At 40.4% G+C, this 133,873-nt stretch overlaps 2 protein-coding genes across 3 annotated transcripts; both read left to right on the top strand.

Moving 5' to 3' along the window:
* Positions 1 to 24,833: 24,833 nt before the first annotated feature.
* Znf280b (zinc finger protein 280B) lies at positions 24,834 to 48,618 on the top strand. Of its 2 annotated transcripts, XM_028874253.2 has the most exons (4): positions 24,834 to 24,973; positions 25,969 to 26,029; positions 38,546 to 38,604; positions 43,960 to 48,618. In XM_028874253.2, the coding sequence occupies exon 4, from the start codon at positions 44,020 to 44,022 to the stop codon at positions 45,667 to 45,669; it is 1,650 nt and encodes a 549-aa protein (XP_028730086.1). In that variant the 5' UTR covers positions 24,834 to 24,973; positions 25,969 to 26,029; positions 38,546 to 38,604; positions 43,960 to 44,019; the 3' UTR covers positions 45,670 to 48,618. The 2 variants fall into 2 exon arrangements, with proteins under 2 accessions (XP_028730086.1, XP_037055403.1); XM_037199508.1 differs by lacking the exon at positions 38,546 to 38,604.
* Positions 48,619 to 59,075: 10,457 nt separating this feature from the next.
* Positions 59,076 to 127,570, top strand: LOC114696505 (solute carrier family 5 member 4-like). Its single transcript, XM_028874254.2, has 15 exons — positions 59,076 to 60,188; positions 60,802 to 60,873; positions 64,834 to 64,938; positions 66,025 to 66,084; positions 80,895 to 80,999; positions 83,647 to 83,752; positions 84,938 to 85,018; positions 95,076 to 95,296; positions 103,929 to 104,064; positions 106,421 to 106,528; positions 112,248 to 112,398; positions 118,415 to 118,583; positions 120,673 to 120,888; positions 122,902 to 123,004; positions 126,828 to 127,570. The coding sequence occupies exons 1-15, from the start codon at positions 60,054 to 60,056 to the stop codon at positions 127,040 to 127,042; spliced, it is 1,983 nt and encodes a 660-aa protein (XP_028730087.1). The 5' UTR covers positions 59,076 to 60,053; the 3' UTR covers positions 127,043 to 127,570.
* Positions 127,571 to 133,873: the final 6,303 nt, after the last annotated feature.

The following is a 133,873-nucleotide window of genomic DNA, read 5'->3' as shown; positions in this document are numbered from 1 at the left end:
CAGCTGGTCTCTATGTTAATCATCATCATCTATTGAAAAAAAAAAAAACTTCTTTGATGAGGGTTAAGAGATGCAATCAATGAGTGTTTACCATTCTAGAAGTATTGGAATCTGGAAAAATGGAGCCTAAAAATGAGGCAGACTAAAGTCTCATGCAATAGCCAACTTTATTCAGAGCATTGGACAATGTATCCTCTGAGTGTTAAGAGGGATCACATGAGTAAAGCGTACAATCACAAGGACAAGCCGCATGTGACAAAAACATGTTTTTCCATAGAGGCTTATAAACAAGTAACAATAGCCAGTTGTAATAAATAATCTAAAGTAAACTCACTCTTATCTGCTACACCTGGGAGGGGCAAGAAAACACATTCCAAGAATAATTCTTTGTTTTTGAAGAAACTGAGGCCATAAGACTCATGTCTTGTTTTCTTAGAATTTCCTCACAAGCACTCCGAATTCTCATACTACTTCATTCTCCAACATATGGGTATAGTTGGCAAATCATTAGGAGTCAGTTGAATAGTATGTCCATTTAGCAGCATAATAATGGCAGGTTCTCCCTTATGGCCAATGTCCTTCCTATCCATAGTTTCTTAGCCTGATAATGATGCCAGGTATGGGTTTCATCTTGTAAAGCAGGACTTAACTCAGAAAATGGCTGGTTATGCCCATGATGTTTGTGACACGATGGCACCAGTGTCAGATCAGTCAGTATGGTAGCTCTTAGGGTTCACAGATGGGTAGGACTGATGATTACTTTTTTCCTCTTCTACCTGGCATGGCACCTTAGAGCACCATGAAAGCTAGCCAGTAGGGATGAAGTTTCCAGACCAGCACAAGGTGATTTCTCCATGTTCTCTGACTCAAGTGTGGTATCTTTAGCCAAAAGAGGTACCTGGCCATGGTGTTTAGTCTGAATATTGTTACCCCATTATAGGGTAACTCCATTTAAACTGCATACACACACACACACACACACACACACACACACACACACACACACACACATATACATACATACACACATATATATATATATATTTTAGGAAGAGTCTATAGTAGTAGGTTTCCATGTGACTTTTTCTAAAGGTCTTTAGTTATTGTTACCTCTCTCCATATTCCCTCTTCTACAGCTTCATTCCTTTTTCTCAAATTCACTTAACATTGTTCAAGTTTCCTGTCCTGAGGTCCATATCAGTAATATATTATGATAAAATGTAGGAATTTTACCAGTTACAGAGTTCAGTCAACTGCATTCATGACTCCTAGAATGACGATAGCAAGGAGTCATTACTTTTTCCCATTTTCCAAAATATCATTTAATGAGATTAGAATAAAGGTCATTCATTCCTGAATTTTTGTTTTCATTTTTATATTTATTTTTGCTTTTTTTCAAGACAGAGTTTCTCTGTGTAATGTTGGTGCCTGTCCTGGATCTCACTCTGTAGACCAGGCTGGCCTCAAACTCACAGAGATCTGCCTGGCTCTGCCTCCCAAGTGCTGGGATTAAAGGCATGCGCCACCACCGATGAGCCATTCCTGAATTTTTATCTAACTCACTGGATGAAGTAGTAACTAAAGAGCTCTTGTAATAGCTCTACCGAAAACTTCCTTTTATTGAGAATGAAAGTGCAACACAGTGAAAGTCTATTAAACATGATACAAACATCTCTATTTTCTGCTAGTGATGCATGATCCTAATTAGTCTTAACAATAAAAACCTGAAGTCACCAATTTTCAGTAAGGCTCATTAAGGAAGGGAATGGCTCAGTTGCCTTTAGCCTACTGGCTATGGGTGGGTTAGGACTTCTGTTGGTCTTTTATGTGTCGAACACACAGATTGCAAGCCCAGCACCACTTTGAGATCTTTGGCAGCAGTTAACTCTGCAGCTCACACACGATTGAGCCTGTATGATAATGAGTATTCAGAGACAGGTGATACATGGGGGATGCTCACCAACCTAAGACTGAGTGCCTGTGTGGCCAGGCAGGCATTTCCATGACGGGTAAGGTGACCTGCTGACATCCCACGCAACCTAAGTCAGACGCTCACTTTTTAGTAAAAGGGGGACCTGTAGGGCCCTGGCCCCCATTTTGGGTAACTGTTGCCTTGCTTGCTGACCTTGACCCTATGCTAATTCCCTGCCGGGTTCCACCCTCCTGAATGCTTAAGGGAAGTTCCTTGTCTGTGTATCCTGCATAATGGTCTTTAACAACTTAGATGCAAGATTGTAAAACATCTGTAGCGAACTTCTGCCCTCCAGGGTTCTCCCATTGTGCTGTAAGCCTGTATTTAAGACCTCCTCCCTCCTTCAATAAATGGCATTCCATATAAAAAATACAAACAAAACAAAACAAAACAAAAAAACCCTGGAGTCAAATATTAGGGTGAAAGCTGAAAGATCAGAGAAGCAGAGAAGCAGCCACTAGAGACTTCTTACCTCTACAAATCCTCAGACTGAATGGGTGGCTGAGAACCTGTCTCTACCTACCTTACATTCCTGTCTCAACCTCCCTAGTGCTGGGCTCTGTTTCTCTTTTAGACTGGTTCAATCTCTTGTAGCCTAGAGTGGCCTTGAACTCCTGATCTTCCTGCTTCCTCCTCCCAAGTGCTGGTATTAAAGGTGTGTGCCACTACTGCCTGGCCTCTATGGTTAACTAGTGGCTAGCTCTGCCCTCTGATCTCCAGGTAAGCTTTATTTGCCAGAATGCAAACAAAATATCACACAACATGCTAGCATCATATCAAGTGCAGTTTTGTTCTCCAAAGTTTATTTGGCTAGTAGCACTCAGATGTATAGATACTCCTTAAGGGTAGCCCTGGATTATTTTATATTCTGGTTCATTGTTATCCACCAGAATATAGTTGATGTCAATCCTTCAGCTGTTTGATTCATAGCCTTAAATTCATCTGAAACTCTCTTGGAAACTCCTGTAAGGTCATTGTAGGCATCACAAGACCAAGCCATTGACCCCTTCCTTAGCCCTTGAATTAGTTTTGCTAAGAGGAGGAGAATTGAAGACCTGGGTTAAGGATGTGGCAAACTGAGCCAGTACACAGGTCCTGGGTTAATTATGTGTGTAGGCTTGTGTGAAACTTCCCTTGTCTATAGATCTACCACATGCCAGCTCAAAAGACATATTGAGTGCAGAGTAATTACTATTTGTCTAATTTTCAAAGTGTTTGGTTTAAGGTTTTGTGATGGTTAAAGTTATGTTCTAAGTTTAAATTACTGTGCTTAAGAGATCAATAAAACAAAAATGCCTCTAATCTATAAGCCCCTCTTGTCCAAGGACAAATAACTTCCTGGATTTCTGGGGGCTGTTTATGTAAGACAACAAGCCAAATGTTTTCACTTCTGTAAACAAGGTTGGTTGCCCCAACTGCATGTGATGTGCTTGATCACACGTAGACAGGAGGTTTGTAGGTTTTGCCTTTATAAGCCCTGACTAATGTAATTTAGCAACATACTTTGGGAATCCCAGGTTTGGACCTCACTAATATTTAATGAAACTTGCTTCAAATTTGGCTCAAAAATTGTGGTAGTGGTCTTATTTGTGCCTGGTGGGATTAATATTTTTGGAGGCCCCAGAGAGATCAGACCACCTACCCAAATTCTAAAGCCTGACCTTTACTCTGGGACTCCAGGGCTGAAGGGCCATCTCAGAAGGTGTGCACCTTGAAATGTTCCAAGGCTCCAAGGCATGATTAATATTTTGTGGACTATCAGAGTGACTTGCCATGCTGAGAAAAGCAGCAGGGATCTACAGAGGCCTCCCCTGTGTAAGTCACAGTAGTTTTCTGTGACATCTGGTTCTGCTGGGATCCTGATCTGGGATGAAGAGGGGTGCAATGGGACCCAGTACTCTCCCATCCAGGGCAAAAAGCAAGACATCTAATTGCCCATGGAGGTTCTTGGTCTGGTTTTGAGTCTCGTTTGTCTTGTCTTCAGTGTCATTTTTACTGTCCCCATCTCTTGTACTTCCTGTGTTCTGTGTTTATGGGTTTTGTTTTTTGCTGTGTCACTGCCAGATGCCTGCCACTACTACCACTGCTTGCCGAGGCTGCTTCAATGGCCAGGGCTCAGAATTTTCTACCTTTGAGCTTTTTGATCACTGGATCCAGTTTAGCAGGGATTCAAATGTCTTCCAGGTGTGAATGATATTAAAGTTGTTGTATGCTGTTCTGTTATACTGTGTGTATATTTCTACTCTTGTTTAAGGTGTTATGTTTGTACAGCTCATTTAACATTGTAATGGATAATTATAACATAGATTAATAATTAGTCATCTATGATAATCATACTCATAGCCATGTTAGTTAAGTCTTCTAGGTATACATAGATATATTTCAGATAGATAGGTAATCTTCAAATACTTCAAAGGCCTACAGAATATGGCATTTAAAATATTTTAAAAATTTAGACTTTCTGGACAGTGAGACATGTATTTACTTCAGAGAGGAGAATGGGCATCGGAGACACTCCATATGGAGTTTATCTTCACCTTGGCAAAAATAGCCATTTGGGCAAGAAACTGTTCTTGCCTGGACTACTTGATCGACTGGACATGCAAGACCCATAAAAAGGTGACCACTGAACTTTGCTTGACAAAATGGTCCTTCAGGTTCCTGCTTCGCAGAGCAAACTGCCAGACATTCTACGGGACACTAAAAAAAGTGACTGAGAGACTCTAGGCCTGTGGGCTGAAGACAGATGCCCCAACTTTACAAGAGAATTTTGGATGACTGTCCACGCTGCCAGCTGTCTCTGTCTACCCTGCAAGACTCCCGAAAAGTTGCTTGCATCCTTCTCCCATTTTTCAGGTAATAGTATATCCTTCTGAGGTCTTTGATGTAGTTAAAGCTAGATAGTTACAATTTTCCTTAGTTATGATAAAAGATAAGTTAGATATAAAACCTTAGACTCACAAATATAAGATAGATATGATATCTAATTTTTCCAAATAAACTAGTTATTATAAATAGACTAGATATTATAACTGTAATTCTTGCTTGGAAATTGTTTTGTCATCTGTAATTTTACTATGTGAAAGTTAAAACCTTCCTTTTGGGAAAAAAAAAAAGGGGAGATAGTGCTGTGGATATCGTTCTGTATAAATAAAACACTGATTGGCCAGTGACCAGGCAGGAAGTATAGGCAAAATAAACAGAGAAGAGAATTCTGGGAAGCGGAAGGCTGAGGAGGGAGACACTGGAGCCGCCACCAGGACAAGGAAGATGTAAGGTACCAGTAAGCCACGAGCCATGTGGCAAAGTATAGATTGATAGAAATGGGCTAAATATAAGAGTAAGAGCTAGACAATAATAGGCCTGAGCTAATGGCCAAGCAGTTTAAATAATATAAGTATCTCTATGTTTATTTTATAAGTGGGCTAAGGGACTGTCAGGGATTGGTGGGACCCGAAGAGATAACTCCAACTACTCTGTTCCACTTGGTTGAAAGTTCTGGTTGTGGTTCTCCCTTCTCTAGACCCAAGCATGCATATTTTAAAAGTTTCCTCTCTGTTCTATGTCACGTGATCCACCTAATTTTGTGACAGAGAAAAGAGAGCAAAGCAAAACAGCCAAAAAAAATTTAGACTACAGGTTTCATTTAACTGACTAAAACTTTTGCTAAGATATAAATAAACCTTATCTCAAGATATGTAAGGCCATTATGTGAACTTTTTGTACCTCAGGATTTGTGAGTTTATTGGGTACGGTTAAAAATCTGCAATAAAAAGTGAAGTTAAAACTTGTAACATGGTGGGGGGGTTGCTGATAATTAAAAATCTCAACATAGGTAATCTTAAAGGAACTATGTGGCATGGCACCATCTTAGCTGATGATCCCATCAGGATGTAAGCAACATGGCTTGCCACCAATCTTAGCTGATGGCCCTCATTGGGATGGATGCAAACACATGACTAGCAGCCATCTTTACTATGGTTATAGAGGATAAATACCATGTGACTTCACCACCATCTTGATTAAAGGTGACTACATGGTGTAAACCAAAGAGGCAACAACAGATGTGGTGATATTTTGTTTGTGCTCTAACAAATAAAACTTGCCTGAAGATCAGAGTTCAGAACTAGCCACTAGAGGCCAGGCAGTGTTGGTACTCACCTTTAATCCCAGCACTTGGTATCTCATGCCTTTAATCCCAGCACTGGGGAGGAAGAAACAGGAAGTGATATGGCTTGGCAGAGAGAAGAAGTGATAAGGCAGGGTAGAGATAGGAGCTTGGCCCTTTCAGTCTGAGGAATCCTAGAGGTAAGAAGTCTTTCTAGTGGCTGGCTGCTCTGCTTTTCTGGTCTTTCAGCTTTCACCCAGATATCCGACTCCAGGTTTTTATTATTAAGACCAATTAGAATTGGTGCTACAAATAGGTCTCCAAGATATTTTGGATTAGGATGGATTTTTGTATGATAATTCTTGTCCTGAAAACGAAGTCATAAGAATAAGGTTTATAAAAGATGGGATTTAAAAACAGTGCTTGTTCAATAAGGCTTTAAAGCTGCACTCCCATGTGTTGTTCATAGACAAGAATGTACCTGGTGCTGGCAGCTGAACATTGTAATGCAAGGGTCACCCAGGAGGTGACTGGTTTTAAAGGCATGAAGGGGGTCATGGAGAACAGCTGAAGCTTGGCACTGTGTGACAGGGCTAGAGTTCCTAAATCAAGCTCAGGAGAGCCCATTGGTGAAAATGCATAGTTGCAATGGGAGAATCCCAGCAGTTTTGGAGATGCTGGTGCGGTATGATGGCTACCAGGAAGAACAGCTCCAATGAAAGGGAGCCAGCTGGAGCCTAGAAGATAGACGGTATGCACTGCCAAGTGCAGCAGGAATCTTAAAGGTTCTTATTCATAAAATCAAACCTGAGGCCAGTTATTGAGGTGAATGCTGGAAGATCAGAGAAGCAGAACAAGCCACAGCTACCTCACCTTGCCCGTTCCTCAGCTGGTCCTGTTTCCTCAGACTGGAAGCCTCTGTGTCCTCATATCCGAATGGCTCTCAGCCGAACTGTGCTGCTCAAAGCCTAAAAGCTTAACCAGCCAAATGCTTAACCAGCCAAATGCTGCTAGTTTCTGATCTTCACGCCTTATATATCTTTCTGCTTTCTGCCATCACTCCCTGGGATTAAAGGCTCACTTTCTGGGATTAAAGGCGTGAGTCACCATGCCCGGCTGTTTCCAATGTGGCCTTGAACTCACAGAGATCCAGAGGGATTTCTGCCTCCAGAAGGCTAGGATTAAAGGTGTGAGTGCCACCATTTTCTAGCCTCTGTATCTAGTGGCTGTTCCGTTCTCTGACCCCAGATAAGTTTATTAGGGTGCACAATATTTTGGGGAACACAATACCACCACAGCCAAGGGCAGAACCAGAGAGGTGACCGGTGACTCTTGGGGAAACCAAGAGAATTGTGAACAAATCACGGATATTAAACAGTGCAAAGTTGTTTGCACTGTTGGAGTTTGATTTTTCCCTTGTCCAAATTGTGGCTGTGCTCTGTTTCTTCCCTCTTGAAGTTAAAAAAAAAAGTTCTTAATGTATTTTTTTGATATTGTAGGAGCCCCACAGTTCAGATTTTAAACCTTTTTTTAAAAGGAAATTTTAGAGTTTAAAAAACCTGGATCTCTTCTTTAGACGTTTAAATTTATAAGGCTATGGGACACGTAAAGTTTATAAAAAGTTCTATAGCATGATGTCTTTATTAATATGTAGTCTTAAAAAAATAAATAAAGAGCTAAATAAAGATCGGGGCCATAGCTACGAGCACCAAACACTAAACACTAGAAATGGGATATTCCCGCCTGAGGAGGTAGCAAGACAGTGACCTAAGCAGTCTGGCAAAGGGTCTCTCCTCACCCAAGGTCCATTCAGGCTAACAGAGGCTGACTTAAGAATGTGTGTCTAGCCTCCTTGTCTTCAAGGCTAAACCTAACAGGGATAAAAATGCAAATCCTGCCAGGCGGTGGTGGCGCACGCCTTTAATCTCAGCACTCGGGAAGCAGAGCCAGGTTGATCTCTGTGAGTTCGAGGCCAGCCTGGTCTACAGAGCAAGATCCAGGACAGGCACCAAAATTACACAGAGAAACCCTGTCTTGGGGGAAAAAAAAAGCAAATCCTAATCTTATAAAAGCATTTTATTGCCAGGTGTGGTGTGCATGCCTTTAATCCCAGCACTTGGAAGGCAGAGGCAGGCAGATCTCTGTGAGTTCAAGGCCAGCCTGGTCTACCGAGTGAGCTCCAGGAAAGGCGCAAAGCTACACAGAGAAACCCTGTCTCGAAAAAAACCAAAAAAAAAAAAAAAAAAACAAAAAAAAAAAAAAAAAAAAAAAGCATTTTATTGCCAGGTGTGGTGTTCATGCCTTTAATCCCAGCACACTGAAGGCAGCGACAGGTGGATCTTTGGTAAGTTCAAAGTCAGTCTGGTATACAGAGTGCATTCCAGGACAGCCAGTGCTATTCCACAGAAAAGCTTTGTCTCAAAAAACAAAACAAAACAAAACAATAATAACAAACAAACAAAAAACAAACAAAAGAAAGCAACTTATTGTAAACTATTAAAGACGATTAAGACATGAAAGTGAAAGACCCTAACCCTTCAGGCTTACCCCCCCCCCCAAGCCCCAGGAGAATGAGGAACTAAAAAGCTAGTTCCAAGGGCAAACTGACTCAGCCACCCCTGCCACAATGTAACAATATAAAGAGATTTCTATTAAGAGATGCGCTCAACTGTGACTGGGAAAATTACAAGTGTTCCAGGAAAGACCACTGTAACCTTTGTGTAACTTTCACTCCCACCCTGATACCCCCCCTTGAGGTTTCGGGAAGAATGTGCATGCGGATGTGACTACCCACCCTGTAATCAGACCATGATTTTGTGAAATTAGCCTCTAGACATAAATCAATCGAAATGAAATTGTATGAGAATTGTAATCTTGTGGCTTTGGTGGGTTTTTCCTTTAAAAGTACCTATGTGGCTACAGTAGGATGCGACTCTTGCTCTCAGGACAGGAGTGGCCCAACTGTACAGCCGCATCAATAAACCTCTTGCTGTTTGCATCAACTGGACCAGAGTCTGGGTTCTTGGGGCGCCCACTAGAGAAGGTAGTACCCTGGGTCTGGGGTCTATCAAAAGTAAATGGCCAGTCACCTTATAAATGAAACAAATTCTTTTTTTTTTTTTAAAGATTGATAGATTGACTTATTATGTTTACAGTGTTCTACCTGCATGTATACCTACATGCCAGAAGAGGACACCAGATCTTATAGATGGTTGTAAGTCACCATGTGGTGGCTTGGAATTGAACTCAGGACCTCTGAAAGAGCAGCCAGTGCTCTTAACCTCTGAGCCATCTCTCCAGCCCCCACATTCATTAATGTATTCAGTGTGGGGCCCAGGGCAGCTTGGCTACACTGCTGCCACGACAGGCTCAATAGAAACCAGCTAGAGAATAGGCCTAAGTTTCGGTTTACTCTAAGGCAACACTTGGTTCCAGGAAAAGCCATTAACGGGCACCAGCCCAGAACAGGCCAATCAGCATCTAAGGGGTAAATACCTAACATTACCATCCTGGGAAAAATGCCTAACATCCCAACCAGGTATCTCTTAACCCAGCACACACCTATCCCCTTTTGCCAAGATACCCCTAGACAAATGTCAGCCAATCAGGGTCCTGAACCCTGGAAATCCCCTCACACCAACCTCTGCTATGATAAAAACCCTACCCTGACTGTGCTCAGGGCTCTCAGCTCTCACCATTGCGTTGGACAGATGGAGAGCCCAAGTTCGAGCTTGAATAAAGTTTTTTTGCTTTGCATATGGATTTGGTCTAGGTCTCCATGGTTGTCTTTGAGGGGTCTCCACAATCTGGGCATAACATTCAAAACTGTATTTGTACTCATGCTAAGTTCAAATGTAATTAATTATGGGAATAAGCTTTATTTAGCTTCCTGTACATGTTTTCAAGGATAAGCCTAAAGCAAATAATTAAAAACAAGTAAAATTTATTTAAAATCAGGTATACTTAATAGATGGCTCTCAAAACTTTTCAGAGATCTGTTGAATATGGCATTTAAAATATTTAATGGAAAAACCTTCCTGTGATAGACAGGAATGCCAGCTCCTGGCAATGACCCTAAGGTCTCCAAAGAAGATACATGGGGCCCAGACCTGGATTGTGGTGATGCTAACCACTGGGAAAAACTGCCCCTACCTCACCTGCTGCCAGGGCCCTGCACAAACTGTGGACATGGTTGGGTTGACTGCCCTACTCTGTCTAAGCCAAGGTAGGCCAATTTTCCCGAGTTCCTCATCCACAGGAAAATCAGATCTTCTGGGTCTGGCAACTGAAGGCCTGTGCTGTCTTTTGTGATGGCCAAAGACAACGGCTGCTATGCCCAGATAGTGGGGACCCCCAAAAGACCAAATCACGTGTGTATAAGCAAAGAGCCTTTATTTTCAAGTTCAGAGCTTGGACTCTGTCTAGATGAAGCTGTGAGAGCAGGAAGCCCAGAGCCCAGGCAGGGTTGGGTTTTTAATCATAGCAGAGGTTGGGATGAGGGGAATTCCAGAGTTTGGGACCCTGATTGGCTGACATTTGTCTAGGGGTATAGGGAATGTTTGGAATGTCAGGTATTTCCCCTTAGATGCAGGCCCTCCCTGGGTGGGGTCAGCTTATGACTTTTCCTAGGTTCAGGTGTTGCCTGCCAGCAGCTGTGTCTAGGCTTCTAAGCCTGTCATGGCAGCTGTGTGGTCAAGCTGTTTTGCACACACAACATCTGTTTCCCAATGAAGCCATCGAGAGCACAGGAGCCAACTAGGGTAACTGTAGCAGGAATCTTAAAAGTTCTTATTAATAAAATCAAACCCGAGGCGAGTTATTGGGGTCCATGCTGGTAGATCAGAGAGACAGAACAAGCCACAGCTATCTCACCTCGCTGGATCCTCAGCTGGTCATGTTTCCTCAGACTGGAAGCTTCTGTGTCCTCATCCCAATGGCTCTCAGCTGAACTGCTGCTGGAAAGCCTGAAGCTTAACCAGCCACATGCTTAACCAGCCAAATGCCTCTAGTTTCTCATCCTCACGCCTTATATATCTTTTTGCTTTCTACCACCACTCCCTGGGATTAAAGGCTGGCTTTCTGAGATTAAAGGTGTGTGTCACCATGCTTGGCTATTTCCAATGTGGCCTTGAACTCACAGAGATCCAGAGGGATTTCTATCTCTGGAATGCTAGGATTAAAGGTGTGAGTGCCACCATTTTCTAGCCTTTGTATCTAGTGGCTGTCTGTTCTCTGACCCCAGATAAATTTATTAGAGTACACAATATTTTGGGGAACACAATACCACCACAGGTAACCATCCAGGTAGCTGGTAAGTCTCTGTCATTTTAACTGATGCAGAGGCCATTGGATTTATACTCCCTGCTATAATTTATCCTCAGGAATCTGATGGTGTTGATGGCTAACTGTAGCTTGGTCAGCTTGGCAGCAGCAGGCACCCAGCTCCTTCCCCAAGGTTGCAGCTGCCTTGTTAGTTCATGTCATAGATAAACATCAGGTCTTGCTTTTTCTAGAGCTACTAGGTCTCCTGCTGAGAAAGGCAGACAGGCGTCATGAAGATAAACAGGTTTCAGATTTAACGTTTTACCATTCCTAATTTAAAGGAATTTGATTGGCAATGGCTACTGTCAGTAACCAACCACATGTGTCTTACGGCAAATGATTAGATAGAAAGAAAAGGTTTAAAGCTTATATAAGTTACAATGGTCTAAGGAAATGATTGAAGGTATGTGAAAAAAACGAGAATGTTTCAGATTTCTTTCCCCTTCTATGCTCTTGAATATAAAATTTCAAAGGTTCAGAGTTTTAACATTGGTTAATGGAGTTCTGATAAGCTGGCAAGGTACAGATTACTATTATCAGTCATAAACTCAAGATCTTAAATGTCCTTTGGTTGTCTTCTAAGTATAGACCTAAAAGTGATTATCATTGTTCTATAAACAGCTCTGTCCAGTCCTTTGAACACAAAAAAGAATGTTCATGTTTTTTAACCCAAAGCCATAGCTTTTGCTATGACTCAAAGAGGTGCGTCTACTCCAGCTGTTTTACAGACATCTGTTACCCACTTTTTCTACAATGTGGATTTTAGTATAAATTACAAAAAGTGGTGTGATGTCTATTGTTGGTTATCAACTTGACTCTATCTGAGTGAACTACAACCCAGAAATGGAGGACACACCTGTGATCTGGATCTTGAGGCTGGAAGACACACACCTTTAATCCACATCTTTGAGGCTGGGAAGACATATCTTTAATCTGGGCCACACCTTCTGCTAGAAGCCTATATAAGGACAGTGGAGAATGACAGGTATGTTCTTTGCCTGCTTGCCCTCACCTCACTAGAACATCTGTTGGAGCCCACTTCTTTGGGATTCCAGCATTTACAGAAGACCAGCTGAGACACCCAGCCTTGTGAAACTGAGCAACTACTGGATTCTTGGACTTTCCATTCACAGCTGGCCATTGTTGGATTAGTTGGACCACAGCCTGTAAGTCATTTCAATAAATCGAGATCTATAAAACAAAAATGCTCTAACCTGTGAGCCCCACTTGCCCCAGGACAGATGACTTCCTGGAATGGTGGGGACTTTGCATGTAAGATAAGCCCCCCCCCCTTTTTTTAAATGTCTGTAAACAATCTTGGTTGCCCCAACTACACAGGATGTGTTTTCTCACACATAGGCAAGAGGTACTTAGGCAGGATGTACCTCAGGATGTATGCTTGCCCCCAGTTGGACAAAGATGGGAAGTACCTAGCATTGTGGGTTTTGCCTTTATAAGCTCCTGACTAATATAATTTGGGCACCATACTCTAGGAATCCCAGGTATGGACCTGGTCAGTGTTTTAAAGCTTGCTTCAAATTTGACTAAAAAATTATGGTAGTGGTTTTATTCTCACCCAGTGGATTAATAGCATCTGGTTTGTTTGCTCTGAAAGCATTTTGGTCTGTACATTTGCTCTTTCTTTCTTTCTTTCTTTCTTTCTTTCTTTCTTTCTTTCTTTCTTTCTTTCTTTCTTTCTTTCTCCTGGCTTAAATTTTATTTTATTTTATTTTTTGGATAAGAGGCTTTTTTTAAAATGTCAAATGCTGTTTATCGAAGGAGGGAGGAGGTCTTAAATACAGGCTTACAGCACAATGGGAGGATCCTGGAGGGCAGAAGTTTGCTACTGATGTTTTACAATCTTTCATCTAAGCTGTTAACACCCATTATGCAGGATACACAGACAAGGAACTTCCCTTAAGCATTCAGGAGGGTGGAACCTGGCAGGGAATTAGCATAGGGAGGATATCAAGGTCAAGGTCAGCAAGCAAGGCAACAGTTACCCAAAAGGGGAGCCAGGGCCCTACAGGTCCCCCTTTTACTAAAAAAAATGAGCTTCTGACTTAGGTTGCGTGGGACATCAGCAGGTCACCTTACCCGTCATGGAAATGCCTGCCCAGGCCACACAGGCACTCAGTCTTAGGTTAGTGAGCGTCCCCCAGGCATTACCCGTCTCTGAATACTCATTATCATACAGGCTCAATCGTGTGTGAGCTGCAGAGTTAACTGCTGCCAAATATCTCAAAGTGGCACTGGGCTTGCAATCTGTGTGTTTGACTCAGAAAAGACCAACAGAAGTCCTAGCCCACCCATAGCCAGTAGACTAAAGGCAACTGAGTCATTCCCTTCCTTAACGAGCCTTACTGCAATTGGAGTCCTTGTAAGATGGTATCCCAAAAGCAAATGGAACTTGAGTTTATAAATTTATAATTTTCAAAGCCAATCAAAATGTATATAACTATTGAATTAAATTTATCATGCCCAATAGAATGAAAGATTAACTAACTGTGGTAGCTACTTTTGCTGCCAGGGTCTCCACTGTGCTAGCTGTAGTAAGCAATTATGAAATGGTAATCCCAGAAACAGTAGCAGCAGTGTGTGCCATTGCTATAATAGCAACAACGGCAGTAGCATGTCAAATTCTCTTCTGGAGTGTGTGGGCATTCACTTCTTTCTTTCTTCCTTTCTTTCTCCCTCCCTCCCTCCCTTCCTTCCTTCCTTCTTCCCATCCTCTTCCCTCCCCTTCCTTCCTCCTCCCCTCCCTTCCTCTTTCTTTCTTTCTTTCTTTCTTTCTTTCTTTCTTTCTTTCTTTCTTTCTTTCTTTCTTTCTTTCTTTCTTTCTTTCTTTCTTCCTTTGTGTCCCCCCCCCCCCCACCGAGACAGGGTTTCTCTGTGTAGCTTTGTGCCTTTCCTGGAACTCACTCTGTAGCCCAGGCTGGCCTCGAACTCACAGAGATCCACCTGGTTCTGCCTCCCAAGTGCTGGGATTAAAGGCATGCGCCACCACCGCCCAGCTCTTTCTTTCTTTCTTTCTTTCTTTCTTTCTTTCTTTCTTTCTTTCTTTCTTTCTTTCTTTCTCTCTCTCTCTCTCTCTCTCTCTCTCTCTCTCTCTCCCTCTCCCTCTCTCTCCCTCTCTCTTTCTTTCAGATCTTTAGGCAGTTAGATTCTGGCTGTTTAGCCTGTTATCAGTATTTTGTTATTTTTTGAACCTTGAAGACATTTCTGTTTTTCTTTTTGTCTTTGTTTTCATTGTCCATAAACTGGGCATGGTGGCACACACCTTTAATCCCAGCATTTGGGAGGCAGAGGCAGGCAGATCTCTATGAGTTCAAGGCCATCCTGGTCTATAAAGTGAGTTCCAAGAGAGCTAGGGCTACACAGAGAAACCCTGTCTTGAAAAACAAAAACAACAACAAAAAGAGGCATTTGTTCCTTCTCAGTCAGGAGTGTAGGGGTGTCAAAGGAATACTCCATGACACTGAACCTCCTCATAGAGATACCCAGCAAAAATACCCCATTCCTGACTCATAAGGAACTGTATTGGCTCCCCTGGGAGATCTGTTCATCCAGCATATTGAGCCCCCCTGAATTTGTGTAAACATGTGGGATAAGCAGAGACCCAATAGATCTTTTCAGGTGAAAGCTGAGAAAGTTGATCTGACACAAAATACACATTCCCTAGCTAGCACAGACAGGCAACTTTTCAAGAGAAACAAATTTGTTTCAGGAGACGTGTGTGTGTGTGTGTGTGTGTGTGTGTGTGTGTGTGTGTGTGTGTGTGTGTACATATATGGGAAACAAAATTTCCAAAAGTAAGAAATGTTTAGAGATAACTCCCCTGGGTAGTCTATTGGCTTTATGTGTGATAATCATTAACCTGTACTCTAGCTGGCTTTATGTGTGATAATCATTAACCTGTACTCTAGCTGGCCTTATGTGTGATAATCTTTAACCTGTACTCTAGCTGGCTTTATGTGTGATATTCATTAACTTGTTTGGGAAAAACCAGAGAGATCTAGACATACCCTTCTCCAACCTTGTTTATCCTGAGTGCTTAATAAAGTCCTAGGCGATAAAGTTTTTTTCCCCTTAATTCACAGACTGCTTGCTTTAATTAAAATGTAAAATATCTGTGGAAAAGCAAGCACAAACTGATAAAATTGGTAATGCATAATAAAAAGCTCTTCAGCTGGGCAGTGGTGATGCACAGCTTTAATCCCAGCACTCAGGAGGCAGAGCCAGGCAAATCTCTGTGAGTTGGAGGCTAGCCTGGTCTACAGAGTGAGTTCTAGGAAAGGCACCAAAACTACATGGAGAAACCCTGTCTGGAAAAACCAAATAAACAAACAAACAAATAAATAAAAAATATAAAGCTCTTCAAAAAACTATATGTGAGTTAAATTGGAGGCAAAACTAAAACATTAATTTTAGAGTTTATCAACTCAAGGTAAAATCTAAGATACCTCCCAACTCTTCTCTTTCTCTCACCTTGGGGCTTTATCTTTGATTTTTAGTTTTCCTTGGGCAGGTGTTTTCTTCTGACTGTTGTTATTTATTTATGGCGCTTTTTACCATGTGAGGGAAGACACGAGGTACAATAAAATCCACTCTAAGAGTTTTTATTAGGGGAGGGTAAAGAGGGCTTGTGCAGCACAACAGGCCTACTGGAAGTGAACAGTGTGGGAAAAGGGGCAGGGGAAACGGGTGGAATCTGCTTTTATAGGTCCCCCGGAGCATTCACATATGTACCTATGCCACGCATGCACATAGATTACATGATTGCACTGTGCACAGATTACATGATCACATAACACACGGATTATGTAGGACATAAGTTCCTGGAATGATTAAGCATTCTGCCTGACTGATGGTCAGCACATATATGGTCATGTAACTAGGGGTGGCTGGGAATTATAATAACTGTGCTTAAGGTAAAATGTCTTTGTTATACAAGCTAGTCATAAAATTCCTTTCAGTCTTAAAGCAAAAAAAAAAGTGGGGAGAGAGAGAGGGAGGGAGAGAGAGAGAATCACAGCTTGACCTGCATTTACATTCCTGAGGTTTAAGGGAACTTCTACAATCTGTTAAAGATAATCAAATGAAGCTAAGTCTGTGTCCTCAACTCCCCACATTCCTGGGATTTTTGCTGAGATCCATCTTCAAGCAGTTAAGCTATTTAACTGTTCCTTTGTAACTGTTCCTACCCTTCCACCACCACCACACACACACCAACAAGAAGCCCACTAAATGCTTTAGTAACAATAACATCAATAAAAAAAAAAAAAACATTTTCCCAGACCCATCCATAGTCTGCTCTTGGGTCATCTATATTAACACATTGTTATGGGGAACCCACCAGAGATGATCATTCAGACACCATTTATACTCAACTGAAAGTCTTTATTCCAGCTGGCTGGGACCACACTCAAGCAGTAGGGACCTAAGTGTAGCCCTGGATGTCTACAGCACAGGGATTTTGAAGCAGAAACCATGTTCTGGCCTCTCACTTGGCAGCTACAGGTTTTGCAATCAAGCAGTTTGACAGAAGCTAAGATAAGCAGTTAGCTGGAGGGGGATTCTGCACAAGGTGGCAGTTAACAGAATCTAGGGAATTTGACCTTGGTATCTGTGGTGGTTTGAATGAAAATGGCCCTGTAGGTCCATAGGGAGGGGCACTATTAGGAGGTGTGGCCTTTTGGAGTAGGTTTGGCTTTGTTGGAGGATGTATGTCACTAGGGGGTGGACTTTGAGGTCTCAGAAGCTCAAGCCTGGCCAGTGTGTCACTGTCACTTCCTGCTGCCAGAGGATCTAGATGTAGGACTCTCAGCTATGTTTCCATGCTCTTTCCCAGCATGATAATAATGACTCAACCTCTGAACAGTAAGCCAGCCCCAAGTAAGTGTTTTCCTTTATAAGACTTCCCTTGGTCATGGTGTCTCTTCACAGCAATAGAATCCTAACTAAAACAGGATCCTAGAATAGAGTTGAGTAATTTTTCCATAGGATTCTTCATCAAGGAGATCAAACTCTAGTTAAACCTGAAATGGCCTCAGCAAGTACACATGATGGAAGAACCTCTGCACTGCCTTTCCCTGTCACAGTGGGCAGGAAGACTGTTCACCATTTGCCTTCTTGGCCTTTCTTCTTTCCAGAGTTGATTTACCCTGTTCTTGTTGCTGCTGATTCTTTTGGTAATATAAAACCCAGCAATTTTAGGCTTCCATCATTGACTAAGGGCCAGCAGCTCTCAAGAACCCTCCAGGTTTTCAGTACTCTGTTGGGACTGCTTAGTAACCAGTCTCACAGATGGAGAAACTACCTGGTTTTCAGCCTCTCAGATATGATAGCTGTTGTTACTACTTCAACATAATCTGATTTAATATGTTCTTTTTTTTAAAAAAATAATTTATTTAACTTTATTTTATGTGCATTGGTGTGAGAGTGTTAGATGCCCTGGAACTGGAATTACAGACAGTTGTGAGCTGCCATGTGGGTGCTGGGAATTGAACCCGGATCCTCTGGAAGAGCAGCCAGTGCTCTTAACCTTTGAGCCATTTCTCCATCCATTAAGTTCTTTATACATACATGCATATGTGTGTGTGTGTGTGTGTGTGTGTGTGTGTGTGTGTGTGTGTGTGTGTAGTTGGAGTTTCCTCCAGTCTTGCCTGGCCCATGGTCAGAACAAATCTTTCTCACCCGCCAGTCCTGCAGCCACTCAGATGCAACCAAGTAAACACACAGAGACTTATATTTCTTATAAACTGTATGATTGTGGTAGGCTTCTTGTTATCTAGTTCTTCTATCTTAAATCAACCCATTTCTATTAATCTATAAGTTGCCACATGGCTTGTGGCTTGCCGGTATCTTTACATGTTGCTTGTCATTGCGGCAGCTGGCAGCGTCTCCTCTGTCTCAGCTTTCTACTTCCCAGAATTCTTCTCTCTCCTTGTCCCACCTATACTTCCTGCCTGGCTACTGGCCAATCAGTGTTTTATTTATTAACCAATCAGAGCAACACATTTAACATACAGAACATCCCACAGCATACATGTTGTGGGGTCACCAGAGAAGACTGCTCAGACATGAGTTTAAGCCAGTAGAAAGTCTTCCATAGTTGGCCCAAGCCTTTCTCAGGATGAACTTCTAAGCATAAAAACCATGTTCTGGGTTGGCATACTTCAGTTAACATGAGCAGTTAGCCAGAAGTGGAACTACAGAAGCCAAAAAGCAAGGTAAGTACATTTAGAGACAATCCCAGAACTATAGACTTTGATGGATTAGGTTTTTATTTTAATTATGTGCTGAGTTTTATGGCCTGAATGGTATTTCCAACATGGAGTCAGTTGTGTTATGGCCTGGGGCCCTGTTATATATATTCATTCTATCAGTTCAGTTCTGTCCCTCTAGAGAACCCTGATTAATACAGAAATCATCTCTGAACTTGGTTGGCAGATTTTTTTGCTTCTGTGAATCAAAGTTCTCAGAAAAACAGCCACACCTACTTGGAGGATTCTCCAAGGCTGACTGACTGATTAGAAGGTCTGTGATTGTGGAGAGCTGGAATGTGACCTTCATCTGTCTTTAGCATCATAATAGTCATTCATTGTTGGGACTCTGGGCTTGACCTAACAGTCATCCTTACGGCTACTAGTAACACTTTTGGATTAAGCAAACAAACCCCTATCTTCTACCAGCCCAAAGGCAAAGGATACCTCAACTAACATTTGAGGCCTGTAAAAGAAACTTGTTCATTTTGCTCTAATGCTTCCATCAGTTTAATTTCAAAATACCCGACTTGCGACTTTGTTTGCTCTGTTACTACAGAAAATTCATTCAAACGTTACTGTACTGGAACATGATCTTTGGGATAGCTTGAATCTGTGCTCTTGGGCTATGTTCACCCATATTCAGCTCCAGAATACAACATTTCTTACTGCCTTTCAGATGAGAGTTATGTTTTTGCATTAAGACTTCAAAATTTTTGTGAGAGAAATGGTGTTTGCATTTTCAAATTGTGTGTGATGATATTTTGTTTATACTCTAACAAATGAAGCTTGCTTGGAAATTAGAGTGTGGAGCTAGCCACTAGTTAACCATAGAGGCCAGGCAGTGGTGGCGCATGCCTTTAATCCCAGCACTCAGGAGGCAGAGGCAGATCTCTGTGAGTTCAAGGCCACCCTGGGCTACTTGAGATTAATCCAGTCTAAAAGAAAAATAGCCATTCTGTGATGTGATGGCTCACACCTTTAATCCCTGCACTAGGGAGGCTGAGACAGGAGGTGATATGGCTGGGCAGAGAAAGCAATATAAGGCCAGAGGAGATAGGAACTGGCTCTCTTTCAGCTGAGGAGTTGTTGGAGGTGAGAAGATGCTGTGGCTTTTTCCTTTGTCTCTCTGGTCTTTCAATACTTACCCTGATATCTGGCTCCCTATTTTTATTAAGGCCAATTAGAATTTGTGCTATAATTGTGTTTAGTTCAGTGATCAGAAAAGTCAAACATGATTTGTGTTGATGACATCTCTAATCAGACACACAGGAGTGAGGAAGGCCTTGTGTTTTTTTGTTTTGTTTTGTTTTTTGTTTTAATGTGGTTTTTGTTCTTTGTTTCTTGATATTTTCAGTTCCAGGCCAGCCTGGAACTGAAAATCCACCTGTCTTTCAAGTGCTCAAAGTCCAGGCCTATGCCACCACACCTGGTTAACATCAGCCCTAGATATCCTTGGAAAAGGGATTTTGGAATCATGTTTGTGTTAAGGCCCTTGGACATTTTCCCAGCCTGATCTCTTGCTTAGGAACTATTTGGCTTTCTGAACATGAAGAGGATACCTACCCTGTGGAGGTTTGAATGAGAATGACCCCCAGAGGCTCATATATTTGAATATTTGGTCCCTTGTTGGGAAGGATTTGGAGGTGTGGCCTTGTTAGACAAGGTGTGTCACTGGAGTTGGCTTTGATGTTTCAAAAACCCATGCCATTCTTAGTGTCGACCTACCTCTCTGACTCCTGCTTGTGGATCAGAGTTAAGCTCTCAATTACTGCTCTAGTGCTATGCCTGCCTGCCTGCCTGCCTGCTGTCATGTGTACTGCCGTGATGGTCATGGACTTACTCTCTGAAACTGTAAGCTCCAATAAACTCTTCTATAAATTGTCTTATTTATGGTGTCTGTTATAGCAATAGAAAAGTTATCAATCCACTCCCTTAAACAGAAGGCTGTCCAGTACACTCTTAGCACAGACTCACACATTCACCTTCTGTGTATTTATCTCCCTTGTTTCAAGATGCCAATGACACCACCATCTCTCACCTCTCAGATGTCAGGTCTCTGAGCCTATCAGAACTGTTTGCTTTAAGATGAGCAGATTTATCCAGTCACCTGACCCCTTCTCAGTCCACATTTCTACATTTTATTATCTCAAGTGAATTTCTCTCTGAATCTCAGTTCTTTGGCAAGAAAAATCTTTTACCCCCAGGGAAAGGGAAGATTGAGTTGCCAGGTGATTCTTCTACCAGGTGTCTTCTTGAGCCAATCCCTTCCTCCCTGCACTTTTCTGAGGCAGGTTGTTTTGTTGCTGTTTGGTTGAGTTCTGGTGACTGAACCTAGGGCCTCATGCATGCTGGGCAAATGTTCTACCTTTGAGAGCTATATCCCAAGCTCTTATAAAGTTTTCTTTTGTTTGTTTAAAATTGTGAATCAATTTCCACCAGATTGCCCAGGCTGGCATTTAACTCTTAACCCCAGCAGGCCTGAATTTTTAATCCCCTTACTTCATCTTCCTGAGTAGGTGGGATTACAGGCTGGTGCCATCAGGGGCAGCTGAAGACATAGTTTTGATATTCAGCCCAGGCTAGTCTCATACTCCTAAACTCAAGGAATCCTCCAGCCTCAGCTCCCAGACTTACACTTTCATCTTGTAATTTCTCAAATCCACTTTGGCCAAAGTCTTTGGATTATATCAAACAAAATAATTCAGCTTGAGTTGCATAACCCACTTATCTCATTCCAAAGGCCCCAGACCTCCCCTGCCCCACACCACTCTTAGCTCTGACCAACACACAGTTGTCATTTTAACTCATCTTGGAAGCTTTGATCTTCAACTTCTAGAAGATGGACCATCCCTTATTTGGATTTCTCTCTCTAAATTAATAGAGATGAATTATTTTCTTGGTTAGAAAATATTTCCTTTGTTTTTACTCCCATTTATGATAACATGAGGCTGAGCCAGGATCAGGAGGTAGACAGCAGTCTAGGCTACTTAGTGAGACCTTCTCTCAAATAATCCACACCACTCAAATCCCATAGAAGTTCATCATGTAATTGTCTAAATATTTTTTATCAGATATGCTAACTTCTACATCGAAGTAGTTTACCAAAGGCACTGTATAGATGAGGTGTGGGGCCATTTTGCCTACCCTGTCTTAACCTGGGCACACTGACATTTTAGGCTGGGTGATTTCTTGTGGGAAGGAACTGTCCTGTGCCCTTTAGGATGTTTTACAAAATCTTTTGCCTTCTGCCCACTAGTTGCTAGTGTGATAAATGACAAGATAATCAAAATTAGCCAGGTGGTGGTGGCACACGCCTTTAATCCCAGCACTTGGGAGGCAGAGGCAGGCAGATCTCTGTGAGTTTGAGGCCAGACTGGGCTGGGCTACATACAGAGTAAGTTCCAGGACAGTCAGGACTGTTTCACAGACAAACCCTGTCTCAACAAACAAACAAACAAACAAAAAAATCAAAATTACCTCCATCCATTTCTAATATCTCCTGGGGGCAAAATAATAAGATAAAATGTTGCACGAATCCTAATTGGTGATGGAATAAAAACCCGGAGCCAGATATTGGTGTAAATACTGAAAGATCAGAGAGACAAAGGAACAAGCCAGTAGAGGAACTTCTTACCGTTCCCAAATCCTCAGGATGATAGAAAGGTGAGATCCTGCCTCCACAAATCCTCTGACTGAAAGCCTCTGAGTCCTCAGCTGCATGGTGTCTAGTTCCTGTCTCCTCACACCTTGTATGCATTTCTCTGCCCAGCCATTTTACTTCCTTCCTAATGCTGGGATTAAAGGCGTGTGACTCCCAAGTACTGGGATTAAAGGTGTGTGCTATCACTGCCTGGCTCTGTTTCTCTCCTAGACTGAATCAATCTCATGCAGTCCAGGGTGGCTTTGAACTCACAGAGATCCAGATGGATCTTTGCCGCCTGAGTGCTAGGATTAAAGGTGTGGCCACCACTGCCTGGCTTCTATGTTTAATCTAGTGGTTGACTCTGTCCTCTGATCCTCAGGCAAGCTTTATTTGACACACAATATATCACCACAACAAAGTTCAGCCTCAATTCCATTCATGATTTCATTTGTTCTGAATGAAAATGCTGAGAAACATAAATGTCCATGGGAACAGTGTTTTGTTAGAGTAATGTTGCTCATACTTTTGGGTTCCTCGGAGACCGGTGCCAAAAATAATAATGGTTATTGTTCAGCCATTTGAGGTGCATTCCTGGTCTCAAAATCTTTCGAATTGTCCCGCTGTTTAGTGCCCCTGGTATACCCTGGGCCGTGCACTCTAAAAAGAGCTTGAAAATGCAAAAAGGAAGGACTTTCTCCTGTCAAAGGAAGTGAGCAGAGGAACTGTAATCTAAACCACTAGCCCTTTCTCAGGTGGAAGCTATATGGCCATTTAGACTCTGGAAAGATGGAGTGAACTGGCTACTGGTGTCTCTAAAACTCCCAGGGTAATTCTAAAGTATAGCAGGACAAGAGCCACAGTCTAAAACCTGTTACAGTAGAGATTTTCCAGATATATTCCACAAAAATATATGCAGTTGTCTGTGCTGGAACCACAGGGAACTGGCTTCAGTTGTTCCTTGAGGACATCAGAATCCATTGATACTTCCTTATTTTGGCTTTTCGAGACGGGGTTTCTGTGTAGCTTTTGGAGCCTGTCCTGGAACTTGTTCTGTAGACCAGGCTGGCCTTGAACTCACAGAGATTCACCCGCCTCTGCCTCCTAGTGCTGAGATTAAAGGTGTGTGCCACCACCACACCTGGCCAAAGAGAACTCAAAGATTATGATAAGGATACTGAAGTGTAGCTCTCCATAACTGACTCCTCCCCCTCCTCCTCCTCTCCTTCCTCCTCCTCCTCTCCTTCTTCTTCTTTCGGTGTGTGGGATTCACCAGGGGTAGACCTGGGAGGACTGAGAAGTGATTGTGCTCGGGGTTCATGATGTGAAATTCCCAAATAGTCAATAAAAATATGAAAAAGAAAAAAAGAAGAAGGGTCTCTGGTAATTAATAAAATTTTCTGTTGTAGTAAGAAAACAAGCACAGGCAATAAGAAAAAAATGAGAAACTGGAGAGATAGTGCAGCAGTTCAGAACATTGGCAGCTCCTCCAGAGGTCCTGAGTTCAATTCTCAGCAACCACATGGTGGGTGGTTCACAACCATCTATAGTGGGATCTGATGCCCTCTTCTGTCATGCAGGTATACATGTAGATAGAACACTGTATACATAAAATAAATAAATCTTAAAAAAAAAAAAAAAAAGGAAAAGAGCCAGGCAGTAGTGGTGCATGCCTTTAATTCCAGCACTTGGAGAATCTCTGCGAGTTCGAGGCCAGCCTGGTCTACAAAGTGAGTTCCAGGGCAGGCTCCAAAGCTACACAGAGAAATCCTGTCTCAAAAAACCAAACCAAAACAAAAAAGGAAAATGAGCATGTTGTGTTCTAAAACTTTATGAATACTGAAATTTGAATTTCATATAATTTTTGCATGTTACAAAAAGACATTCATCTTTTGATTCCCCCCCCCCCCCTTTTTTTTTTTTTTTTTTAAAAAAAAGGACATCTGTTGTGAGTTTGCTTCCAGTTGGATTAAAATAGTGGCAGGCTTAGCTGGAGTGGTCCCAGAGGTAGCTTTAAGGGTTTCAAGCTCAGTAGCTTGGCCATTCTCTAAGTGTGAGAGCCAGGGAGTGTGTCTATGCAAACGGCACGCAGTTGAAGAGTGTCATACCTGTATTTCAGGAGGCAAACTATTTCCTAATGGACTGGGAGGCACCTCTGGCCCTGGGCCCTGGCTGGCTGTAGTTATGTATTTTTTTTTCTTTCTCTCTCATCTATTCCCCGCCCCCAACCCCCATTTCTTTTTTGAGACAGGATCTCACTATGCAGCCATGTCTAATTTTCAATCCTCCTGCCTCAGCCTCCTAAGTGCTGGAATGAAAGAGCCGGCTTTGGTTTTCAAATCTTGCAGGGCCAAGAGCTCACGGGTGTCTCATCTGTGCCTTGTTCATCTCAGTTTGGCTCCTTCGCCCGCTGTAGCCACTAGGGGTGCCAGAGTGGGAGAACGCTCCCAGGAGCCTTGGGACCAATCAGATCGGCGCTAGGCCGGGAGCCGAGCGACTGACCTCGCGTCCTCCCTTGGCAGCCAATCACAGGTCGCCGTGGGCGACTGTGCGAGCCAGGCAAAGCGGCCTGGGCTTTGCGGGCTGTGCGGCGGGCCCGGCAGGTCGGGGTGCGGGGCTTCCCGCGCAGCGCCTCGCGGGCCAAGGCGTTCCGGGGGGCTCAGGTATGCGGGGGAGGTCAGCGCAGGGGTGTGGCCCTGCTGATCTCTGCGGGGGCGACCGGGAGGGACCGGCCACCAGATCCCGGGGTGGGAGGACGGGTGAGGGCCTTCTGCGAGCCCGGGGGAAAGAAGCGCTGGTAGGCCGGGCTCTGGGGATCCCGCCTGGTAGCCCCCGGCATACACGTGCGTTCCCCCTCCTACAGTCTCCCCCGACCCCCATCCGAGGGCTGGGCCTGCTCCCCCGTAAAGGCCGTCCCCATCGCTGAGGGCCCTGGTGGCGCTTAAGGTTACCTAAAGTCCTGAAGCCCGGAGACCTGCTACAGGGCGCGGTGGCGCCCGCCTGTAATCCCGGCCACTAGGGAGGCGGTGGGAGGACCACCTAGTGAGACCTATTCACAAAACAAACTGTAAGCCAGTTTTGTAAATTGAGCCCCACTCCCAATTTGGAGATCCACAGGCCCTTCCTTTGAGGCTTTTTAAAGCATTTTAAAATCCATGGATTTGTCTTTCCGCATACAGCACTATCTTGTTTGTGGATTCTGTTGACTACGTGCCTCCTTGAACTGCAGGGCAGCTCTCGGGGCTCCTAATATGTTCTCCTAGATAGCTAATTTTGATTTGAGCAGGGCTCAAATGAGATTTTTTTTTGTTTTTGTTTTTGTTTTTGTTTATGGAGGTATGGTATTTTGGATGGTAGCCTGTAAGATGCTTGTAAAAAAACCATCCAGGGTTGGGGGTGGGGTAACTTAGTTGCTAGAGTGCTAGCCTAGGATGGACAAAGCCCTGGGCTCGATTCCCGCCCAGTACTTGACAAAGTGGTTGTGATGGTCTCACCCAGTACTTAGCAAGTGGAGACAGGAGGATCAGACATGTTTTGTATCAAAGCAAACAAAACGAAAAAAAAAATAAAATAAACAATTGGTAGGTAGTGGAGTAAAATCTTTTCACATATAAAATGTATCTTTTTTTGTTTGTTTTTGTTTTTCTGATTACTTCAGGCATGTGACTTTCACCCTTTGGACTCTCTCGAGGTATTAAAAGTTACATTGTATATCTGAGGTAAGAAGGGTCTTTTCTTTTTTGTTTTCTTGTCTCCTAGTCACATTACCGCCAGGTGGTACAGGCCTTTAATGCCAGCAACTCGGGAGGCAGAGGCAGGCGGATCTCTGAGTTTGAAGACAGCCAGCACTATATGGTGAGACCCTGTCTCAAAAAACAAACAACAAACAAAGAGACAAATTATTGTTTAGAATTTCCTGAGGGAATTTGAGTGGTTCTGATGTCAATAATTCTGGAACCTTCTAAGTTGCGTCCTCAAACAGGAAGAAGCGGTAGACGTGCTCCTTTCACCCGAAATCCTGAAAAAGAAAAAGAAAGTAACCACTATGGCTGTTCTGTGAAGGACTGGTTTTTATCATAGTAGGAGGCAAAGTGAGTTGATGCAGATAGTTTAAGATTCAGCTAATGCAGTAAAATGTTAAATTGGATTAGTCACTACCCTGGTTTTTGAGAAAGGGTCTCATATATCCTAGACTGGTTTATGTAACTGAGAATTACCTTCAGCTCCTGATTTTAGTCTTCCCTTCCCGAGGGCTATGGTTATAGGTATGCACAAGCCTGACTTCTGGATTTTTTTTTTTAATTTTTTTGAGCCCCCCCCCCCAATTCTAAGGCATCAATATTACCTTAGGATCAGTTTGATATATCAAGAAATAATAGCAGGAAGCAAAGTGGCTTGCTTTTAAATTTATTTCTGCAATATTTCTTTTTTAAAATAATTTTTTATTTTTTGAGATTACAATATAATTATGTCATTTCCTCCTCCTTCCTCTCTCCAAGCCCTCCCCTGTACCTCCCTTGCTCTCTTTCAAAATTCATGACCTTTTTGTTGTTTCATATATGTATATATTACACACACACACACAACCCTAAATATATAAATATAACCTTCTTAGTCTGTGTAATGCTACATAAATGTTTTCAGGTCTGACTATTTGGTGTTCTTCTCTGCATAAGATTTCTCTCATTCTCAGTATTCTCTAGTTGACTGTAGTTCTTTGTGTAGGTTTAATGCCTCAAGGAGCTTTCCTTCTTTTTTTTTTTTTTCAGTATGTCTTTTAGTGTTGTCCTTGTTGAGATCATGTTCAAGTAGTTAGGGAGCCATATTGGTAAGATTTCATGGATGTTTGAGTAATATTGCCATTAATTCTTTGAAAGTCTGGTTAGAAAAAAAAAAGAAAGAAAAGAAAGTCTGGTAGAGGTCTGCATTGAACCATTCTGGGCCTGGACTTTTTTTTTTTTGATTGAGAGACTTTTAGTTTCTATTTCTCTGGGGTTAATCTATATTCTCCTTTCTTTTCTTTCTTTTTCTTTTTTTTGGTTTTTCAAGATGGTTTCTGTGTAGCTTTCTGCTTTTCCTGGAACTCACTCTGTAAATGTAGCCCAGGCTGGCCTTGAACTCACAGAGATCTGCCTGCCTCTGCCTCCCAAGTGTGGGGATTAAATGTGTGTGCCACCACTGCCTGGCTTACAGTATTTTCTTTTTTTAAATGTATACAGTGTTGTACTGCCTGCATGCCTGAAGAGGGCACCAGCTGGGAATTGAACTCAGGACCTCTGAAAGAGCAGCCCGTGCTCTTAACCTCTGAGCCATCCTCCAGCCCCCGGCTTACAGTATTTTCATTATCTATTTATCACTTGAAGGACATGGTTGAGCAACTATCTGTGAAGTAGGCTGTCGTTTGGGCATATGCCAGAGTGGTATATCTGGGTCATATGGTAGATTTATTCTTAGCATTTTGAGAATTCTCTACACTGATTTCCAGAGTGGCTCAGTTGGTTTCCAGTCCCACCAACAGTGAATGAGGGTTCCCTTTTCCCCACATACTCTCCAGAAATTGTTGACTGTTTGGTGATCTTTACCATTCTGAGTGTGATAAAATGAAATTCTACAGTTGTTTTTGTTTGCAGTTTCCTAGTAACTAGGGACAGTGAACATTTTTTTTTTTTTTGAGACATTTCTTAGCTGTTTTTATTTTGTTGAGAATGCTCTGTTCAGGTCCTAAGCCCATTTTTTGAATGATTTATTTATTTATTTATTTACTTTTGACTTAATGCTTTTTGAGTTCTTTATATATTCTGAATGAGTCCTCTTGTCAGATGTATAGCTGGTGGCATAGATTCTGCCCCGTTGTGTGGGCTTCTTCATCTGATTGTTTCTTTAGCTGTGCAAAAGCTTCCTCGTTTTCCCACTGGTCAATTATTGGCTTTATTCTGGAATGTCCTTTCCGACACCTGGATCATGTAGGTTACTGCCTGCTTTTTCCTAGTGGTTTCAGTGTTTCAGAGTTAGAGCTTTGTCTGTTTGAAGTCCACAGGAGTTAGTTTTTATGCGGGGTTTAGATATGGATCTAATTTCATTCTTTGCCTATGGATATCCAATTTCCCAAGCACCATTTGTTCAAGTTGCTTGCTTTTCTTCAGCTTATGTTTTTGTCAGATATTAAGTGGCTGAAGTTACATATACTCATTTGGATATTCTATTTTGTTCCACTGGTCTGTGTGTCTGTTTTTGTGCCAATACCACGTTGTTTTCATTGATTGTTATGGCTTTCTCTGTCTCTCCGTCTGTCTCTCCGTCTGTCTCTCCGTCTGTCTCTCCGTCTGTCTCTCCGTCTGTCTCTCCGTCTGTCTCTCCGTCTGTCTCTCCGTCTGTCTCTCCGTCTGTCTCTCCGTCTGTCTCTCCGTCTGTCTCTCCGTCTGTCTCTCCGTCTGTCTCTCCGTCTCTCCCCCTCCCTCCCTCTCTCCTCCCTTCCTCCCTCTCTCCTCCCTCCCTCCCTCCTCCCTCCCTCCCTCTCTCCTCCCTCCCTCCCTCCCTCTCTCCTCCCTCTCTCTCTCTCTCTCTCTCTCTCTCTCTCTCTATATATATATATATATATATATATTTTTTTTTTTTTTTTTTCTTTTGAGACAGGGTCTCTATATAGTCCTGGCTGTCCTAGAACTCCTAGGGTAGGCTCACAGAGATCCGCCTGCCTCTGCCTCCTGTGTGCTGGGATTAAAGGCATGTGCTGCCATGCTTGACATGTGATATTTCTTAAGATCCTGTATAGTAATCTCTCCAGCACTGTTCTCTTTATTCAGGATTGTTTTGGCTATTTGGTGTCTTTTGTGGTTCCATATTAATTTTAGAATAGTTTTTTCTATTTTTGTGAAGAATGAAATTGGAATTTTGAGATTGCATTGACTCTATAAATGGCTTTGGCAGAATAGTCATTTTCAGGATTTTAATTCTAAATTGTTAATCCATGAACATGGGATGGGATGTCTTTCCATTCTGTTTTCTAGCATTCTTATCTCATTTTTTAGAGGTTTAAATTTTTCATTGCATATGTCTTTCATTTCCTTGTTTAGGTTTATTCTTAGGTATTTTATTTTCTTTGAGCCTATCATTGATGGGAGTGTACCCATGATGTGACAGGGCAGGACAGTGCAGAGGTTGCTCCATCTTGTGTTCTTGCTGAGGCCATTTTAGATTTGACTAGAATTTGATCTCCCCAGTAGAAAGCCTTGTGTAAAATTATCCAACTCTATTCTAGGAAGCCAAGGTCAAGATGCCCCAGCTAATTTACCTTGACTTCTGTTAAACTGCCTGCTTGTATAAAATCTCCCCTTTAGCTAACTGCTTATCTTAGCTTTTGTTAAATGCTTGCTTGCATAAAACCTCCCCCTGCAGCTGTGGACAGATAACAGAATATTGTTTTTTGCCTTGAAAAGCCCCTTACTCTAAATGTTCAGTGTTCTACTTGGGTCCCAAATACATGAGTATAGTCCCAGCTGGCAGGAATAAAGACTTTCAATTGGCTATAAACTGTGTTTGAGTGGTCCTCTGTGGTGGGCTCCCTGTAACAATCTCCTCTATATGTTTGTTGCTGGTTATTAAAAAAGTATTGATTTTTAACCAGGTGGTGGTGGTGGTGGCGGCGGCGGCGGCGGCGGCGGCACATCCCTTTAATCCCAGCACTTGGGAAGCAGAGGCAGGCGGATCTCTTTGAGTTGAGGCTAGCCTGGTCTACAGAGTGAGTTCCAGGACAGGCACTGAAGCTACACAGAGAAACCCTGTCTGGAAAACCCAAAAAAAAAGTTAATTCTGCATCTTGTCACAGTGCTGAAATTGTTTATTGCGTCTAGCGTTTTCTAGAATTTTTGGGACTTTTTATGTATAATATTATGTTATCTCTTAATAGCAATTGTTTAACTGCAGGGCGTTTACCTGCCAACCCCACAGTTCCCCGGAGTTTTCTTAAGTGAGAGCAACAGGAAATATTAGATAGCTAAAGATTTAGATTGTGGAGATAAATAGATAGAAAATACAGGATAGCATTGAGAGGGCCTGGAACCTATTCCAATGGGCCCTGACTGTCTCTGCCCTAGGGTATTTATAGAAATGACAAAGGGTGGAGCAAAAGATCTCCCCCCAGCACAGCCAAGTGCAAATCATCTCAGACAACTGCATGCAGGCCCGTGGCCCAATCATCTTCTCTATGTAGACCTGCTGGGTAAAACCACTAGGAGCCTGAAAATGGGCTCCCACAGGTCCCCCTTTCTTAATATATAAAAAATAACTCATTATTAAGAGCTCATGGCAATCTCCATAGCTGTTACACCTCTCAGTATGGAAGAAGAGGATGATAAAGATGGCATTTCTTTTTTGGATTGTGTCCAAGGTGACCACAGCAGTCTTTAGCTGCATCCAGCCCTTCCTAAACCAAAAAACTCTTAATGCAATTGCAAACCTAAAGAATCCCTTAACTTCATCATTCCCATTAACAGGTTAACATAAATATTGCTATACATAGTTAGAATTCTTTCAATCTTACATTTCAAAGCAAACTCTTAACAGAACCATTTGAATTAACATAAATGATGCTATATATAGTTATGTTAACAATTTTCTCAGTCTTTAACTCTTAGTGGAACCATTTGAATTTTCTTGCTAACAGAACATAGGAAAAACTTCCGATGTTTTCACATCAAACTTAAATATTTCCTCAACTTCACAAAACCAAGGTGCACTAATATCAATAGGTTAACAATTTCTGCAAACATACATTTAACTTTAATTCACTCATAACCCCTCCTTTTCTTTATAATTTTTAAACAAAATCTCAAACCTAATTAGAAAAACCCAAACTTACACAATTCCTACAAACACATATTGAAAAGCAATGTTCTCAATCTAATCATTAACATTTTGAAAACTTTTAATAAAACATTCAAAAGCAATTTTTAATAAAACTCTTTACACTTTAAAGTAATCTCTTACTATACCCATTTACATTTCTTACTAACGAAACATAACATTAATCCACTCAAATAAGGAGAAAATATTTTTTAAATTAAATAGACTAAGGAATATTACTCCCTCCCCTTTTTTGGGGGGGCGCAGTTTTGAGACAGGGTTTCTCTTTGTAGCTTTGTGCCTTTCCTGGAACTCACTTGGTAGCCCAGGCTGGCCTTGAACTCACAGAGATCCACCTGCCACTGCCTCTGAGTGCTGGGATTAAAGGCGTGCGCCACCACCGCCTGGCTCTCCCTTTTCTTTATAAATTTTTTTGAAAACAATATCTCATTTCCTAGTTAGAAAACCCAAACTTTTCCATTTAAGCAGTTCCATAAATAATGACATTTTTACATAAACAGTTCCATAAAATAATTCATTTTTAACATATAACAATTTATGAATCACCAGTTAATAAAGCATATATGCATACACAAAACTGCATCTTGAGTCTAAGTAGAAACAATAAATATCTTCATTTAAACAGTTCCATTTTTAACACAAATAATTCCAGAAAACAGTTCCTAAGTTATCACCATAAGTAAATTCAAAATTGTCCCGTTGCAATGAGATCACTATTGTTCATTTCACTTCTTAAGTCTCAAAATTCAGATAATAAATTCTAGTACTAGCCTTCCAAATTTGAAGAAATCTATAACAAAAACCTTTTTGTAGTTTTATCTCATTTTTTTTAAGTTCAAAAAGTTCAAAAAAAGTAAATTTTGGTATTAGACTTTCGCTTCCAAATATGAAGAAGTGTTTTATAATCAAAAAAATGTTGCAGTTAACAATTTAGTTCAAACAAGCATGCAGTGGTATTGTGTTCCCCAAAATATTGTATACCCTAATAAACTTATCTGGGGTCAGAGAACAGAAAAGCCACTAGATACTTAGGATAGGCAGTGGTAGCACACACCTTTAATCCTAGCATTCCAGAAACTAGAAGCATTTGGCTGGTTAAGCATTTGGCTGGTTAAGCTTTCAGGCTTTCTAGCAGCACAGTTCAGCTGAGAGCCATTCAGATATGAGGACACAGAGGTTGAGGAAACAAGACCAGCTGAGAAGTTGGCAGGTGAGGTTAGCTGTGGCTTGTTCTGTCTCTCTGATCTTCCATCGTTCACCCCAATACCTGGCCCCAGGTTTGTTCTGATTCAGACTCTTTAAGATTCATGCAGCACAAGCATCTCTGCAGCTTTCATTCTCAAGCCAGAGACATTTTTTACTTACAGCCACATTTTAAACTGCACCGTTTTTGATGTTAGCTCAGGTTTTTTTGTGTTGTGTTGATCTTCCATGGATCTCAGCTGCGGATGCCTTGTTGTGCTGGTTCTGGCGTCCGCCATTCTTAGCTTCTTAGTGGCTTCTGAAGCTTTTAAAATCACTCAGACTGCCTGCATAGAATCACACTCAGCATTTACACTTTTTTTTTTTTTTTTACAAACTCACATGTAACATATACTTATTTATATACTTCTTATTTACTTATATCCTTAAGGAAACGCTCTAAGACTACCTTAGCAAATATATTTCTTATTTACTTCTTATATTCATCTTATATTCTTTTTATTTAAACTTACATTTACAACTAGCATCTTTACTTCTTACAAGCTTATTATTACATGTCTTAGGACTACCCTAGATACTTCTTGCAAGCTTATATTGTTAAAGTAACTCTACAGATCTATTTTACAAACTTATATAGGGCTACTATTAGCATATATTTAACTTAGCAAACACCTTTAACATTTTCTAACAAGACAGAATAATTTTCTACTTTTTTTTTTTTTTTTTTTTTTTTTTCAGGACAGGGTTTCTCTGTAGCTTTGTGCCATCCTGGAACTCACTCTGTAGCCTAGGCTGGCCTCGAACTCACAAAGATCTGCCTGCCTCTGCCTCCTGAGTGCTGGGACTAAAGGTGTGCACCACCACCACCTGGCAATTTTCTACTTCTTAATCTTAATTATCATCACTATCTCTATTAGAAAGATTCTCTTAACTAGACAGGAAGTACACAAATCATTTCTAAAGTTCAGAGCTTATCATTCTGAAAGTTCTTGAGAAACAAGAGTTTAATTCTTTAATGGCTCTCTCTTAACTCTGGGATTTAGTGACTTCTGTTGCTATGCATTTCAGATGTTTTATAACAACTCTATTATTAAGAGCTATGTCAGTTACAGCAAACTCCAAAAAAAGAAAAGAGAAAAACCTTGTAAGAAATACTCTGTTTCTGGATTGCTCAGCTGGCAACTCAGCAGACAGTTTTCCACCAGAAGAAGAAAACTGTCTAAGTTGGAGTCGGGTTCCAGACCTGCAGCTTTCAGCCGGTCTGAAAACATTGCTGAAACTTAGTTACAATTGTCTCAAACTCCTCAGCAGTCTGGAAGCCTCTTTATACTCCTACTATCCCCAGACTGCAGGATAGAACCTTAATATCAAGAAAGTTGATTTAGCTGCTTTTCATACTCGTCACCAAACTCTGATACAATTTTCCTCCTTCTTAATTTTTTTTAAAGCTGTATTTGCCATGAGTTCTTCTAACCATGCTGATGTTTCTGATAGATTTTTTTTTTTCTGGAGCTGAGGACCGAACCCAGGGCCTGCGCTCTACCACTGAGCTAACTCCCTAAGCCCTCTGATAGATTTTTAATAGCCCAATATTTTCAACAAAACTGCTGCTATCACTGATAGATTTTTAATAGCCCAATATTTTCAACAAAACTGCTGCTATCACTGATAGATTTTTAATAGCCCAATATTTCCAACAAAACTGCTGCTATTAAAAGGAGTCAAGAACATAGATGTTCTTTCATAAAACATATCCTTCATTAGCTTACTCAGAGGAAGAGCATTTTCATGATTTAATATTTGTAGCATGAGTCTTAAAGAGTCTGGCCAACTTCTCAGCTGGTCTTGTTTCCTCAGACTGGATGTTTCTGTGTCCTCATCCCCAATGGCTCTCAGATGAACTGCTGTTCGAAAGCCTGAAGCTTAACCAGCCAAAATCTTCTAGTTTCTGGTCCTCACGCCTTATATACCTTTTTGCTTTCTACCACCACTCCCTGGGATTAAAGGCTCCCTTTCTGGGATTAAAGGGGTGATGAGTCACCATGCCTGTCTGTATCATTGAACACATGGATTTCTGCCTCTGGAATGCTAGGATTAAAGGCGTGTGCTACCACTGCCTATCCTTTATGTTTAATATTGTGGCTGCTCTGTCTCTGACCTCAGATAAGTTTATTAGCATGCACAATATTTGGGGGAATACAATACCACAAATATTTTCACTTTATTAGCTTTAACCCCTGATGTTATTGTTGGCAGCTGTGATATTTAGCATTGATTTCTCATAAGGAACTTTCAGGTGAAGCAACTCTTTTGTAAGACAGCTAGATTTTCTGAAGTGTGCCTCCCATCTACAAAGCAGTCTTTTCTTTTTGTATACCTATTTCCTTGTCCTTTTATTAGATTTACAAAGGAATCATTCATTGTAGGTTGTTTGTTCAAAAGGCAAAGAACTCTTTAAATTTCCCATATGTTTCGTCTAAAACAGTGTTCAGTGTATGGACTGCTTTCCCTTTATTAAGGATTTTAAAATGGCTTGTTGATAAATGGTTTCTAGTTAGAGGCTGTCCCTTTACCCAAATTCATAACAGCTTCTCTGTGACATAATTCAGACAAATTTTTCTGATGTAGCAGAACTTTCAGTTTGCTCTACAAAAAGCTGCACATTAAACTACTGTAAAGCTCTTAGCAAAATTCTTGCACAGCTATCAGGGAAAATAAGGTGTTTTACCAAAGGAGCCCAAAACTGGGAAGCTCTGAGTTCCATATTCTTAAAATTTTTCCTCAGAACTAACATTCAACCAACTCTGAGACTATTTTCCTTGTTCTTTTAAAAACTGTATTTTTTTTTTCCATCTCTAAGCTCACCTTAGGGCAGGTGAACTTCCTAATCAGGCCCTCACCTGGCCCAGTTCTCCCGTGGATTACTTTTGTTTGTCCAAGCTCTCAGACAGAGGCAATTCACCTCTCAGGGCTACACTCCCTCACCTCACCAGAGTCAGGAACAAAGCTTTTCTCAAAAAGACGCTTTCTGATGGAAAAGAACTTTACTCCTTGTTCGTTCTCCATTCTGCCCTGGCTGGGTTCTTTCCCCAGACAGCGTTTCCGACGCAGTCCGGCTTTACTGCTTTCCCAGGAAGATCCGTTCTCTGCTAGGAAAGCTTTTCTCAGGGAGATTTCTTTTTGCAGCTGTGGACACTGAGTGGCCCCACCTAACAACCCGGGACTTGCAGGAAAGCGGGCAACTGTGCCATTGAGCCGGCTTTAGCTCTGTTCGTTAGTTTTTCCCTGGGTCCTGCACCTTCCTGCCTCAGCTCTATGCTCCAAGAGGTTGTTCACAACTGCAAGAACTTTAGTATCCGGTAATGTACTCAAACTCAGAGGTATTGGCTAGTTGCTTCTCAGTTGTTTGTTAGAAGCCAAGATAAAACACTTAACAGAACCGGGCGGTAGTGGCGCACGCCTTTGATTCCAGCACTTGGGAGGCAGAGGCAGGCGGATCTCTGAGTTCGAGGCCAGCCTGGTCTACAGAGCGAGTTCCAGGACAGCCAGGACTGTTCAGAGAAACCCTGTCTCAAAAACCAAAAACAAACAAACAAACAAAAAAACCAAAAAAACCACTTCAGCTCATTGCTTTGGGGGAGCTTTGTATTAGGGCATTTAGGAGCACCCTTTCATTCCGACAAATGCTCACTCAGAAACAAAACCCTTGATGCCTCAGCTCAGCTGTAACTGAAAAACTTGGCGTTTTGCTTTTCCCACGTAAATAATTTCCTGCCCTATTAGGCTCTTTGTGTCTCTTTACCCACACTCACCCAAGTGTTTCCCTCAGGGGACTCTGACCCGCTGTCTTTTACTAGCTTGAAGAGACAGAGCTTAGAGGTTTTTAGGAACTCAATCCCTGCCTCCTGCATTGCAGGGAGAAGTTTTAAAGCTTGAAAGAGAACTTAGAGAGGTTTTGCTGTCTTAAGAGGTTTGTTGTTTTCCCTTAGAGCTAATCACAGGTGGTCCCCATACTAATATCTTCAGGTGATTCTAATTTTTGTCCTTCTGAGAAAGTTCTGAAAGGTTTTAGTTTTTAAGTTTTTTTTTTTTTTAAGAGAGCTTTTAGTTTTGAGAAAGATTAAGGCTTTTTTAGAGAGATATTTTATCAAGTTTTCCAAGAAAAAGCTTTTTCCCCCAAGAGAGAGAAAGACCAACTTTTCCCAAAACTTCTGAACTGTAAACTTTTTGGCTTCTTACACCTGAATTTTTGCCTCAGGGAGAAATCACTTTCTCCTGCCACTTGGGTTTAGTATTTTAGCTGTCCCCAGGCCAAAAGCTTCCATAGGAATCTTTTTTCTGCCCAATAAGCTCAAAAAAAGAGTTTTTTTTTCTACCCATAAAACTCAAAGATGTTCCCCCCAGTTTGCGTTCATAGTCCCCGAAGTTAGATTGAAGACTTAGTTTTTCTATCTAGTTGCCTAACTTATCTTAAGTAAATTTTTCTACACTCCTTTACACTTCTTAGTTTTTCCTACAGCCTATTACTACACTATACCTTATACTTACTTTTCACAGAAATTTCGAAAGAGGTACAAGATAGAAATCTTGATAGAGATTTTTGTGCTGCAGCATGGGACAGCCTTCCAGTCCGTTTTTCCTTTTCTCTTGAGGATAAAACCCTCTGCCCTTATTAATTTCTCTACTTTCACTTCAATGCTGGACTGGCCACTTCAACTGGCAGGACCATACTCTCACTTTCACCAAAAACTGCAATAAAACTAATCATTATTACTACTATTTTCCTTTGTCTTTAATCCATGTTCCCTTGTCTTTAGTCCCTGTTCATGGTGCCATTCTGCGGGGTGTTTACTCACCTACCCCACAGTTACCAAGAGTTTTCTTGAATGTGAGCAGCAGGAAATATTAGATAGAAGGATTTAGATTGTGGAGATAAACGAATAGAAAATACAGGATAGCCTAGAGAGTGCCTGGAACCTATTCCAAGGGCCCCTGACTGTCTTTGCCCCAGGGTATTTATAGAAATGACAAGGGGTGGAGCAAAAGACCTCCCCCCAGCACAGCCAAGTGTAGACCATCTCAGACACCTGCACTCAGGCCTGTGGTCCAATCATCCTCTCTATGAGGACCTGCTGGGTAAAGCCACGAGGAACCTGAAAATGGGCTCCCACATTCGACTTCCTCTTTTTCTGTTTGTATCCCTTCTGTTTCCTTCTTATGCATTATTGCTCCAACTAGTGCTTCAAGCACAATATTGAGAAGGTTGGAAAGTAGTGGTCATCCCTGTCTTATTCCTTATTTCAGTGGTATTGCTTCAACTTTTCTACATTTAGGATGGTGTTGGCTGTGGGTTTCTTATATAGAGCTTTTATTATGTTGAGGTATGTTCCCTCTAGTTCTATTTTGTCTAAGACTTTTATCTTGAAATAATGTGTGTCTTGTCAAGGAAGCCGTGATGGTGGGGGGGCAGGGAAGCATCTGGTTACATTGTATTCACTGCCAGGGAGGTAGTTTATTTTGGTGCTATTTTAAGTGAGGTGATCATCTCAAGAGATGCAGGAAAAGTGTCTGTCTCTTTAAGACTTTTTCATTTCTTCTGAATGCATACCTAGATGTTAGACTGCTGGATCATGTGACAGTTCTTTAAAACTTTTTTTTCAGGAACTTCCATGCCTTTTTCAATAGCAGTTGTATCATTTTATAGTTCAACAGCTTGAGGATTCCAATTTATCCATGTCCTGGCCAAGAGTTACTTCCTGGTTTTAAATTTGTGAAAGCTATTCTAATTGATGTGAGGTGATATCTAATAATATTAATTTGCATTTCTCTAATGATTTGTGATGTTGTACATAGTTTCATATACTTCTTGACTATTTGTACGTCATCATTGGAGAAATGTCTATTAACATCTTTTGCCCAATTTTTTAATTTTTATGGCTGTGTGAGGGTGTTAGATCCTCTGGAACTGGAGTTACAGACGGTTGTGAACTGCCTTGTGGGTACTGGGAATTGAACCCAGGTCCTCTGGAAGAGCAGCCAGTGCTCTTAACCACTGAGCCATCCCTCCAGCCCCATTTTGCCCCCTTTTTAATTGGGTTGTTGTATTAGTTTTTGTTGTTGCTATGACAAAATACCTGGCAAAGCAACTTAAGGTCCTTTTTGGCTTACAGTTTGAAGGTGCAGCTCTCCGTCTCTGCATTGACTTACTAGCACTGAATAGCACTAATCTGTAAGTATAAATGCCAGTATATGTAAGGGGGAGCAACAGGAGGTTTCCCTTCTAGCACCTGTGACCTCTCCAACCATGGGCTTTCAACCATGTTGACAATTCCAGGCATGAATTACATTTTGTGAATGGGCCTCCAATCCAATGGCATGTCTGTGTCGTATGCCATTCTACCAGTGAACCAGTGGGCACTCTGTCAGGTTAGCACTGTAGCATGCAGAGTCCTCCATTAGACAGATCTAGGAATGACTTCGCCTCCAGTGGCCTGTATAGCACCTTCCAGCACTGAAAGCTGGACCTCAGAGAGGGGGATTTCTAGGTCAATTCCAGCATGATTTTTGTATATCCTGCTACCAAATTGTGGGGTGTCTTCAGCAATAGGTCTTACCATGTAGCTATGGCAAACAGTCGAGCAACAGCAGTAGCCTGTGTTGTTGGGGAGCCTCTGGGATTTCCCACATCAATTACACAGAGCTATTCCTACACCTGGGACTTAGGTTTTTCATTTAATAACCCATGTTTTCTAGAGGAAGTATTGCTTACCTGTGTAGTAGGGTACCTCTGTTTAAACTTAAACTAAACCTACATATGTACATTTAAAAGGTTTATTTATTTATTACATATGTAGTGTTCTGTCTGTATGTATGCCTGCAGGCCAGGAAAGGGCACCAGATCTCACTCTAAATGGCCGTAAGCCACCATGTGGTTGCTGGGAATTGAACTCAGGACCTCTGGAAGAGCAACCAGTGCTCTCAACCTCTGAGCCATCGCTCCACCTCTCCCAAACCTTTATTTTTTAATTAGCTTACAGAGCAGTGGTTTTCCACAAGGCTTTTCCGTATGTCCTTAGTTTTAATTAACATCCCTGCCACATCTTCCACTCTGTAGCCCACCATTGCCCTCCTTAAACTTTTAACTCTTGGTCGTCCCCCGTCATCGTCCGTTCCCCCCCCTCTACTTTTATAACATATTTGCTCTACGGTGCCCTAACCCCAACCACTTCTTTCCTCCCCCATCATGTGCTCTTTATAGCCTCCTGATGACTTCAAATTAAATGCACAACTCAAAGTTCAGAGCTAGGATCCATCAATGAGAGAAAAGATTGTCTTTCTGGGTCTGGGTTACCTCACTCAGTATATTTTTCAGTTCTATCCATTTTCCTGAAATTTTCATGATTTTGTCTGTCTTTACAGCTGAGTAAAATTCCATTGATGTGTACGGCACAGTTTCATTATTCCTTCATCAGTTGGTTGATGTCTAGGCTAGTCCATGTTCATGCTGTTGTGGCTAGAACAGCAGTGAACATGGATGTGCAGGTGTGCCTGTGGTAGGGTACGGTACCTTGGGTGTACACTCTGGAGAGATAAAGCTAGGCAGATCTATTTTAGTTTTCTTTGGGTTGCTGTTACAAATACCATATCAAAAAACAACTTGGGGAGGAAAGGATTTATTTTATCTTACACTTCCAGGTTACAACCCATCATTGAGGGAAGGAACTCAAGTAGGAAGTGAAGTAGAAACCATGGAGGAATGGTATTTCCTGGCATTCCCGGGCTTACACTTAGCCAGTTAACTTTCTTACACAACCCAGGACCACCTGCCTAAGAATAGCACCAGCCACAGTGCTGTTACCAGGTTAGTCTGACCTTGGCAATCCTCACTTGAGACTCCCTCTTACCGGGTGTGTCTCTTGGTTGTGTTGATAATTGTAACTAACAGGGACATTATGGAATTTCTGTCTTTAACTCTTCAAGAAAGAGCTTTATGCTGATTTCCATAATAGCTGCACCAATTAACACTCCTCCCAGCAGTGGATAAGTATTTCTCTAACCCACATTCTTACCAACATTGTTGTCACTTTTCTTTTTATGACTGGGGTGAAATGGGACCTCAAAGTAGTTTTAATTTATATTTCTCTGATGGCCAATGATGTTGAATATTAAAAAAAAAAATGTTTATTAGTCATTTGTATTTTTTTTGTGTGTGTGTTGTAGATGTAACCAACCGTCTTATTAAAATAAGAAACACAGAACCAATGTAAAAGAGAAAGCCGAGAGGTCAGAGCTCAGAGCTAAAATCTTACCTCCTGCAGTGCTCCTACCTCCCCAAAAGAGAGCTACTTCCTGTGTGTCTATCTTTAAATAGTCTTTCTGTTCTGCCTTCTCATTGGTTGTAAACCCAAACACATGACTGCCTCGTCACTGCCTGTAAGTACCGCCCTCCAGGTCTTAAAGGCATATGTCTCTAATGCTGGCTGTATCCCTGAACACACAGAGATCTACCTAGCTCTTCTACCAAGTGCTGGGATTAAAGGCGTGCGCCGCCGCCGCCGCCGCCGCCGCCGCCGCCGCCGCCGCCGCCGCTGCCGCCACCACGCTCTTGCTATGGCTCTAATAGCTCTGACCCCAGGGCAACTTTATTTATTAACATACAATGAAAATCACATTTCAGTACAAATAAAGTACCACCATAGTGTGTGTGTGTGTGTGTGTGTGTGTGTGTGTGTGTGTGTGTGAACTTTCTGATCAGTCCTATAGTTAAGATTTGATTATGTTGTTGATGTTTAGTTTCTTGGATTCTTTATATAGCTTAGATATTAATCCTGTCAAATATATAGCCAGCAGAGATTTTTCTCCCATTCATTCAACTGACAAGTTCTTCTGCTGTACAAAAGCCTTTTAGTTCCATGAGACCCAATTTATCAATTATTGGTCTTATTTTGCATGTGATTTGAGTCTTATTCAGAAAGTTATTACCTATGTTTACTGGATGGGATGGGACTGGCCTGAGGACTGTTCAGGCCTGGTAGGTAGGTGCCCTCACTTGAAGTGCTCAGAAGAGAAAGGTATCCTGACTGTAGGGAGCCAGGCTATACTGATAGCTGTGAAGGTAAGGTATCCTGAGTACCTACAATTGTTAACTCTTAAAAGACATAAAACTGACTTATGAGCTGAAATCAGGTGTTCAGACATAAACATACCATATTCAGAAAGTTATTACCTGCATTTATAACTTGAAAGGAACTCAGTGCATTTTCCTCTAGCAGTTTCCGGTTTCATGTCCTTGGTCTACTTGGATTTATTGTGCATGGTGCAAGATAAGGATATAGTTTCATTCTTCTACATACAAATTTCCAGTTTTCTCATACCATTTATTGAAGATGCTGTCTTTTCTCCAGTGTGTGCTTTTGACAGCTTTGTCAAAGGTCAGGTGGTTGAAGTTCTATGGCCTTGTGTCTGTGTGCTCTGTTTTATTCCATTGACCTAGCCTGTGTTTGTGCTAGTAACATGGTATTTTTATCACTCTGGCTTTGTAGTATAGCTTGAAATCAGGTATGTTGATACCTCTATAAGTATTGTTTTTGCTCAGGGTTACTTCATCTCTCTGGTCTTACGATACTTAAGATTATTTTTCTGTGTCTGTGAAGAATCCCTGGGGTTTTGATGGGGATTTCATTGACTCTGTAGATTGGTTGGATGGACATTTTCATGGTACTGACTTTTCTGATCCATGATCATGAGAGGTCCGTCTATTTTCTACTGTCTTCTTCAATTTCTTCAGTGTTTTAAAATGTTCATTGTTTAGAGTTTGGGCACTTCCTTGATTAGGTTTATTCCAAGGTTTTGGTTCATTTGGAGGCTATTGTGAATAGGATTGTTTCCTTGGTTTTTTTTTCTCAGTGTTTGTCATTGTTATAGAGGAAGCATACTGAATTTTTTTTTCTCTGTGTAGCCTTGGCTGTCCTGGAACTTGCTTTGTAGGCCAGGCTGGCCTCAAATTCACAGAGATCCTCCTGCCTCTGCCTCCCAAGTGCTGGGATTAAAGGTATGTACCACTAAGCCTGGCCATTGAGTAGCTTTTTTAAAAAAAATTAATTTGTTATTTTTTATTTTATTGTGTCAGGATCTTATCTTGCTGGCCTGGAAGCTGTACTTGACCTCACGATTCCCTTGGGTGTTGGAATTACAAACTTTTACCCATGCTTTGTGCAGTGATTGTTTATGTGTGCTTGTGTGTATAGTAAGGCTTCCTATAACTTACTTTAACATCCTTTTGGTTGAAAATGTTATAAAATGCCCTCTGCTGCAGATCATTTCTTAGTCTCCAGAATTCCTGATTTGGACAGAGTTCTTCAAATTAAGTCTGTAGAACATGTGGAATTGCTGGTCCATGATCTGTTTTACAAATCAGGCAAATTGTGACCTGGGAGTTCTAAGAGGAAGTCAACCCTGTCCTTCCCCAGGTTGGTCTTAGGCATTGTGTCGGTGAGGGCAGCAGAAGATAGAGTGCCACCACACACTTGGGAAACAGGACCTGGAGAAGCTGAGCTAGAGCTGACCTGGCTGCCTCCTTCCCGAGGATACGCTCTTGGGGCATCAGAGGGCTTTTCTTCTTTCTGTCCTCTTTAAGTTCCTTGAGGTGTTTGCTTGTGCCCTCTTTGGATTTGTTGAATATTTCGATTGTTTACAGTTGTTCCTTAAAGTCTGTGTCCTGAGTTTAGTCTTGGCAATTCCTTTTGGCGACATTTCTATAGGACTGGTAGTCTTTAAGAGGCACGTGTTGTCTCAGTCTCCCATGCGGTTTATTTTCTAGTAGGGCTGTGGGAGTTTATTTCTTTGTGTCTGATGTCAGATTCTAGCCTGCATATGTGGAGTAGAAGTCTGATTCTGGTTTTGCTTTCCTCTGAGCTTGGTTGATTTCAGGACAAGTAGGAGCGAGCAGGTTAGTCCTTGAGTTACCCAGCATTGATTATTGACTGGAGAGACTAGGGAAATTCCAGTACACTATTAACCAGGGTGATGCAGGGGTCTTAGGGTAGGGTAAGATTGTTTGAATGAAGTCCAGAAAAGTCCTCTAGTGTGACTCCTGGCTGGGGCTGGGCCTGGAGGGCAGGCATGGGTTCAGGGACTTGTTCAGCCTCAGCAAGAGAGCACACAGAGGGCCTGGGCTAAGATAGCTTGAAGATGTGGGCCCCACCTTGACCTGGTGGGTGGCATGTGGTAAAGACCCTGGGTCAGACTCTCTAAGAGAGGGTAGATTTGGCTCTTGGCTGGACCTAGGTCTGGAGGATTTGGGACTGTGAGAGGAGGTAACTGGGGTGAGAGGACTCACTTAAGAGACCTTGGAGATGGGGCTCCTGCCTGGGTCTAGGGGCTGCTTAGATAGGTGCTGAGTGAGAGTCTTAGGCAAAAGAGCCCATGGCTGTGCCTCCTGCCTGGGTCTGAGCCTGAAAGGTTGGGCTAGACTGGTAGTGGCACCGGATGAGTGTCCTTAATGTTTATAATCATCTCAAAGTCTTTGATGAGAAAAATAAGTCCTTTTTCTGTGCTTACTGATGTGTGATGTGTTTGTGCTCAGGTGGCAGTGTGAATAGAGGAAGTACTGTGAGCACACCTGTCAGGAACCGAAACGTTAGAAATGGAGCGGCAGTTCATGTTGTGCGGTGAAGAGCAGGAACCCAGTCGAGCCCACGATGAGGATGCCGAGCTGATCTTTGTAGGGGTTGAGCATGTAAATGAAGACGCCGAACTGATATTCGTTGGAAAGACTTCAAATTCAAAACCTGCTAATTCGAACATTTTGAACAGAGTCACCCCAGGTTCACGTTTAAAAAGAAAGCGAAACAGCCTTAGAAAAACGACTACTGAAAGGCTGCAGCCCTCAAGTGCTGCAGCCCCCACATCAGAGACAGTGATCGTCTTGCCGGCATCTCCTGCTGAAAGCCCTGCAGCCCCCACATCAGAGACAGTGATCGTCTTGCCGGCATCTCCTGCTGAGTCAAGGTCAACAGATAGTCCTATTATTATTGAGCCTTTGTCCGAACCTGATTATAGAAGTAATTCACCACAAGTTGTGCCTGGTAGCTCTTCCAAGGGTTCCCCTTTGGTTCCAATCTCAAGTTCAAAGCATAGTCCAGTAAGGGCAGCACTTTCAGTAGGAGGTTGGAACGAAAGTTCTTCTGCATCGAAGCGCCATTCCACTTCGGAAGTAAATGTCATTAACCCGCAGAGGTCTGAATTTATTATAGAAATTGATGAAGAACATTCTTCAGCATCGTCCTCTTCTGGTACTTTCCATACCTCAAATCCTCAACTGAGTACACCCTCCAGCGATGTTCCCAAATCAGTAAACCGTGTTGTGAATGGGGCTCCTCTCTCAGAGAACGCTATCTACATCAGTCCTACAAGTGTACACCCTCGCTGTGAAAATGGACTGGTGAAAGTGGGCTTTTCAAGTCCAGCGAGTCAAGGGACCTTTGATCCCAAGAAAGGAAGTTTGACTTTGTTACTTAGTGACTTTTACTATGGCCAGCATAAAGGAGATGGGCAGCCAGAACAGAAGACTCACACAATCTTCAAGTGCCCCAACTGTTTGAAAGCTCTCAAAAACGTCAAATTTATGAACCACACCAAACATCATTTGGAATTTGAGAGGCAGGGGAATGACGGCTGGGAGAACCATACCACCTGCCAGCACTGCCACCGGCAGTTCAACTCTCCCATCCAGCTGGAGTTCCACGTCGACCGTGTGCACATCGCCCCTGACCCCACCATGGTCTGCAAAATCTGTGAATTGTCCTTTGAGACAAATCAAGTTCTTTTAGAGCACATGAAGGACAACCATAAGCCCGGGGAAATGCCGTATGTGTGCCAGATCTGTAACTACAGGTCGTCTGTCTTTGCTGATGTGGAAACACATTTCAGAAAGTGCCATGTCAACACTAAGAACCTACTTTGTCCATTTTGTCTTAAAATTTTCAAAACCGGAACACCATACATGTGTCACTATAGGGGGCACTGGGAAAGGAACGGTCACCAGTGTTCCAAGTGTCGGCTACAGTTTTTAACCTTCAAGGAAAAAATGGAGCATAAGACCCGGTGTCACCAAATGTTTAAGAAACCTAAGCAGCTAGAAGGGTTGCCTCCCGAGACGAAGGTTGTTATTCAGGTCTCGGTGGATCCTGTTCAGTCAGAATCTGGGAAAGTAGCATCGGTCACTGTGAGCACAACTGACTGGGAACCGCCTTCCCCCAGATCTCAAGGTAAACCTTCAAAAAGGTCCCATTAATTCTAACCTAAGTCAGAACCCAGAACCCTTCAGAGAAATGAAAGGACAAACTATACATTTGTTATTCGTCAGGACCCAAGACTGATGAAGAAATGGACTGTTTTTTCTTTAATTTTGTGATAATGCAGGGTTTTTGTTTGTTCATTTGTTTTTATTTTGTGAAGGTTTGTTTTGTTCTGTTTTAGTTCTGGGGCTGGATTCAAGGCCTCACAAATAATAAGCAAGTACTCTACTACCCCATTCTCTGACCTACAGTGTTTTCTGAATGAATAGTGTTATTTAAGATATATCTGGTTTCATATTAAGTGTTTGGCTCAACCCAAGGAAGGTGCTTGTGCCTATATCCTTGTGAATGGAAAACAAGTTAAACCTATTTATTAGTATTTTATGTAACTCCTAAGCTTGAGAGCTCTTCTACATAAAAGTTTGGAGTTGGATGGGGCTCACAAGGCCCCACTTTTCCATGAAGATCTATAGGTAGTGAATGCTTGCTACAGGAGGGAGAGAGCTCTCTTCTTAAATGGTTTAGCATGGGTAAGTGGACAGGCACACATTCATTCCAGTCTTGGAGCCAAAGAGTGAGTAGTGCCTAAATGTCTTTACCCAAAAGAAGATTCAAGGAGGCCAAGCCATTCTTGTAAAATGTCCACGTTTTACGAAGGGCCCCTACAAGCATTAAAAGCACAGCTGTGTGTCCTTAGTGCCACGTGAAGCAGCAACAGTGATTAGTAGAATGGGAGCTGGTGTCCATGGACTCCTATCGCTTGATGCGTAGGGTAGTTGGACTTATGCACTCTCCTCCCCCTTTCGGCTAGCTGTGTTTGAAGAATGAACTGGCCATATCCTTATGGGTCACAGCAGTAAAGTGCATTGTCTTTTCTTGGGGCAAGAAGCCTTGGCATTTGTAGTTTGAAGTTTATTGAACTTTAGTTCAGAAAAATGGCATCTGTCTAGTTTATGGCCTGGGCTGAATTTAGTTGTACTTTTTATGATGTAATAGGGACTTGCCCAATGATATTGGACATAGCACAAAAAAAATAACCCAGGGCCGATGATGGAGCCTTTTCACTACGTTTTTTTTTCAGTGTATGTGTATCTTATGTTTATTGAATATGTGAAGCTTGCAATTTGGTGATGTGGTGCTCCCCCCCCCCCCCCCCCCCACTTGGTGCTAGGGATTAAGCCCAGGGCCTTACATGTACCAGGCAAGGGCTCTGCCACTGAACTATATCCCTAGTCACAATTTGTATCTTGCCTCATATTTGAGTGATTTATAATGAGTAGCTCTCTCGTTGTTGTATGTATAATTTCTCAGTTGATCACACTAATATTGCTTGGGTCTTACTTGAAGCACTTTAGTGTGCAGGCTATGACCTAAATGAAAACTTGCTTTCTCCCATTAATATATCTTACTGCTTTACTACTTAGCTGGTCACTAGGAGGAACAACTCTTTGTAGGACTGTAGGGCACCCCCTGAGGATTAGTTAGTCCTCGGCAACCTCAGTAGCATTAGCTGTTTCTGTAAGTTTCCAGGCCTGTCTTCACGAGCGTGGTCCAGTGCCACCTCCTGTTCCTTCATGTTTAGCCCAGGTGCCCAGCTGCTTCTGTTCATCAGTCAAGGAGTCTAGATGCATGCTGGTTATAAACATGGTCTGGAAAAAAATCTCCTAGTTTCCTGTTCCTTTCTTTAAAGGTACTTTATCTTGCTGGGTGTGGTAGCACACACTGGTAATAACTGCTCTTAGGAGCCTGGGGCAGAAGGGTCTGGAGTTCAGGGTCAGTCTGGGCTGCTTAATGAGTTCCTTGCCAAACTAACTACACAGTAAGACCCTGTCTCTTATAACCAAAAAGAAGAAAGGGGCATTGGGGGTGGGTCCCTTAAGATGTCCCTATCCATTTTTCCTTCCTCAGTCTAATGAAGTTTCCTTGGATTTCATGAAAACCTGGGAAGAGATCATCACCAGGCCTTGGCCTCTCTGTTAAGACTGAGGGAGGTGAGAGGTTGCTAGTATCTTTTGTTGTATTTATTTGCTCTGTGCTTGATCCATTGATTGATTGTGATCTGCTCTATTTTGATAGGCCTTTTCAATGAGGTTTCTTGGGCCAAGGCACACCTAACTTTTTACCCTGGACCTTTCCTTTAGATGTGGAAAATGTTGTTTGCCCGACTTGTTCTGGTGGGCAAGTCCTACTGTGTATGAAATGAATCATACGTGTCCTGCAGACTTGTGTACTGTCTATGGTAAAAATAAGAACCACCCTAGACCTGTGTTTAGCGAGTGCTTAGTATCTCCAGCACCGTTGCTGTACTTTGCCGTTTCACAAAAGCATGCTCCTAAGGAGTACGGATTGTTGTTTACTGCTAAGGGAGGCCCCAGCGCTCTGGCTCCCGCCTACCTACGCCTCCCACCCGCTGCCACTTCCCAGTGTCTCCCTGCTGCTGGAATGTTGTATCGGCCTTGTTCCTCAAGAAAATTCCTGTTTCTTCCTGGTGCACAGGCTGCACAGGCCGCCCCTTCCTCACCGTGCTTTCCCTAAGCCTGCATGGCTCGCTACCTCACACGTGGTTTATTAAGCTTGTCGAGACGTTTAGAGTGACTAGAAACTCCCCTGCTTTTAAAGTCCTGTTTATTCCTTCTCTTGGAAGGCAGTTTACCTCTGGCTGCACCTTTCTTCCCCCTGCTAAGTTTCTTAGTCACAGAACTTCAGGAAGAAATCATTAGCAAGAGCTTTGGTTCTGTCTTAGAAGTGAGCTAGCTTAAGTCCATTTCTGTGCCTATAACACAAAGAAACATAGTGAGCTTTCTGTTTTATATTGATAGCTCTATTTTTAAAGCAGTGTCACTTTGTTTTGTTTACACATGTATTAAATATCTGTCAAGATTACTATTTTGTTACTCTGTGAAGTCTGTTGCTTCTTTTTCAAATAAAGGTTATTATTTTATTAATGTTGCCAAAGTTATTTATAAGAAATAGCAATTAGAGAAATAAAGCATTTTGTGAAAACCTTTTGCTTTATTGTTTTGTTTTATTTTTTAAAATTTGAACACTATATATTTTAGCTTAATTTTTGTTTTCTATCTTCCACAGTTGGGGTTTGAAATGATAAGCGGCACTGGTTACTGTGCAGAAAGGTCATGGTCACAACAGAACCCAGTATCAGTTTCAGAGCTTTATTAGGAGGAAGTGGGGGAGACAAAAGAACCAGGCCTGGGAAAGGAGCATGTGCTGAGGGAGGGAAAGATGGTGGGGGGAAGAGACTGAACAGAACAGAGAGAGAGGGTGGGTCTGAGTTATAAGGCGCAAGTGGGCCTACAGAGCTACACCACAAATGTGCTGACTGCATGACCACACCGCGAGCATGTAGTCCCAACGCATGCTGGTGATGTAGGACTCTGCTCTGAACTGTACATGTGCAGTCATGCAGCTGGAGTGAGGGCAGAATCGACCATTCCAGACTTTTTGTTTATTATAAAAAAGTGAGTGAACAGGAATAGGGGCGTCTTTTCTCCTGGAAAAACTGCTTCCAGCTGACTTGGTGGGCATTGGTTGGCTCTTAGGGGGTTAGGGAAGGGGCTTCTGAGGTAGACAGGCGTCCTGGGATGGAAGTCACATGGAGCAGCTGAACTATGCCAAGTGAGACAGAACCCAGTGTTAGGGTCCTGGAAAAGTCCCACAAAAGACCACCATTCACGTATGCAATCAACAAGAGCGTTCATTATCTCAAAGCTTCCAGCATGCTGGGGCAGGCTATCCCATACAAAGGCAAGATGGCAAAGGCCCTGAGAAAAGTGTGTGAGCTCTTTTTAATCCTAACTGAGGGGAGTATCTAAGGAAGTTGGCTCATCTTAGATATGATTGGCTTATGCAAGTGGCAATCACATTAGTAACTTTTAATTGGCTAGGGTTAGTTGTGGGTTTGTCAGGGCTATTTTGGGGCAGGCCTGGACAAGTCTCAGGCTTTGTCCTTGAGCTGCTGTGGAGGCTGGCTGCTCTAGCACATACTGACTGTGGGGGCTGGCTCAGTGGCCCAGGCATGGTGTGTCCTGTTTCCCTTGTCTCTGTTGTCAGGGACACCACTGATTAATTGCCCTTTGTTTGTGGCTCTTAGACCTCAGAAACTGCCTGTCCAGTCACAGGAAACTGAAATTGAGGTCTGATCTCTGAGAGAAGACTAAGCAGCCTGTTAGGACATCTGCTCGGTCCTCTCAACCGCATATGGACAAACAGAACCCTAGTACTCATGACTGAAGTCCTCACAGGGGACATAAGTCAAGAGCCACAGTATTTTCCCCATGTAACTAACACTGAGACTTTTGTCAGACCATCACAGTTATTACTGAAGTCAAATTTCCCCTTGAGTGTAAATATAGACACATACAATTCACCGGAAAGACTCACATAAAACAACACAGACAAAAAATAAAAAAGGTACAAAAGCTACAAAATAAAGATGCAAACACTCAAACAGATGTGCATATCATGATGAAGTAACACAAGAAACACGGCTAACACACCAGACAACACTACAAACAATCTAGCTGCCTCTCAGCACTGCAAGACAAAGACAAAAATAATGGGGGATACCAGAAAGAGATTCCAGAGTACTAGAGGACTCGGATAAACAGATAATGAATTTAATTCAAGACATAAGGAAGAAACATGCTGGGCAGAGGTGGCACACACAGGCAGATCTCTGTGAGTTCAAGGCCAGCCTAGTCTACAGAGTGAGTGCCAGGACAGCCAGGAATGTTATACAGAGAAACCCTGTCTAAAAAAACAAAACAACATAAAATCTGTTCATGACATAGACAAGACAATGACCAACGTTGGCAAGAGGATCAGTTAGCTGGAGGAAAAAAATTAAAAATATCAAGGAAAAAATTGGCAATGGAATAGAAACACTAAAAACAACAATAAATAAAAATTCTGGAAATGAAAGAATCAGTCAATCAAATAAATAACCCAATATAAAACATCATCAACAGAAAAAAGAACCTGAGCAGAATAATGAATATTAAGGATGGCATAGACAATAATATATACAGACATAGATCAAGAGGAAAAAATGATTATAGCCAAAAACTCCAAGAAACCTGGGATACATTCAAGAGACCCAAATCTGAGAATCAATGGAATAGAATAGGAGGCAAGATACAGACTGGTGGTTCAAGCCGAGCTTTTCATTGATATAGCTGTGAATTTCTTAACAAAGAGACATGACATTCAAACACAAAGTATTTAAAATTCCAAATAGATACAACCAGAGTGAACCTCCCCACAATCCATCAAAATACCAAAAATTCAAAGAAACAACTGTAAAATCTGTAAGGGAAAAACAACAACCCATACAGAGGCTAAAAGATCAGACTAACATCAGATAGATGGCCTCAACCTGCAAAATTGTCTTTTACAACAGATGACTGGATTTAAATCATAGCTACTACTCTCCTATGTCATACAGCTGGCTTATCTATACCCTAATATAGAGATAGGTTATGGATCATAAAGGGGTTGAGAGGGCCACAGCATAGTTCAAGGAGTTCCCGGCACTGGGGAGATGGTTAAGAGCACCTATGCACCATCTTGAGGATCAGAATTTGGATCCCAGGAACAAGCCAGGGATGTCAGCCTATAACCCGGCTGACCAATGGGGAGGGAGGATTGGTTATGGCTCAAAATCTTTTTTTTTTTTAAAGATTTATTAATTTTTATGTATACAGTGTTCTGCCTATGGCTGAAAATCTTGAAGCCATTATCACCAGGAAGGCAGGCACAGAGCAAATATATCAAGTCAGCAGCTCACTCTAGGCCCTATTACAGTGGGAGCCTCCCTCCTTTAGGTTAAAAATGTGTGGCCTCTCTCATTTATTACATAGGGAAATCCTAGATAACATGGATAAGTCTCACATTTAGAGTCACAAAAGCCAGAGCCTAACCACCAACTCCCAGAACTCTTTTTGTCCTTTATACTGTGGCACCTGTCTGATTCCACTTTCTCCAAATGCCTTATGAATGTATTAAAAGTCCCTTGAATTATAACAATATGACTCTAGCTTTGAGCAGGACAGAGGCAGGAGGTTTGCTGGGTCTTGCTGACTTCCAGATAAAATAAAATAAAAATAAAAAATAGATGAAGAGATCGAAATATTTCAAAACAAACACAAGTTAAGGCAATCCATAACAATTAAATCAACACTTTAGAAAATTCTCAAAAGAATGCTGCACACAGAGGAAGAAGAAAGATAGTTGTATATAGAAGAGTATGGTACAGTGTATACAGGAGTATGGTACAGCCCCTGAAAGCAAGAGATCAATCATGGAGAATGGGGAAGGAGCCAGTCATATCCAATATAGCAAACGAGCAAGCACCCAGCACTGCCAGGATAAAAAGAATATAACTAACAATATAACTAAAATAAAATAACAAACAACAGCAAACTCTCCTCATTCATAATAGTGAACAGAAGTCGCCTTAACTCATCAATTCAAAGACACTCACTAATTGACTGGATTTTAATAATTTTAAAAAACAATGAGCCATGTGCTGACTCCAAGGTCTAGGTACTTCTGAAAAACATCTGCTCATTCTAATCTCTATCCCATACAGTGATTCTGCTGAATTCCTTCTGCTTTTCTTTATGTTAGTCTATCTTTTTGCCCTTGAGCATCTCTGGACCATTGACTCCATCACTACTGACTCGGACAATTCTTCTATAGTTATCCCTGCCAAAATCATGGTCTCTATGACTCAACATCCACTTTCACCTCCCCAGGACCAAATGAACTCTCCATTGTCTCTCTCCTTCCTGGACCCTATATTTCTAGGAATCAACTACATAAAATACAAAAGCAATGGTTCCCCCTTGGGAGAAGCTTCCAAATGACCTCAGTGGTGTAGAGAACATTGGGAGAAAATCTGCACAGTACACTGAGGGACCCTTTGGAATGATGTCCCTCGTAGACAATGGCGAGGACTTGGCACATGCTGCAGGAGCTTGATCTGATCTCTCCCCTCAATGTTTTTGTGTAGTGTGTGCATACTGGTGAGTGGAAGACACCAGTGTAGAAGAAAGTCATATCATGGTCAAAGTCTAGGCAGACCATCCCTAGATGGACTTAGGAGTGACTGGGAATCATCATACATACCTTTGCTCTTCCCTTGTTATGTATATCTCCTAATTTTTACAATAGTAGCATGAGGGCCTCCAGTATATGCCCTTTGGCTAGAGTTTGATTCTGATAGTGCCATGGACTTTGCCTCTAGGGTCACGTTCAGATGGCCCTCGGTGTGACTCAGCTGTCCTCCTTTAGCCTGTGACACTGTGCTTGCCTAATCTCTGTGAGGTGCAGTTTCTACCTCTATAAGGACCACTGCTTAAAACAGCTGCCTTACTTGGTTGTTGAAGCAACATGGTTACACCTGTCAAGAACCTGCACTCAGAATCTTCATGTAGCTCCGGATTTCCTTCATCCTTCTGATTGCTTTATCCTTTCAAGAATATCATGCCATTCAAGGGCAATGCTTTGTGATAACATTTTATGCTTTTCCAGTCGCCCAACTAGGCTCCACTCTGCCATGTTGCCTGATCATCTTTCACCTCACATCATGGGTCACATCCTATGTCTCAGGAAGTATTGGCCTCTGAATCATAAACACAGAGGAAAGGAAGTAACAGTTGTCCAAGGATCTCAACTGTTCAGTAGGACAAGATATAATGAAATGTCTTTTTCTGGTTTTCTACTCAGTGGTCTATGTCTCCCAAGCAGTTCCTCTTTATTTACACTCTCCCCTCAGTTTCTCACAAGCTCTCCTTATGTTGCTGGTTCTCAGGTGGGTGTTTGTTCCCATCTACATCAAGGCAGGGGTGAGTATCCACACATCTACAAATGAGCATTCCAGAAGTAATCTCCAGAATGCTTTTCCTCACTAACATCTTTGGAATGAAACTTAATACTCAACCTTCTCCTGGTCTACTGCTAAAAATATATGGGTGACAAAAATCCCATCCCTTTCCTGGAAGGGATCAGTGCAGAATGTGGCCTCAGAGAAATCTGTAAGACCCTGTGTCATGACCTCTGTGGTCATCTTTACTTGGTGTGGGAACCTGAGTCTAGGACCACCCATGTGCTTTAAGAGATGCTCATCAGAAGGAATCAGAAATGACCTGGAATTGCCCTGAGGGGCATCTCCTTTGTAGGCAGGAAGAGTCAGACCCCGGAATGCTAGAGAGAACATACAGAGGCTAAACATCACGAAGGCAGACCCCCAAAGAGCACTTATCACATATTCTATTGGCATGTGGTTCTTGGTATAGGCAAGCTCATTTTGACAGAAAGAAGAACTGACTTTACCAGAGGCTGCTGAGAGTGAGAAAGAGAGAGACCCATCAAGTTCATTTTGGTTCACTTTACACCTGCTACTAAGAGCAGAGTGGAGCCTGGCCACCTTCTTGAGTCCCAGACCTACAGAGTACAGGTAACAAGTTTTCCATCTCCCTTACATGATTACAAACAAAGTCATCCCAATATCCCATATACATTTACATCTAAGTAGCTTATTGCAGATCAACAGAACATGAGCAGACAGAAAGCATCTTTTCATAGCCAACTCCCTTGCTGGCAGGCTGAATGCCGAAGTTACCAAGAAAGAATTCTACTGTATATCTATAAAATTAATCTTACAAGGAATCCTAAAGGAAACCTAAACTTTAGCACATAAAAGACAGTCAACTGTACTTTAGATCTTCAGGGTGTATACTCATTTATCAATTGTATCTTATATCAGGAGATTGAGGGCAGGAATAGGTAAAAGAAGTTAATCATCACTTTTGATCAACAATCAACCTTAAGAGTTGAGCTACTTTGTATTTCTTAACCTCAGCTACGTGTCCTTATGGACATTAGGTTGTTCTCTGTGATTTTTTTCATCTCAAAGTTTATTGTTAAAACATCTGATCTAACTTGAAGTATTACAAGACTTTGTTTCAGCCAAATGATGCACACCAAAAACTTGTAACTGTATTTTTTCATCAAGAGGATTAGAGCCAGTTTGGCTCCTGAGAAATTTCTGTTGTTCTCTTAATCATTAACCTGAGTGGTGATCTAAAGCAGCTCCTCAGGTGGAATTCATGGGCCTTAACTGTGAAACATATCCTTGTATTTACTTTTATTCATCAAGGCTCTGTATAAGCTAACTTTATTATTCTCAATTAGGCAGCACAGTCTAGGGAGGGAGTCATCGTCATAATAATTTGCAGGTAAAACTGCACAGTAGAATGGGAAGTCTCCATGAGATAAGCACACTACATTACAGGCAGTGGGGAATTTCCCCACACCCAATTCAACCATGCCAGATATCAGAGAAAGACAGCAGCAGCAAGCATGCAAAGGTATAGCAGAAGCAAAAGGCGTTCCTGGGTCTGTGGTCTGGGGAGGGGGGGCTTGCCTACCTGAGAATTATCCACCAGGCAGTTGCCTCCTGGTGGGCTAACACCCTGAATCTCAATCATCACCTGCTGCCACCCCACTGTGGCTACTGGCAGTACCACATTTTTACTATCCATTTATTGGTTGTAAGACATTGAAGTTGTTTCTCTTTCCTAGCTATTATGAATAGAGCAGCAGTGAACATGGCTGAGCAAGCACCTGTGGAGTAGGATGTGGAGTCCTTTGGGAATATGCTAAGGAATGGTGTATCTGAGTCATATGATAGATTCATTTTTAACCCTTTGAGGATTCTTCACACAGATACCATAGTGGCTGCACCAGTTTTCAATCCCATCAACAGTGAATGAGGGTCCCCTTTCCTCTGCATCTCTTCCAGTGTTTGTTGTAGCTTGTCCTGTTTTTTTTTTTTTTCTTCCATTTTGACTGGGGAAAGATGAAATCTCAAAGTTACTTTGTTTTGCATTTCCTTAATTGCTAGGGACAAATGAACATTCTTTGAGATATTTCTTACCCATCTTTTTCTTCTTTTGGGAACTCTGTTCAGGTTCTAGATCCATTTTCTGAAAGGAGAATGGATTGCTTTTTTTAATTCCTTTTTTTGTTTTGATTTCTTTAAATATCTTGTCCTTTACATATATTAGTCCTCCGTCAGATGTATAACTGGCAAAGATTCTCTCCCATTCTGTGGGCTTCCTCTTCACCCAGTTAGTTGTTTCTTTAGCTGTGCAGAAGGGTTTTAGTTTTCTGAGGTTCACTTGTCAATTGTTGGCCTTAATGGGCAAATGGAGTCCTAACCAGAAAGTTCTTTTCCTAAACTGATTATCATGTAGGGTACTGTAAGATGACTTGCTAAATTGTCCTATTAATAAAAAACATGGAGCCAGATATTGGAGTGAAAACTGAGAGATCAGAGGCATAGGACAAGCCACAGCCAACCTCACCTTACCAACTCCTCAGCCTCCAGAGAGAGTTACTTCCTGTATACTCATGCCTTTATACCTTTCTGTATTCTGCAATCTTACTTCCTCTCTCTGCCCAGCTACATCACTTCCTCTTTCTGCCTAGCTCTATCACTTCCTGTCTGTCTGTACAGACCCCCAGACCTCTATGGTTAACTAGCACTGGGATTAAAGGCATGTGCCACCATGCCTGGCTCTGTTCCCAGTGTGGCCTTGAACTCACAGAGATCTGGATGAATTTCTGCCTCCCGAATGCTACGATTAAAGGTGTGTTACCACTGCCTGACCTCTATATTTAATATAGTGGCTGGATTTTTCCTCTGATCTCCAGATGAGCTTTATTGGAGTGCACAAATAAAATATCAGGGTACTGCCTACGTTTTCTTCTAGCAGTTTCAGTGTTTCACATTTAAGTCTTTGATCCATTTGGTGTGCAAGGTGATAGATACAGGTCTGGTTTCACTTCTACATATGGGCATCCAGTTTTCACAGCACCATTTGTTGAAGATATTTTATTTTCTCCAGCTCATGTTTTTGGCATCTTTGTCAAATATTAAATGGATGAAGTTACAGGTATCCATTTTTGGATCTTTTGTTCCATGGGTCTACATGTCTGTTTTTGTGTCAATATCATATTGTCTTTATTATTATGACTCTGTAATATATATTTTAATTTTTAAACAGTAGAAGGACATGAGTCCATCATAAATACCCATGGCATCATTTAATGTTATCTTTCTGCAGATGTAAATAAACTATTTTTTTTTCTCTATAGTACATCTTAAGATCTGGAATTGTGATCAGGTAGAATTATGGTGTGAATCTGTGGGGTTTTGTTTGTTTTCTGGAAGGCCTTTCTTAATATTTCAATCTCCTCATTTGTTAGAGTCTGTTTAGGCTGCTGACTTCTTGGTTTAGTTTTGGTGGTTTGTCTGAAACTAGAAATTTTTCCATTTATTTTAGGTTTTTCCAGATTAGTGAAGTGCAGCTTTTATAAAATAAAATTATTTATTTATTTATTTATTTATTTATTTATTTATTTATTTATTGTTGATTTATCCCTGCATCTCTGGGATGAAGCCCACTTGATCATGTTGAATGATCTTTTGATGTGTTCTCAGATTTGGTTTGCAAATATTTTAGTGAGAATTTATACATCTGTGTTCATAAAGCACTGTGTGGTGTGTGATCCGGTGGCTCTATAAATACTGAACGTGGTAGAAGAGCTCCAGCCTGGTAAGAGGATTTGGTTAAGACCTGCTTGGGGGAACCCGTTCCTTTAGATCTTTTTAGCTAATTGTTTCCCATCATGGCTTCATACTTGTAATCTCTCAGAGTTTTAACCCCATGTGATAGAAGTTTCTTACACTCCAGTAACCAATAAGAATTTCTACCTCTTGTGTAACAGAGGTTTCAAATGCTTCTCCTTTCTCTGACTGATTTCCTCTTGGACTAGATTTCTATGTTAGGTGTTTCTCAGCAATCAGAACTCAACAAGGACTTCCATGAATCTACTGATCAAGACTTCACATCAGTTACACATCTAATTCACTCTCTCTCCAGGATAACCCAACCCTCAAGGAATACTTTGCCTTTTTTTTTTTCTTTTCATGTTATACTTTGGTCTTGTGTGCAAGGGTTTCCTGGTCACTCATGGTATTTCTTTGGGCCCTCTCCATCCTGCCAAGAAACTTTCTATCTGGGGATCATTCATCACCAGCACCTTATCAGACCCAAACAGTCACAGAGCCTGAAGCAGAAGAAGGTGATGGATGATTCTCAAAGCAGTGGAGGGCAATCCACTACCTCAGGACATCCAGCTATCCCAAAAGCCCCCTTTCCTATCCTCAAAAGTTAACTGATGCCCACTGAGTCAGCTGGAAGAAGTTTTGGGAGACACTATGCCCCCATTCCCATTCTGTCATTTTTATAATAAACAAAGAGTCTGGAATGTCAGAATTCCTAGCCACTCCCCCAGCTACATGACTGTGCATGCACTGTCCAGTAGCCAAGCAAGAGGCTTAGTCATCTCAGGACCTTATATCCTATGTAATCTGTGCACTGCGTGATCACATAATTTGCACACAGCATGATCATGCAATCTATACGCATGCGAGGCCTATCTATGTAGGCCCATATGTGCATGTGCAGGAGGAACCTGTAAAAAGTGGGTTCCATCTATCCCTCCCCTCTCTTCCTGCACGTCCTTTCTTTCCATAGGCCTAAACACCCCCCTCTGTTCCCCTAATAAACTCTTATAATGGGTTTTGTCATACCTCATGGCTTTTCTCACATGGTAAACTGCACTGCGTAATGCATCACACAGCACTGCTTAATAAATAACACCTCTGCCAACACAGCTGATCTAAAACTCTTCAATTTAGCCTCAGGAAAACTTTTCTGACAAGGGCAAAAACAGTCGCATTCTTGGCCAAAATATCTTAAGAAAGCTCTCTAGGCCACATACTAACATTCTTCTCCTCTGAAACCTCTTGAGCGAGGCCCTCACAGTACAAATCACACTCAACACCAGTGTCTTCCATGTTCCTACTGGTATGGCCTGTTAAGCCCCACTTAAAGCGTTCAACTGTTTTTCTAATTCAAAGTCCCAAAGTCCGCATTCCTCCATACAGAAGCATGGTCAGGCCTATCGTAACAATACCCCAGTCCCTGGTACCCAACTTCTGTCTTAGTTTGGGTTTTATTGCTATGAGGAGACACTGTGATCACAGCAACTCTTGTAAAGGAAAACATTTAACTGGGGCTGGCTTACAGTTTCAGAGGTTTAGTCTATTATCATCATGGCAGGAAGCACGGTGTTGTGCAGGTAGACATGGAGGCAGACACGGTGCTGGAGGAGGAGTTGAGAGTTCTACATCTTGAGCTGCAGGCAGCAGGTCTTCCAGTGATGGTAGGCACTGAGCCTGGGCTTGAGCTTCTGAGACCTCAAAGCCCACCCCCTAGGGACACACTTCCTCTAACAAAGCCACACCTATTCCAACAAGGCCACACCTCCTAATATTGCCACTCCCTAGGAGCACGTGGGGGCCATTTTTATTCAAACTACCGTGGTAAGCCTTTGCAGAGACCTTGAAAGAAGGAAAACACAGCTGCTATGCATCCTAGTCTCTGCCAAAATGCTTATGTGAGACCTTGCTACATTGCCCAAGAAGCCCCCTCTTCCTCCACATCCAGGTCACCTATAGAATCGCACCTTGAAGTTTTAAGATAACCGATAGAATGATAAGTTATCAGGTATGGGGGATGAAATAGCAGAAATCACATTTAGAAAGCCCTATTATGCCGCTCTCGTCATTTGGTTCCTTTAAGCAGGGCCTCTGCCCAGTGTGTTAGCATAAAAAAAACATGGGAATAAATAAATAATATAAATAAAAAATAGGGAAGCCTTAGAGTCCCATCCCTCTGTCAGGATCCCACAGCACTATAGTCTTGATCTGTGATGTAAATTTCATCCAAATCATAAGCCCCAAAGAAATACAGGGCTTTGGAAACTTTGAAATAAATAAAGAATTAACCTGATTTTCAAGGGATAACTTTTTCACCATAGAGAATACTATGTGCTTTAAAAGAAACCTTTTCTCAGCCCTTCCTCTGTTCTGCTCTGTCACCTTTTTGCACCTTCCCTCTTTGGCTCTCTTCCTCTCTCCCTAGTCTGCAGCTGAACCTGTCCAGTCATGAATGTGCTGGCTTTTCCATCAACGAACACTCTGCTCATCACTCCCAGTTTGTACCCCATTTCTCACTTTTATCACTTACTCTTACACACTACCAAGTATATTGACTGCTGAAGGGGCCAAGGTCCCAAAACCTGGACACATGGGAAAAGTTTAAGGTCCATGTGTCCAAGATCATCTCTGATATTTTGCTCCATTTGCCTGAGGATTGATCATTAATCCCATGCCTACATAAAGATAGAAGTCATCTGTAGGAAGGAAACAGAACTGCCCGAAGCCATGGCTAGCACATTAAGTCCTGGTACTACAGCACAGACTGAAGAGCCTCCTGCAATGTCAGAGCGCATCCAAAATGCTGCTGACATCTCTGTTATTGTCATCTACTTCATAGTTGTGCTAGCTGTGGGACTGTGGGTATGTGGGAACCATGCAGACTTTTGGGTGGGCACCAGGCTCGGGGGACAGTGTCTTAGAATGGAAGAGGTGTGTCATGGTAAACTGAGACAGCAATAGATTGTTACTAATGTCATTGTCTTTCTATAGGAACCATTTTCTGGTATGTGGTAGTGCTGGGTGGGCTCATTTGTAAGGCAACACAATTACTTGAATAGAGGGAAGACTGAGAACAGCAGATTTACTCTGTTTACATCTCCAGCATATGGGAAAAAAAAGGGGGAAACATACTATCTCATTTTCTTTATTTCTCCTTATTGTTTGAATTTCTGACCTGGTGAGTTGGCCACTGAAATCGTTAGTGTTCTCTTCATTCATTTTTCAGTATTGAATTCTATGGTGCAAATATTCACCCAACACAGCACAGCACCTCATACTGTTTTCGCAGCTCACAGTAAGTGGCTGCTCTTCAGAGAGGATGGTTTCTTAACGTCCTCCTGGTCCTTGAATTCCACTGAGAATCGGTCCATGCAACAGGGCTGAAAATCCACTGCTGCTACACCCTGGCCCGTGGGTCTGGAGCACTGTACCTGCTGCTCTTTACCCCTCTCTCTTCCTCCTCCTCCCCACTCAGGCAATGGTGAGAAGCAACAGAGGCACTGTTGGAGGCTTCTTCCTGGCTGGTCGAGATGTGTCTTGGTGGCCGGTAAGTAAGACAGAGATTTCTGGAGATAAATTCATTTATTCATTCATTCACTCACTCATTCTCTGTGTTTAAATTGGGAATATTAATCATAAATGATGTGCTGGTGGCTCCTTTCTGAAATCCTTGACTTCATGGTTATGGCTGATTATAGGGAAACTGGAGTGCCACGAATTGAGAGGCTCAGCCTTGCCTTCAGGAGTCCTCAGTTGAGCTCTACTCATGTTCTTTCCTCAGGAGTATTATCAAGAACCTTCTGCCTTGGCTTCTTACTGGCTCCACACACTCTTCCTTTGTTCCCAATCATGAGCTAATTCTGCCTTATGTCTGGGTTAGTTTCACTCTGCTTTTCTTTCAATGTCCAGATAAGTCCCTGATCATTCCAGCTCTGCCAGGTATTTCTGGCTAACTCTTATGGTGTATGTAGTCTCTCTGATAGTCTTTTGTACCCTTGTGATGGTGTTTATGGCCATCTTCTTCAATTCTTGCCTCTTGGGCATTTTCCTTTCTGTGTTTTAATGTGTATCTATTTTGGCTAGATTTCCATTGTAAGAGGCTGCATCTTTCTGACCCTAGAAAGTGTTAGACTTGGATTCTGTGTGTAGTTCTCAGGAAATGACTCTGTCAAAAATCTGTTTTACTAATCTATATTGGTTGGAAGGAAACGGGGATTGGGAAATGACTTAGCTTGCTGCAAGTACAAAGTAGACTTTCATTTTTGACAGGTTGTCAGACATTGCATACCCCAAAGCTGCAATGTATCTCAATTTCATCCAGTTAGCTGAATAGAAACAGTAATGTGTAGAGGACTGAAATTGTGGGAGTAGATACAGCACTCTAAAGTTCCCAAATACCTTTAATAAGTTGCTGAATAAAGTTTGGTACTCATCCATGGCCTCTCATAAGACCACCCTTGGCATTTGAGGCTCAAGAACAGTAGATAACATCACAGAAAGGAAGGTGACTAAAACGAATGTCCTAGGCTTGGAGGTTGGAGAGGAATTCCCTCCTTCTGGAGTATGAGGTCCTTAAGATTGGTTTAAATCATAAAACTCTTATGAGGGACTAGCAGTGGGCCAAAGAGGCTTATTTAAATGTATATTGGCAGAAACATCAAAGTACTTCAAGGCAGTGCTCAAAAAGTTTTTCTGGGAGACAAAATTGTAAGCATGTTAGGGTCCATGGGCTGTACAATCTTCAACAACACAGACCTGTCAATACAGCACAAAAGGTGCCCATAGTCAATGTGTTAAACCAGTGAGCTTGGTTATCTTCCAACAAAACCGCTTATGGAAAAGGAATTTACCTTTATTTTCACTTTCCCCAAAATATCACCACTCTTAAGGTTTTAAAAAGATTTAGCCGTTCAAAATCCGTAAGTCGCATCCTTCAACCTGTTGCGTTGATGAAGGGTTAGGTTTGCTCTGTGTCATGCAAGAATGCATCCTCACCAATAGGCAGGTGACCGGGAAAAACTTGGAAACTGTACAGTTAAATGATACCATAATTCAATGGACCTAAGAGCTGTCTACAGAAAATTCCACCCACACAGCAGCAGCCTGTGGGGCTTTCACCAAAACAGATCACAGAGGAGAATCCAAAGCCGGTCTTACCAACAACACATAGGCTATTCTAAAGAATCATAAGAATTCCACATACTGGAAAAATCTAAAAAAAAAAAAAAAGATGAATTCTAGATAGATATAATCTACCAAAACTAAAACAAGATGAAGTAAATCACTTAAGCAGAAATATGATTATTGTGGCTAGATGTTAAGTTGGTGTGAAGAGAAATTCAGATCCTATGAGACTAAGCAGTCAGTGGACCAATGAAGTCTTTAGGACTAGTCAAGTAGAAAAAAAAAATGCTTTAGAGATTGGGTGGTTAGAGTTTCTCCTCCTCTTCCTCCTCCTCCTCCTTCTCCTCCTCCTCCAAAAAGAGGTGTTTTGTGTAGCAAGAATTGTTAGGAGGTCAAACAAACCCAGGGCCTGGTATTGGGGTGGATGCTGGAAGATCAGAGAAGCAGAACAAGCCACAGCCACCTCACCTTGCCAATTCCTCAGCTGATCCTGTTTCCTCAGACTGGAGGCCTCTGAGTCCTTATCTGAATGGATCTCAGCTGAACTGCTGCTCAAAAGCCTAAAAGCTTAATCAACCCTAGTTCCTGGTTTTCCTGCCTTATATACCTTTCTGCTTTCTGCCATCACTTCCTGAGATTAAAGGCTCACTTCCTGGGATTAAAGGCATGAGTCACCATGCCTGGATGTTTCCAGTGTGACTTTAAACTCACAGAAATCTGGATGGATCTCTGCCTACCAAGTGATAGGATTAAAGGTGTGAGTGCCACCATTTTCTGGCCTCTATATCTAGTGGCTGTTCTCTTCTCTGACCCCAGATGAGTTTATTAGGGTGCCCAATATTTTGGGGAATACAATATCACCACCGTTTTGCTTTAAATTTTTTAAAAAATTTGAGACAGGGTCTCTGGAACTAATTCCTATGCTGGCCTCTGACTCAGTTCTCCTGGCTCCACCAATCAAGTACTGGAATCAGACGTATGCAGTGCTCTACATGGCAGAGCAACCTGCTGTTTGTTTTGGTTTTTGTGAAATAGGGTCTTAGTGTACAGCAGAGGCTAGCTTGAACTTATGATACTTTTACTTCAGCCTTCCATCTGCTAAGTTTTCATGTATGTGCCACCACACCTAGCATGCAAAGTAATTGTTTTACCCTATGTGTGCATGTGGTATTTGGTATGTGTGTGGATGCATGTCTGTATGTGTGTGGGTGTATGTGTGTATGAAGCTGTGCATTTGTATAGGTATACACTCATGTGGGGGCCTAAAGTTGACACTGTTTCTTCCTGGATCACTTTCCACTTCATTGATTTAGACCAGTCTCTCCCTGAACCTGGAGCTCACCACTTCTAGCAAGAATCAGCTTGACCCAGAGATCCCCAGTTTCTACCCTTGAGTCCCGAGATTAAGGTTGCTGACACAGCTGCCTGGATTTACTGGGTTCTGGGGTCTTAAGAACAGTCCTCAACCTCGCACCAAAAGTGCCTTATCCACTGGGCCATCTTGTAGCATGAATCCTAAAAAGTTCTTATTAATAAAATCAAACCTGAGGCCAGGTATTGGGGTGAAATGCTGGAAGATCAGAGAGACAGAACAAACCACAGCTTCCTCACCTGGCCAATTCCTCAGGAGGTCCTGTTTCCTCAGACTGGAAGCCTCTGAGTCCTCATATCTGAATGGCTCTAAGCTGTGCTGCTAGAAGCCTGAAAACTTAACCAGGCCAAATGCTTAACCAGCCAAATGTCTCTAGTTTCTGGTCCTCACGCCTTATATACCTTTCTGCTTTCTACCACCACTCCCTGGGATTAAAGGCTCGCTTTCTGGGATTAAAGGCGTGAGTCACCATGCTTGGCTGTATCCTTGAACTCATGAATTTCTGCCTCTGGAATGCTAGGATTAAAGGCATGTGCTATCACTGCCTATCTTAAGTATCTAGTGGCTTTTCTGTTCTCTGACCCCAGATAACTTTATTAAAGTACACAATATTTTGGGGAACACAATACCACCACACTATCTCTCCAGTCCCTGTAAGGCAATCTTTAAAGGAAACCATTGGAGGGTATTTTTCATTGAAATTCAGTGATACACCCTATGTAAACATCTGGTTTTCTTCTGCCTCAGATAGTGTGTCTTTTGTTCAATAAAACAAAAGGACTCCTCTAAAGTCAGTCTCTCTCTCTCTCTCTCTCTCTCTCTCTCTCTCTCTCTCACACACACACACACACACACACACACACACACACACACACACACACACAATTTCAGACCCTGAACTGCAGTTGATAGAATCCTGTCTAAAAGTGATTGAAACACAACACCCTCTGTTGTCAGTAACTCTATTTGGATCTTTTTAACTCCAGCCACACTCTTTCTTTTGCATTTCAGATGGGTGCCTCTCTCTTTGCCAGTAACATTGGCAGTAACCATTTTGTGGGCCTGGCTGGAACGGGAGCAGCTTCAGGGATTGCCATTGCAGCGGTGGAATGGAATGTGAGTGATGTCAAAAGATGCCCTATGACTCAACATCTGCTTTCACCTCCCCAGGACCAAATGAGCTCTTAATTTTCTCTCTCCTTCCTGGACACTATATTTCTAGGAATCAACTACATAAAATACAAAAGCAATGGTTCCCCCTTGGGAGAAGCTTCCAAATGACCTCAGTGGTGTAGAGAACATTGGGAGAGAATCTACACAGTACACTGAGGGACCCTTTGGACTGATGTCCCTCGTAGACAATGGCGAGGACTTGGCACATGCTGCAGGAGCTTGATCTGATCTCTCCCCTCAATGTTTTTGTGTAGTGTGTGCATACTGGTGAGTGGAAGACACCAGTGTAGAAGAAAGTCATATCATGGTCAAAGTCTAGGCAGACCATCCCTAGATGGACTTAGGAGTGACTGGGAATCATCATACATACCTTTGCTCTTCCCTTGTTATGTATATCTCCTAATTTTTACAATAGTAGCATGAGGGCCTCTAGTATATGCCCTTTGGCTAGAGTTTGATTCTGATAATGCCATGGACTTTGCCTCTAGGGTCACGTTCAGATGGCCCTCAGTGTGACTCAGCTGTCCTCCTTTAGCCTGTGACACTGTGCTTGCCTAATCTCTGTGAGGTGCAGTTTCTACCTCTATAAGGACCACTGCTTAAAACAGCTGCCTTACTTGGTTGTTGAAGCAACATGGTTACACCTGTCAAGAACCTGCACTCAGAATCTTCATGTAGCTCCAGATCTCCTTCATCCTTCTGATTGCTTTATCCTCTCAAGAATATCATGCCATTCAAGGGCAATGCTTTGTGATAACATTTTATGCTTTTCCAGTCACCCAACTAGGCTCCACTCTGCCATGTTGCCTGATCATCTTTCATTTCACATCATGGGTCACATCCTATGTCTCAGGAAGTATTGGCCTTTGAATCATAAACACAGAGGAAAGGAAGTAACAGTTGTCCAAGGATCTCAACTGTTCAGTAGGACAAGATATAATGAAATGTCTTTTTCTGGTTTTCTACTCAGTGGTCTATGTCTCCCAAGCAGTTCCTCTTTATTTACACTCTCTCCTCGGTTTCTTACAGGCCCTCCTTATGGTGCTGGTTCTCGGGTGGGTGTTTGTTCCCATCTACATCAAGGCAGGGGTGAGTATCCACACACCTACAAATGAGCATTCCAGAAGTAATATTCAGAATACTTTTCCTCACTAACATCTTTGGAGTGAAACTCAATATTCAACCTCCTGGTCTACTGCTAAAAATATATGGGTGACAAAAATCCCATTCCTTTTCTGGAAGGGATCAGTGTAGAATGTGGCCTCAGACTAATGAGAAATCTGTAAGGCCTGTGTCATGACCACTGTGGTCATCTTTACCTGGTTTGGGAACCTGAGTCTAGGACCACCCATGTGCTTTAAGAGACGCTCATCAGAAGGAATCAGAAATGACCTGGCATTACCCTGAGGGGCATCTCCTTTGTAGGTAGGAAAAGTCAGACCCCAGAGTGCTAGAGAAAACATACAGAAGCTAAACATCATGAAAGATCTTGCATTGTTTGGAGGTCAGTTAAAAAAAAAATAGAGCATTTGCAGGAAGTGTGGAAGGAGACTGAGGTAGGTTTACGTGTGTGTGTGTGTGTGTGTGTGTGTGTGTGTGTGTGTGTTGGGGAGCAGTGTGTGGCAGGGATTCAATTGTGAAAGACACACATCCTCTTACTTCTGGGAAGTGAGCATCATGGACCTTCAGAAACTTAAGGTTTATGACCAGATTCATGCTTTAATCCTAATGTTCTACTAGATCAGCTGAGAGGAGAATGAACTTGATTAAGTGACCTCTGGGTGGCAATTTAACAAAGACAGTACAAAATAAACCACACTTTCTTTTTTTTTCCTTTTATTTTATTTTACAATACCATTTAGTTAAACCACACTTTCATAGGAAGGAAATAGATTGGAAAGGGGATCTTCTTGGGACAGAGACAATAGGCTTAATGACAAATGAGAACTGAGGATGGCATTAGGTGTGGAACCTCCATTAGTGGAGCTGAGATTACAATGGGGTGATAAGGGGTGATCAGGGAAAGCAATGACTCCCCTTGGGAATGGGAATAGGTGCCTTTGGGGGGTATGTGTTAGTTAATTCCATGCATCTGTATTTTAGTTCATTCCATGCATCTGTGTTTTAGTTAGTTCCATGTATCTATGTTTTAGTTAATTCCATGTATCTATGTTTTAGTTAATTTCTTTCTTTCTTTTTTAAAATTTAATTAATTAGTTAATTAATTAAACTTATGAATGCCTGGCCTTAGCTTGGTTTGTTTCTAGCCAGCTTTTCTTTTTTTTTTAATTAAAATTTTTTAAAAATTTATTTTACATATTAACCACAGATCTCTCCTCTCCCTCTTCCAAAAGGGTAAGTCCTCCCATGGAGGGGACAGCCAAACTTGGTACATTCAGTTGCAGTAAGACCAAGCCCCTCCCCACTGCATCAAGGTTGAGCAAGGTGTTTGACCATAGGTAATGGGCTCTAGAAAACCTGCTCATATACCAGGGATAGATCCTGATCACATTGTCAGGGGCCCCTCAAACAGATCCAGCTACACAACTATCTCCTGTATGCAGAGGGTCTAGTCCAATCCCATGCAGTTTCCACCACTGTCTGTCTGAAGTTAGTGAGTTCCTATGAGCTCGGTTCAGTTGTCTTTGAAGATTCCCTCATCATAATCTTGACTCCCCTTGCCCATATAGTCCCTCTTCCCTCTCTTTGACTGTACTCCTGGGGCTTGGCCTGGTGCTAGTTGTGGATCTCTGCATCTGATTCTATCAGTTACTAGATGAAGGTTATATGATGACAGGGTATTCACCAATCTGATTACCAGGGTAGGCCAGTTCAGGCACCCTCTCCACTATTGCTAGTAATCTAACCTGGGGTCATCCTTGTGGGTTCCTGGGAATTTCCCTAGTACCAGGTTTCTCCCTTACCCCATAATATCTCCCTCTATCAAAATATCTCTTTCATTGCTCTCCCACTCTGTCCCTCCACCAGCTTGACCATCCTGTTCCCTCGTGTTCTCATCCCCTATCCCCTACCCTCTATCACTTCCCTCATCCCCAGTTTACTCATGGAGATCTCTTCTGTTTCCCCTTCCGAAGGTGATCTATGCATCCCTCTTAGGGTCTTCCTTGTTTCCTAGCTTCTCTGAAGTTTTGGGTTGTAGTCTGATTATCCTTTGCTTTACATCTAGTATTCACTTATGAGTGAGTACATAATCTTTTTTTTGTCTTTCTGAGTCTAGGTTATATCACTCAGGATGGTATTTTCTAGTTCCATTCATTTGCCTGCAGATTTCATGATGTCATTGTTTCTTACAGCTGAGTAATACTCCACTGTGTACATGTACCACATTTTCTTTATCTGTTCTTTGGTTGAGGGGCATCTAGATTGTTTCCAGGTTCTGGCAATTATGAATAATTCTGCTATGAACATAGTTGAGCAAGTGTCCTTATGGTATGATTAAGCATTCCTTGTGTATATGCCCAAGAGTGGTATCCTTGGGTCTTGAGGTAGATTAATTCCCACTTTTCTGAAAAGTTGCTATACTGATTTCCAAACTGGCTGTACAAATTTGTATTCCCACCAACAGTGGAGGAATGTTCCCCTTGCTCAACATCCTCTCCAATGTAAGTTGTCATCAGTGTTTTTGATCTTTGCAATTCTGACAAGTATAAGATGATATCTCAGAGTCATTTTGATTTGTATTTCCCTGATGACTAAGAGTGCTGAGCAATTCTTTAAATGTCTTTCAGCCACCTGAGATTCTTCTGTTGAGAATTCTCTGTTTAAATCTGTAGTCCATTTTTAAATAGGATCATTTAGTATTTTGCTGTCTAGTTTCTTGAGTTTTTTATATATTTTAGAGATCAGCCCTCTGTCAGATGTGGGGTTGGCGAAGATCTTTTCCCACTCTGTAGGCTGTTGTTTTGTCTTATTTTACTGTGTCCTTTGCCTTACAGAAGCTTCTCAGTTTCAGGAGGTCCCATTTATTAATTGTTGCTCTCAGTGTCTGTGCTACTAGTATTATATTTAGGAAGAGGTCTCCTGTGTCAATGCTTTCTAGGCTACTTCCTACTTTCTCCTCTATCAGGTTCAGTGTAGCTGGATTTATGTTGAGATCTTTGATCCACTTGGACTTGAGTTTTGTGCATAGTGATAGATATGGATCTATTTGCAATCTTCTACATGTTGACATCCAGTTATGCCAGCACCATTTGTTGAAGATGCTTTCTTTTTTCCATTGTATGGTCTTGGCTTCTTTGTAAAAAATCAGGTGTTCATACATGTGTGGATTAACGTCAGGACCTTCAATTTGATTCCATTGGTCCACATACCAGTTTTTATGCCAATACCAAGCTGGTTTTTTTTTAATTTTTTAAATTACACTCATGATATTTATTAATTACACTCATGATATTAATCACATTTGTGGACCAAGTTGTTTTTTTTTATTACTATAGCTCTACAGTAGAGCTTGAAGTCAGGGATGGTGATGCCTCTAGAAGTTGCTTTATTGCAAAGGATTGTTTTAGCTATCCTAGTTTTTTTTTTTCATACAAAGTTGAATTTTGTTCTTTAGAGGCCTGTGAAGAATTGTGTTGGGATTTTGATTGCATTGAATCTGTAAATTGCTTTTGGTAAGGTTGCCATTTTTATTATGTTGGTTCTACCTATCCATGAGCATGGGATATCTTTCCATTTTCTGATATCTTCTTTAATTTCTTTATTCAAGGACTTAAAATTCTTGTCATACAGGTCTTTCACTTGTTTGGTTAGAGTTACCCCCAAGGTATTTTATATTATTTGTGGCTATTGTAAAGGGTGATGTTTCTCTGATTTCTTTCTCAGCCCTTTTATCACTTGTATATATATAGGAGGGCTACTGAGTTTTTGATTTAATCTTGTATCCTGTCACATTACTGAAAGTGTTTATCAGTTGTAGGAGTTCCCTGGTATAATTTTTGGGGTCACTCATGTATATTGTCATAGAATTTTCAAATAGTGAAAGTTTGACTTCTTCATTTTCAATTTGTATCCCCTTGTACTCCTTTTATTGTCTTAATGCTCTAGCTAGAACTTCAAGTACTATATTGAATAGATATGGGGAGAGTGAACAGCCTTGTCACTGATTTTAGTGAAATCGCTTTGAGTTTCTCTCCATTTAGTTTGATGTTGGCTGGCAGCTTGCTGTAAATTGCCTTTATTATGTATAAGTATGTTCCTTATATTCCTGATCTCTCCAATACCTTTATCATGAAAGTATGTTGTATTTTTTGTCAAAGACTTTTTCAGCATCTAATGAAATGATCATGTGTTTTTTTTTTCTTTCAGTTTGTTTATGTGATGGATTACATTGACAGATTTGCAGATGTTGAACCATCCCTGCATCTCTGAGATAAAGCCTACTTGATTATGGTGGATGATTTTTTTTGATGTGTTCTTGGATTTGGTTTGCCAGTATTTTATTGAGTATTTTTGCATCAATGTTTATGAGAAACATTGGTATGTAATTCTCTTTGTTGCATCTTTGTATGGCTTAGATATCAGGGTAATTGTAGCCTCATAGAAAGAGTTTGGCAATGTTCTTTCTGTTTCTATTGTGTGGAACAATTTGAGGAGTACTGGTATTAGCTCTTCTTTGAAATTATGGTAGAATTCTTTAGTGAAACCATCTGGCCCTTTTTGTTTGTTTGTTTGGGAGACTTTTAATGACTGCTTCTATTTCAAAAGGAACTATAGGTCTACTTAAATTGTTTATCTGGTCTTGATTTATTTTATTTATTTATTTATTTATTTATTTATTTATTTATTTATTTATTTTTGGTTTTTTGAGACAGGGTTTCTCTGTGTAGCTGCACCTTTCCTGGAACTCGCTTTGGAGACCAGGCTGGCCTCGAACTCACAGAGATCCACCTGCCTCTGCCTCCTGAGTGCTGGGATTAAAGGCGTGTGCCACCACCACCCAGCCCTTGTCTTGATTAATTTTTAATTAATAATTGTCCATTTCTTTTAGATTTTCCAATTTTGTGGAGTACAGGATTTTGAAGTATGACCTGATGATTCTCTGAATTTCCTCATTATTATTGTTATGTTTCCCTTTTTGTTTCTGATTTTGCTAATTTGGATATTCTCTCTCTGCCTTTTGGTTAGTTTGGATAAGAGTTTGTCTATCTTGTTGATTTTCTCAAAGAACCAACTCCTTGTTTCATTGATTCTTTATACTGTTCTCTTTGTTTCTGTTTTATTGATTTCAGCTCTCAATTTGATTATTTCCTGGTGTCTTCTCCTCCTGGGTGAGTTTGCTTCTTTTTGTTCTAGAGCTTTCAGGTGTGCTGTTAAGTCACTAGTGTGAACTTTCTCCAACTTCTGTATGTAGGCATTTAGAGCTATGAACTTTCCTCTTAGTACTGCTTTCATAGTGTCCCATAAGTTTGGGTATGTTGTGGATTCATTCTCATTGAGTTCTAGGAAGTCTTTAATTTCTTTATTTCTTCCTTGACCCAGTGGTGATTCAGTTGAGCATTATTCAGTTTCTATGAGTTTGTAGGCTTTCTGCAATTTGTGTTGTTGTTGAATTCTAACTTTAAGCCATGGTGGGCCACTAAAATACAGGAGGTTGTTCCATTTTCTTTTTTTCGTATCTGTTGAGATTTGCTTTATGACAGAGTGTGTGGTCAATTTTAGAGAAGATTCTATGGGGTGCTGAGAAGAACACATATTCTTTTGTGTTTGGGTGAAATGTTCTGTAGATATCTATTAAGTCCATTTGAGTCATAATGTTTGTTAGTTCCCTTATTTCTCTGTTAAGTTTATATCTGGTAGACCTGTCCATTGGTGAGAGGGGGTGTTGAAGTCTCCCACTGCTAGTGTGTGGTGTTAGATGTGCAATTTAAACTTTAGTAATGTTTCTTTTAAAAATGTTGGTGCCCTTGTATTTGGGATATAAATGTTCAGAATTGAGACTTCATCTTGATGGATTTTTCCCATGATGAATATGTAACGTCCTCCTCAATCTCTTTTTATTAATTTTAGTTTGAAGTCTATTTTGTTAGATGTTAGGATAGCTACACCAGCTTGATCCTTAAGTCCATTTGACTGGAAAGACTTTTCCCAGCCCTTTACTCTGAGGTAGTGTCTGTCTTTGAAGTTGAGGTGTGTTTCTTGTATGCAACAAGAGGATGGATCCTGTTCATGTCCATTCTGTTAGCCTGTGTCTTTTTATAGGTAAATTGAGTCCATTAACATTAAGGGATATTAATAACCAGTGCTTGTTATTTTTTGGTGGTAGTGTTGTGTGTTTCCCTTCTTTGGGATTTGTTGGTGTGAGATTATCTATTGCCTGTGTTTTCATAGGTGCATCTAACTTCCTTAGGTTGGCTTTTTCCTTCTAGTGCTTTCTGTAGCACTGGGTTTGTGGATAGGTATTGTTTAAATCTGGTTTTATCATGGAATATCTTATTTACTCTGTCTATGGTGATTGAGAGTTTTGCTGGGTATAATGGTCTGGGCTGGCATCTATGATCGCCTAGTTTGCATAACATCTTCCCAGGAACTTGTGGCTTTCAGAGTCTCCATTGAGATGTCAAATGTTATTCTGATGGGTCTGCCTTTATATGTTACTTGGCCTTTTTCCTTTGCAGCTTTTAATATTTTTTTCTTTATTCTGTGTTTAATTGTTTGGTCATTATGTGGTGAGGGGACTTTTTTGGGGTCTAGTCTATTTGGTGTTCTGCAAGTTTCTTGTATCTTTGTAGGTATTTCCTTCTTTAGGTTGGGAAAGTTTTCTTCTATGATTTTGTTGAATGTATTCTGTGTGCCTTTGAGTTGGTATTTTTCTCCTTCTATACCTCTCAATCTTAGGTTTAGTCTTTTCATGGTGTCCTGGATTTCCTGGATGTTTTGTGATATGACTTTGTTGACCTTAATGTTTCTTTGACTGATAAATCTGTTTCCTCTATTGTATCTTCAATACCAGAGATTCTCTCTTCTGTCTCTTGTATTCTGTTGGTTATGCTTGTATCTGTAGTTCCTGTTCATTTACTCAGATTTTCCATTTCTAGCATTCCCTCAGTTTATGTCTTCTTTATTGCATATATTTCAGTTTTCTAGTATTGAACTGTTTCCTTCACCTGTTTAATTTCTTTTTCTTGGCTTTCTTTAAGGGATTTATTGATTTCTTCCAATTTTTTTTGTTTGTCTTTTCCTCAATTTCTTTAAAGGATTTTTTTTCATTTCTCTTTAAAGGCCTTTATCATTTTCATAAAGTCATTTTAAGGTCATTTTCTTTTGCTTCTTCTATGTTGGGATGTTCAGGTCTTGCTGTTGTAGAACCATTAGGTTCTGGTGGTGCCATGCTGCTCTTTATGTCTTTGTATGCATTCTTGTACTGGCATCTACCCATCTCTTCCTCTAATCAGTGCAAAAGGTGTCCGTTTCTCAGGGAGCCATTCTTGGTTGAATCGGCAATGGCAGTGTTTGTGTCTCAAGAAGGTGCTGGGGTCTCAGGCAGATGGGTGAGTTTGGGGGACAGAGTGTGGCTTATAGAATGCAGGGTCCAATGCGGGTGGTGGTGGGAAGGCCTGCCCTCAGGATTCTTGCCTGCTGGCCGGCAACTGGGGCTGCAATGGATAGGGGTATAGGGGCATGGGTTGTGCCTCAGAGCCTAAGGCCTAGAGGCTGGAGTGATCAGTTAGGAGAATGAAGACTCACCTCTTGGTCCAATCAGAGCTGGAGGAGTCTGTGTCTTAGGGACCAGCTGTGGTCTTAGAGCATGGGTGGGTTTGGGGGGTAGAGTAGATCTTGTAGGTTACAGGGTCTGATGGGGGGTTGTGTTAGTCAGGCTTGCCTGCAGGAATCTTGCCTACTGGCCTGCAACTGGGGCTCTTGGTCCAATTAGAGGTGGTGGAGTCTGTGTCTCTGTTTTAGTTAATTTCACGTTTCTATCAAAAGGCCAGAAGTCGAATACTTTGTAGAGAAAACAAATTTATTTAGCTCACAGTCAGGGAGATCAAACCACATGGTACCCGAAACACTTTGGCTGCTGCTGCATCAGAATATGGAGAAGAAATGGAAAAGGAAATGATTGCCTGGGGAAGGAGTCCATCAAGTGCCATGTACTTGCTTTATAACCGCTGATCTCTAAAGAACTCACTCACTCAGATGAGAACAGCACAATCCATCTCTGGTGGCAGAGCTCCCATTGCCTACTGTGTTCCCACTGAGCCCTACCTTGTACAGATTGCCCAAGCCCAACACTGCCATGTGTAGCACCAAATTTGAACCTCATGAAACAAATTAGGGAAACAAATTATTCAAGTCAGAATTCTGTCCCTGGTCTCCAAAGAGCATGCCTTTCTCATCATAAAAAAACCACACTCAATCTAGAGCAGTGGTTCCAAAGTCTGAGATCATGTTAGAAGCAGCTCAAAAGTCCAAATTCAAATACTTATCTGAGACTCAGGGAAAACTCTTAGTTGTGAGGCTGTAGACTTAGTAACTAAAAACAAACAGAAATTTATCTGCTGTTAGGATAAAATGCTATTATGGGAATAAGATAAACATTTACATTTCAAAATGGAGAAACAAGCTCACCTAAAGAGGTTGACATTTCCTATCAATAAAAAATCCCATCAGAACATTAAAACTTTCTTTTCAGATAGTTTATAAATAGACTTTTAGTACGTTTCATTCATTTCATTGTATTTTTCTTTTATTTTTTTCTTTAAATTTTTTTTCACATAATGTATTATTCTTTCCCTTCTTCTAACTACTCCCAGATCCTCTCTCCATTACTACCCACACTTCATGTTTTTTCTCTCTAATAAAAAAAGAAAGAAAAAAATGCTAAACCAAACTAAAACACTAACAACAAAACCCAAACAAACAAACAAAATGGGATCCATTTTGTGTTTGCCAACTACCTCTGAGCATGAGGCTCTGCCCTGGAGTGTGTTTGATATACCTTTGATACTCAACTAGAGAGAATTGATTTTTCCCTTTCTCAGAAGCTATCTGTTGCAAATAACTTCTTTATTAGGGGAGGGACTTTGTACCCTCTTCTGCTTCTCTGTGCTGAGATAGTGTCTAGATGAACTTGTACAGGTCATGAACATGCTGTCACAATCTCTATGAGTTCATATGTTCCCCAGCCACGTTTGGCTAAAAAATGTTTCTTTGGAGTGGTCCACCATCTCCAGACTCTTACAATCTTTTTGTGTAGGTCTGAATAGATCATTGTCTTAGTCAGTATTCCATTGCTGTGAAGAGACATCATGGCCAAGGCAGTTGTTATAAAAGAAAGCATTTAACTGGAGCCTTGCTTACAGTTTCAGAGGTTTAATCCATTATCATTATGGCAGGGAGCATGGCAGTAGGCAAGTATGGTACTGGAGAAGTGCTGAGAGCTACATCCTGATCCATAGGCTAAGAGAGATTCTGGTCTTGACGTGGACTTTTAAAAACTCAAAACCCACACACAGTGTCACACTTTCTCCAACAAGGCCATACCTCCTAATCACTGAGCTTTCAGGTGAGGAATGTGATAAAGGCCTCCGACTGAGTGCTGAGTGCTCCAAAGTCTTTTATTCTCTGCATGGACCGCTTCTGGATCTCTGGCAAAAAGAGGCCTCTCTGATGAAGGTTGAGTGATGCACTGATCTATGGATATAGCATATGTCATTAGGAGACATTTTATCGCTTTGTTCATTTAGCAGACTAATAGTAGAAGGTTTTCCCCTGTGGCTTATAAGCTGTCTTATCTCAGGTTCTTAGCATCCATAGCAATGTCAGTAATGGGCCCATCTCTTGGAACAGGGCTTAAATCCAATCTAAGATTGGTTGGTTACTCCCACAACACTTTTGCCACTATTACACCATGGATATGTCTTACAGCAGGTTACTATTATAGCTCACAGGGTTGGGAGGTGAGTGAGACTGGTGATTGATTTTCTCTACCATTAGTTTTTAAACACTGTAAACACCACTCAGTAGGGGTAACGCTTCTAGTTGAGTACCAACTCTACCTATTTTGTTCAATGACATAAATATCCAATAACTTCAACAATAAGATCTTACCATTAGGCTGTGGAAGGTAACCAGTAGCATTGACAATAGTCTGTAATATTTGGAGTGGGGTTTGGGAACCCATTGGCCAATGACTCAAAAAGATATAACTCATTTCTAGTACTGGGGGTTTTATTTGGTAAGATATGATGTCTAGTTAGGGTACTGGTACACAAGGAAGGCAGTTGTAAGAGGAAATTTCATAGGTTTAAAGCTTCTCTAAAGTGGGTTGTGTGAGGTTCTGATCTACAGGTATAGCAATGTGTCATTAGGAGTCATTTTATTGCTATGTTCCTTTATCAGAATACTAGTATTAGGTTTCCCCCTAGGCCTGTTGCCTACCTACTCAGGTTCTTGGCCTCTTTAGCACTGTCAGGTGTGGATTCCGTTTCATGGAGTGGGCCTTAAAATCTGATCACAAAGTATTTGGTTACTCCCATAACCTTTGAATCACTATTACACCAGTATATCTTATAAGCAGGTCACTGTTGTAGGTCATAGCATTTGTAGCTGGGTGATTTCGATGACTACCTTTCTCCTCCAGTGGCATGCAGTGGACGCTGCAGTACCATGAATGCTAGTCACTAAGGGTAAAACGTCTAGTTAGGGATCAGCTTGACTTCTCTATGATATAAATAAATGTTGTCTTCAGCAACAGGACATGCCATCAGGTTGTGGAGAATAACCAATAGCCTCAGCAACAGCCTGTGGTGTTTGGGGGTTTACATGAGCCCCCTTGCCAACGACTCAAGAAGATGTAACTCATCCCTGACACTGGAGATTTTACTTGGCGGCATAAGATGTCTAGTGGGGCATTGTCTTCCCTATTATTTGGTGACTCCGTTTGGATTGTGTTCATTTATATACACATTTTTGGCAGTTGCTACAGTAGTCAGTTTCCATATGTTTTTTTCAAATGGCCTCTATTGGTAATTGTCCCTCCCCACATTCCCTCCTTTCCCTTCTTTTCCATTTCCCTCCCTAGTTAATCCTCCTAGTTTCCCTTTTGTATCTCCATAACAATATATTCACCTTTCCCTTCCTTGGGAAATCCTCCCTCCCTAAAGCCTTTACTTGGTACCCAACCTCTGTAGTTATTTGAATTGTGCCACACATTTCAAAAGCTTAAAAAGCTACCATCCACATATAAGAAGAAAAAAAAAAAAAAAACCCAACATTTGTCTTTTTGGGTCTGGGTTACTTCAGGATTTTTTTTTTCTAGCTCCATTCATTTATCTGCAAATTTCATTTTTTCCTAACAGCTCAGTAATATCCCATCGTGTAAATGTAATTCCTTTTCCTTATCCATCCACCAGTTGATGGACACCTAGGCTGTTACCACATTCTGACTGTTAGGAATAGAGAATCAATGAACATGATGAGCAAGATCTCTGTAGTAGGGTGTAGAAGCCTTGATGTGTATACCCAAGAGTGGTCTAGATGGATTTTGAGATAGATCTAGTCCCAGATTCCTGAGGAACCACCACAAGGACTTCCATAGTGGCTGTAGTTTTGATTTGCATTTTTCCTGATGGCTTTGGGCACTGAACCTTTCATTCAGTGTTTCTCAGCCATTTACGTTTTATCTTTTGAGAACTCCGCTTATTTCTGTCCCCCATTTTTACATTGGGTTATTTTTCGATGTACAGTTTTAAAAATTCCTTATGTATTTTAGATACTAATTGTCTTTTAGATATGGACTTGGTAAAGGAATTTTCCCATTCTTTAGGCTGCTGCTTTGTCTGAATGACAGTGTCCGTTGCAGCACAGAAGCTTTTCTGTTTCCTGGGTCCCATTTATAAATTGTTGATCTTAGTGCTTGTGCTGTCTGCTTAGCTTTTGTCTGGACAATCTGTCTTTTGGTAAGAGTGGGAAACTGGTGTTACCCACTCACTGTGTTAAGGTCAATGCATGAGTTTTGATGTAGTAGTGTTTCTTTTATGAAATTGTGTGTCCTTGTGTTTGGGCATAAATGTTTGGTGCATTAATATCTTCTTGGCGGATTTTTCTTTTAATGAGTAGATAGTGTTCTTCCCTATCTTTGATTAGTCTTCACTTGAGGCTATTTTGTCTAATATTAAAATAGCTACACCAGATTGCTACTTGGTTCCATTTGCTTTCAATTACATTCATCATGCTTTTGTCCTAAGGTGGTTTCTATCATTGATGGTTATTTATGTTTCTTGGATGCAGCAGGAAGATGGATCCTATTTTCTAATCTAATCTGTTAGTCTGTGTCTTTAAAATGAGACAGTTAATATTGAGGGTTAGTGCTTATCAGTGTTTAATTCTTGTTATGTTGTTGCTTTTACTTCCTTTGGTCAACTGTTCTGGGATTATTTATTCCTTGTGTCCTCTTGGGTACAGCTAACCTTTATTTCAGGCTTGAAATTTTCCTTCTGGTGTCTTTTGTAGAGCTGTATCAGCGGACAAAAAAAAAGTGGTTAAATGTGTTTTTAGTGTATAATTTTTTCTTTCTCCTTTGATTGTGGGAGATAGTTTTCTCTGGGTCTAGCAGACTGAGCAGGCATCTTCAGTCTTATAGAACATCCATCTAAGCCTTTCTGGTTTTCAGAATCTCTGCTGAAAGGTCAGATGTTATTCTAATAGGTCTGCCTTTATGTGTGAATTGGTCTTTTCCCCTGGCAGCTTTTTTTTTTTTTTTTTTTTTTTTTTTTTTTTTTTTTTTTTTTTTTAAGAATTATTTATTATGTATACAGTGTTCTGCCTGCCTGCATGTATGCCTGTACACCAGAATAGGGCACCAGATCTCATTATAGATGGTTGTGAGCCACCATGTGGTCACTGGGAATTGAACTCAGGACCTCTGGAAGAGCAGCCAGTGCTCTTAACCATCTGAGCCATCTCTCCAGGCCCAGCTTTTGTCCTTTTTTTGTTCTGCACATTTAATGTTTTGATGATTATGGGTTGTGTAGAGTTTCATTTCTGGCCCTGTATTTTTTGGTTCAGTGTGCCTCTTGCACCTTGTAGGCACCTCTTTCTTCTATTATTTGAAAATTCTTCTATTATTGAAAAGAATATTTTCTATGCCACTGACCTGGGTTTCTTCTCCTTCCTCTATTCCTACTATTCATAGATTTGGTCTTTTCATAGTATCCCAGGTTTCCTGGATATCTTTTGCCTGGATTTTTCTTTTTAGGTTGAACATTTTCTTTGACTGAGCTATCGGTTTCTCCTACCTTGTCTTCAAGATCTAATGTTTATCTTCCATTTCATTTAGTCTGTTGATATGGTTTTCCTCTGAGCTCTGTGTTTGCATTCCTGGATTTTTCATTTTGAGGTTTATTTCAGTTTGGCTCTTCTTTAGTAATTTTATTTCTTTGTTAAGTTCTGTTTCCATGTGTTGAATTGTTTTTATTATTTCATTCAACTGTTTGTGTTTTCATGGTCTTCATATGATATTTGTTCATATCCTTGTTAAGGTCCTTGAACAAATTCATAATCGCTGTTTTGAACCTATTGTCTTATGCTTCCAGTAGATTGCTTTTCTTGGGGAATTTTGCAATAGTGGTGCTGGCTTCTGGAACAGGAATGTTGTTTTGGTTGCTCCTGTTTGTGTTTTTGCACTGGGATTTAAGCATCTAAAGTTATGACAGTCATAGTATTTCTTGGTGTGGATATCTGGTCTTACTTTTTTTGAGTGGGTATTTGGTTATTTGGTTTCTGTTACTCCAATCTGACAGGTTGTTGACCAGCAGAGTGATGATCTGTTTTCAGTCTTGGGACCACTCTGGGTTTCAGGTTTCAGATTCTGACAGGTCCCACATCTGACATTTTGGTTGGAACTCTGAAGTCAGACTCTAAACAGTCCCAGATCAGGGCAATGGGTGGTGTGGGTAATAGTCTAGCAAGAAGAGGAAGGGGACTGGTGCTGGAAGTCTCTTCAGTAGGGTTCGGGGTCTGGCTCCACGGAGGACAGCAGAGGCAGAACTAGGGGTATCCTGGGTCCAACCACAAATGTCAGTGAGTCCCAAGGGGGTGGAGATTATCTGAACAGAAGGGTTGAGTTGGAAGGGTTAGAAATACCCTAGAGGGGCTAGAGGGACAAGGTAGACTAGCCTACCTTGTCAGATATGAGAGAGACAGAAACAGAGACAAAGAGAGAGACAGAGAGACACACACAGATTTACAGATAATAAAAAGGTATTTAAAACTATTTTTCAAAGGTCAATACATCTAGTAAATGTCAGGAAGCAATCATAAGATGATCTGCCTTAAGTTCCCATGATGACTGTGATTCTACCATCTTTCCCACTTGATTATTCCCAAGACACCATACATAGTACTTAACTAACCATAGGTGTAGATGTAACCAACCGTCTTATTAAATAAGAGACATAGAACCAATGCAAAGAAGAAAGCCATGAGATCAGAGCTAAGAGCATTACCCGCCTGCTGCAGCTAGCCAAGAGACCTCTCTGAAAAAAGCCTACTTCCTGTGTGTTTGTCTTTATATAGTCTTTCTGTTCTGCCTTCTCATTGGTTGTAAACCCAAACACATGACTGTCTCATCACTGCCTGTTTGTATGACCCTCCAGGTCTTCTATGGTATTGAGATTAAAGGCGTGTGTCTTCAATGCTGGCTGTATCCTTGACCACACAGAGATCTACCTAGCTCTTCTACCAAGTGCTGGGATTAAAGGCATGCACCACGAATGCCCAGCTCTGCTATGGCTTGCTATTAGCTCTGACCCCCAAGCAACTTTATTTATTAACATACAATTAAAATCACATTTCAGCACAAATAAAATACCACCATACATAGGTGCTCAGCAGACTTAGGCTCTGAGGTGAATTCCTTTGGATGTTTGTCTCTGCAGGTGATGACCATGCCAGAATACCTCAGGAAGCGGTTTGGTGGGAAACGGCTCCAGATCTACCTCTCAGTCCTCTCCCTCTTCATGATGGTGGCCATCCAAATCTCTGTGAGTTTGATGCCTCCCGACAGTGGAGCTGTCAGAGGTCACTTGATAGGATTGGGATGACAAGGTCACAAGATGGGGTGTGTGCTTTCTCAACAACCTGGAAACTTAACTTCCTTGAAGCATCAGTGAGATAAAGGGGAGCTTTAGAGATGTTGTATCCATAGAGATATAGACCATCAAATCCTATGAGCCTTAAGAGCGTAAATCTGCTGTCAGTAAGGATATGAAAATTGGATATATATATGTATATATACATACATATATGTATATGTAACATACACGTGTAATATACATATAAATGTATATGTAATATACATATATAGTAAAACTTCTCTTCAAGCAAGAGCTATTCAGCAATAGAGAGGGCATATCTTATGTCTTTCATAAGGCTGGAAGCAAACTGTATAGTCAGAGGAGCTAGGCAGGGTATAATGCCTTGCCAGTTTTTTTTTTTGTTGTTGTTGTTGTTTTTTTTTTTTGTTGTTGTTGTTGTTGTTCCTGGTAGTTTTTTGTTTTTGTTATGTGCCTGTACATATATCTACTTGGTCTTTCTCTCTTGCCACTGTCAATAGCCTTTCTTTATTCTGTACATTTAGTCTTTTGGCTATTATATGACATGGGGAGTTTCTTTTCTCTTCCCATCTATTTGGTGTTCTTTACAAGTTTTGGACCTTGATACACTTATCTTTCTTCAGATTTAGGAAATTTTCTTCTGTGATTTGTTGAAAATATCTTCTGTGTTTTGATCTAAGGTTCTTCTCCTTCTTGTTTACCTTATTCATAGGCTTGGTCTTTTATAGTGTTACAGAGTTCACACATGTTCTGTTCTGGTTTTGCCTTTTCTTTCTTTTAATTTTACATTTTCTTTGACTGAGTGATCCATTTCCCCTACTTTGTCTTCAAGACTTGATATTCTTTCTTAATCCAATCTGTGTATGATACTTTCCTCTAAACTCTTTAATTATCTTACGAACTATTAGGTTTCCATATAACTTTTAAAAAAATGTATCAGCCGGGCGGTGGTGGCGCACGCCTTTAATCCCAGCACTCGGGAGGCAGAGCCAGGCGGATCTCTGTGAGTTCAAGGCCAGCCTGGGCTACCAAGTGAGTTCCAGGAAAGGCGCAGAGCTACACAGAGAAACCCTGTCTCAAAAAAAAAAAAAAAAAAAAAAAAAGAATAAAGTGCATAGTCAAGGGTAGTGTTGATTATTTTACTACAATTTATCCTATTTCTGGAAGTTTTCCTCAGTGAGAATCCTGTTGCTAAACTGAATTTGGTAGTTTGATTTTGGAATTTTACCTAGTCTCTTCTGACTTTGTTCAGAACATAAGATGAGATACCCTTACAATCACCTACAAGTTACAGAGGAAAATTTGACTAACTTTATCTACACTTTTAAAATTGATTCATTGCTTCCAAGCTAACAGATGCTGGCAAGATGAGAATGTCTAATTGCCACATCCTTCATAGAGGTCATCATCTCTCTCTCCTTTCTAGACTTTTCTATCATTATTAGGGCTGAAGTCAATTTGTCCACGTGCCTTACATTTTTGACTCATGTAATTATCTTTTTCTTGTTAGTTTGACTATAAAATTATTCTGTCTAATGTAGTAATTCATGAAAATTCAAAAAAAAAAAAAACACTGTCTCAGTCACAGTGTCCAAGGATAATGTCTGTATTTCATTAAGTGAACTCCCACACAGTAACAGTGCTTAATAGTCTGGGATTTGGAAGAGCATCATACAGGTTCAAAACTTCAGCTTACAACTATCTGTCCGGGTGACATAGGCCAAATAGTCTGAGCTTGAGTTTCCTTGGCTTCAAAATGATTGTAAGAGCAATACTTGTATAAGATCCTGCCCTCACTCCTGCACATGCGCAGCTCGGGGTCTTGCGTCTTACATCATTGGGGGCGGGTGGTGGTGGTGAGGCGCATGGCGTGGTCACACAATCTGCGCCTTAAAAGCCAGATGCAGACCCCCAGGCTCTCTCTGCTCTCTTTCTGCTCTGCTCTGTTCCCTCCCAGGCCCCCCCACCATCTTTCTCCCTCCAGGCCTGGATCTTCTCTGGGTTCTGTCGTGACCGTGACCTTTCCACACGGTAACCAGCACCACGTGCTGGTCAACATCCTTTCAACGGGTAACTTAGGAACAGTAGAGAAGTGTGGCTGTGAATTCTTTCAAGAATTCTATGATAAATACATCCTTGAAGTTAATATAATTTCAGAGCAGAGAAACAAATTCACCCCAGCCATTTTTTTTTGAGCAGACCTAACCCTCCATGTGAAAAATAAAACCTTATAATCATAAAGTTTTCATTGATAGAATGCTAATGTTAATATATATTCTTTGTTGAACTCTGATCAAGAGACTTTCTATAAGCAATCGCTGAGCCTCTCTAACATACAGAAAAAGCTTTTGGGACATTCCCCTTAATTTCATGTCTTGATTGAGTAGCTACTATCAGTGTACAGAAGAGAGAGTGAAAATTGTTTGATGGCTTGCAGGGATATTGTCGTCACGTCTCAGTGGTGTCCCAGCAGATTAACACAAGTCTATCAGGAAAAGGATGCGTAGATATTAGAGTACAAAAAGCAGAGGTCTGAAATAATGCTTCTTTCTCATCTGGACTGTTGCTTTTTTAGTCGAGCATATTTTCCGGAGCCATATTCATTCAACTAGCTTTGGGATTGAATCTTTACCTGGCAATCTTCATCCTCTTGGCTATCACTGCTGTTTACACAGTTGCTGGTGAGTCCACAGCTTGTTTTACTCATTCATACTGTGTTCTGTTTATCTTTCCCCAATTTGTGATTAGTAACCTTGGTTGTAGCCTTCTGATTGCCAAACTGAGGATACCATTCTATGGCCACCATGGGAGTAAAGCACAGGATCAGAACCACAACGATAGTAAACATAACAGAATGCCCGTAATTAGATTTAAGGGGATTGATCAAGAAAAGATGGATTGGGGAAGTTATGGTCTTGCTCAGCTCTGTGTTTGGCACCATTTAAGATTATGCTGATGGGATACAGCTTGGACAAGGGAACAGTTGCAATATAAGACTGGAAAACACAATGTGAGGCTTAAACTGCTATAGAATGGCAGATCACAGAATTGAGCCATGGTCGTCATAACTGATATGGAGGAACTGCAGGGGTAGGTTGACTGTGGAAAGTCTGTGACAATAGTCCAAACAGGCTCTCCTGAACCTTAGATGTTGATCTAGTGTCTCAGGCATACTAAACTAAACTCATTTCATACATTTTAAATCAGCTGCTATAGTTTATGGTAGCTGACTTGGAAGAATTAAGATAATCTGAGGTGACTGTTGTGCATTGAACACATTTCAGATTCATGAGTGCTGGGCCTGACCTCTGATTTCCCGGGTCATCCTTGTCTCCTCATCATTCTTCCCAAAAGGAAAGAATGGATGGAAAATCCAGTGAGTCTAGAATTTAAAGAGGATTTTTTTTTTTTTTTGCACACAACATTGTTACAAAGCACAAGCCAGTCATTATTTCTGGACTCCAACTAATAAAACAGTGATGTGTTCCAAACAAACAAGGTTTGCTACATTTGAGACAGGATATACCAACCTAAATGGGGGTAATTAAATAGATAATTGTGATAAACTTTCAGGGTATAAAATCTTCACTTTTCCTTATGCAATATTCAAAAACTCAGCAAGATGGAACTCTACCATAATTCACAGAACTTTGAATCTCATTAAGACAAGAGAAAGAGGAACTAAATACATAAATAAGCACTTAGGAGAACCTGAAGTCAAGACAAGTTTGTGGCTCACACAGGAACTATGATATGTTGTTTGTTGACTCACTTCTGTGTTTGAGATAGAGTACAGCCCAGAGGTGAAAACAGAGAAATCAGAATGCATGGATAAAATGTTCTGATTTATTATTTTCTCTCCACAGGGGGCTTGGCCTCAGTGATCTACACAGATACTATCCAGGCTTTTATCATGCTGGTTGGCTCTTTAATTCTCATGGGGTTTGGTAAGTATAGTGTGCTGTACCTGGGCTGGGAAATTATGGAAGAGGTTTCTGTCTGTCTGCTCTGTAGTATTGTCTCCCAGTTTTACTGGGTCATATTTTCATATCCTATAGTTCCCTTGATGGGAATGTTAAGAGTCAGCTAGCTGTGTCCTTCAGCTCTAGTGGATAGAAAACGTGGGTAGACAAAGAAAATCTCTTCAGTCCCAGTAGTGCTAGGCCCATTTATCTGTTGATCATCACTGTCATATGAACTTTTCCTAGGTAGATGTGAACAAATATCTATTCACCCCAGGTAGGGCACTAAGTAACAACCTACAAAATGTTTTCATCCAAGTCTAACTTAATGGACCAATGAGTTTAGCTGGGTTACCTGTAGGAGCTGATGGGATACATCTACAAAATGTTTTCATCCAAGTCTAACTTAATGGACCAATGAGTTTAGCTGGGTTACCTGTAGGATGCTGATGGGATACATCTACAAAATGTTTTCATCCAAGTCTAACTTAATGGACCAATGAGTTTAGCTGGGTTACCTGTAGGATGCTGATGGGATACAGGTGATGGGATATAGGCCAGGTGATACCTACAGTAACAAGAGCAAATTACTAGTAGCTACACCACTAAAGAAAATGTATCCCTTCATCCAGCAACCACCACCTGCTTATTTTCTCAGGGATGGGAGGAGCCTTCTGCGTGTAGTGTGCTGCCTTGTGAACCCTCCTTGCGCTCCACCAGAGAGCACTAGTGGGATCTACCTTGTTAGTATAGCATATATGTACTCACAGCTGCTCCTGGTTTCGAGATGGGAATGGTCCTGGCATGCCAGAGAACAGAGTTCCACAACAGGCACCTAGGCTGACTAAATAAAACTGTGAATGGTGCCATGATAAAGGGGTTTACAGGTGTTTATTAACTTTGGTTTTTTTAAGGCATGTATCTGAAGCTATATCAGGTGGTAGTTCTGTTTTTAACTTTGGGGAGAACATCCTTACTCACTTCAATAGTAGTTGGACTAATTTGCATTCACATCAATAGTAAAAATTATAACTTGTCCTAAAACCTTGCCAGAATTGAGAGAGAATCCTAATGTAGTTTGGTTTGGATTTAACTGATGGCTCAAGATGTTGAGCCATTTTGTCATATTTTAATGGTCAATTATTCTTCATTTGAAAACTGAGCACTCTCATTGCCCATTTATACCACTAAGCTGAATTTTTCTTCTGATGCTGAAATTTTTGAGTTTATTTATTTATTTATTTTTTTGAAGTATGGTCTAACTACGTGGATCGAGGTGCTTGAGACTCACTAGGCTGGCCTCAAGATCACGATTGTCACATTCCTCAACCTCTCAAGTTCAGGGAGGTTTTATGCTTTTAAAAATCCAAGATGCTAATTCTCTGTTGGCAAAATACCCTGCAAAGATTTTCTGTCATTGTATCCATGCCCAGAAACATGTCTCCTAGGCAATTCTAGATTTTGTCAAGTTCATAAATGTCAAACCATCATACCCACCATGTTGAATTCTCTTTGGGGAAGCTTTTCCCCTACAGCAAGACTGGCTCTCCAGGGCACCCATCACTCTGTGAGCACCAGCTCTTTACTATAGGTTCCCAGTATTAGGACAACGTGCAGAACTTTGACTTTTTATTTTTTGATAATTGGATTTTTTTTTAGATTATAATACAGTTACAACATTTCTTTTTTCCCTTTCATCCTTCCAAGCCTTCCTCTTACCCTTTGTTTTTTTTCAAATTCATGACCTCTTTTTTCCCCATATACTTACATATTCCTAAATATAACCTGCCCAGTCTGTATACTGTTACCTGTATGTACATACATTTTAAATGTCAACTTGCCAAAATTTAGAATCAGCAAGAAGAGCACCTCAGTTAATGAACTATCTAGATCAGGTAGGCCTGTGGACATATCTACATGGGTTGTTTGAGTGTTAGTTGAGATTTAAAGCCCACCCTGGGTGTGGGTGCATTTTCATGGCTGTTCCCTGAACCGAGTGATAATGAAGAAAACTGCCTGAGCACGAGTCTCTGGGGTGCATTAGTTTCTCTCTGCTCCTGTCTGTGGATGTGCGGTAGCCAACTGTCTGAAGATCCTGGCCCCTTTTCCTTCCTTAAGATGAAGGACTATAACATGCAATGTGGGCCAAATCCCTGCTCTTGCTCTTTTTCTGGGTGGGAGGTGGGGAGGATAAGAGTAACAGAAATGAAACAAGGTCACAATGTTGCCTCAAAATTGTTTATGAAGTCCCTAAACGTCACTAGAATTGATAAGCAACTCCTGGCATCCATCCTTCCTTTTTCTCTTTTATTGAAATTAGACTTTTCATACAGTATATTCTGATTACAGTTCCATTGCCCTTCCCTTCTCAGTTGCCCCCCACCACCACTCCCACCCAGATCCATCCCCTTGCTGTCTCTTGTTAGAAAACAAAAAGGAATCTAAGGAATACTAATAAATAAAATAAAAAGCAAGCAAATAAGAATAGAAAAAAACCAACAGAAGAAAATGAGCAAAAGAAATACATATAGATATAGAGACACATGTTCACACACACAGGAATCCCATAAAAACCCCAAACCGGAAGCCATTACACACACACACACACACACACACACACACACACACACACACACACACACACACCACATATGGACCTGTAAGATAGGAAGAAAAAAAAAGAGCCCTAAAACATCATGAGATGAAGAGTCTCAAAAGATGCCGTTGAATTTGTTATGGGTTGGTCACCTACTGCTGGGCATGGCGCCTACCCTTAAGAGCGGTTTGTTTCCCGAGTGAGATGCCCTTGGAGAAAACTAATTTCTCATTTCAAGTGGTTATAAACTGGAGATAGCTTCTGGGTGAAGGATGGGGGCTTGTGCCTACTTCTCCCTTCAGCTCTGGGACCCCAAATAGTGCAGACCCTGTGCATGAGTTTATATGTGAGTTTATATGTGCATTGGGCATGCTGGGTTCAGAAGACTTGATTCCTTGGAGTTTTCCATCATCTGTGGCTCTCACACTCTTTCTGCCTCCTTTCCTGTGGAGTTCTCCGTGTCCTGAGGGGAGGGATTTGATGGAGACATTCCATTTAGGGCTGTTCCTAAGTCTCTCACTCTCTGCACAATTGTCGGAGTGTGAATGTTTTTTCCCATCTGCTGCAGGAGGAAACTTCTCTGATGATGGTTGAGCAAGGCATTGATCTACAAGTATAGGAGAATGTCATTAGGAATCATTCTATTGCTACATTCCTTTAGTAGAACAGCAGTGTTTGGTTTTACCATAGGTTCTTGGTCTATCTAGTCTCAGGTTCTTGGCCATCCAGCCAGTGTTAGGTATGGGTTATAGCTCGTACAGCAGATCCTAAGTCCAATCAAACATTTGTTAGTTACTCCTACAAGCTTTCAGCAACTACTGCACTGGTGTATCTTGCACGCAGGACACTCCTGTAATTCAAAGGGTTTGTAGCTGGGTTGGTATTTAGCATAACCTTTGGTAGTGTGAACAGTACCCTTCCAGTACCATGAACATTAGTCCACAGGGGTGAAGGCTCTAGATAGGCACCAGCTCGACTTCTCCATGTTCAATGAGTTGTATAGGTGTTGTCTTCAGCAATGGGGCCTTACCTAAGTCAGTTTATGGAGAACAACCAATAGCTTTGGCAACAGACTGGGTGGTTTAGGGGTTCCATGGGACCCCTTTGGCCAAGAGCTTGATTAGATATAACCCATTCTTGGCACTGGAAGCTTCATTTGGTGATGAGAGATGTCTGTTAGGGACTGTGTCTCCTCCATCATTTGGCCCATTTAGATTGCCTTCGCATATGTGTGTATTTTAGGAAGCTTCTACTGTATTAGGTTTCCATATGACCCTTCAAACGATCCGTAGTTTTACCTGTCCTTCCTCATATTCCCTCCCTCACCCCTCTTACCTTCTCCTCCCTGTTTGATCCTCCTTTTCTAGTCCCCTTATCTCATCCATTCATTACTATCTATTCTATTTCCCCTTCCTAGGGAGACCCATCCCTCCCCTAGTCCCTTACTCTATACCTTTTTTTAATTAAGAGATTTTCTATTCATTTTACATACCAACCACAGATTCCCCTGTTCCCCCCTCTCCAGCCTTAACCTTCAGCTTTATTTCCTTTCTAGCTTACTAAACCAGTAAGTTTACTGAGATTTTACAGGAGTTTGGGTAAAAGGTCACTAGAAGAGCCCGGTTGACCTGAGAGGCAGCTGCCTCCTCGGAGCTCCTGCAGAACCCGCAGGCGGCTGGCTGGAGACGGCCCTCTTCCTGGCAGTTGTTTAGGGCTTCTAGCACCTTGGGCAAATGCCTTGCGAAACTTGCAACTTACTAACTTTCTGAGCCTGGAGAGAGCTTCATTAGCTTACCTAATCTTCCATTTATTCATTTTAAAGACAGACTTTGACTGGGTAGTGGTGGTACGTGTCTTTAATCCCAGCACTCAGGAGGCAGAGTCAGATGGATTTCTGTGAGTTGGAGGCCAGCCTGGTCTACAGAGTGGGTTCTAGGACAAGGGTTATACAGAGAAACCCTGTTTCAAACCAAACCAAACCAAACCAAACCAAACCAAACCAAACCAAACCAAACAAAACCAAACAAAACAAAACCCCCAAGTTCTCACGATACAACCCTGGCTGGCCTCAGATTCAGAGATCCACCCACCTCTGCCTCCCCACTGCTGGGATTACAAAGGCTTGTGCTGCCATGCTAGGAAGCTATCTCTCAGCTTTAATCTGTGGTAGTCAGATAGGGTGTGGGATGTCATATGGATTTTCTTATATCTGTTGAGACTTGCTTTGTATCTGAGTATGTGGTTTATTTTGGAGAAAGATCCATGAGGTGCTGAGGAGAAGGTTTTTGTATTTAGGGGACATGTTCTATAAATATTTTTTAAGTCCATTTGGTTTATAGTGTCAGTCAGCTCTGAAATTTCTGTTTAGTCTTTGACTGGATGATCTGTCTATTTTTGAGTGTAGATTTCCCCCCCTCTTTTGATTTGCCTTTTTCTCAGTATCTGACCATAAGGACCACCAGAAACAATTTGTTTTCACTTGGTAAAGCCAACAGTATACATTTACAGTTTTCTCTCAAGGCTATATGAACTCTCCAGCCATGTGTCATAACTTTGCTCAAAGGGATCTTGATTGTCTGTCACTCTCACAAAATGTCACACTGATCTACCACATTATGACAGGCTGATTGGACCATTGAGCAGGAGGTAGCAACCACTTTGAACTTGATGGTGATATATATATATATATATATATGTATATATGTATATATATATATATATATATATATATATAAAATAAATCCAGCCAAAATTCAAGGGTCTTCTACCTCAGCGAAATTCTTAGGAGTTCAGTAGTGTAGAGCATGCATATTCCTTCTAAGGTGGAAGGTAAGTTACTACACTTGGCCCCTCCCACCACCAAGAAAGAAGAACAATGTTTAGTGGGCCTATTTGGATTCTGCAGACAGCACTTTCTCCTCTTAGATGTGTTACTCTAGTCTATATACCAAGTGACTCAGAAAGCTGTTAGCTTTGAATGGGGCTTGGAACAGGGGAAGGCTTTTCAACAGCTCCCGGCTCTTGTAAAGACTGCTCTACCATTTGGACTATGTGATCCAGATGACTTGATAGCACTTGAGGTATCAGTGGCAGATAGGGATGCTATCTGAAGGCTTTGGCAGGCCCTTATAGGTGAATCACTGAAGAGACCCTTGGAATTTTGGAGTAAGGCTTCACCATCATCTGCAGACAACTATTCCCCCTTGGAGAGACAGCTCTTGGCCTGCTATTGGGTCTTAGTGGAAACTGAACATTTGACAATGAGCCATCAAGTTACCATATTACCTGAGCTGCCCATTATGAGCTGGGTGCTGTCTGACCCATAAAGCTATACAGTAGGATGTGCACAATACCAATCCATTATCAAATGGAAGTGGCATATATGTGATCAGGCCCAGCAGGTCCTGAAGGCACAAGCAAGTTACATGAAGAAGTTACCCACATGCCTATGGTTTCTACTCCTGTTACAATACCTTCTGCTCCCAAGTATGCAACTATAGTCTCATGGTGTATGGTGGGTTGACTGAGGAAGAGAAGACTAAGACATGGTTTACTGATGGTTATGTACATTGTACAGGCACCACCTGAAGTGATCAGCTGTAGTATTACAGCCCTTTTCTTGGACAATCCTGAATGATGCCTGTGAAGGGAAATCTTCATAGTAGGCAGAACTTTGGGCAGTACACATGGTCATACATTTTGCTTGGAAGGAGAGACAGCCAGATGTGTGATTGTTTAATGGCTCATGGGCTGTAACCAATGGATTGGCTGGATGGTCAGGTATGTAGGAAGAACATGATTGGATAAATGATGAGAAAGATATCTGAGGAAGAAATACATGGATAGATGTCTCCAAATGGGCAAAGGATGTGAAAATACTCACATCTCATACAAATGTTCACCAAAAGGGGACGTTAGCAATAATGAAGTAGTTAGCATGACACATTCTGTGGAGAGTTAGCCACTTTCTCCAGCCATCTTTGTCATTGCCCAAATGGTGGCAGAGATAGAGGTTATGCATGGACTCAACAGCATGGACTGCCACTCATCAAGGCTGACCTTGATATTGTTGCTGCTGAGTTCCAGGTCTGCCAACAGCAGAGACCAACACTGAGACCCCAATATGGTACCCTTCCCTGGGTGACCAACCAGTGACCTGGTGGCAGATTGACTATATTGGACCACTTCCTTTGTAGAAAGGGTGGAGACAGTTTGTCCTTACTGGAATAGATATTTATTCTGGTTATGGATTTGCCTTTCCCACATGTAATGTTTCTGCCAAAGCTACCATCTGTGGACTTACAAAATGCTATATCCACCTTCATGGTATTCCATGCTGCATTGCTTCTGACCAAGAAGAATGTAACAATGGTTCCATACTCATGGAATCTTCTAGTTTGACGGTGTTCCCCAATGACTTGAAGCAACTAGCTTGATAGAAAGGTGGAATGGCCTTTTGAAGACATACCATAGTGTCAGCTAAGTGGCAATAGACTGGAGGGCTGGAGCAGGGTTCTCTAGGAGGCAGTATATGTTTTGAATCAGCCTCCAACTCACTGGTCCAGGAATCAAGAGGTAGAAGTGAGAATGGTTATTACCACCCCTGGTGACCCACTATAAAAATGGCCTAGAAGTTTTGGTTCCAGAGAGGGAGCATTACTACCTGGAGACACAAAAAATATCCCATTGACCTGGAAGCTCAGACTTCTCCCTGAGCTTTGGGTTTCTGTTGCCCACAAACCAACAGGTTAAGAAAGGAATAACAGTGTTAAAAGAGGTGATTGATGCAGACTACCAGGGGAAACTGGATTGTATCTCCACGATGAAGATAAGGAAGATTATATCTGGAGTGCAGGAAATATTTTAGGAAGACTCCTCGTTTTACCATGTCCCGTGTTTAAAGTCAATTGGAAACTATAACAACCCAAATCCAGGCAGGATGGCAAAGGGCCCAGACACTTCATGAATGAAGGCATGGGTCACTTCTCTAAGAAAAGAAACAGGACCTACTGAGATGGAGATTGAAGGAAGTCAGAAGAGTATAAGAAGAAAGTAGTTATAAGCACCAGCTAAGGCCATGTGACCAGCTGCAGGACTGTGGATTGTAGTTGGCATGAGTGTTTCTGTCCCCTTTTGTTTAAAATTGTGTCCCTGCATATATACACATATATTAAGCAATGTTTGTGTTTTCTTTACTCTATTTTCTCATTGTGTAGTATAACATTGATTGATATAAAAATCAGTGGTACTATCACATTTAAGTTATGAGACACTGAAAGACTAAACATTCCTCAAGGGATATTACCACCTGTTCTGAAATATATATTGTGTTTGTGGTTGTATGTGGGATATTTATATCATGTTAGGTGGAATTATGACCTGGTTATTGTTTTCATTTGGAAATTAAGCATGACATAAAGAGATGTGATTGTGTGTCAACTAGATTTGTGATGGCTAATCTTGGTTGTCAACTACATCTGGAATCAACTAAAACCCAAGCATTTGGAAACTCCTATGAAGGATTTTTTTCTTTATTGAATCATTTGAGGTGAGAAGGACTACCCTAAGTCTGGGCCACCCCTTCTGGTGGCAGCCCACAGAAGAGGACATAGAAGAAGGAAGCTTTTTCTTTTTGGCTTCTTGGTCTCATTCTCACTGGCAAGTTCATCTGTCATGCTACTTAGGCATCCTTCACTGGTGTTAGAACCCACTTCTTGCACCACAACCTGTAAACCACACTAATAAATCCCTCTTTAACAACACACACACACACACACACACACACACACACACACACACACACACACAATCAGTTCTGTTCCTCTAGAGAACCCTGACTAATATACAGCTACTTCTTTCTTCCTGTTGCTTTTAGAAGAAACTGGAATTTCTCGTAGTTCACTATGAAATTTTCAGGAAAAGCGGATGGACTTAAAATGCATATTATTAAGAAAAGTGTCTTATTCTTTTGCCTGCTCTTGGGACCCTTTTCCTCCTACTGGGTTGCCTCATCCAGCCTTGTTATGAGGGTATGTGCTTAGTCTTATTGTAATTTGTTATGTAATATGTTTGGTTGATCTCCCTAGAGGGCCTGCTTTTTTTTTTTTTAAAGGGAAATGAAGAGGAGTGGATCTGGGAGAGAGGGGAGGAGGTGGGGAGGAACTGGGAGGAGTGGAGGGAGGGGAAACTGCAGTCCGGATATAATATATGAAAGAAGGATAAGCAAACAAATAATTAATAAAGAAGGAAAAGTAAGAGAGAGAGAGAGAGAGAGAGAGAGAGAGAGAGAGAGAGAGAGAGAGAGAGAGAGAAAGGTATTCTAAACTTACAAAGGAAAATGAGTAAACAAAAATTTATGTTCTTTGTCTAACAGAATCAGGGCCCATGGTGCACACAGAAACTGCACTGATAATCAGGGATCCTGTATGGGTCTGATCTAGGTCCTCTGCATTTATGTTATGGTTGTGTAGCTTGGTGTTCCTGTGGGACTCCTAACAGTGAGAATGGGGGCTGTCTCTGACTCTTTTGCCTGCTTATGAGACTCTTTTCCTCCTACTGGGTTGCCTTGTCCACCCTTAATATGAGGGGATGTACCTAGTTTTATTATAAGTTGATATGCCATATTTGGTTGATATGCCTGGAATGCCTGCCCTTTTCTGAAAGAAAATGGAGGAGGAGTGAATCTGAGGGACACGGGGGTGGTGGCGGCAGGGGGAGGGACTCGGAAGAGAGGAGGAATAGGAAATTGTGTTTGGGATGTAATATATGAGAGAAGAAATAAACTTAAAAAATGTGTGTTCTGTCTGATAGGAAGATCCTAGCCTAGAAAGTATTCTTGTATATATGTAAACAGGTATATGTGTGGGTATAGGATAAGGTGACTAAGAAATGTTCATTAGGAAAGACAGACTGCAGACCAAAGAACACATGAGTCATGAAAGAGGATATAAAACTTATTATCTTCTAGGTTCAAAGGTCATAGATTTGTGTGTGCATGTGCACATTGTGTGTGCATGTGCACATTGGAGCATGGTTGATAAATGAATAAATACGTAATTGATAGTGAAAGTGTGAAACAATAAACAAAGCACTATCACTTCAGAATGGCTATTATAACTATATAGAAAGTTCACTGAGCTATACAGAGTTTGGTACTGGGCAAATTGCCTATTTAAGGGCAAATGCTATTAATGCTATCTTAATTGAGTTGTCTAATTTATTTTTACTTGTGAATTCATTATAATAAAGAATTATTTGTGTTGAGTACTCTGTGAAAGTCAATATTTTACCTTGGACAATCCCAGTGGAGAAACCATAAAGGCATGCATGGATCATTGGGAAAAGTACTGAAGACATGACCATAGTAATGAGTAGTACTCAAGTACTTCTCTGCAATGAACATGAGGTGTTTGAAACTCTCACACATTTTATCTGATGCCTTTTTAGCATTTGCTGAAGTCGGAGGCTATGAGAGCTTTACAGAGAAATACATGAATGCCATCCCCTCTGTAGTTGAGGGGGACAACCTGACAATCAGCCCCGAGTGCTACACTCCTCAGCCGGACTCCTTCCACATCTTCCGAGATCCCATCACTGGAGACATTCCATGGCCAGGACTGATATTTGGAATGACCATTTTAGCTATCTGGTACTGGTGTGCAGACCAGGTGAGCATGTATATTTGCATGTATGACTGTGTTTATTGTAGCATGAATCTTAAAAGTTCTTATTAATAAAATCAAACCTGAGGCCAGTTATTGGGGTGAACACTGGAAGATCAGAGAGACAGAACAAGCCACAGCTAACCTCACCTGGACAACTTCTCAGCTGATCTTGTTTCCTCAGACTGGAAGTCTCTGTGTCCTCATATCCAAATAGCTCTGAGATGAACTCCTGCTAGAAGCCTGAAAGCTTAACCAGTCAAATGCTTAACCAGCCAAATGCTTCTAGTTCCTGGTCCTCAAGCCTTATATATCTTTCTGCTTTCTACCATCACTCCCTGGGATTAAAGGCTCGCTTTCTGGGATTAAGGGCGTGAGTCACCATGCTTGGCTGTATCCTTGAACACATGGATTTCTGCCTAACTGTGCCTCCCAAGTGCTGGGATTAAAGGTGTGTACTACCACTGCCTATCCTCTATGTTTAATATTGTGGCTGTTCTGTCTCTGACCCAAGATAAGTTTATTAGGGTGCACAATATTTCAGGGAACACAATACCACTACAGTTTATGTGTATTTTTCTTGTCTCCTGTAAAAGCATCTAGCTTTTATTTTGAACACATAAATAGTATTCAGTGTCCAACACTTTTATATGTCTCATCTTGTAGAACCTAGATGTTTTGGTCCCTCCTTACTACACTTGTCTCACTCACCTACAGAGAGAGAAATGCATTCAGCTCTTTACTTAAATGTTTCAGTATTCCCTAAATTATTGTATTTAGTATATTCTGTGACACATCAGAATCATTGTTATTTTTGAAGAAATAGATATCCTCCAAGAGTACAGTGACACATGAAATCAGAATTTTATCATTAACTTTCCTGGAAGTGGAAGTGATTCAAATGCTTATATATCTCTCTTTAGAGAGATTTTTACTTATAGAATTTTTCTGTTGGTTGAGAATTCAACTTTCCTTCTTCAGTTCCTATCTATCTATCTATCTATCTATCTATCTATCTATCTATCTATCTATCTATCTATCTATCTATCTATCATCTATCTATCTATATCTATCTATATCTATCTATCATCTATTCAAATATTGTTGGATGTGTGGTCTTCCACTGGAGTATTGCCAACTTATCATGGGCTAAACTCACAGAGGAAACAGCCTCTTCCTCTCCCAACAGCTAACAATTGTCATTTGCTCCATGGTTAGGGGTGAGATTGTATGCCCAACCCCCCTCTCTATGCTGGGATTTGGTCTGGCTTGGGTTTGCACAGTTTTGTGCATGGTATCACAATCACTGAGTTTCTATGTACTGCTGCCCTGTGTGTTCGGATGTTTCTTTGCAGTCATTCACTTCCTCTTGTTCTTACACTTTCTGCTTCCTCTTCTACACTGATCCTTGAGCCTTGGAGGGAGTTAGGGGTAGTATATGTGTTCCTTTTTAAAGCTGATCAATCTGCACCTTTTCATTTGGCCAAGTAGGGGTTTTCTATGTTAATCATCATCTACTGAAAATGTAAGATTCTCAGATGAGAGTTGAGTTATGAGTATAAGGACAAGCCATTAGCAGTGAGTTTAGTAATAAGTCCATTTAGCAGCATAATAGTATTAGTTTCTCTTGTAGGACCAATATTTTATCTAGCTGTAGGTTCTTGGGATGATAACCATCCAATTATGAGCCTCATGTTGTGGAGTGGTACCTAAATTCAAATATAAAGTTGTTTATTTCCATGATGTTCATGTTTATATTTCACCAATTAATGGTCATGTCTTGCTAGGCCAGGCATTATTATAGCTTGCAGGGTTCACAACTGAGTGGGACAGATGATGACTTTTCTTGTTTAGCATCTTCCTGCCCTATGAAAGCTAGCTAGTAAGGATGAAGTTTCCAGGACTGCATCAGCTTGATTTTCATTACTCAACTATGTGATGTCTTTAGCAATGGGGTCTTATCGTCAAGTTCTCAAGGGTCACCAAGAGCTATGGCAATAGCCTGTAATTTTGAGGGAGCTGTCAATGGGACCTCATTATCCAACACTTTCTAGAGAAGTAGCCCATCCCTATCACTGGGCTATTTTTTGCTTGTTAGCCTCTGGTATCTAGTAGTGACATTCCTGTCCTGTTATAGGGTGACTCCATTTTAACTTTGTGTGTGTGTGTGTGTGTGTGTGTGTGTGTGTGTGTGTGTGTGTGTGTGTGTAAGGAAACTTTTTATAGTAGTGTGTTTCCATAAGTCTTTTCAAAAGATCTTTAGTGTTATTTACCCCTTCCCATAGTCTCTCTTTTACCTTCCTAGTTTAACCATTCCTATTCCTTTATTCCTTCCTTTATCCTTTATAACAGTGTATTCTATTCCCCATGAAATCCCATAGCCTTTTAGTAACTCCCTGATCTCTATAGATATTCCACATGAAACACAAATATCTTAAGATTCAAAGCTAAAGCCGGGCGGTGGTGGCGCACGCCTTTAATCCCAGCACTCGGGAGGCAGAGCCAGGCGGATCTCTGTGAGTTCGAGGCCAGCCTGGACTACCAAGTGAGCTCCAGGAAAGGCGCAAAGCTACACAGAGAAACCCTGTCTCGAAAAAACCAAAAAAAAAAAAAAAGATTCAAAGCTAATATACATAGGTGGGAGAAAATTTGTGACATTTGTCTTTCTGGGTCTGGGCTACCTCATTCAGAATGATTGTTTCCAGCTCCATTCATTTACCTGCCAATTTCATTTTTTAATAGTTGAATACTATTCAATTGTATAAATATGCCATATTTTTTTATTATCTATTCATCAACTAAAAGGGATTCATGTGGAGAAGCAAGTATCTCTAGAGTAGGATATTAAGTCCTTTGGTCAAAAACCCAAGAGTGGTATAGCTGGATTATATGATCAATCTATTTTTAGCTTTTTGAGGGGCTTCCACATTGATTTTCATAGCAGTTGTCTCCATTTGCATTCTCACTAGCAGTGAATAAATGTTCCTCTTTCTCCACATACTCCCCAGTATTTGTTCTGATTTTATTGTTAATCTTAGCAATTCTGATTGGGGTAAGATGAAATATTAAAGTAGTTTTGATTTCCCTGGTGATTAAAGATGTCGAACATTTTAGAAAATGTTCCTCAGCTATTTTTATTTAATCTTTTGGTAACTCCATGTTTAATTCTATGCTCCCTTCTTAATTGGGTTGTTTCTTTTCTTGTTTAATATTTTGAATTCTTTATACAGTCTAGATACTAACCCTCTGTTAGATGTATATCTGGTAGAGATTTTTTCCAATCTTATACATTGACTCTTTACTCTAGCTATGGTGTCCTTCACTATACAGAAACTTTAACTTTATGAGGTCTCATTAATTAAATATGGGTCTTAATGCCTGCACCATCAAGATCCTGGTCAGAAAGTCTTTTATGTGGCAATAAATTCAAGCATAGTCTCTACTTCCTCCTCTATTGGGTTCAGGATAGCAGGTCTCACATTGAAGTCCCTGATCCATTTGATGTTGAGTTTTGTGCAGGGTGAGAGATAAAAACCTAGTTTTATTCTTCTACAAGTAACTATCCACTTTGACCAGCACCATTTGTTAAAGATGCTGTCTTCCTCCAATATGTACTGTTGGTTTCCTCGTAGAAAATCAAAATGATGTGTGAGTATGGGTCTATGTGTGGGCCCTCAATTCTATTCCATTGGTCAATAAACTTGTTTTTATGTCAATACCATGCTATTTTCATTACCATAGCTCTAGGGTATAACTTGAAATTAAAACAAAATAAAAAACTTTCAGCAGTACTTTTTTCAGTATTATTTTTGTTCTATTTTCATATTAAGTTTAAGATTTTTTCCAATTTCTATGAAGAATTATATTGTAATTTGAATAGGGATTTCATTGGCTTTTGGTAAGATGGACATTTTCACAATATTAATCTTACTAATCCATGAGCACAGGATGTTTTTCCATCATGTGATATCATTTTCAATTTTATTTTTTTAATGTCTTAACATTTTCATTGTACAAGCCTTTTACTTCCTTATTAGATTTATTCCAAGATTTTTTGAAACAATTTTGAATGATATTGTTTCATTGATTTTCTTCTTGGTATATTTATCATTTGTATATAGGAAGGTTACTGATTTTTTGTTATTAATTTTGTATCCTGCTATTTTGCTGAATGTATTTATCACCTATTAGTTTTGTCATATATATATAAAATCATCTGCAAATTGAGATTCTTTGACTTCTTCCTTACCTACTTATATTCTCTTTATCACCTTCACCTGTCTTATTGTTCTAGCTGACACTTGAGGTACTATGTTGAACAGGGCTTGTAAGAGTTGACATCCTTTTTTTCATCCTGATTTTCTTTTAAAAGATTTATTTATTTATTACAAATGCAGTGTTCTGCCTGCATGTATGCATGCATGCCAGAAGAGGGCACCAGATCTCATTATAGATGGTTGTATGTGCATATATATAGCATGCAATAACAATTAATGAAAGAAAAAACCATAAATTTGAAAGAGCTCAAGGGGTGATATATAGGAGAATTTGAAGGGAAGAAAGAGAAAGGAGAAATATAATTATATTATAATCTCAAAAACAAAGTGAAAAAAAAAGATACATCCCCTATGTCCCTATTCTCTTCAGGACATTTAAAAAAGTATTTATTATTTATTTTTATGTGTATGGTTGTTTGCCTGCATGTATATCTGTACAACATGTGTGCCTTGTGCTTGCAGAAGCCAGTAGAGGACGTCATACCCCCGGAACAGGAGTTACAGGTGGTTGCTATCCACTGTGTGGGTCCTGTAACTCAAAACTAGATCCCGTGAAAGAGAAACCAATATTTTTAACCACAGAGTCATCTCTCTCCAGCTCTTTCCTGGACTTTTACTATGAAGAGATGTTAGATTTTGTCCAAAGACATTTTCTGATTCTGATGAGAAGATCATGTGGTTTCTGTCCTTTAGTCTATTTATTTGGTGGATTATAGGTATTGATTTACGTATATTGAATCATCCTTGCATCTCTGGGATGAATATGATTTTATCATGATGAATAATGTTTTTGATGTGTTCTTAAATTTGATTTGAAAGTATCTTATTAAGAATTTTTGCAGCCGGGCGGTGGTGGCGCACGCCTTTAATCCCAGCACTCGGGAGGCAGAGGCAGGCGGATCTCTATGAGTTCGAGGCCAGCCTGGACTACCAAGTGAGTCCCAGGAAAGGCGCAAAGCTACACAGAGAAACCCTGTCTTGAAAAACCAAAAAAAAAAAAAAAAAAAAAAAAAAGAATTTTTGCATCTGTGTTCTTTAGAGATAATGGCCTATAATTGTCTTTTCTGTTGTTGTAGTTTTTGATTCCTTGTCTGGTTTTGGTATCAATGCAATACTTTAAATACACTTTCCTTCTCTAGTTTGTGGAATATTTTGAGGAATGATGGTAATAGTTCTTTTTTTTGAAGCCTGGTGGAATTCTTTACTGAGTCCATTTAGCCCTCACCTTTTTTAGTTGGGTTATTTTTGCCTATTGCTTTTATTTCACTGGGTGTTTGAGTCTATTTAAAAATTTTATTTCATGTTGGCTTAATTTTGGTAGTGTGTACATATCTAGAAGATTATCCATTTCTTTCAGATTTTCTAGTTTGGTGGAATACACAACTAATATACTAAGAACAAAACAGTGGGTGCTACAAAGAGTTCAGGGTACCTGAATGTCTCTTGGATGATGAGAGAAACAGATCTCACACAAGAACAGTCAACTTAAATTTGGAGAGCTGGCTCTTTTATTTAATACACAGAAACCCACAGAGGGATTGAAAAAAATGTAGAAAATAGAAAAGATTTTCCAACTAATAGTAAGTAAAATATCTGTAAATGGTCCATAATGAAATGGAGATAAGTGATATATCTAACATAGAATTCAAAAAGATGCTTACAAAGGTCAGTGGCAGGGAGTGAAAAAAGCAGTTTATGGACATGGCTTGTTATCCTATCTCTGCTGGCCTTATATTTTTCCCATTTTTCTATCTCTTAGCCTCTGATCTATTTTTAGGAAACATTTTCCTCCAGTTCTCTTGACTTTGTCTTTAAAGCTTTAAGGATCTTTCTTGGTTCTGTTGCCTCCTGGAATATATATATATATATATATTCAGCAAGATTTTGAATTTATGGTATATACCCCAAGAGGGGCACTATTTAGTTGAAATCACTGTGTATAGCCTCAGCATGTGAGAAACCAAGGAATAATTGGATTATACTATATAAAGCTCATGAGCTGAAGTGAATTCAGAGTCAGGCTCAGTGTTGTGAGTATAAGCTGTGAAGCTTTACAACAGGTTATGATGTCTTTCATTTGTTTTTTTACTATTTTTATTATTTAAAACAATTTTAAATTTTGATGCAAAAATACTCAATAAAATATTGGCAAACCGAATCCAAGAACACATCAAAAAATTATCTACCATGATCAAGCAGGCTTCCTCCTAGGGATGCGAGGATGGTTCAACATACAAAAATCTGTCATTGTAACCATATAAACAAACTGAAAGAAAAAAAACCACCTGATCATCTCATTAGATGCTGAAAAAGCCTTTGACAAAAATCCAACACCCCTTCATGATAAAGGTCCTAGAGAGATCAGGAATACAAGGAACATACCTAAATATAATAAAGGCAATTTACAGCAAGCTGCCAGCCAACATCAAATTAAATGGAGAGAAACTCAAAGTGATTCCACTAAAATCAGGAACAAGAAAAGGCTAGTCACTCTCCCCATATTTATTCAATATAGTACTTGAAGTTCTAGCCACAGCAAAAAGATAAAAAAAGGAGATCAAAGTGATAGTAATTGGAAAGGAAGAAGTTAAACTTTCACTATTTGCAGTCGATATGATAGTGTATATAACTGACCCCAAAAAATTCTACCAGGGAACTCCTATAGCTGATAAACTCCTTCTGTAATGTGGCAGGATACAAGATTAAACCTCCCCAAAATCAGTAGCCCTCCTATATACAAGTGATAAAAGGGCTGAGAAAGAAATCAGAGAAACATCACCCTTTACAATAGCCACAAATAACCTTGGGGTAACCTAGCTAAGCAAGTGCAGGACCTGTATGACAAGAACTTTAAGTCTCTGAAGGAAGAAATTTCAAATATATTTTGATTATATTTTTCTCTTTCCCCAAGTTTGTCCAGCTCCTCCTCCTCCTGACCCATATATTTCCTTTTGTATCATCTTGGTTTGGTTTTGCCTTTGTGTCTCTTCTTCCTGAAAGTCTTTGGTGAACTTGAGTAGGACTGACATCTGTTTTAGCATGTCATGAATCAATGGCTGTGTTTTTCCTATGAAATAAGTGATTTTTCTCAACAGATCTTACAAGCAATGCACCATTTCACCTCGGATTTACAAGATCATCTCTATTCTACAGATACTTAATGTATTTAATTTCTGAATTCCTTACCTTAAATGGTCCTACATTTCCACTTAGATGTGATACCTGACCATGGTAATCTGTAGACTGGGTTCCCTCCTTATCCTTGACTTGTGTTTATCCTCTATGTGTTTTAATGGTCCTCTAAAAATAATATACTTTGTGATACTGAATGTTCCTGCTTGTATTCCTATTGAACTGTTTTCCCTTAAAAAAGAATTAAGAAAAAAAGGCAACTATAGCTTCTGAGGGTCCTTGAAAAGAAAAATGTCATGGGTTTATGATATCATTAGAAATTCTACTCTTTTTTCTAGGAAATAATTAGTGAAAAACCACAGAAGTAGAAATTATGATATTATAAGAACACCCACCCCCATCAATTCTATCACTTTCAATTCATAACTAGATGAGTTTTCAGAATAGTCTAAAGAAATCAAGGAATAAATGTTTCAAAGTGATTTTTCTCTTGGTTTCCTGACTACGGTGTTTCCATGGGAACTGGCTTGACTGCCGTAGAAGTAAGTTACCTGATAATAACAAGGAAGATGATGATGGGTACAATGTTCAAGACAAGAACACACAGCTTATGGCAGCATCAGTAGCGGCAGATCTGTACACTGAGGAGTGGGCTGCCTTGTTGTGTTACAATCTGAGTGCTATAACCATGCTTTAATAATGGATAATGTATATTATTTTCTATTTACAAGGGGTCATGTGCACATTGTATGAAATGTTTACAACATCCTATGAGAACTATTTCTACTGTAGAGATGATAAACAGAAGACTCATAGAAGTCAAATACTGCAGACTTGATAGTAATTCAAATCTTGAGGCTTCTACAAAATCCATTAATTTCCACTAACCATACATTTTTTAAAAATGTCTTTTGATTTATTTATCTTAATTACAAGGGTATGGATGATTTGCCTGCGTGTATATATTGCAATATGTGCATATTTGGTGTCCGTGGAGGTTAAAAGAGAGTGTCCATTTCCCCTGGAACTGGAGTCATAGGTGGTTGTGAACTACCATATGGCTGCTGGGAACCGAACTGAACTGAACTGATGGTTCTTCATCACTGAACCATCTCTCCAGTGCCAACAATATGAATTCTTATTATGAAATTAAACTTGAAAAATATATTCTCACTCTCCTTGAAATAATTATTGAATTGTTGTACTAGTGTGTTGTGTTTTCCTGGCAGGTCATTGTACAGCGCTGCTTGTGTGGCAAGAACATGTCTCATGTGAAGGCTGCCTGCATCCTCTGTGGCTACCTGAAGCTGCTGCCCATGTTCCTCATGGTGATGCCAGGGATGATCAGCCGGATTCTGTACACAGGCAAGCCATGGATGCACGCATCCTCTTCTCCTATGCTTGGTGCCCATGGTTTTCAAGATAAGAACAACTTTGATACGTTAGAATGAGTGATGGAAAAAGGCACTTCTGAGAGAAGGGTCAGAGGTGGAACATTTGGCAAATCTGTCACTTCTCTGTATCACTTCCAAATTTTGCCTGTCTGTTTATAGACATTTGAAACTGTGTGTCTTAGTTAGGGTTCTGTTGCTGTGAAGAGACACTATAACCATGGCAACTCTTATAAAGGAAAACATTTAATGGCAGCTGGTTTATAGGTCCAGAGATTTAGTCCATTATCAACATGGTGAGAAGCATGGTGGCATGCAGGCAGACATGGTGCTAAAGGAGCAGCTGACAGTACTACATCTAGATTGGCAGGCAGCAGGAAGAGAGAGTGGCACTGGGCTTGGCCTGGACTTCTGAAACCCCAATGCTCACCCCCAGTGACACAGTTCCTCTAACAAGGCCACACCTCCCAATAATACCACTCCCTGTGAGCCCATGGGGGCCATTTTTATTCAAACCACTACACTGTGCATCCTGTGCCCATGAGTGGATTTAATGTAAGATAGTCCAGAAATGTACTGGGTGATGAAGTGGGATTGAGTTAGGGTAAGTTAGCGGAGCTGTTGTGGTTAGATGCAGCAATGTCTTTGACCAAGAAGGTCTTAGAGGAGCACGCTCACTTCTTGGTCCCTCTGAGACAACCACAAAATTAAATTCCTTGTCAATGTTTACAATCATGTTGTTGGCAAAAAGGAATTTCTAAGTTAGATGAGAATAAATACTTGTTGATATTTTTCTTTGAAATTTTATTCTATTTTTCCATGAAAAGTAAAGGAAATGCAACCAATTTGTTTTGATGAGTGGAAGACACATTTCTCTATTGGTGGAATCACCAGATTGCACAGCATTTGCTGTATTTTCCTAAGCAGGCAAGTGTCATTCATTTAAATTCCAAGATGACCTTCAGTGACCATTATCTCATCCTTTGCATCATTGTTGTATTGTTCATAACAATGAAGAATGTAGACATAGCTAAGGGGCAAGGAATAGCTAAATAATGACTGTAACCCCACCCCCGGCCTTATAGAACACCATACACAAGATCTTGAAGTCTGTGTCAAAGCTTTGAGAAATATTGAGATTATTATGTTAAATGTAGAAATAAAGACCCAAAATATCTCAATAGTGGTTAAAAAAGACATTTCTTCAGGGTGAGATAGCTCAGTCTGTAAAATGCCAGCCACAAAATCATTAAGATCTGAGTTCAGAACCCCAAGAACCCTATGAAAGCCAGGTGAAGCGTCTATAACCCCAGTGCTGAAATGGCAGGGGCAGGTCGATCCCCAGAGCTCATTGGCCACCAGCCTAGCCAAAACCGTAGGCTCCAAGTTCAGGGAGAGACTCTGCCTCAAAACTCTTGCTGTATAAGCATGAGTATCCAATTATGGGCATCCAGCACCCAGGAAAAAGCCAGGCACGGAAGTATATGGTGTAACTCCAGTCCTGGGAGGTAGAGACAAGAGGATCCTGTGTCTTGCTACCCAGATAATTCAGTTGAAATAGTGAGTACTCAGTTCAGTGAGAGATGCTGATCAAAAGATAAGGAGGAGGGCTATAGAGAAAGATAGTTAATACTGACCTCTGGCCTCCACACACGCACATACACACAGATATACATACCTATGTTTATATAACATGAACATGGATATACTGCATAAATGAATACTGTTTCTTGGTGAACAAGAATTATGAAAGAACAAAAATAATTTTTGAAAAGTCAATGTGTTCAAGTATTCTTGGTTTAGGTGGTTCTTTATCAGATTTTTTTCTAAACAATCATAATATGCTCCAAGTTAAAATTTCATCAAGGTATTGTACATATCTCAAAGTGACAAATGCCATCACCCATTGAATTGTCACCCCGATGATCCTCGTGAGTAACACTTTAGATGCTTAGAACTGGATAAGCATGACTGGGTGTAGGACTTAGCTTCCTGAGGGGAGGAGGTGTTGTTTTGGAATTCACTGCTTCTGAGAAAATTGAGTCTTATCTGAGGATGGGGATGTCTCCCTTGTCTGTCCTAATGCTAACTACGTCCAAAAGGGATCCCTGCCCCCTCAGGTCAGTGCCAGGGGAGCTACCAGTTTGAGACACTGTGGAAGGCTCTGTGCTGAGCAAGGAGTAACTAGATCCATGGTATCAAATTCAAAGTTTAGCATCCATTTTTAGGTGATTATAGCTTCTCTCATCTATGATCTTGCATCTTACCTCTGTCCCGTTTGCTGATTGTATTGAGTTGCATCCTGCTCAATGAACTGTATCTCTTTCCAGATAAGGTGGCCTGCGTTGTGCCTTCTGAGTGTGTGAAACAGTGTGGCACCGAAGTTGGCTGCACCAACTACGCCTACCCTACATTGGTCCTGGAATTGATGCCTAATGGTTGGTAAACATCCATATCATGTCTCAGAGGGAAACATGGGCCATGAGGAAGGGCTATGGAGGAATTCAGACCTAGTCATCAGATGTCTCTTGAGAACCAGTCACAGTCTACAAGTCACACACTGGTTGGGTCTGGAGATCTCGGAGAGGAGCTAACTTCTGTTAGAGGATACTGCTTAGGGTAGAGACTCTCTCCCAGCTCAGTTAGCATTAAATGGCTTGTTAGCCAAAGAAAAAGTTACAAATGTGCAAACTCAGGAGACTAGAAGTTAAGTTTTCCTTGACATCTTCAGAACAATACCTCTCAATCTACATGCTTTATACCTAAGTGCATACCATTTTCAGACATTGCTTTGGATCTTATAATTCATCAGTAAAGTAAGCACAGTTGCCCTACACCTTGGAACTCATTGTAGTTTTGCAGTATCGATAGTAGGCTGCATGAGGTTCAGATTACTCAAATTTCCAGCGATGATCATTGCTGTGGGCAGCATAGAGAAAGATACAGAGCTCAGAAGTGACTAGGTGGTCTGGGATCTTGTCTAACGGTTTTGTGCTGACTTTCCTCCCTGATACACACAAACATGTTCAGGATAAAAGGAATGTACTCCACACACTCAAAGTAGTGTGCATGTCATCTACCCTGTACTGGGAGGCCTGGAGTCATTACTAATGGGAGGAAGTAGCTGAACTGTGAAGCTCCCTCAATGATTTAAAACCAGCTTTGCCCATAAAGGTTTATCAGCAATATCACCTGCGAGGACTCTATCCAATTCTCAGAGTCTTCAGGAAGCCAAGAGTTTCTCCCCCAAAGAAAGATAGTACCATATTATTTCCATTCTTCCAAAGTAGTTTCCAGCACATGACCTTTAAGTAAACATTTAGCACTAAATTTATGCACTGGATCATTCTCAGATTACTAGAGGAAAATGCAATAATGGATGATCTTGTGACTTGCCTAAGAAGAACATACCCAGAGTGTGACTTTCTGTGCCCCCTCTTTCATGCTCTTGTCAGGTATGGAGGCCCAACGTGTGTCACTAGACACGTCCACCCCTGCTGAGGGCCCTTACCTCCTGCCCCCACCCCTAGGCATAAATCCTAGGCTCCAACCAGCAAGTCCACCCACCCCACAAATTCTAGCCATTCCCACTGTGTGAGCCCCTTTCTGGGTAGACACAAGAGTCAGGCTACCAACTCCATCCATCCCCATGACCCAAGGACTGCTCCTTTCCAGATAGAGTCATTAGGCATACACCAGCAATTCCACCCTCTCCGATGACTTACCTTTGAACATTTGCATTCCATGCCCACAGTGCCTCCTCTTCACGTAGGGATCCTAGAAGCACATCTTCAACTCCATCAGAACCCTTTGCCTGAGGGAAAAGTCCTGAGTACCACCTCTATGGTCCTTGTTCAATAATAAAGTTCAATAATGCTCTCAAATCTATAAAAATGAGACATGAACTATCATACTGGAGCAGAAAACAGCGTCCACCTTTTTGCTGCTTCCAAGAAACACAATCACCACCATTGATAGTCACCACCAAAGGATAAAATGTTAGAAAAAAGTATTCAAAGTGGAAGGAACTAAGAAACAAGCAGGAAGAGCTATTCTAATATACAATGAAATAGACTTCAAACTAAAACTAGTCAAAAGAAATAAAGAGGGCCACTTTATACACATTAAAGGGAATATTCAATGATAAGATATTACAATTCTAAATATATGCACCAAAATGAAGAGACACCCAGTTTCATAAAATAAACACTATTAGATTTAAAATCACAGATTGACCACAATACAGTGATAATTGATAATTTTAATACATAACTCTATTCAATAGATGGATCAACTGGAAAAAATGAAATACAGAAATTCTGTAGTTAATAGCATCATAAATCAAAAGGACTAAATTGTGTCTATAGAACATTCCATCCAAACACCGAGAAATACACATCATAGAACTTTCTCCAAAATAGACTACATATCATGAAAAAAAAATTTGTCTCAACAAATTTAGGAAATTTGAAATGATGTCTTGCATTCTATATGACCACTATACATTAAAGATGGATATCAATAACACAGGAATGGGAGAAAGTATGCAAATCCATGAAAGTGAAACAACACACTACTCAGCCAAATTGACTGAAAGAAGAAATCAAGAAAACCTTTTTAAATCCTAGATCTGAATGAAAATGAGAACACAAAATACCTAAAACTACGAGACATGATGAAGGCAGCCATGAGAAAAAAGTTCACATCTTTATATACCTACATCTAAAATTTTAAGAGATCTCAAATAACTTAATGATGTACCCGACAGCTTTAGAAAACAAGAATGATCAACAATTCCCTATCAAATAGTCAAAAGTATATAATCAAAATCAGGGCTGAAATTAATGAAATGAAAACAAAAAGTAATGATACAAAGAATGAGTGAAATAAAGAACTGGTTTTATGAAATGTTTAACAAGATTGACAAACATTAACAAAATTATCCAGAAGAAAGAGAACTGTGGTCCAAATAAATAAAATAAGGAATAAAAAGGGGAAGAAATTCAGAGAATCACAAGGATATACTTTAAGAACTCATAACCCATCAAAGTGGAAAATCTAATAGAAATGGATTAACTAAATGTATACAACCTACCAAAGTTAAATCAAGATTAAATAAATAATTTAAATAGACCATAACATCTAGCAAGATTAAAAATTGTAATTAGTAATCTCCCAACTAAAAAATAAGGCCCAGGGCCAGATAGATAAACTGTAGAATCATATCAGAATTATGACCAATACTTCTGAAACTATTTTGCAAAATAGAAAAGGATATTTTCCAAATTCCCTCTACAAATCCAATATTATCATGATACCAAAGCGAGAAAAGACCCAACAACAAAAAAGAAAATTATAGACCAATATGTATCATTAACTTCAATATAAAAGTTTTCAATGGATTGCTTATAAACAGAAAAGGGCACCGCAAAAAGATTATCCACCATGATCAAGTCAACTTCATCCCAGAGAAACAGAGATAGTTCAACAAACATAAATTAATAGACATAATTCACCACATAAATAGACACAAGCGCAAAATCACACATTCATCTCCTTAGATGCAGAAAAGATCTTTAACAAAATCCAACATCCATTTATGATAAAAATTCCTGGAGGAAATAAGGTTACTGGGGACATATCTCAGTGTATAAAAGGCAATATATAGGAATCCCACAACAAAAATCCTCAACAAAGAAAAACTCAAAGTATTTACACACACACACACACACACACACACACACACACGGAACAAGACATGAATGTCCACTTTCTCCATACCTACTCAACATAGTACTTGAAGTCTTTGTCAGAGCAATAAAATAAGTGAAGAGAATACAGATAGGAAAGTAGAAGTCAAAGTGTGTTTATTTGTGAATGATGATTTTGCATATAAAAGACTATAAAGATTCCACTAGAAAACTCTAGCTGATAAATAAAACTACACACAGAAAATTTGCATGATACAAATTTAACACACACTATAAAACCAGTAGCCTTTTTATATACAAATGATGAACACACCCAAAAATAAATAAATAAATAAAGGAAGCAATAGCATTCCAAATACCCTCAATAAATTATCTTTGAAGAAATCTAAGTAAGAAACTGAAGGACTTATACAACAAAAACTTTAAAATACTAAAAAAAAAAAAACCAAAAAACAAAAAAAACAAAAAACAAAAAAAAAAAAACTGTAGAAGATACCAGAAAATAGAAAAAGCTCCAATGCTCATGAATAGGTAAGATGAAAATTGTGAATATTGTGAAAATAGCCAGCCATCCTACCAAAAACAATTCTCAGATTCCCTACAATTATCAAAATTCCAACACAGATTTTAAAAGAAATTGAGAAAATAACTTGAAACTTCATATGGAAATATATATTTTAAAAAAACATAATAACCAAAATAATCTTGAACAGCAAAAAACTGCTGGAGGCATCACTGTCCAAAATTTCAAGTTATACTGCAGAGCTAAAACAGACTCATTGATTAAAGAGATAGAATTGAGGACCCACATATAAACTCATACTCTTACAACCACCTGATCTTTTCTTTTCTTTTTTGACAAAGAGACCAATGATACAATATTGGAGAAAAGTTAGTGTCTTCAAAAATAATGTTGGTCAAATTGGATAGCTATACAATGAGATCCCCTTTTTATCATCTGCACAAAACAGAACTCCAAATAGATCAAGGATCTCAACACATGACCTGATATCATGAGTCTGACAGAGGAGAAAGTAGAAAATTCACTTGAATTTATCAGCTCAGGAAAGGACTTTCTGAACATGAATTCGATAGTGCAGGCATTAAAACCATCAATTAATTATGTGACCTCATAAACTAAAACATTTGTATACAGTGAATGACATAATCAAATGAAGAAGTATTCCAGAGAATGGCGGGGCAGGGGGGAATTTTTATCAACTATACATCTGACAGAGGGTCAATGAATTTCTCAATCTGAGAAGTTTCTTTTTGCAGTAGAAGGTAATTAGAATAAGAAACTACAGAATGCTTAGTCCTAAGTGGAGCAAATGAACCATAGCCCCTTCTCCCAATACTCAGGGATCATTATAGAAGAATATGAAGACAGAGTATAATAGACAGGGACAGCAAGTGGCTACAAGAAAACAGTGTCTTCTGGGCAGTTACATATAAGAGCTCAAGGCAGTTGCATTAGCATGCACAGGATCTGCAAAACCCCCAGGCAGACAAAGCCCAGCATAGATATGGGAGTTGAGCATGAAATCTCATAGCTGTATAGCTATTGGCAATTGTTAGCTCCTAGGGGAGGAAGAAACAGTTGTCTATAAGTGTTTAGCCTCTTGTAAGCTAAGCATGATCCTATGGAAGACAATACATCCAAGAACGTTTGGGTAGTGCAATTTGGTCTTGATATTTTTGGGTTTTTTTTGGCGGGGGTAGATACGGAGTTGGGTAGTTAGAGAAAGGGAGATGAATCTGAAAAAGGTGGGAGTAAATATGGTCAAAACTCATTGTAGGACACTCAAAAAGCACTAGTAAAATTTTGAGAAGAATTCTCAGACTGAGAGTTTGCAAAATCCAGTAATTTATTTTCAGCAGAAACAATTGAATTTATGAAATGTAGTTTCAAGTGTATACTTCTTTTTAAGAAACTAATTCAGTATCAAAGCACACACTAAGCTAAATCTGAGCAATGAACCTTAGAAAATATTTGCATTATAAATCTAGATATTTACATCTTAAGCTAATTTTAAATTATAGAAACTAACTAGCCACATGATGGCTTTGTATTTTAAAAATTAAATTCTCAGATTAAAAGTCAATCATTTCACTACCACATTGTTTTTTTTTTATATTCAAGTATGGTTAATTTGATTGAACCTTGTTATAAATATTCTGTAATGATGTATTCACTTTACATGAATAATCATAGTATCCAACACACATTGAACCTCTACTGTTTTTCAATGACTTTCTAAACCTTTTGTGTGCTTTAACTGGTTAAATTTTCAAGAAAAATTCAGTGATGATGTACACTGATAATTATATTATCTAATAACTTTGTAAGTGACGCTTTCGCCTTTGCATGGCTCTTTAATGCAGTAAATCACTCATAAGCCATGACATCCCCTCTAACCAGAGCTTTACCCTCTCCTGACCCCAGGACTTCGAGGCCTGATGCTGTCAGTCATGTTGGCCTCTCTCATGAGTAGCCTGACCTCCATCTTCAACAGCGCCAGCACCCTCTTCACCATGGACCTCTACACCAAGATCCGGAAGAAGGCATCAGAGAGAGAGCTCTTGATAGCTGGACGGTGAGGGAACCTGGTCTCTGCCTAGCACTCCTCTGAGGAGGGTGCATGTAGATAGGAACTACAGACCCCTGGTCTCTGGATTCAGTGAAACTAAAAATGTAGTTCTACCATGGGAAGAATCATGGGGAATGTTCAATTCAGACACAATTCTTTCTCTTTACAGACACAAACATTTTAGCCATACTTACTTATTCCTTCCCCTCTTCATTGTCCCTACACCATATCTTCACAAAACTTCATCCATGTTTAATGGGATATACTTCATATTGTAAGTCTGATAGCTAACTGTGTTTCCTTTAACAGTTTCTATGCATACCACATGGAGATGAGAAACTTCCCCATCCACACACTTAACACAGGGAAGTTTACCAACTGCATTCACTAAAGGATGAGCATGCTAGATAGAGACAGACCCCCAAAGAGATAAAATCCAAGAGGCTGCCTGGAGAGTTTTATCAACCCAATGGATCCTAGTAGCCTTGGGGCCTTGAAGACAGTAAGATGGATGGAAACAAGAAGAAATAATATCTAATGTGGCATCCTTTTCTCCTTTTAATTTTCAAGCAGAATCAATATTGAGATATATTTTAATTAAAATACAATTATACAATTACCCCTCCTTTTATTCCCATTAACCCCCATTTCTCCTGCCTCCAACCCCTTCCATGTCCTGCTACACACCTTCTCAAATTCATGACCTTTTTTTTAGATTATTATACACACACACACACACACACACACACACACACATCCTGCTGAGTCTGTTAGTGACACTTTTATGTATATGATTTTAAGTCTGACCACTTGATAACTAATTAGGGCACTCATCCCTGGGGAAGACTAATTTTCTCTTTCAGTAGTCATTAATTGCTTATTGTTATTTGTCTAGGGGTGGGACCTTGTGATATTTCGTCCTTCTGTATTAGCACATCTGTTCATGTTGTTATTGTTCAAGTTTTGTTTAGGCAGCAATAATGTTCATATGTCATGGGTATAGCTTCCCTGCCATTTCTAGGAGACATAATCTCACAGGGATATTCTAGTCCTCTGGCTCTTATAATCTTCTGTGATAATCTCTGAGCCTTGGGTGTAAGGATTTATGTTGTAGATGTATCCTCTGGAGATACGCATGCCAATACCTGATATCTGCATTTTGACCAGTTGTTTTCTGTAATTGTATCCACCTGCTGCAAAGAAAAGCTTCTTGAATAAGGGGTGAGATGTATACTTATCCATGAATATAAAGATAAGTGCATAGAATACAGTTAGTAATTCTGTGGGCTTAGTTAAGTGGTATAGTATGTTCTCCTCTAAGATTGATGACCTCACTAATCCAAGGTAATTGGCTGGGTTCCTAGTACCAGGCATAATTTTCCTCCCTGTTGAGCCAGTTTTCAGTCCAATTAGAGAACTGTTGGTTACAGTCAAACCCTGAGTGCCACTTCTGCACCTCTAGGGTGTCTTGCCATGCTGGTCATTGTGAGTCCTAGGCATCATCATCAGGCAGGACTACTGATGGCTTCCCTCCCTTGGCAGCTTGCACAGCGCATTCTAATACTAGGAAAAATAGACTTCCAGGAAGAGGCTTTCAGGTTAGATCCGGCTTGAATCTTCTGAGTCCTTGTCCAGAGGCTGTCTATGGCATCTTGGGGAACAGGACCTTACCTTCTACCTCTGGGAAGGAGCCAACAGCAATAGTAATAGCCTATGTTGTTTTATGTATCTCCTGAACTACCCTCATCAACAACTCGGGGAGCTTTTTTTGTGCCAGACACTGGGGTTTTTGTTAGATGACAGCCTATGGCTCTCATAGAAAGTTATGTCAGCCCAGCTGTCACAACTTCGTTTAAAATAGATGTGTCTACACACACACACACACACACACACACACACACACATATAGTGTATGCAATTTTAGGTGAATATATAAAAAGATATGAGGTCTTATTAAGGCTGTTTCAAGCAAGCTCAGAGTTATTTGTCCCGACTCCCTTCTTCTTCTGAATCAATCTCCCTTCCCACTACCCAATGAAAACTGCCTGCTCGTTTTTCTCACTTCCCCCAACATAGCGACTGTATCCTGATAGTCCCTTCTTCAGTCTCCTGGCTCCCATAGTTCCTTTTTACTTTCTGCCATTTTTCCAAGTCATATACTCACGTACGATGATTTGAAATGAAGAACCACGAATTAGAGAAACGTGTGTGTGTGTGTGTGTGTGTGTGTGTGTGTGTGTGTGTCACATTTTCACTAGCCATTTGTCAGACGAGGGTCGTTTCTGCTGTTTTCATTTCCTAGCTATTGTGACTAGAACGGCAATGAACATTGCTTATCAAGTATCTGTGAAGCAGGGTATTGAGTTCTTTGCTCATATGTCCAAGTGTGGTATATCTGGATCATATGATAGATTTATTTTTGGCTTTTTGAGAGTTCCCGACACTGATTCTAAAATGACTGCACTACTTTACAATCACACCAATAGCAAGTGAGGGCTCCTGTTCCCCCAAATCTCTCCAGAATTTGTTGTTGGATGTCTTGTTGATATTAACCAGTCTGACTTGGATAAGATGGCATCTCAAAGTTGTTTTAAATTACATTTCATTAACTGATAGAGCTGATAAATATTTTTGAGATACTTTTTTTTTTAGCAATTTTATTTCTTCTTTTGAGAACTTTCCATTGAGATTTGTAGCTCACTTTCTCAATGTGTCTTCTTTAAAAACCTTTTTTTTTATTGTGGATTTTTTTATTTTATAAAAACCTTTTTAAAGGTTATTTTTATATTCTGGTATTAATCCAGTGCCACATGTATGGCTGACAAAAATTCTCTTTCATTCTGTAGGCTTCCTCTTCACTCCACTGATTGTCTCAGTGGCTGCGCAGAAGCTTTTAATTTTCATGAGGTTATGCCTATCAATTATTAGCTTTAATTCCTGGGCAAATGGAGTTCTATTGAGAAAGTCCATTCCCACACTAATACCATGTAGGTTACTGCCTATCTTTTCCTCTAGTAATTTCAGTGTTTTTACTTTCACTGAAATTTAAGTTGGGTTTCACACTCAGTTCTTTGATCTTTTGTAGTTAGTTTTGTGCAAGGTAATAGTTGTGAGTCTAATTTCATCATTCAACATGTAGACATTTAGTTTTCCTACTACCATTTGTTGAAGATGTTATCTTTCTTTGGGTGTATGTTTTTGGCATCTTTGTCAAAGACCAGAGAGTTGTAGTTACATACACTCATGTTTGAGTCTTCTATTTTATTCCATTGGTCTACACATCTGTTTTTTTTTGTACCACTATAAAATGTTTTTTATTAAAATAGATCTATAATATATTGAAATATATAGATGGTTATCCCTCCATCAATGTTTTTTTTTTTTCTGCTCAGAATTGCATTGGCTATCCAGGGTCTTTAAGGTTCTGTATATGAATTATAGGATGTTTTTATTTCTGTGAGGTAAGAGATGGATTTTTATTGGGCTTGCTTTTAATTGGTAAATAGCTTTTGGTAGGATGGTCATTTTCACAATATTAATACTACTAGCCCATGATCATGGAAGGTCTTTCCACTTACTAGTGTCTGTTTCAATCTCTTGCTTCGGAAATCTAACATTTTCATGTTAGAGTTCTTTTACCTTCTTGGTTGAGTATATTCCTCAATATTTTAAGTTTTTGAGGCTCTCATGGGTAGAACATGTTCAAAATCTCTTTCTTGGTGTTTGTTGTAGATATATTGAAAAACTAATGTATTTTTATGATTTGATTCTGTATCCTGCCATATTGCTGAAGGTTTTTTTTTTTTTTTTTTTTTTTGGTTTTTCGAGACAGGGTTTCTCTATGTAGCTTTGCGCCTTTCCTGGAACTCACTTGGTAGCCCAGGCTGGCCTTGAACTCACAGAGATCCGCCTGGCTCTGCCTCCCAAGTGCTAGGATTAAAGGCGTGCGCCACCACCGCCCGGCGGTTTTTTTTTTTAAATTATTTCTAGAATTTTTCTGGTGAAATTTTTGGGATCTTTTATGTATAATATCATGTCATTTGCAAATAGGGATAGTTTGACTCTTCTTTTCCTATTTGTAATCCTTTAATTATCCTCTCTTGCCTTTGTGGTCCAGCTAGTGCTTCCAGAACTATATTGAAAAGGAGTGGGGGAGTGGGTATAGTGGGCAGCCCCGGCTTCTTTCTGTTTTTTTATGGTATTGCTTTGACTTTTCTTTCATTTAGGATGATGATGACTATGAATTTGTTGTGGATAACTTTTTATCATGTTAAGATATGTTTTCTCCAGTCCTATTCTCTCTGGAACTTTTATCATGAAGTCATTGAATTTTGTAAAAGCCTTTTTTCTGCATCTATTGAGATGATCATGTGACTTTTGTCTTTAAGTTCATTTATATGATTTATTACAGTTAGGAGTTGTGTATGTTGAGCTATTCCTGAATCTATGAGATAAAGCCAACTTGGCTATGATGGATAATCTTTTTGATATATGCTTGTATTACATTTGCAAGTATTTTATTGTTTTTTTCAGTCATGTTTATCAAGGATATTGGTTTATAAGTTTTGTTATCTGTTGTATCTTTACATTATTTTGGTATTAGAGTAATCCTGGCTTCATGCAAGGAGTTTGGAAGAATTTCTTCTGTTTCTAATTTGTTTAATAATTTAAGAAGTATTAGCTGTAATATTTTTTGAAAATTTGGTAAAATTCTGCTGTGAACCTATCTGGACCTGAACTTTTTAGTCAGAATACTTTTTTTTTTATCACTGTTTTGAGCATCCATCTTCTACCTTCCATCTTCTATACAAGAATCAGTGTGCCGGGTGTTGGTGGTGCACACCATTAATCCCAGCACTCGGGAGGCAGAGGCAGGTGGATCTCTGTGAGTTTGAGGCCAGCCTGGTCTCCAAAGCAAGTTCCAGGAAAGGCACAAAGCTACACAGAGAAACCCTGTCTCAAAAAACAACAAACAAACAAACAAACAAAAATCAGTGGACAGGATATGGTATTTTTATTGAAAGCAAAAAGTCAGGTTAATACACAGGGGTATGTGAGAGTGATACAGCTAAGCTTAGCATGGCAGACAAGAGACACAAAACAGGCTCACTTACTGACAGCGCGGATTTAGGTTTGCTTATGTATGTGACAGGAGGCACTGAAGTTAGGTGAGCTGGAGGGGCACGTGTTTGTTTTCCAGTGATAGTTACGAATATGGTAGGGATAGTTAATTAAATCATTAATGTTTTTGACATTATGCTAAAACTTTTCATTATTCGTTGTTCTAATGTTGTTAAGAGTGTAGTGGTTTATGAAGTTTGGACAGGACACTTATCCATCTATACCCTGACAAGTTGGGCTCCCATGCATCCCAGTGCTACTGTTTGCTCAGGTGGACACACTGTCTAGTAAATTGTTTGTTGGCAAGCACTTAAGACACTAGGGTTTACAAATGAAGTCATCTCCCACAGACCACAGCTACCTCTAACAACTTTTTACCTCTTGACAGTATTTTTGACACATTCATTTTAGTTGCTGCAATACTCTAGTTAGGAAATGCATGCATAGCATTTCTTGCCATGACATGCAACATTCTTAGATATTTGATATTTTAATTTGAGTCTATGCAAATTGACTCAATTTCCCTTAAGCTATGAAAAAAGCCAAAATATAAGTCTGCTTTATTTATAATACAAATGATTACTGATAGGTAGAAATAGTTTAGTGTTTCTTTCTAATTAGTGTATATATTACAAACTACTAATTACTGCAGTTTCGGTTGATTTTGTGAGTGGGAAGTTAAGGCTATACATAAAAATGTAGTGGCTAATTATTGAAAAGAAGTCTATTCATTGACATTTTACTGCCAGGTACCCATTGGGCATGGTGTTGGTTCATGCAAGGTCAAGCAGCTTGACTTTGCCTGGAAAACTAATGAAAGAGCAGAAGAATAGCTTGAGGAGCAGTGGAGGCCGACATAATGCTTTTGCTTAATCTTTAAGTCACCGTGTTTCCTGGGCAGGCTCTTCTCCATCGTTCTGATCGTCATCAGCATCCTGTGGGTCCCACTGGTACAGTCATCACAGAATGGACAGCTGTTCCACTACATAGCATCATTTTCTAGCTACATCGGGCCTCCCATTGGTGCTGTCTTCATGCTTGCCATCTTCTTTAAAAGAGTCAATGAGCAGGTAAGGGGAAGTTTGCAAGAACGAGGCAAAAATTAGGACTTCTTCTGGGATGGGAAAAGGCGTTCTTTTACTCAGGTGCAGTGGCCCACACCTATAGTTCCAGAATCTTATTCAGGAGCTTGTGTCAGGAAGACGTCTTGAATTCAGAAGTTCAAGACCAATCCGGGCAACAGAGTGACAATCCATCTCAAAAATAATGCATTCTGTCCAACCTATGTCTATCACTTTAAGGGCCATTTCAACTTCAGTTGTGGTAAGCCGCAATTTATAATCCTCACAGATATATATGACTATACAGTGCCCACTCAAATGAAATGTCTTTACATTTCTCATAAATTACATACATTCATGGCAAAGTGCTGACCAAAACTCATTTTGGAGAGACTTCCAGGGTCTAGTCATAGCTTTACAATTTTAGTGTATCGTTCTCAAGTAAATCATGCAAACCTGTAATACAAAATCAACAGTGGTACCCACCTTATTTGAGTGCCACTAAGAGGGTAGAAACAGAGGACATGTAAAATGTTTATAAGAAAAATCTATCTCTCTCTGTACTCTCTCTGTACTTTCCCTCTGCGAGGTCTCTGTCTCTCTCCGTGTCTCTCTGGCTCTCTCTGGAGCTCTCTCTCTCTCTCTCTCTCTCTCTCTCTCTCTCTCTCTCTCTCTCTCTCTCCTTTTTCTAATAAAGCTCTAAAAAGGTAAAAGAAAAAAACTACTACATTAGTACTAACTCAAACATGTTAAATGCTATTATTCTGTAAATGATTGATTCTCGCAGACCATTACCTTAATCCATGAACTGTTGCTGAGTGTTAGTCCTGCTAATATAACCTTCAGTTAAGGAACATGTGTAGATAAATGGATGTCTATTTTGCCCGCCATGTCTTACTTAATAAGTAGGGTGTTGGGATTCAAATGTGGTCTCCTGCGGTCTAGAGCCCATGATCCTAATCTACATGCCATGCTAGTTCCCGAGAGCAGAACTGAGATCAGGTGTTTACAACACCACCCATCTCTGGGAGAAAAGGGAAGCTTTGACTTGTCAAACATACCTATTATCAGCCCTGACAGTTATGTAAGTCATAGAGCTGCTTATTTGGAGAGATAAGTAGCAAGTGTTTAAACCTATAGATTGAAAAACAAAAGTGAAGAAAACCTCAGCTTTGGCTAGACTATATAGCAGAGTTCTGGAGTTTAAAAAAAATAAAAATGTCAGTCCCGGCTGTCTCTCGACCATTGCCACCAGTCTTTTGTGGGGGTATCTTTGTGGATTTCTGTGGGCCTCTTTAGCTCTTTGTTTCTTCCTTTTCTCATGTGGTCTTCATTTACCATGGTCTCCTATTCCTTGTTCTCCCTCTCTTTTCTTGATCCAGCTAGGATCTCCCGCTCTCTTTCCCTCGACCTGATCTGGAGGAGGTGGGAATGGGGGGTGGGCTGGGGAGAAGGGGAAGGGGGCAGGAAGGGAGAGAACAAGGGAATCTGTGGCTGTTATGTAGAACTGAATAGTATTGTAAAATAAAATAAAATAAAATAAAAAATGTGATGTTGAAGTATGGAAATTAAATAATTTAAGTCATTTGGTAATATGTACATCATAATATAAACTATTTGTACCTATAAGTGTATGCAAATATCATTTGTCAATAATGAATGGAATACAAGAGAAAGAAATGCACACTAGAGAGCCAGAGAGATGGTTTAGAAGTTAAGAGCACTTGCTGCTCCTGCAGAGGACCCAGGTTGGTTTCTGGAACCCACACTTGGGGGGTGCTCTTCATTGCCTGTGACTCCAGGTTCAGGAAATCTAACACCCTCTTCTGGCCTCTGCAGGTACTTCATGCATGGTACACCTACAAATAAGCAGATATACACAGACATAAAACAAACAGGTATTAAAGTGCTCTGGTACCCGAGAAACATGGACAACAATATCCCACTAGTGCAGATATATCTGCAACTTTCTTTGAAAATCCATCCTCATGGTTTACCACTTACTTTTCCTTGATGGAGCAGGCAGCATGGTAACTGTGCTTACTTCAAAGATCTCATGTTTTCTGAGCATTGATTTCATTCTTTGTTTTCCCCCCAGGGAGCATTCTGGGGGCTAATGGCTGGACTTGTGATGGGCCTTACTCGTATGATCACAGAGTTTGCATATGGAACAGGGAGTTGCTTAGCTCCCAGTAACTGTCCAACGATTATCTGTGGCGTGCACTATATGTACTTTGCCATCATCGTGTTTTTCGTGACCGTATTAATAGTCCTGGGAATCTCCTTCCTAACAAAACCAATTCCTGATGTTCATGTGAGTAATGAGTGATGACTCCGTGCTAATTTAAAAATTGCATTTCTTCCCTTCCTAGCACTGTTGGCTTCTGTACAGGCTCAGGCAATGGAATCAGGGTAACTCTGGAGCTAGACTCCATCTAAACAACAGCTTTTCACCTAGCACATGCGAAACACCAGAGAATGGAGATGTGAGATTAGGGAATGAACTGGGAATTCGAAATCCTCATAATGGAGCTTGGAGGAAGCTCTGCACCACTGTTTCAGGAGACCAGAATGACAGCACTTGGTGTTGCCTAAGAGACCACAAAACACCCGAGAACAGAAGAGGCACCTGAACTGGGCAGACACAGGGGCAAACCAAATATCATCCACAACATGTATAGAGATAAAATGCACACAGCAACAGGGACAAGAACATAGGAAATATGATATTCATTTTTGACCAAAAAATGTTCAGTGTTGGTAAGAAAGTGGGAAATTTTCTACAATCCACACTTTTTGGCAAATGTATAAATTTTATGATTCGTAAGAGGGTAAGTTGTATTTGTTGTTAAAAAATTCTTAAGCCTATGAATTAATAATTCTACCTTTAATAGTTTATGTAGAAATATATACACAAAAATAAGAAATATAAGAAGTCTCTCTGCAAATGTTTCTAAGTAAAAAAATAGATGCAGTCCAGATTTCTATCGTAAGAGAATAGATATACAACAAAGACGAACTAATTTATATTTAAATGTTCATAACATGGTTTAATCAGGAAAAAACAATCAGAATATTATACTACCCTATAATATCATTTAAAAAATAAAATAGACTTATCTTTAAAACAAGGGACACTAATCCTTTAAAAATATGTATACTAATTATTTAATAACAATGTTTCAGTTCATTACTAGCATGTAATAATTCAGCTATGTATTTTGTGTTTATCATTCACAATCTTTAATGTAGCACCTATTTGCATATATGCTTGAGGAGCAGCCAGTTCAAGATGTCTGTTTTGGGAACTTGAAACATGTAGCAGCTAAAAACAAAACAAAAAACTTTATTAGTGACATCTTACCAGAATTCATCACTAAACACTTTTGTTTGATAGTAGGCATGGAACAAAAGCACACAGGAAAACACCTAACTCACCAAGGCAAAATGTAAATATGAAGCTGTATGATAATAGGAATACTCATAGCTTAGTAATAATTTTTAAAGAACTGGTCTCAGGGATGAATGAGATCATCATTTGGTTCGAATGTACTGTGAACTTTCAACTTCTGAAGCAGACCAATTAGCATCAAGAGCTGTTTGACAGATAGCCATGAAATCTGCTGCAAAGCAGTGATGGGTACGCCAGGCAACAGGGGAAGTCTAGGATGAAGCCAGCGCAAGTCAGGGTTAGAATTCAAGGACTCTGAAGAAGGATGTTTTAAAAATCAAGTGGGTTAATAGAACGAATGGTATTTTAAGTGTTTATATTATATGGTAAGGGAATCTTAGAGACAACATAAAAGCTTTTAGTTTTTATATCAAAAACAAACAAGAAAGCTAAATACTCACAAACTGGTAGAAGAAAATCACGGACCAATTTGTATAAGTTTGACAACATTATCATTATGAATTAGGCTAATCTTGAATTCATAGAGTCTTCCTGCCTGTCTCTCCCTAGTGCTGATATTAATCAACACACAGATCAAGCATGAAAATCTGAAATGATAGCAATCAAGATGAAAACAAATTTAGTTTAAAATCGCAGGTGGTAGAAGTTTGCGTGTGTGTTAAGAAAGGCAGGTGGGAAGGCGGAAATCAAGAACAGCTCACAGACACTATCTAAGCATGACAGATCCAGAAACAGAATCATTCAAAATGTTTGGTGTGTTTTGGTGACAGAGTTTGTGGGACACCTTTCCCCTTTAACCTATACAGTTTAACCGGCACAGTTACGTTTTTTAAAACCCTGTACTGAACAAGGAATCACTGGATCATTGTAAGTATCTCCCCATCACTAATAGACTTGTGTGTTGTCTCTGGTTAGCTATACCGCCTGTGCTGGAGTCTTTGGAACAACACAGAAAAGCGGATTGACTTAGATGCAGAAGAGGAAAGTCATGAAGAAGTTGGTAGTGCTCTTGAAGAAGGTAATAGCTGGCTTACATTTGTTTTAATATAAGAACACTGTGTGTGGTTTGGCTGTGTGGGCTTTTATGGGTTATGTTTGGTTTTAATCTCTCTAGATTCAGCTTCTGAGATTTAAATGTGTGTGTATAAAACTAAAACATTTAAAAACATGTTCTCAACATCTAAAGCTACTGGTCATTCAATATGAGATTCATTTATTCATTTCCAGTTCATCTACCCATCCATCCATCCATCCATCCATCCATCCATCCATCCATCCAACCATCCATCCATCCATCCATCCATCCATCCATCCATCCATCCATCCATCCATCCATCCATCCACCATGTATCCATGAAAATGAGTGCCAGCTGTCAAAATAATAATTAGTTACAGACTGTCCTGTCTGTAATTACATATTGTGTTCAACAAATCAGTCTCAGTTGCTCATGCCTGAGTGTCTGACTCAGTCTCCTCTGCAATCTTATTCCTCACTATTCTTCCCAACACATCTTCTAGTCCAGGCAGGCAGATTCCTTCATAAATCCTGATTAAGACTAACCTAGTCTATTTTTTTTTATCAAGGAACTAGCTTTTAGGTTTGTTTCTCTTGAGCATTATTGTTCTGTCTTATTTTGTGACCTTCTGTCATTTGTTTATCCTTCCATTTATAGTATTTAGAGTCCCTTTATTTGATATGGTTTCTAACTTAGGTTGGATGATGGGTTGGGAATTTATTTTCAGCCTCCTAATTTCAGTCTCTTTTAGAAACAAAGCTCATTGGCGGTTTGCTACTACTCCAAATACTTCTGTTGTGTTTAATAGATTTGCTTTGTATCAGTTTCATTACCATGTATTTCTGTTTTGTCTTACTTTTATTATAATTTTTCATAGATTTCTGTTTAGAAGTATGTTTCAAATTTTTCTAATTCTACAATGAAGAACATTGCACACAACTTTTTGTATGTGACTCACTATACCATTTGAAGATTTGAAGAAGCTTGACTGTTGGATTGAAGGGAGGGTGACTATATAATTTTGCTATCTTCTCCAAATTCCCATAATTAGGAGTTAAATTTCTTTACAACAGCATATAATAGCTCCTGTTTCCACACAGACTCCGTAACACAAATATAAAACCTTATATGTTTATTAATGATGGAGAACTAGTATTTTGAAATACTTTAATTTAAATACTTCTTTGCTGAGTGATTTTTTTAAATATATTTTTTAACTTTTTATTGATAGTTTGTGAATTTCACATCATGCACCCCAATCCCACTCATCTCCCCATATCCACTCACCACCCCTACCTACAACCTCCTCCCCTCAAAGAAAACAAACAAACAAAAATCTCACTGTGGAAGCTGCAGTGTACCTACCACACAGTCCACCCTTTTGCCCAAACAGCTTAAGTTGCAAATGTTCATTGCAATGAGACATTGGACTGGTTCGAGGTCGCTGGCTTCTGCTACACTATCAATACTAGACCCTCACCAGGTCTCCTCTTGGAAATCCTATTGTTGCCCTGTGTCATGGAGATGCTGCAGCTTTGGATCTACATGGCTGACCCCTTCACCCACTCCAGCAGTTCATGGATAGGGTAGATGTTGGGGTGGGCCAAGTCTCAGCCATAGATCTGGGCCTGAATTAGCTAGTCAGCCTGTCTGCTCTCCTGTACCCATGCCACCAGAGCCAGCTTACCTGTGTTGCCCCAGGTGAGGGGTGTGGCCAGCTTTCCTGCCTATGGCAGCTGGCAAGGGGCAGGACCAACTCTCCCATGCCCATAGCACCGGAGCAAGCTCTACTGTGCTGCCCAGGCGAGATGTTGGGCTTGCTTTCTTGAGTGCTACAGCCAGTGTGTGTGTGTGTGTGTGTGTGTGTGTGTGTGTGTGTGTGTGTGTGTGTATGCACACGTACATGGGGTGGGTTAGGGAGGCAATCTCTCCTGTCCTCAGGTGTCAGAGCAGGTCACTCAGATCAGCATGACTCCCAGCAGCAGCATGGCCCTCTGTTATCAACATGGCTTCAGGTGGCAGCCCAGATCACACTGTATGACCTTCGGTGGTAACTTGGGCCATGGACATCAGTACAGACCCTGGCTGCAGTAGGACCACGGACATGGCCCATGGTGGCAGCCCAGGCCTGGACATCACCATGGCCCCAGGTGGCAGCACAGGACACTCAGATCAGTTTGGCTCCCCCCAGGCAGTAGCCCAGACCATGGATATCCATGTGGCCCTTGGTGGCAACATGGGCCATGGACATCACTGACCCCGACTGTGGCAGGGCCATGGACCCAGACATGGCCCTTGGTGGCAGCCTGGCCTCCAGCATCCCCTGGACCCGGGACAGCAGCATGGCTTTAATTGGCAGGGCAGGCTCCTCCTATCGGCCTGTTCCTCACCACCATCATATCTCTGGTTCCACCTCTTTCCACAATGTGCAGACCACTCCACTTATCTCTCCCTCCCATCTCTCCATCACATACTCTATTGTTTTCATCTCTCCATTATATATTTGTTCACTTTAGTGACACCTGCTGCCCTGGCCCATGGGGATGGGGTAGGAGCTTGTGTGACATCTTCCTACTGCTGAATGATTTTATGAACCATCTGTCATTGTTCTTTTGATGGTTTCTTCATCTTTTTAGCATGTTTACATGAGGTTATTGATAGTCCTTTTATCTGTTTTTAAAAACTCATTGATATTATTATTGTTACAATTGTTACATATATACATATATGTATGTGTATTCATATATATGTATACAGATATGTACAATCTGCTGAATCTATTTTAGTTATTTGTACATATATGGTTTCAGGGCTGACCACTTTGTCTTAGATAACCAATTAGGGTCATCCCTGGGAGAAGATAATTCTCCTTCTTCCAGGAGAATTATCAATAGTTGCCTGTAGTTCTTTGTCAAGGGGTGGGAGCCCTCAAAACGTTCCCCCTCCCATGTTCACATATCCATTGATATGGTCATTGTTCCAGTCTTGTTTAAGCAGCCATTTCTAGGAGAGACTGTTTCATGGCAGATTTCCTGGTACTCTGCCTCTCATAGTCCTTCCCGCCTCCTTCATGATGCTCCTGGAGCCATAGATGCAGGAGCTGTGATGTAGATGTATCCACTGTGGCTGAGGTCTTCACGACCTATCAATCTCTGCATTGAGTCCAGTTGTGGTTTTCAGTGGCAGTCTCCATTTGCAGTCTCCACTTGATGAGGGGTGGCAGCTACACTCATCTACGGCTATCAAGATGAGATTTAGCATATAGTAAGAAATGTCTAGCCAAGTGGTGGGAGTAAGTTCTTTACTAAGGTCTGATGCTCTCACTCTCACTGGGAGGTTTACAGTTCTAGCCATGATCTCCTTCCTGTTGGTGGACCTTACGTCCAATTAGCTATCACCTTGAGAATGGGAGGTTCATGGGAGGGGTTCAAGGGAGGCCAGTTGGAGCTGGAGGGAGGAAAAGGAGAAAAAAAAAGTGATAGAACTCTATTTCAATGAAAACATTTTAAAAAAGAAAGAATCCAATATACAGTAACTGTAAAAATGCTCAAAATTTCTCTCTGAAATAAACACGTTATAGTATTGAGATAAAAAAAATTATTGTGATATGTCAATGCCACTACCACTCATTTCATTTTACTTTGCTTATTAGATTCTTACCATGCAGGATTTTCTATTTTATATAGTTGAATTTAACCATATTTTTCCATAGATTTCCATGACACTTGTAAGTGGTGACATGGCTCACAGTGATTTGTACAGCGCCAACAATGATTTCAATTTTCTGTCTTTAGTGGTAATGCATCCATGTGTTTCCTGTTTTAGATGATTCTGAGCAATCCCGTGGATGTCTCAAGAGGGTATGCAGCTTATTCTGTGGTTTGCAGAATACAGGGCCTAAGCTAACCAAAGAGGAGGAAGAAGCCCTAAGGAAAAAATTTACTGACACTTCTGAAAAGCCCTTTTGGAGAAATGTGGTGAATATCAATGCCATCCTCCTCCTGGCTGTGACTGTCTTTGTCCATGCCTATTTTGCCTGAACTCTGAACGAAGCAAAGAGTAACTGTTGAACTTCCTTTTATAAATGTTTGCTCTGTGACAAACTTAGATGACCAATTGGAAATGTTAAATAGTAGATTGCTATGAAAATTTCTTGTTTTTAGCATTTAGCCTTTGTGTCTATGAGGTAAAAATTATTTTCCCCTCTCTATTTAGATATAACTTGAAATGAAAATTGTATATATTTAAGGTATACATGGTGATTTGAAATGTACACACACTTTGAAATAATTACCATGATCAGACTAATACATCTATCATTCCATTTGGTCATTTGTATGTTTGTGGTGATAATGCTTAAGAGCTGTTCATTTAGTAAGTTTCAGCTACATAGACTATTTTTATGTATGGTCACAATTCCAAGAATTTTTTTTTATATTAAAGTTTATTTCCTTTGATCATATCTCCTTATTTCAAAAGTTTACAACTTATAAAAACTTGGACCATCAATATTTGTGGTGGTTTGAATGAGACTAGCCCTTACAGGCTCATATATTTAGGTGCATAGTCACCAGGGAGTAGAATTGTTTGAGAAGGATTGGAAGGATTAGGAGGTGTGGCCTTGTTGGAGAAAATGTGTCACTGGGGGTGGGCTTTGAGGTTTCAATAGCCTATGCCAGGCCCAGTGTCTTGCTCTCTGCCTGCTACCTGCTTATGAGGCAGATATAGAGCTCTTGGCTACTGTTCCACTCTATGCCTGTCTGCTTCCCATCATAATGAGCATAGACTAACCCTCCAAAACTGTAGGCAAGCTCCCAGTTAAATGCTTTCTTTTATAAGAGTTGCCTTGGACATGGTGTCTCTCCACAGCAGAAGAACAGTAACCAAGACAGTATTCATTGGATGTTATGTAAAATGACAATGAATCAGTGTCATGTGGCTACATAAACAAACTTGCTTTCTCCTGTGCATATGATTCAAGACAATTTCTCCTCACCAATTATTTCTGAGGAGTGAGCTTCCTTATGCTTTATATCTGTAACTTACAAATATTTGTTATACATTTGTATATTTGCCTTGTGTATATACCACCCCCCTGAAAAAAAAAGAATTTGAATATGATAACAATGAACTAAAACTCTCATTTTGTCTTTAATAGAAATCTCTACCTTCATCTATACACACATATGCCTCTTCCTAGGGAGATCATGTGGCTCATTTATATTCACACAATCTGATCGTGGGTAGTGCTTGTTCATAAATCAACATTTCCAAAGTTCCACATAAGTGCCTTTGTACAAAACCTCATGGTTATCCTTAATTACACAGATTCTGGTATTTAACTCTAACCAAGACAAGTAGACTGAATTATGTATATTGTGCTCTGATAAAGAAAGTCTGTGAAATGTGAAATTAGCATGTAACTGGCCTGTACTAGGACTTGATATTTTTCTTCAAGAGAGAGAAAACTTTTTTTCATTCTTTTATTCCTATAATTTTCTTCCTAGATGAAATCTACTTAGTAATACTATAGCACCCTTGATGTGAAACCATTAAGAAAGAATTGTTTTTAAATGCATTATATATATTATATATATAAATTTATTATACATAATATATATAAATAATATATAAATAATTTTTTTCTACACACACACACACACATATATATATGTATACACTTATACACAAATACTTTAAAAAGAGTATTTTTTAAACCAAAAATATTGAGCAAATTGTGAAGTTTTTTTTTTCTTTAAGCACATTACTGGGTTGCTGACTCAGGGTCTCCCTAGATCTTCCTGGTGGCCCTTTCAGCCTTTCCTTCTAGCCCATATCCAGTCATTTGTGATTCCATAGAACTTTACTCTGCCAGGGACCAATAGCTGACACACTAAGCTGAGACTCAGGTAGGAGACATGTATTCTCCTTCGTGTCCTCCATTATGGCCTTTCCAGACTTCCCCTTAGTACTATTGCCCACAGGATACTCTTCTTCCAACCCAACTCCATCATCTTGGGACTTGGCCTCTTAGTGTGAACCTAGGGTCCCTTCAGCTCTTCCTGACTTCCCTTTTAACCCTTTCCTTCTAGCCCACTCCCATTCCATCATGACTCTCTGCCAACTTGCAGAACAGATCTGCCAAGGACCACAGGGCCACCACACTTGGTTTGGACTCAGGGATCCCACAGCTGTAACACTTGGCTAGGACCCAGAGTGGGAAACAGTAATCAAAGAACAGAACACTCATCCACTAAAGAAGACCTGTAAGAATATCACCTTACTTTTCAGTGGCAATTCTGAAAGCTAGAAGGGCCTAGACAGATGTTCTACATGTTCTAAGTGACTACAGATGCCACCCCAGACTATGATACCTAGCAAAACTATCAATCACAATTGATAGAGAAAGAAACACATTTCATGATAAAAATAAATTTAATCAATTTATGTCCTCCAAACCAGTTCTATAGAAGACACTAGAAAGAAAACTTCAAACTGAAGAGCATGTTAACCATATCCAAAAGGACACAAGGAATACATCATCTGCAACAGTTAGTCAAAGAGGCAGAAATCTATACCACCACAGCAAAATAACAGGGATTAATCAAAACTGTTCACTATTAATTCTCAATATTAATTACCTCAATTCCCCAGTAAAAGGGCATAAACTAACAGATTAGATTAGAAAATAAGATCTATCTTTCTTCGGTGTCCAAGAAACATACCTGTGACCAAGAACAGGCATCACCTAAGGTAAAAGGACAGAAAATATTACAAACAAATGGAGCCAAGATCAAACTAATCATAAGAGATAGGAAAGGACACTACATAGTTATTAAAGGAAAAACCCACTAAGATGCTGCAAGCTGTATGAAAATGTAGTGGAATTCAGAAAATGCTTTCAACAAACTCCAGTATCCAAGTATGATAAAATTTCTTAAGAGACTAGGGAAACAAGGGACATTCCTCAACATAATAAACGTCAATGCACACTGACCCCAAAGCTAACATCAATCTAAATAAAGAGAATCTCAAAGCATTTCCACTAAAAGCAGGAATAAGACAAGGTTGCCCTCTCTCTGTGTACCTAGTCAATACAGTACTCGAAGTCTTAGCTAGAGCAATAAAACAACTGAAGAAATCAAGGAAATAGGAAAGGAAATCAAAGTATTATTATTTTCAGGTGGTACTGTTTTATGCATAAAGGACCTTAAAGACTCCATCAGGAAACTCCTACAACTGATAAACACAATCAGGAAAGTAACAAGATTCAAAATTAATACACAAAACTCAGTAGCTTACCTACATACAAATGACAAATACTGGGAAAGAAATTGGGGAAACTACTTTTCTCAAAAGCCTCAAAAAAATAAAGTATCTCAGAAAAAATTATATACAGATTATAAATTCATCTATGCCACCAAGGTTAAACAAATAAGAGGTCAACAACTCAAACAGACCCATAAAAAGAAAATTAAAACAGTAATAAAAAGTCTTACAACTGTAAAAAGTACAGACCCAGATAGATTCACAGCAGAATTCTAGCAAACTTCCAAAGAAGATCTGCATCCAAAACTAAATTATTCAGAAAACTAACACAGAAGAAGTTCTTCCAAATGCCTACAAAGCCAGCATTACTCTAATATCAAAACCAGGTAAAGACACAGAAAAAAGAAAGAAAGAAAAGAAAGTTACAAGCCAACATTCCCGAGGAACACAGATGTAAAAATTCTTTAAATACTTGCAAGCCAAATATGGGCATATATCAAAAGGGATCACAATCAAGTTGGCTTTATCCTGGAGAGGCAGGGGTCCTTCAAAATAGGCAAACAAATAAATATAGTAGATAAAACAAATACACTTTAAAGACAAAAGTCACATCATCATCATCTCAGACACACACACACACAAAAAAGGCTTCTGACAAAATCCAACATGACTTCATGATACCACTCCTAGAGAGAAAAGGACTATAAGGAACAAAACCTCAGCATAAGAAGGGCTGTATACAGCAAAGCCACAGAACATCATCCTAAATGGAGAAAAACTTGAAGCAATCCAATATAAATCAGGATCCTCACTTTTTAAAAATATAGCACGGAGCCGGGCGGTGGTGGCACTCGCCTTTAATCCCAGCACTCGGGAGGCAGAGGCAGGTGGATCTCTGTGAGTTTGAGGCCAGCCTGGGCTACCAAGTGAGTTCCAGGAAAGGCGCAAAGCTACACAGAGAAACCCTATCTCAAAAAACCAAAAAAAAAAAAAAAAAAAAAAAAAAAAATCTATGGCATTTTTGGATACAAACAAGAAGTATGCTGAGAAAGAGATCATGGGAAAACCCCCATTCAATAAAGCCTCAAAAAGATAACAAACATAATAAAATTAAGGAATAAACTTAACCAAGGAGGTGAAAAACCTCTATGATGAAAACTTTAAATCTCTGAAGGAAGAGATTAAGGAAGGCTCTACAAGATGTAAAGTCTACCCTCATCATACTCATAGATTGACAGAGTTAAATTTGAGAAAATGAACTTTATATCAAAAATAAATTTACAGATTCAATGCACTTCCAATCAAAATCCCCATTACATTCTCCAGAGAAACAGAAAAAAAACCATCCTAAAATTGATATCAAATCACAATAGACCCCAGAGAGCCAAAGCAATCCTGAGCAAAAGGGAAAATGCTGGAGGGATTATACTGGATTTCAGGGTATCTTACAGAGATATAGTAATAAAAAACAGCCTGGTACTGTCACAAAGACAGACATGGAGACCAGTGGAACAAAGTACAAGAGCCAGCCTTCAATGTGTATAACTACAAACACCCGAGTCATTTGACAACCATACCAAAAACCCTCCTTGGGGAAAAGGCATCTTCAACCAATAGCGCTAGGAAAACCGATGTCCATGTGTAGAAGTGAAATTAATCCTGTATCCATCACCCTGCACAAAAATCAACTGAAATGTATCAAATATATTATTGTAGAACCCAAAATGCTAAAATCACTGGAGGAAAATATAGACATTAGACTACAAGTTATAGATGTAGGAAAGGATTCTCTGAATAGGATTGAATTTACATAGGAGTTCGGGTCAACTGATAGATGGGACCTCATATAACTAAAAAACTGTGCAGAAAAGAAAACACTCAGTAAAATGAAGATCAAGCGCACAGAGTGGGAGGGAAGCTTCGGCAGCTGACAAACGGATATAGGACTAGTACCCAGAGAGTTCACAGCCTTGACCTAGACCTAATCATTCTATCTTCTTTATTGTTAGCAGTAATATGTGTTATCTCCCAGCTTCTTATCTGCATGCTCATTCTGCCAAGCCTGCATCCTGCCAGGTGTCCACACCATGTGCACTTTTACCCTCTGCAAGCACAAGCAAACAACAACAACAACAAAAGACCTCTTCCTTCTTCTATAAGGTGCCTTGGTCGTAGTATTTCATCATAGCAACAAAGATGTTTGAACCGAGAGTGGGGTGTTCCTGTAAATAAACTGATCATGTTATTGGGGAGGAATATAGAGGATGCTGGCATTTGGGACTAGAAAAGCAGTTGGATGTTCTCAGTAGAGCTTACTAGCCCATCCTAGTAGAAGTCTGGAAGACAGCCGTGTTAAGGGTAAAGAGGAGTCAAAAGGCCAACCAAAAAGATTCCAGAAGGAAGCAAACCCTTTAACAGAAACTGGGCTAAAGGCTATTCCTGTGATATTTTGTCAAAAAAACAATCCACCCCCATCTGCCTTTGTCCTAAGAATTTTGCCCGAGGCTAAATTAAGAAGTTGAGGATTCTTTTTTTTTTTTTTTTTTTTTTTTTTGGACAGATAATATTCCAAGACAATATATATTGAGTCTGTGTTATGGTTTCTACTTAGAATATGTATGTAAATAGATAATGAAAAAGAGCCAGTAGGGCAGAAAGAAATACAAGATGTACATTTTGGAAAGAAAAAGAACTAGGTATCTTAATGTTACAGTCAAAACAGTGCAGGAAGAGAGGCTATAATTGCTAAGCAGATTAATAATATTGAGGAGAGGACTGCTCAAGATAGGAACAAAGAGAAACAATAAGAAAGATGCCCAAAGGGCAGGATCCCACCCGGAGAGGCTTCCAAATAGTGAAAGAGAGCCTAAGAGGTCTTCCTCTTCTATAAAAGAGAAATAGACCAAAGCTACTAGAAATATTATTCAAGGAGACCAGGGAGTAGGGTAAAAAGAGGCAGTGAAAAAAAAAAACAAAAACAAACAAACAAACAAAAAACCCTGACCCTGAGACCAGAGCCAAAGAAACACACCCTGCCTGTAACTAATTTAGGAATTGAAAACCAACCAATCCTGAGCAGGAAATACAACTAATCTCTGAACTTGTCCCAAACTCAGGAATTGAAATCCTACTAATCCCCATCTGGAAAATCTCCACCTTGGAAAGTTCTGCCCCTAAGAAATCCTATATAAGCCCTGCACCAGTTCAGCTTGCGGCTGCCCCTTTCCACCCTGACAGAGGCAGCAGCCACTCTGCTAAATTCCTCCCTTCCAATAAATCTCTTCAGTGAAGTTTGTGGTAAAGACCTTCTTTTGCCAGAGCAGAACAGAGATGTAACAACTTTCACCAGGGCAGAGCAGAACTGCTACATTTCTGAGAGGAAGCTCCCTTAGCAGAGCTGAACCGTAACATCTTTCCCCGGAGCACAGCAGTACTGTAACAGTTTAGCCAGGGAAACTTTCTCTTGCTGGAGCAAAGTGTTACACTCTGAGGACACTGAGCAGAGCTGTAACATTTCCCCAGGGCAGAGCAGAGTAGATCTGTGTCAGCCTCACTGGGGAAAATCCTCCCCTGCTGGAGCAGGTTTGTTACACTTGCATTAG

This window comes from Peromyscus leucopus, chromosome 16_21, assembly GCF_004664715.2.
Source record: "Peromyscus leucopus breed LL Stock chromosome 16_21, UCI_PerLeu_2.1, whole genome shotgun sequence".
Taxonomy (NCBI): domain Eukaryota; kingdom Metazoa; phylum Chordata; class Mammalia; order Rodentia; family Cricetidae; genus Peromyscus; species Peromyscus leucopus.
This window is presented reverse-complemented; position numbering and strand designations above follow the sequence as displayed.

Bases quoted from the DNA above. Each gene is read 5' to 3' on its own strand.
- Znf280b (XM_037199508.1), top strand. From the start codon at position 44,020: ATGGAGCGGCAGTTCATGTTGTGCGGTGAAGAGCAGGAACCCAGTCGA.
- LOC114696505 (XM_028874254.2), top strand. From the start codon at position 60,054: ATGGCTAGCACATTAAGTCCTGGTACTACAGCACAGACTGAAGAGCCT. The intron at 85,019-95,075 runs GTAAGTATAGTG...ATGCCTTTTTAG, and splicing joins TTTAATTCTCATGGGGTTTG to CATTTGCTGAAGTCGGAGGC. The intron at 104,065-106,420 runs GCAAGCCATGGA...ATCTCTTTCCAG, and splicing joins CAGCCGGATTCTGTACACAG to ATAAGGTGGCCTGCGTTGTG.